We start from the raw sequence: 144,179 nt of genomic DNA, 5'->3' as shown, positions 1-144,179 counted from the left end.
TCTCTGCGACCCAGTAACAAATGCCTCACGGCCCGGTACCGGTCCGCGGACCGGTGGTTGGGGACGGCTGCTCTAAAACTTTCTGGTAGACTGTTGCGGTGACCTTGGATTTAAGAAAGCAGAGTTTACCAACACCTGCACTGGACATTGATTCCATTCAAGACCACATTAAAATGGTTCCAAACCTTAGATTCTGCTATAATAATTGTTTATTCAAATAATAAGAAAAATATAATTATTTTGTCCACTCTTACGCAGGAGGGAGGCCTAAACACTCCCAACTTTAAACACTATTATTTAGCTAACCATTTACAATATCTCATTAAATGGGTGCACCACAATGATGAGCATCATTCTTGGCTAGAATTGGAACAGAAAGACTGCAACAACATAAAACTCTCAAAACTCCCATTTATTTCTAAAAGTAGTCTTAAGCGGCATAAGTGTTTCAAGAACTTGGTGGAAAAGTCTCAAAGCCACAGAATCTCAATTATCTCCCAGTATGCTCTCGCCAATCTGGCACAATCCAGATTTCAAAATGAACAACATACCGCTTTACTTTTGCATATGGAAACTACGTGGAATTGACCACCGACAACAACTGTTTAATAATATTTTTATGACACGTGATGAACTGCAAATAACAGGCGGAAACGTAATTCTCAATAAATATCCATCGGAATACAAAGAAACCACAATGGCATCTCAAAAAGTCCACTGTGACACAGTAAAACTGTTCTGGCATAAAAGGGATCCTGATCTTCCTTTCTGCTTGACCTAACAGCTAAACGGGACAAAAAAAAAGAAGAAATGTGTTCCTCTATTTTGATATTTCTATATATTATTTATATTTTTTGAATGCGGCCGCGAAAATGTTCAATGTGATTATGGAAATTGAATATACATGATCAAAATTAAGCGGCACGGTGGCCGACTGGTTAGAGCGTCAGCCTCACAGTTCTGAGGTGCGGGGTTCAATCCCCGTCCCCGCCTGTGTGGAGTTTGCATGTTCTCCCCGTGCCTGCGTGGGTTTTCTCCGGGCACTCCGGTTTCCTCCCACATCCCAAAAACATGCATTAATTGGAGACTCTAAATTGCCCGTAGGCATGACTGTGAGTGCGAATGGTTGTTAGTTTCTATGTGCCCTGCGATTGGCTGGCAACCAGTTCAGGGTGTACCCCGCCTCCTGCCCGATGACAGCTGGGATAGGCTCCAGCACGCCCGCAACCCTAGTGAGGAGAAGCGGCTCAGAAAATGGATGGATGGATGATCAAAATTACTCATTTTATCAAATAACTGGACGATAAAACAATGTTTATTTTGTTTTAATTTCTTAACCCATCCATCCATCCATTTTCTGAGCCGCTTCTCCTCACTGGGGTCGCGGGCGTGCTGGAGCCTATCCCAGCTGTCATCGGGCAGGAGGCGGGGTACATCCTGAACTGGTTGCCAGCCTATCGCAGGGCACATCGACACAAACAACCATCCGCACTCACAGTCATGCCTACGGGCAATTTAGAGTCTCCAATTAATGCATGTTTTTGGGATGTGGGAGGAAACCGGAGCGCCCGGAGAAAACCCACGCAGGCACGGGGAGAACATGCAAACTCCACACAGGCGGGGACGGGGATTGAACCCCGCACCTCAGAACTGTGAGGCTGACGCTCTAACCAGTCGTTCACCGTGCCGCTAATTTATTAACATTTAACCTTATTACACACATTATAGTTAGCGGAGCAGTGTATGTGTGACATGCCAAAAACACGTACATCCAACGTTTGTGCGCAAATGATTGGCCAATTGTAATAAGATCTCAGAGTTTCATTAATCTGCTACGTTTTCATGGTGACAGCGATTCTGATGAGGATACCAAAGGCACTTTAAAGTTATATTGAAACTAGGGTCATGTTTTAAGAATCCAACACATGAAGAAATTAGAGTTGCATACAATCATTGTTTTAGAAAACCTGCAACACAGAACACTCTCTTCCCCACAGGCCAGATTGAGCCAGTACAAAACCACATGGGGCCAGAGAGTTGATTCGCTAAGAGCTACACACCCTTCTTGCCACGCCCCATTTTCCAGTACAGGCTCCTTTCAAGAAACTTCTTGCTCTGCAGTCATACAATCTGACCTGACTGGCTCTCATTTATGGACTCCTGCTCTGCTCGCACTCACTGACACACAGAAGAAAAAAAAGCACTAAGGGAAAAAGCAGTGGTGGGAAGTAACGGAGTAGTTTTCAGGTACTTTACATCAACATCTACTTTTTTAAAGATTTTTTTTCTTTTATTCCCTCCATTTAAAAACAGTATCTGTACTTTCTACTATCCTATCTGTACTTTCTACTCCTACTACTTCTATGTAGTGAAAATATGCTTGTTACTTTTTTCAACCTCTGCAGAAGATAACGCAATGTTAAAAAAAGACACAGCGTTAACCGTGGTTGAGATCTTGATTTATTGCGAATCTTGGTCTTATACAGCGAAAAACAAGGTTACTCATTTCACAAGATTAGCAAAGCTGTGGGAACACGTTTTGATAGCATAAGTAAAGCCAACTCCTGGCTAGCGCTATTAGTTTATAACAATATCTAACGTAACGTAATTCTTCTTCTTCTTCTTCTTCTTCTTCTTCTCTGTATAAGCACTATGTAAGTTTGAAGAGGGGAAAAAAAGAGGGAAATATTTGTTTATTTAAGTTTTTCTTTCTGTTGTGCCAAGTTATCAAAGAGAATTGTAATTTAAAAAAAAATAGTTTGGAAAAAAGTAGTTTAAAAAAATAATTGACAACAAAATTTCATTTTCTCTTTTGTACTTAAAGCAGGAGTTTGCAATTGAAAAAACCCCAACACTTTTTGTCAAACAATGGAACCTTGATAGAACGGACTTCTAGGGGCGGGGTGGGGTCGTCCGATATAGCCAATTGTCTGTTACATTGAAGCACTTTTTTTGGGGAGGCCATATGCACTCAAATTACTGTACCGTATAAAATTATTGTTTTGTAGTTTTTTTTTCGTGGCCTCAAACAGCCAGTGTAGTACAAAGTTATTATAAATAAATATTTTAAAAATTTGTTTCACATTTTATCCAAACTTAACACGTCAGTGTGCTTGGTCATGGTGACATGGTTGACATACAGTACTCATCATAGGCGAGTTGCTTGACAAAAAAAAAAAAAAGTTACTGTACCAAAATAGCATGTTCCAGACTCCAGAGACTTGTGTTTTGTATTCCTCAGAGTTAATGCTACAGCCATGCCGCTCTCTCTCTCTGGTAGCGCTGTACTACACAATAGACCAGGGGTGGCCAACTTGTCAGAGACTAAGAGCCACTTTTTTTTCTGTGTTACTGCAAAGAGCCACATACACGGACGGGTACACATGAACATCATCTTTTAATCATGTATGCACGCATACACAGACCTCTGCTCAGCCAGATCTAATGAAAATAACCACACCAACATGATAATATCAGTAATTTTCAACAGTTAACATTGTGTGCACTGTCTCACACACACAAACTCTCAGTTCAAGCAAGTCCACAAACAATAATAGAATAATTTTCAATAACATCTTTCTCTTACTATGCTGCTTAGTGAGACTTCTGGCATTCCTTATCTTGAACAATCCTCTTCAAATCTGGCTTGTATTCTGTTGTTGCCACTCTAAGCAATTCTTTCAAATGAGTGTCAGTCAGAACAGATCGATGCTTTGATTTCACATGTTTCAGGGTAGAAAACACAGACTCGCAGACGTACGTTGACCCAAACATGGACAGTATCTTAAGCGCAGCTCGTTTGATGTTGGGGTATTTTTCAATTGGCACACTTTTCCAGAACTCAACGGTCCCTTCCCTTAAAACAGTTTTCAGTTGATCCTCCTCACAAAGGTCGATCATCTCCAACTCAGCCGCAGCCTCATCTGTGACGAGCGGGGCTTTCAAACAGTCTGGCTTCCAAGCCAGCTGATATGATGCAAGCGTTACGGTCTCTGAGTGTTTTGTAATTTTTTTGAAAAACTGCACCTGCTTTTCAAAGCGACCAACTTGTTCTTGCGAAGTTCAGTCCCTTTTGGCAATTCCTGTTCGATGTTAGGGTGGAGTGAGCTGAAGTGACGCTGAAGATTTGAAGCTTTGAAATGCGCTAATGCTGCGTGACATATAAGGCAGATCGGCTTGCCATTACGTTTAACAAAAAAAATATAAACTCTCCCACTCTGGCAAAAACGTCCTGTGTTCTTCTTCATATTTTCGTTTGGCTGTGCTTTTTTTCCCTGCCATTTCAAGAGGTAACTTGACGGAAATTGTTTACAACACAAATTATGTCACACCAAAGATTTTCTCGTCGCTCGTTTGACGTCACTCAAACAGGCTTACATGGTCAGTGTGCCATCTAGCTGTAGGGGGAGTGAATGACAGCGCCAGCCAAGCATTTTTGACGCATGTCATGTGACAGCTCCTGAAGAGCCGCATGAAACTAGTTAAAGAGCCGCATGAGGCTCGCGAGCCGCGGGTTGGCCAGGCCAGCACAATAGATATAACCATCATGACACGGCTGCCACATCAATGCCCCGCATTCAACATGGCCGCCACATAGGCACGGGAAATACGTCTGGTCATATTGTTTATCTGTGACCCGGAAATACGCCACTCCCATTCTTTGCCTGCTTTGCACCACAGCGCCAGTAAACAACAGTATTCACGTGACAACAGCATGTTATCCAAATAATTTTTTAACGATTAGGGAAGCGGAACACACAAGTCCTTACTACAGTTAACACCAGGCGTGTGCAGAAGTGGGGCTTTAGGTGCTTGGGCACTTGCCCTTTTTTGAACGTGTGCACGAGTGTGTGGGTCCTTGTCTGGGTTCTTTCATCAATAAAATCGAATGTAACCGTGTTCAAAACAACATATTAGGTTATAATTTATGAAGGAATTGATAAGGTTACATGCATTTAAATAGAGAGTGCATGTGAGAGGGGAGGGGCTGTGGCGAGTCTCACCGCGTGCCCTCTTGAGCTGCTCATCAATGAGTGAGATTCACGTTCATCACCAGAATTTAGAGGCGCCGTAACGGAGCAAGAATACAAGGCACCACTGAATATTTCCCCTGCTACCCCTCACTCATACACACAAACACAATTTTACAGCCATTAATACTATTAAAATCCTTCTTAACATATAGTATTTATGGAACATTGTTTGGAAAATTATTGATCCTGCCGTGATATGTTGATCAGAGTTTTGATTTAAGGTTTTGAAGAGCCTTAGGCTCTCAGATTGGGCAGACCGGGCGGGCACTCATTGGGAATGAATGTATTAGTGTTTGATTCAACATGTCACAAAATAGGCAATAATCCATCCATCCATCCATCCATTTTCTGAGCCGCTTCTCCTCATTAGGGTCGTGGGCATCCTGGAGCCTATCCCAGCTATCATCGGGCAGGAGGCGGGGTACACCCTGAACTGGTTGCCAGCCAATCGCAGGGCACATACAAACAAACAACAATTCGCACTCACATTCACACCTACGGGCAATTTAGAGTCGTCAATTAACCTACCATGCATGTTTTTGGGATGTGGGAGGAAACCGGAGTACCCGGAGAAAACCCACGCAGGCACGGGGGGGGGGGGGGGGGAACATGCAAACTCCACACAGGCGGGGCCGGGGATTGAACCCCGGTCATCAGAACTGTGAGGCAGACGCTCTAACCAGTCGTACACCGTGCCGCCTTAAAGCAAGTCTATTTTCTTACTCTGTTTTTATGAATAGCTCGCAATGCTATGTTAAGTAAGGCGTTTCAAATTCTTGCTCCATGTGCCCCCTTTTAACTTTGAGCACCTGCCCCTCCAAAGGTCTCTGCAAGCCCCTGGTTAACACGCTGAACACAGGGGCCTTTAGAGGGTAACTAGAAAAACTTGAACTTGTTGAGGGTAAGGAACAACTGCGGTCTTGCTACAGGAGGCAAATGCACATCAAAGGATGCCGTTGTGATGAAAAAAAAAAAACGCTTGTTGGATTTTTTCCCCAGTGCAGTATGTATGTAAAGTGGTATCGAGGAATCCCTAATAATTATGATTAATTGGCATTTGGTTTATGAGGGTCGTCCTTGGAAAGATTTGTCCCCTATGAAGTTTTCATGGACCGAAAATGTTTGAGAACCTCAAATTAGACTATTTGTTGTATATGCAGTCTTGTACATTACAATTTGAAATTGTATATATGTATGTGTATATATTGAAATTTTTAAAAAGCATATTAAATTATTCTGGTATGTAGCCTTTATAATTAGAACATGCCACTAATAAGACACATCTGCATGTGATCTCACAAGAATATGAGTTAAGCATTCTATATTCTGCTCAAGCTGTATGCAAAAGTCCTTACTAACAAATAGGCTGTACTGAAAATATGCATTAAATTGTCATGAAACAAACCCCCAAATCGTCACCCTGTACCACACTGCAAATCACATGCTGCAGTACTGTGCTATTCATACCCGCATAGAACCATGTGCAATAGCGTGCATTGCCACAGGGTGAGGCGTATGAGTTTGTTCACATGAGGCCGGATCACCTTGCTTATTCCTCCTCACGGCACATGTAGCCTTTCACAAGACCTTAACTTAGCACGTAAGGAATAGAAATTGCCACAGGTTTGAAAATAAATAACCCTAATTACTGTTTGAATGATTGAAGGAAATAATTTAATGACGTGTGTACAACGCCAATTCCAATGAAGTTGGGACGTTGTGTTAAACATAAATAAAAACAGAATACAATGATTTGCAAACCATGTTCAACCGATATTTAATTGAATACACTACAAAGACAATATATTTAATGTTCAAACTGATAAACTTTATTGTTTTTCGCAAATAATCATTAACTTGAAATCTTATGGCTGCAACACGTTCCAAAAAAGCTGGGACAGGTGGCAAAAAAGACTGAGAAAGTTGAAGAATGCTCATCAAACACCTATTTGGAACATCCCACAGGTGAACAGGCTAATTGGGAACAGGTGGGTGCCAGGATCGGGTAGAATAGGAGCTTCCCTGAATTGTTCAGTCATTCACAAGCAAAGAGGGGGAGAGTGCGTGAGAAAATAGTCGAACAGTTTAAGGACAATGTTTCTTAAAGTACAATTGCAAGGAATTTAGGGATTTCATCAGCTACGGTCCATAATATGATCAAAAGGTTCAGAGAATCTGGAGAAATCACTGCATGTAAGCGGCAAGGCCGAAAATCAACATTGAATGCCCGTGACCTTCGATCCCTCAGGCGGCACTGCATCAAAAACCGACATCAATGTGTAAAGGATATCACCACATGGGCTCAGGAACACTTCAGAAAACCAATGTCAGTAAATACAGTTCGGCACTACATCCTTTAAGTGCAACTTGAAACTCTACTATGCAAAGCAAAGGCCATTTATCAACAACACCTAGAAACGCCGCCGGCTTCTCTGGGGCCGAGCTCATCTAAGATGGACTGACGCAAAGTGGAAAAGTGTTCTGTGGTCCGACGAGTCCACATTTCAAATTGTTTTGGGAAATTGTGGACGTCGTGTCCTCCGGGCCAAAGAGGAAAAGAACCATCCGGACACTTCTGGACGCAAAGTTCACAAGCCAGCATCTGTGATGGTATGGGGCTGTGCTAGTGCCAATGGCATGGGTAACTTACACATCTGTGAAGGCACCATTAATGCTGAAAGGTACATACAGGTTTTGGAGAAACATATGCTGCCATCCAAGCAACGTCTTTTTCATGGACGCCCCTGCTTATTTCAGCAAGACAACGCCAAACCACGTTCTGCACGTGTTACAACAGCGTGGCTTCGTAGTAAAAGAGTGCGGGTACTAGACTGGCCTGCCTTCAGTCCAGACCTGTCTCCCATTGAAAATGTGTGGCGCATTATGAAGCATTATGTTATCTTTGTTCATCTATTTACGCCAGTGAGGCATAGTGACACACAGAACAAATAAATGCTCCTCTATTAGATGGCAGGAAGTACATACAGTAATTACTGTGTATCTACTGAACTTTTTGTGACATTTTTATTTGTTGGTGTGCTGTGAGATTTTCCAATTGTAAAATATGTGCCTTCGCGCCATAAAGGTTGAAATCATTGCAATAATGATATCATTTTTATCTGTAGTGGCGGCTCTTGGGCACAGTGGGAAGGCTCCATCCAGAATAGAGGACATTGCCCTAAAAAAAATTAAAAAAAAAGATTTAAAAATAATAATTTTGGAGGTCAAAGATGGTGTAGTGGAGTGGTACACTCGCTTGACTTTGGTGCAGATAGTGTGGGTCCAGTTCCCACTCAGTGATGGTGTGAATGTGAGTGCGAATGGTTGTCTGTGTCTATATGTGCCTTACGAATGACTGGCGACCAGTTCAGGTGTAGTCCGCCTTTCGCCGAAGTCAGCTGGGATAGGTTGCAGCGCCCCGTGACCCTGAACAGGATAAGCGGTGTTGAGAATTGATGGATGGATGGAGGAACTTTGGGCTGCAGTCTAGCAAGACTGACTGACATCTCATCGTGTAACGTCATGCACGATGTCCGTTCATCCATCCATCCATTCATCCATCCATTTTCTGAACCGCTTATCCTCACAAGGGTCGCGGGAGTGCTGGAGCCAATCCCAGCCATCATCGGGCAGGAGGGGGGGTACACCATGAACTGGTTGCCAGCCAATCGCTGGGCACATATAAACAAACAACCATTCGCACTCACATTCACACCTACGGGCAATTTAGAGTCTTCTAATTAACATACCATGCATGTTTTTGGGATGTGGGAGGAAACCAGAGTGCCCGGAGAAAACCCACACAGGCACGGGGAGAACATGCAAACTCCACACAGGCGGGGTCGGGGATTGAATCCCGGACCTCAGAACTGTGAGGCAGATTCTCTAACCAGTCAACCACGGTGCCGCCTGTCTGTTCAACCAAAACAGAAGTTTTTCTTCTGTTGAGTAATAATTGGCATCATGGAACTGATGATATCCTAAAATAAATAAAAATGAAAATTACAATTTGAATTCCAGTTTAAAAAAAAAGTGAAGTGAAAGTATGGTTTATTAAACATGATGTGATTTTTTAAATCATTACAGTGCATAAAGATAATCTGGTTGGTTAGATGGTTGATGGTTTGACAGAGTAGAATAGACATTTTATTGTTCATTCTCCAAATAAAAAATGAAAAACAGTTTGGCAACTCCAGTATTGCAGCAGCAACCATCATTCAATCGTTTTAAAAGTGAAACTCGTGCAGATAGTTCAGTGCAATTTCTATTTCAGTACACGTCACATTAAGATATTACAATTCCGTGTCTGTCTGTTTTTTTATATCAGGGGCAACAGCTCATGGGTAGAAGCTGTTTCTCTGTCTGTTTCTTTTGTTTTTAATTGTCCTGTATCGTCTACCAGAGGGCAGAGCAGAAAACAGAGTGTCCAGGATGTGAATGATCTTCGGAAATACCACTGTTTTTCTTTTCCAATCCACCAGTGGAAATGTCTGTAAGTTTGGGCAGTGGTGAGCCAGTACCAAGCTCGCCTGCCCTCCATTAAATGGACTCTCATTTTAACCATTTTAACCAACATAGTACAGCATCGTACCATGTCATTAATGTAGCCCGCTCGGCATCCATTGCAGCCAGGTCATTTTGGAAGTGGGATCCCTCTATCTGTGTTCCCTTTGCATGGTTTCTTCCTCTTTCCCCACAAATGGGTTTTCTTAGATTTCTTTCCTTGCCAAGATGGATGGTCTTCACCAGGAGATGTCATTGATTTTTGTGAACTGTGGGCCTGTGAATCCCTTTCAGACTCTTTGTGATTAAGGTCTATCTAAATAAACTTAATTTAATGTGTACTTCCCCATCTGTAAGTTTTGTGCTCCGTTGCTGAGGAAGTGCCGATACATGTGCACATTGAATTCCCCAGGACCAGATAGCTAATTTTCTTTACCAGTTCTTTGACAGTGTTAAGAGCGGAACTAAAATCCAAAAACAGCATACTGTCATTGTCGAGATGTGAAAGGACTGCGGAAAAACTATTCTATTCCCGGTGACAAGTTTAGCAGTTGCCATCGGTAACGCAGTACAGTGTTTAACATAAGTAAAGCAGTGGGTGCTCGGTGACAGGATAGTGCAATGTTCACTTACAAGCTGCAGCCGCAGGGCTATGCTAGCTCTTCTCTTAGCCTCGCTTTGACAGCACAGTTTTCTTTGTAAATGTTATCCAAAATGAATATTGATGGATTTGGTTTGATGGATGGATGAATGAAAATAACCCATAAAGACACACAAATGAATGGAGAATTTAGAATCAATTTGTAATGTTTTGGTCCAAGATATGCAGCCGCTGCCACAGAGTGAACAACTGTTTAATTCTATTCTAGTTATTATCAATCAATCGAGCAACCGTTATTTAACCAGGGTGAATTCCATCCATCCATCCATCCATTTTATTTAGCGCTTATCCTCAGTAGTGTCGCGGACTGCTGGAACCAATCCCAGCTATCACCGGCCGGGAGGCAGGGTGAATTTATAATATTAAAAAAGTGTCCAATTTCCCAATGTTACAGACAAACTGTATTCCCATGCATTCTCATCCCAACCTCAATGCTTCAGCTCATCCAAAGATTGCCTTTCTAATAAGCATTCTCATCATCTGACTTCTGCAATATTACCAAACATACTCCCTCATTGGCCAGCACTATTAAAGGATTCACTTTAAATACTAAAATTTACTTAGGCTGCTGTGCTACTCTCGTCTTTCAATATTAAAATGAAACAGGCTTCAGATTCAATGAGGTTGTCCATTACGGTGAAGTACATCGAGTGTTTTAAAATGAAAGCACAAACCCTTCCCCCACTTCATTTCCCCCCACTGTGTGCTCATGGAAGCCTTATCCCTTTAGGGATAATTCCCGCTGGCCCTTTGCTGCAATAGTTGATGAATTGCAGTGCTGCCATGTTCTTTAGACACCTGCTGACACACTTGACCACTGTATTGTTGTGCAATGTGGAGAGCTAACAAGACATTGCCCTCTACTGAGAACAACAGGTGGAAAATGACTACAGTGCTATTGTGCTCCTACTTTAGCATTATCCTCTTCATCTGAACCAGATCCCTACTGCCCTAATCCTCCTCTTCTTCTTCTGCTCCAGGTGAGGCTTACTCTGCAGGCTGCAACTTAATCAGAATCAGAATCGTCTTTATTTGTATGTCAAAAACACACAAGGAATTTGTCTCCGGAAGTTGCAGCCGCTCAGGTATGACAAAAGACAGTCAATTGACAGAGAATACTTGAGACATAAAAACATAAAACACGGTGACTGAGCAATACAAGGTTACCAGTAATGTGGGAATGCTGATAATTTTTTTTTGAAATTGTGCAAATGATGCCGAGTCCTCTAGCAATTTAGAGCAGTTTGAAATGACTAATAGAACAATAGTCTGGTACAGTGACTATTGTGCAAATGGCGCAGGGACTTCAAGAAATTTAAGCAGTTTAAAGTGACTAGTAGTGTGATAATCTGGAACTGTGTCAATTGTGCAAATGGCGCAGATACTTCTCAAGCACATAGTGGCCAGTATTGGTCAACAACAGATATGCAAATAGTGCAGAGTGGCGAGACTACTCCAGTGAGTGCACGAATAATGAATAATTGGCCCAACAGAGATGTGCCAAACAATCACAAGACAAAATTGGTAGGATGTTACAACGGAATTGTATGTTAACTGTTTAAGAAGTTAATGGCAAGAGGGAAGAAGCTGTTGGAATGTCTGCTAGTTTTAATTTGCATTGATCGATAGCACCTACCTGAGGGAAGGAGCTGGAAGAGGTGACGACCAGGATGTGGAGGGTCCAAAAGGATTTTGCATGCTCTTGTCTTAAAAATCATTAGATTATCTCTGATTTATTTAAATTTTTTCAACAATTTGCCCAGAAGAAAAATGGAAATGGAAATAATCCATTTTCACTTCCCATGTTAAACTCTCCACTTCTTCCTTGACAATCACGGCATGTTGTTTGTGGGTCAATACAAAAATTTTGTCGTATCTGTGGTGACTCAAAACGTTTCCAGATAAGAACACCAGTGGTCACAGTTTTTCCAATGCAGCCTGTTGGTTATGTGCGCAAGGCTCAATCACCAAGTGAGTTGATATGAGTTGGTGACAATTTTTTTCCCAATTGTCCGGGACAGTCGTGTTCGGCCATGTTGCTTTGTGCATTGAGCCTTAGGTTGATGAAATTGTCCATAAGTTTGAATGGTTGTTTGTCTATATGTGCACTGCGGTTTCTTGGCAATCAGTCCAGGGTGTACCCAACCTGTTCCCCAAAGTCAATGAGGATTAGTTGAGGCACACCTGCAAACCAAATGAGGGTAAGCACTAAAGAAAATAGATGGATGTTTGATTGGCCCACTCATTTCCTGGCATTGCATGACTAACTGACTTACTGAGCTGAAGTGATACGACATATGTTTAAGTCTCATGAGATTTGTTGGAGTCTTCCCCGTGATATGCTGACATCATCATAATGTCAGTTTGATATTGGGCAACTTTTGAGACATTATGTTTGCATAGATTCTCGGACATCCAGTTCATGGTAGTTTGTAAAGGTTGAATCGAGGCAACTAGTCCTGTTCTTGTTTGTTGAAGACATTTCACCCTAATCCAAAAGGCTCCTACCTCGATTCAACCTTTGCAAACTTTTGGGAATTATTATTATTTTTTATATATAAGACATTAGATATGTTGTGGCAGCACGGTGATCTAGTGGCTAGTACATCTCACAGTCGAGAGGTCCTGGGTTGGAATCTCATCTTGAGTCTTCCTGTGTGGAGTTTTGCATGTTCTTCCCGTACTTGCGTGGGTTTTCGCCGGGTACACAGGCTTCCTCTAAATTCCACAAACAAGCTGTTTGGGTCATTGAAGAATGGTCCTTAGGTGTGAATATGGCAGTGTTTGTCTATATGTGCCTTACAATCCAGGGTGTCCGTTGCCTCTGTACCAGCATCTTGTGCCATATGATTTGGCAATCATTTTCTCTTTCCAAACAGACCTGAAATAATCTATCTGACGGGTGGGGGGACTGAATAGGTATAGCCTATGGGGGCCCGTGTCAGACAGAGGGGTCAGACTGTCTAAGCCTGACCCTGTGTTGGATGTGCCTGTGGGATAGGTGTCTAGACACAAGCCATCCCGTGAGAACTGTCTGAATGCAGAGACACACGTAGATCTACAAAGCCTGCCTAGCCGAGCCTCCCTAATTGTGGCAGCTAGTCGGTCCACTTGTAATGCTTAGATCTTTTTTTCTTTTTTTTGCGAAGAATCACATGCCTAATATAATCAAATATAGGGGGGAAAAAATACACCAACCAGCCACAACACTATGATGACTTGCACGATGTATTAATATTCAGTCCATTGCATTGTGTCAGACATGTTGGAGGCTAGGGAAACATAAACAAAGGCTTTGCCTTCGCTGTGAAGTCGTCATGTCATGAAAGATGTTTAAAAAAGAAAGAGAAGAGCATTCAAAGAGGGAAAAACTACATCACAAAACTGCGAGGCAACGGCTACTGCTTGTTCACAGACTCCAAGACAGATCCACACTTAAACCTGGACTGATATGCCACTTGCTGGAACTTTGTCTTAACACCACATATTGTCAATTCATTGGAACATTTTACAGACAAAAACATGGGTGCGCTATGGGCTCATACCACCCTCTGGAACACAAACTGGGCGCTCTCCGTACCCTACAACACAGAGTGGATAACGTTCCAAGCAGTCAGCAGGCCAAAGAGAGCGAGCATAGACACGTGAGGGAGGCCATCAAAACCTGGTCATTTGTGAAAAGTGCTTCTAATTCCAGAAAGGACGAAAGCAAGGTGGATGAGAAAGAAAAGAGTGACACAGACGCAACAACGTTATCATTCCGTATGTGTCTGGTCCGTCTGAGAAACTCAGAAGGATTTTCAAAAAACCCAACATTCCGGTACACTTCAAACCTGGAAACCAAACAACCATTGAGCAGAAAATACTGCATGTCACAACACAGATGGGTAAACTCCTCAGTTCAAGACTCAGTTGTCTACATGCACCTCCAAGAGAAACAGAGGAGGGGGCTTACGACATCACCTGTCTCCCACTTAGATGCCGTCCTTTCGTCCATTCCAAAGAAACTCAATAATTCTGCCTCCAACAAATAGCACAGCCTTCTTGACCATGAAGCAGCCTCACTGCCATTTTACACCTGAACGGAATAGACAATGGCCTCTCGGCCAGGCAGCCTAACAACTCTCCTTTTTGTAAATTCCAAAAGAATGATACCATACGTGGTTTGGGGCGTGCCTCCAACTTGGAGCATAAATGGTTGAGTTTTTCCACACCAAATCAGGCTGGTGAGTCTTAACTCAGCCTTGTTGCATGAACTTGTGAAGCCTGCTTGGATTAGAGGCGAAATGTCTTCTAAGGAAACTAGAATAGTCCAGTTGCGATCAATTCAATGCCCTTAGAATGTATGTTCAGTTTTGATTGACACTGTGAGAGATACTTAAACATTGTATATTATTGCAAACTATACTGTATCATACAGAACGCTGTTCCTCGTATTTTTGACTCTGATGTTAACAAATTGACGATACCAAAATATTACACAAAGTTATATCGTTAAATGAATTCATCTGTGGCTGGTTGGGGTATACAGTATCTCCCATGCATAACGCAGGATCCATCCACTGGAGTGAGCTGGTGCCGCTTTGATAGAGCTTTTATGCGTGCGACCTCAAGCGTGGAAGCCAATCTATCGATTAGACTGGAAACAGACATCACAAAGGGCGAGGTTCACATCCGGCCACTGAAAACACACTACTGGCCATGTAATTAGGAAGACTTGTACAATCAATACTGATGCTATGTTACATAAATAAAACCAAGAGCTAATTTAAAATAGTTTGGCTCTCTCATGTATTTTCAAAAACACCTTTCACTGTGATTAATTTGTTTGGTACAGCTCTTGTAGGCGGCACGGTGGCCGACTGGTTAGAGCGTCAGCCTCACAGTTCTGAGGAGCGGGGTTCAATCCCCGGCCCCGCCTGTGTGGAGTTTGCATGTTCTCCCCGTGCCTGCGTGGGTTTTCTCCGGGCACTCCGGTTTCCTCCCACATCCCAAAAACATGCATGAATTGGAGACTCTAAATTGCCCGTAAGTGTGAGTGCGAATGGTTGTTTGTTTGTTTGTATGTGCCCTGCGATTGGCTGGCAACCAGTTCAGGGTGTACCCTGCCTCCTGCCCGATGATAGCTGGGATGGGCTCCAGCACGCCCGCGACCCTAGTGAGGAGAAGCGGCTCAGAAAATGGATGGATGGATACAGCTCTTGTATTGGATCTTTTGAGGTGTACTTAATGTTACAGCCAGTGAATGCATTGTTTTCAGTGATTGGACCTGAGGAATCCTGAGCAGAAGGCCCATCACCTTGGAAAATACAGACGTGACCATAGAGTGGAGGACATGTTGAAAGGTTGCACTTGACATTCTCTATACCAGCCTCAATAAGCAGATGCATAGAAACATACTGCACTGGACAAGATGTGAGGATATTTGAGTAGTAGTAGCAGTAGTGCACCCTTAGTTATTACATGTTCTGCTCTCTTCTATGACTAATGTACTCCTATGAGAGCCAATTGAGTAACCTAAAAACCAAATATCCTACAAAGAAGAAAGCTCATATTTACTGGAACTATCCATCCATTTTCCATATTGCTTGCCCTTATTAGGGTCACGGGTGAGCTGGAGCCTGTCCCGGCTGACCTTGGGCGAGAGATGGGGTAGACCCTGGACAGGTCGCCAATCAATCACAGGGCACATACCCGTATAGACGAACAAAACTCACTTTCTCACCTCTGGACAATTTTCAGTCTTCAATTAACATAACATGCTGACATTTTTGGAATGTGGGAGGAAGAAAATCTACATAATCTACAAACGCCACGAGACTCAAACCCAGAACCCCAGAACTCTGACGCAGACCTGCTAACCACTTATACACCGTGTTGCCATTCAATGTGACTCCACTTTGATGAACAAAAATGCAGACAGTTTCATGTAATGGGGAAACAGAAGTGGTAACTGGAAAGTGGAGAAGTCTGCTAAGGCAAGATAGAGTCATGGAAAAAAATGATTAGACCACTCTTGGTTCTTCAGTTTCTTGTTCATTTTGAATACCTAGTGCAACCAAACGTACACAAATAGCTCATAAGACTTTAATTTAAGAGCTAATATCCAGCCATTTTCCATGGTTTTCTTGATAATTAATATCTAAAATCACTGAGAATAAAATGAAGCTTAAGCGTGTCAAGTAGGGCAAAGCATTATGGAATCAGCTGAATTTCTATCGTGTTCATGGCATTCTTCAGGTAATTATTAGTGATACCAGGCATTAAAATGATCAAGAAAATTGTTTACATACAGTATATTTTCACTTTTGATAGTTCATCACGTTTGTCTAATTACAACAAATGCAAACCACTGAAAACAGCACCTCCTTGGCAGAATAAATAAGAGAAATGTGAAAAAATAGTCAAGATTCTATGATGATGTATTTTTCGATTACCACTGTTTTGACTGCAATAGTGATGAACAATTAGGAGAACTAAAAAAAGAGATACGCACTTCTTTTTTTCTAAAAAAGAGAACAGATATTAATACTGTATTGAAATGTAACTGTGACAGAATTATTATCTGAGTTAGTGGTTCTTTCAGCTCAGTGTAAAGAGCAGAGGAAACCTGTGCATTGTGACACAGTGTGAAGCAATTTATGAGAAGTTCCTTTATTTGCTCATCGATACACAAATAAAGAAGCCTTTTCTCCTTAAATTTCTCAGCGGTGTCCTCTCTCAACTCCTTATTGCATCTTGTATTGAAAAATAAAATCTAAATCTTCAAAATCTTGCAAACACACACTTCAAATCTCCCAAACACAAGTGGGAAAGGTGTTATGGTCTGATAAAACCCAAGATTGAACATTTTGGCCATAATTCCAAAAGGTATGTTTGGCGCAAACACAACAGTGTTCGTCATTTAAAAAAAAGAAAAAGAAATCTGAATCGTTCCAAATACCAGTCAGTGTTAGTGCAAAAAAAACCTGCTTGTAATATCCGCAGAAGAAGAGAAGAAAATTGCAACATTTTCACCGATTTTTTTTTTATGTACTTTTTGCCCAAATGAGAAGAAAACGTCGATTTGCATAGGAAGAAACATTATGTACACAATTTATTTGCTGGGCCTGAACGTTTAAGACATGTGCTCTATGTAAACGGCATATGATTCATAATGGCACAGACTCATGTGAGCACTACAGTCTGATGGGCCACACACAAAAGGAGTGGCCTGATTACACAGCAGGTAAATGAGAACGAAGGGCAGAGAGAGAGAGAGAGGGAGGCCTGAACCAACATCCTGATTTGCACTTCCACTTCCACTTATCATGAGGAGTAACAATTTTTAGAGGGACTCCATCATTGCAATGATAACACACAGCTATAAGTGCCCGCCTAATGGTTTATTTCAGTCCAATGTCCTAACCTCATCGATACAGACAATATCACCGTTGGACAGCTGACACAGTGTGAGCTTAGCAAAAAAGAAAGTTCATGACTCAGCTGTTCTTCATATTGTACATTCAAATAAAGATCTATTAAACTAATGGTAGCGTGATCTTTCTAGTATGAAACTAGACACACTAAAACCCACACACAATCAATGTACTGTACCGTATGATAGGCAGTGACTGCTTTATCATGTGTTATTGGGACCCCTGATGGTCGATCATGGCAGTACAGATGCAATTGCTTGGGAACTGTTATGGAGCAAATGAGCCACTAGGGAGTGCTAGAGGAAAGCGACGGTAAAAGTTGGAGGGAATACAAGGATCCACTTGGAATGAGTGACTCTTGCAAAATAAGCGGGACAATTCAAGTGGAATTCCGTTAGTATTCAAATACAATTTCATTGTAAAGTATTTATTCAGCCATTTTTTTGAAGTGTGTTTCTCAAGTGCCCGAGTAACGCTAACAATGTTGCACCAAACACAGCACATGGCAAATAAAAGACATCATAAAAAGTATACGATTGATGGTTGTGATGGTTTTATTACCCGTTTTACTCGAAAATATAAAAATATATAAATACAGAATGTGTTCACCCATTGAGGGTTAACTGTACTACAATACAGTATGCCGAAAGAGCATCCAAAACAAACAACAACAGAGACGAACCTTAATTGGCCTCCAAAGGCTGTCGATGTGTGAATTACCCTGGTAAATGTTAACGTCCCACGATGCTTCGTTGACATTTGCACAGTTTACACTAATTCAGGAGTGTTTGTAGCATTGTTCTCATATACTCTCTTAAACATTTGACGGTACAGTGGTGCCTTGAGATACGAGTTTACTTTTTTCCTGACCACGCTCACACCTCAAAACATTCTTATCACAAATCATCTTCCCTGATTGAAATAAATGGAAATATTATTAAATCTCCAACCTCCCCCCCAAAACAGATTTTTGTAATGTGAGTTTAAGAGGACAAATTGCACTCTAGAATATTGTACTTTAAAAACACACAGTCATGACATCATTCAATAGAATGTAAAGAATGAATCTGTTGTTGGATACATATTTTGTTTATATTCAATTGACGTTGTGCGCGCGCCTTGACCACACGGGGGCTGTATAATACAGAAACAAGGATGTACATGGAGACACAACTCCTCAGTAAGTTGCAGTAATATTAGTTGTTCTTCGCAGAGGATCATGAATATATGCCTGTGAGCGTTGTTATATAATCTGTCTACATGTGTTCCTCCACTGTTTTTGATCAAATATCACCCGCGGTCCGGCGGCCGGTCGGACCGGGCCGGACCTGCAGGAGTCTAGCCTCTTACTTCACACATTCTGCACATTTTTAGTACTCACACTGTTCATAGTTCGCACATTGGGCACATTCACATCTCATTCAGGGTCCCCTGGTGGACTGGCACAAGGCATGATGGGGCGGGCGCTGGCCCGGATGCTGGCACATCTGTGCAGGTTTGCGGTCTGGTCGCGCCGCCCTTCTCTGCCCTGCTGCTCCTCCAGTTTGAATCCATCATACACCCATCTGTGGGGGGAGCGCAGGGTCAGGCTGGGAGGACATTCAGCCAGGTGTTTCGGCAACCCGGTCTGCTCTCTGGCACTCCATGCTTTCCCCCCGCGGATTTTTAATGCACCACATACATTCGCACATCCTTTGGGGAGCTGTTTGGCCTGGGTGGGGGTGACGGTTACGGGTAATTATTGCCCTGTGACCGTCTCGCCTCACCCCCAGTAGTCTCCAATTTTAATGCACTACACCCCACCACACACGATCACGGTACAGTAATGGTTGCCAGTCGGGGACCTGGTAACCATAGTAATTGCACATTTCTCTTGGCTAGACTCCTGGGGCAGAATTATTTAAAAAAAAAAATCAAAGAAATAAGCAGAGGGAGGATTTCAAACTCCCCTGCAAAACAACAAAACTGCTACAGCACAAAAGGGATACACATCAACCATTCTGCAAGGGCATGCAGCTGAACAGGACAGGTTTAAAAAAAAAAAAAAAAAAAAGAAAAAATATCCATTGCTCATAGTGTTATAACACCGCCACATGGATGGTATTGGTTAGCCCGTTTAGGTCGTTTTGCATTGTTTGTTAGCATTAAGCTAAACTGGCAAAGCTGTGTGATTTTCTTTGTTTTATCTTTAGTTTGACAGAAAACAACTGGGAGTTGCCTCTTTTTGTAGAACAGTTCAGTATTTGTCTAACTGCTTATTGTTGTGCCGTGCGTCGTGTTCAGTTCACTGGCACCATACTCATATCTCAAATTTTTGTTCTCAAGTCAAACTAAACAAAAATTCATCTAAAACGCTCGTATCTCAAAAAACCTGCCAGGCACCAAATACAGTGGTGCCTTGTGGTATGAGTGACCCGAGTCACTCATATCACAAGACACCATTGTATCTGTCCAAGTCTCAAACATTTATAATTAACTTTTTGTGTAAGAAATTAATCACTATATGAATTCTTTCAATATAAATACATGTGTATGTTATATACATGATATATTCAGTGTAAGTTTCACACTTGGATGTGGATTTATTACAGATGATAGGTTTTTTTTTTCAGAAGCTTCAATTAAAATATTGGTATTTAAGACTAAGGCCATCCATTCCAATGTTGCTATTAATTCCACAAATTGATCATTTTATTTATCTTGATTTTGATCTTCCTAATTGTAGTCATATTGTAGTTTACCTACAGAGTCATTCACTTTACTAAATCTACAATGGATGTTTTGGCACTTCGCTATTGCACGAACATATTTACCTTGTTTTTGTCAAGTACAAGAGACTAAAAGATGTCTTGTCTTGAGTTCCTTCGTCAAGCCTCCCGGAATGATGGCAAGCCCCAAGTTATTGCATTCAGTCGAATGGTGACTGTAGAGACGCTTCTCCCGGTTATTCTTTGCTCATTGCTCAAATTGGTCTTCCAGCTCAGGCCACCTCGCCTTGTTTCCGCGGAAACTCAGCTTCGTCTTCTTGAATTGGCAAAGCTCGTTTTCCTGGTTCCTCCACTTGCGAAACATGGATTCGTTGATCTTGAATTCTCTCGCGGCGACTCGATTCCCATGTTCCTCCGCGTAACTGATAGCTCGTAAGCGTGTCTCTTCGTAGGTGACATTTTCGGGGGTCCTGAGCCAAACCGGGGGTCCTGAGCCAAACCGATGTTGCACAACGCAAATACTATATACCTACTGGGGGCGTGCCTTTGGCGTACTCCTTCCCCCTTTAACGTCTGCATGGTCCTCAGTCACGTCCGCCTTTCCTCTATATAAGCAGCGTGTCGGCAGGAAATGCTCCCAGGTGGCCGACTGGTTAGAGCGTCAGCCTCACAGTTCTGAGGACCCGGGTTCAATCCCCGGTCCCGACTGTGTGGAGTTTGCATGTTCTCCCCGTGCCTGCGTGGGTTTTCTCCGGGCACTCCGGTTTCCTCCCACATCCCAAAAACATACATGAATTGGAGACTCTAAATTGCCCGTAGGTGTGAATGTGAATGTGAGTGCGAATGGTTGTTTGTTTGTATGTGCCCTGCGATTGGCTGGCAACCAGTTCAGGGTGTACCCCGCCTCCTACCCGACGATAGCTGGGATAGGCTCCAGCACGCCCGCGACCCAAGTGAGGAGAAGCGGCTCAGAAAATGGATGGATGGATGGAACTCGGTGCACACATAAGGCGCACCACATTATAAGGCGCCCTGTCCATTTTGGAGAAAATGTAAGACTTTTAAGTGCGCCTTATGGTCGTGAAAATACGGTAGTTGAAGAGAAATTGCACTCTGGCTCTAACTTGAATGCTGTGGCCTTGTGGAAGTGTCACGTAATGGCAAGAGTGGCACTAGCGTTTAACTTCTACAAGACTTGAATCCTTTTTTGAAGTGTGGCGTGATATAGGGATTTTTGCAGCAGAAAAATGAGCTGATGTTCAGTGCTATTCCTGACTGCGTTTGCTTGTCTTGGTAATTTTGTAGCAATGTCTTTTTGTCAATAAAGTGTTTTTCTAAAAATCAAAACATGGACACCATAAAATCATTATTAGACTGCATTTAGTTGTTCTTTCTCGATCAGTCACACATCATTTCACAATTGGTTTGATTGTTGTCAAGCGTTTAAAAACAAAAAACAGACAGATATTATTGCATTTTCTTCACCAACCAAAGCCACGTAAGAGTGACTCCTTTATCTGGCTCTTTTTTCTTTACACTCATTCAGTTCATTAAATAAAGTGCTTTTTTGTTGTTGTAAAATAACCTTTTTACTCGGCTAACACGAACAACTGTAACCATCGTCATGACAGTAGATCTATCACATACAGTATGTGCAAATACCCACTGAAACACACACACACACACAAGCAGGCAGTAGACGCTGCAGTTCACAAACAGTTTGTGTGTGTGTGTGTGTGTGTGTGCGCTCAACCATGTCCTTGGTATTGTACTATCCCCGCATAAGTTACTGTCTAGAGATAAATGTTAAGCTAATAATAATCATTTAAACTCACTAGCACCTGCACAGTCTAATGAGATCCAATACAAGATCTGTATTCAAACCATAATGATGATGAGTTTTGTTTGGAGTACATGCTTCTTGTTGTGCATTCCGTTACCCTATTTGGTTAAATGAGAGGGGCAAATATTGAAAAACTTGTTTTCTCTCTCTAAACTGTACAGTACATGCATTTCCAAGTCATCTGCACTGAACCCATGATGCAGTACAGTACAGTACGCCACTGCAAATTTCAACTTTTAAAATGAACTACTGAAATAAACTTGAAATGTTTATGAGTATCATTTGATGCACTTGTAGATGAAGAATATTTATAAACAAAGAACGTTTTGTCAAAATGTAAACAATATATAATAGTATAAAAACACACAGACCTATACTTGCCATATTCTTTCACCAAAATCAAAATTCACATTAACTTTAAATTTTGCCAGGGAATGATTGATTTTAGGCAGTTCAGCATCTATACAGCTCTTGTATTGTATTACATGGATCTTCAGGTATGGCCGGTAGTTCATTCTAACTATAGTTATCTTTGTATTGTTATCTATCCACATGTGCTAGACATCTACATTTTGTACTTTTTTGTTGTATTTGAGCAAGTACGAGGTACAAGTGGACTCACATACACACCCGCACTGACACAGACATGCACACAACACTCTTATGTGAGACCCTGATGAAGACTATGAAGCTGTGTGTGTCCACATGACTTCTAAATGTAGAGTGAAAGGTTTTCCCTCCCTCATGCAATTCTGTTAGGGAACCATTGCATTGAATTGAGAGAAAATGAAATGTTTATGCCACTTTTTGTTCCACTACCTTCTGTGGACAGTTCAGTTCAGTGTGGATGGTGAGTACTGAGTAAACGAGTACCATCTTCTCGTCACTGTCAAGTTGTCAGTAGTTCTCCATAATAGCCAGTTCATATCTGTCGAGGAAGTTATCACGGGCTCAAAAAGTCCTGCTGATGAGCTATGCTCCTTGTGTCTCTCACTTATTTGATTCATAATGTTGTTCTTGTTTGAGTTGGGGAAGAAAGATTCCTCACATTACTGATAACAGCCAAAGTAATGCACAAGCAAAATCAACGGGAGTCCTTTTTTCCAGTTCGTCGTCCTCATGGAGGATTCAGCGAGATATCTACAGGTGAGGAACGTTTCATTTTCCACAGCGGAGAACTCTAGGCCGACCTTTACCAGAGCAGCCTGGTCTGTTCTGCACAAGCGAGTGACAGTTTAACTCCCTTAACTCCTTTTATGGCATCCATTAAGAGCTCAGAAAGGCACACGGTGCTTTCACGCTTGCTCTCCGGTGATTAGCAGGGATTCATGTCCTGCTGTTCTGACTGACAGGCACTTGAACACCTTTCTGTCCCGTTGCTATGGACACAGGAAGGAGAGAAAGAAGCACATTTGTCACAATATAACCCGAGTGACTAAACAGAGAATTAACAACAGGAGGTTTTCAGCTCACCTAGCCTGTATTTCTCTTTTGCTTCTGCCCGCTCTTTGGCATCAAAGTACCAGACTGTGATGGCATAGCTGGAAGACAACAAGGATTGAGCTATTAGTAATACAGAAATATCTCATGTAAAATACTTGTAGCAGAATAACATTGCTTGTTGAGTATAAAATGACAGTCTAGAGTCTAGGCAGGAGTGTCAAAACCTTTCCTTCCAAGGGCTGCATAAAATAGAAGCAAGTATGACTTTGACATCTTTCACGCTTAATTCATTTAACACGCTAAAACCAATCCATCAGTGTGTGTAAAGTTAGGCGTGACAGGCCTTGATTACTGTGGATGCCAAACAAGATTTTTAAACTTTCAAAATATTTCCCACGACAGTCACTGTGTGGGTAAGAAACCAAGTTGGCTGTAGTGAAACGAGGTGTTGCAACTAAAACCGACAATAGGTAAGAGGGCGTAGTGGGATGGGAAGCATTGTATTTAAGCCATGCATTTAATTTACCTACAATGCCTGCTGTGGGATACCTGTTTATAAACCCACATTTTGAATGTGTGTGTGAGAGAGAGAGAGAGAGAGAGAGAGAGAGAGAGAGAGAGAGAGAGAGAGAGAGAGAGAGAGAGAGAGTGAGTGCGAGTGCACTGTGCAATGGGTATGTGAACTGGCTCTTTTGCATGTTTTGTTTCAAGAGATGGATTTGTGAGTTAGTTGTTGATAGAATACTAATGTTAAACATATATTGAATGGCAGCATGTGCCCCCCCCTGCGCTGACGCCGACTCTGGAGTCAGGCCCGGCAGAGGAGCTTCATTCTCTCAGGCCCACAAACGTGCACCAAAGCGGTCCAGCGTCCATGTTTTATCCGCAGAAAACCTTGAAGGAATGTGAAAAACACGCGGGACCCCATCAGAACGTGACAGGCTGGGAAATAGTCTGCGGGAGATTACAGGCTGAACTGCAGTGGGCCTTTGAGCCTCCGGAACTCAACAGCCACGTCTCCCCATGGATACCACGATAGAGCGCAAGAATACTTAGCAAGACTTGAATATGGAGGGAAAAAATGGCCAAAATTCGTTTTGGATAAACGGGGGCTACCGTGGCTTCTGGGAACATAGTGTTAATGTAGCCTAAGTTGTACAATGCAGGCAAACGACACGGGACGTGTCAATTGTTAATTTAAGTAATTAGTTCATTTTAGCGGGCTGCTAAAAAAACTGATGGCAGGCCGCAAATGGCTTCCAGGCCGTCGTGTGGACACCCATGGTTTAAGGCGTCAATGTTAAAGCAACAATATGAAGTATTTTGATTTTAAGAAAATAAATGGACTGCGTGTTCAACTTGCAAGTCTGCCTCTGTGTCTGTTCATCAGACAGGGTAACAAGCAGCTCGTCAATTAATCAACTCCGGTACAGCATCATTGGCTTGGTCTCTACAAATGTAGGATAATAACTAATGTTAAGATGCTAATTCAAAACTTGCACATAAGCAGGGTTGGCACTGGGTCATGAAACCTCTTAGCCAATTTGGCCAAACTGTATAAAAATCTCCGGGCCAGACTTGTGTGTAGTTAGCCACAGCATTACATGTGTTTATGTGGCTAAACCTTCAGCCACACTCAGCCAGTCCTCATCACTGGTAAGATGATAAGCTTTAACAATGTAGGCCCAATTAAAACTGCCTAGTCATTAATCAGGACTAGGGCTGAACAATTTGGGAAAATACTCTAATTGCGAGTTTGTTTTCATTTTTCTTTTAAACAAATATTGCCATTTGGATTTGGCATGCCATTTTTGCGGTAGGTTTCTCTTCAGCATGATTAAATAAACACAAGAAATAAATTATTCTATACTATCTCCAGCACGACAAATAAACAACTTCCCTGTTGGCCAGCCCTAAATGTTATGATGAGTTCATATGATTAACATATCTTTATTTTAACTATTGAATTGTAAAAAGAAAAACTTTCCACGAAATTGACTTATTGATTTAACTTCATTCCTTCTAAAAATGCAATACTGTATAATGACGCTCTCGCCAGTAGCAGTAGCTACAGGTGGAAAAAAACCAACAACTACATCTCTAAGACTTGATTATAAAAGCGGTTGAAATGGTACACTATATTAAATGTTGATTAATGATCTTATTAATTACAGTAAAAGTGTTGAAATGATTCACTTGTTATTTAATAATCCCTAAGAAGGAACTTAAGGACTTTATCTAGCTCAGAGCCAGCAGAATTTTCTCAAATTCAAACTTTTGAGTCGAAGATATGAATATCCTAAATCTTTGGTGGTAAATATTATTAGGCTTAAGATGTCAGATAATTGAAACAGATTTCGAAAGCAGCACAATGTGGTCTAAATGACTAAACTCCTCTTTTGTCAAAATTAAACTTAAAGTACAATACTTCAGTTAATGTTGATGTTGGGGGGTCGACATGACAACCAAAGTGGGATTGGCGGCTTATGCATTGATAAAGAAGCCAGCTAGCTAGCTGTGAGAACAGAACACATTGACCGTCAACATTTCAAACGTACGTCGCGGTAATATGCTTCATTTAGGCGCCAATTGGCATCGGGTCTTATCTTCCCGGACGTGCCGCTCCCCGCAGCTGGGAAAGCCCGTGAGCGTGCCTGCTTAGTGAGCAGCTGCCGGACGGCGGCTCTCCCGAGTCCGTACTCGGTGACGAAGCATTTTATGAAGTGGGGGAGAAACTCAACCACTAACACCTTTAATACACAGCAGAATGAGAGCGCTCGACTTAACTTTGATCAGGATAGACTGGGTGGACGCGGACATTTTTGAATCGCCAACGTGGGCAATATTTGCGTCACCGCATCCTGTTTCAATGAGCCATTGGCGTGGTGAGCGAATGGGCAACGCGAACACTGATAAGGTTAGTAAATGTTGAAGGCTACCGCTGGAACAGATTCTTTTTATTTCTCTTAGTTATCTGAGAAAATTTGTTTTGAAACCTGAACAAATGAACAAAGCCTCCCAGAACAGATTTTGTTCAACTTCAGAGGTTCCACTGTACAATATTCATGAGCGCTGCTTTACTGTGGGAGTGAGCGGAGCTCAAGCTGATGTCTGGGTCACCGAGAGGTTAATTTCCACAGTGTCTTCTCTCTCCTGTGGGGCTGCTTGTTTATTCCTGTCTCTCATGTGTGGCTTTCGCCAGCACGAGCCCTGCAATTGAACCTTCCTCCCCGCCGGCATGTCCCCCTCTTTCAGGAAACACATACTGCACATACTTCCTGCCTCTGACCCCACCTTGCCCCCCAGCTAGGAGAGGAGGATGGATGCCGTTCAGTGACGTAAATGAAAATCCATATCCTAAATGTTGAGATTTGAAGCTCACCGAGTTGCGTAAGCCGGCTTGACTTCGTGTGGGTTGCGGCGGTCTGACCAGAAGATGAGCAGCCGGTCAAACAAGGGTTCGATGTTTGCGACCACATTTTTGCCTTCGGGGAAGATCTGCAGCACCCCTCCTTGTGTCTATGATAACAAAAAAAACATAACTTTTTGTGTTAATTCATTTCACAACAGGGAAAAAAAATCAGGAACAACAAGTACAATAATATATAATATATTTTATGATGAATAAATAAATAATCATAATGTACCGGCATTACCAGATAACTAGCAACCCTTTATTGCTCAGTGACTGTTTTCTGTCAATGTCTTTATGTCTCAAAAGTGTTCACTGTCAATTGACTGTCTGTTGTCGAACTAGAGCGGCTCCAATTACCGGAGACAAATTCCTTGTGTGTTTTTTGGACATACTTGGCAAATAAAGATGATTCTGATTCTGATTCTGACAGTTAACCCCCACATATTTGCGGCTGGCATTTAAGAATTTGACAATTTCTGGGTGAGGAAATTATTCTTGTTAGGTTAAATTTACGGTGGCCAAGACAGATCACAACAATTGCAAACGCCACAACATAACGACATTAATCCAAAACATAGCTACATTAGGCACACCGGACGTGAGCTCCCACTCCCTCCGACGTCATTCTACGAAAATGGTGGCTTTCTTGTCCCTGCATTATTCACCAGAAAGAAACACACAAAAGAGAAGGAGAATAACACAAAATATAAATCTTTTGTTGTAATGGAAGTGTGTTATTGTTATCTACCCATAAATAAGCCAGTTTTCGTGCAATTTCTTCCCCAATATAGCTTGAAGAGCGTCACCAGTGCCATCAATTTGGCAACATTGGTTTCATGAAATATTTAGAATTTAAATTAATGCTTTTGTCCTGTTTTAATGATCACAATACAAAGTAAAGTGTTATTGTTATTAAGTATAATACTTAAGGAAAATATCAATTATTAGCAAAGCAAAGCAAATGTATTTATATAGCGCATTTCATAAACAAGGTAACTCGATGTGCTTGACATGATTAAAAGCATTTAAAAACGAAGAAAAAAAACAGCTTATAAACATTTAAAACAAAGAGAGAAAAAAATAAAATACAAGTCCAATTAAAAGAAGAAATATCATTTAAAAGTGGAAATACTCTAAAAAGCATGAGAAAAAGAACCATTTAGTGATTTATAGACCAGTAGCAGAACTTTAAAATCTATACTAAAGTTGACTGGAAGCCAGTGTAAAGACCTTAGAATTGGAATAATACGCTCTGACCTCTTTGTTCTGATCAGAACCCGAGCTGCAGCATTCTGAATGAGCTGCAGCTGTTTAACGCTCTTTTTGAGGAGTCCAGTCAGAAGACCATTACAATAGTCAAGTCTACTTGCAATAAAAGCAGGGATGAGCTTCTCCTGGTCTGCTTGACACATGCAAGCCTTCACTCTGGATATGTTCTTCAGATCGGAGAAGGCAGTTTTAGTAATTGATTTGATATGACTGTTGAAAGTCAGGTCGGATTCTATCAGAACACGGACTTGGTCTTTGGTTTTTAAAGAGAGTGACTCCAGGTATTTACTGACAGCAACCCTATTTTCTTTATTGCCAAAAACAATTATCTCAGTTTTGTTGTGGTTTAATTATAGAACATTTTGGCTCAATCAGTTATTTATCTGTTTTAGACAGTGACACAACACCTCAATTGAACTGTAGTCATCTGGAGACACTGCTAGATATAACTGTGTGTCATTCGCATAGCTATGATAGTCAAAATTAAAGTTCTAAGAATTTGACCCAAGGGTACCATACACAGGCTGAACAAGATGGGTCCAAGAACTGACCCTTGAGGGACCCCATAGGTCATTGTCATTCAATGAGATTGTACACTTCAAATAGTTACAAAATAACTCCTTTCCTCCAGGTAGGACCTGAACCATTTAAGGAGTGTTCCATTTAGTCATACCCACGTTTCCAACCTGTTCAGCAGTATTTTATGATCCACCGTATCAAAAGCCGCACTGACATCCAACAAGACCAGAAGTGGCACCTTTCCTGAGTCAGTATTCAACCGTATATCATTCAGCACTTTGATAAGAGCAGATTCTGTTTCAGCTGCTGAACCCTTTTCGTTACAGTTTTTTGGTCAACTGTATCAAATTCTGACATGATAATAGAGTGTTTCCTGGTTGGCTTCGGATGAAAATTGAAATTAATTGAAAATAGTTTACAAAAAATGCTGTCCCTTGACTTAATTTCACTGGTGTTACTATTTGTAAAAACCTTTATTTAAAAAACCTGCTGCATCTCTGAAAATATATTTTTGGGGCAAGAAGGTCTTGGAGGCGTGTCCACTTTGAAAAGCACATGGTACATCGGCATCTTCTCTTCATATATTGACAATTCTATTAATTAACTCATAATTTCATGTGAGGATTTACTATGTGTCACTTGTGTTTGTGAATTTATAGTAAGAGAAAGGAAATTGTGTGTGCTATAAACTATGTGATTATCTGATATATTTATAAATTAAGAATTATGGTATTGCCTTCAGTGTCCACCATATTGAATAATCTATCTTGCCTGTAGATTTGTCACAGGTGTTTTTTCAAGTTAATAACACCATTCAATATAATTTAAAGAAAAAATATTAAAATACATTAAGATGTAATTCATGTTGATTTCTAATAGTAATTATCCATCCATCCATCCATCCATTTTCTGAGCCGCTTCTCCTCACTGGGGTCGCGGGGGTGCTGGAGCCTATCCCAGCTGTCATCGGGCAGGAGGCGGGGTACACCCTGAACTGGTTGCCAGCCAATCGCAGGGCACATACAAACAAACAACCATTCGCACACACAGTCACACCTAAGTCTAATAACAGTTTACTAATTACTATTAGCCCGATGTTTTAGTTGTTAAAAAAGGATTTAAAAAAACAACAACATTAAATTGCTGTTCAGAAAGCCACCATTTTTATGGAATGGGCAGGTATAATTTCTCCAGGTTACCAGGGACTCATATTGTCGACGGACCAATGGCCTTCCCTTTATCTTTAATAAGGAAATAGCTATTAAAATGTTATCCTAATGAAATGAAAGTTGGGATTAAACTAAAACCTCACTCTACCCATAACACCAAAAGCTAAAATAAACACATTTCAAATCATTAAACAATATCTATCCTTATAATGGCTTTGAGTAATAAAGTTGAGGAAAAAAAAAGTGACTGAGGCAGGACGTTACACAAGTTCTATTGAACGAAGTTGGAAAAGTACGTGGAAGTAAGCTATTTCTGAGCTATTTCAGAAAGTAAGTGAGTAAGTAACTTTGTTCATTAAAACGTGCAACTCCCCGATTTAGCAACTTGTGACTTGTGGCTATGTCGTTATGTTGTGGTGTTTGAATTTCCGCTGTCTGTTTATGTTGTGTTGTGGCATTTGCAATTGTTGTGACGTGTCTGGGTCACCATTTAAATTTATAGATCATGTTTTTCTGTTTGCGTTTGAGAGGTCCTGCTTTATTGGCGGTCCTTGAATACACTTTGTGTACAGTCCAAGTGAAACTGAAAATATGTTTTTGCGTCTTTCCTAATCCAGCCAGTTATAGTCAATGTAGTCTACGTACTTTGCCATTACAATTTGCCTGTATTCGCTTACATTTATTGTGTGTTAATGACTTCACCGTTTGTGTGAAGTGCTAGTGCGCATATTTGCTTGCTTACATCATTTTGTGCTAGCGTGTTATTTAGGCTCTTCAGGTACTATTGATAAGCCTCATGTGAAGGTACTTTGTTTGTGTAAAAAAAAAATTCATCGACTGATTACAGTCATTTATGTAACATGGGGTCATGGCTCTGTGTACCATCTAGATGCATGGTGTTGATGCTTTTTTGATTCTTCTATACAAATCATGGTAACTAATGCCGAGCTCAGACTATACGAATGTAGCCCGAGTTTGACCTGGTAGACACGTCACAGACAAACAATCATTTGGATTATGAGTCCCCGATCAAGCGTCATTACCCCATGTACTGTGACATACTAAACGATTGCCAATCTGGCATCTAGGACACCTCACAAACATGACGCAAAAAGTCTGGTGTGTTACAATTGTTTTTGTTTTTCCGAACAGGGTGACATGTCCTACGTGGTCCTATAATTGCTCCTAGACATTGAACAATATGGTGATGGAGCGTCTTCAAATGCCTGTCACTCCCTGCGCTCTCTCTCTTTTCTCCATAGCATGCGCTCTCGGCATCCGCAGCAATATGCGCTCGTTGTTTATGCAGAGCCGACCGCACTCGTGTCACGCGGCCCAGCATGCCCACAAACTGTTTCCCTGCTGCTTGGACTCATTCTTCTTGTCCCGCCTCCCGGAAAACATGTGCTGTCGGACCGTGCTCTTGGAGACGGCACGCATTGATCGGTCAGGGCGCGGTCAGTTTCATACTTGTAGTGTGTGTACTCGCCCATTCCAATACGCAGAATGAATTTATGACACCATGTCTGGTAATCTGACATAGCAACTGTCGTGAAAGACAAGAAAAGGCATGTAGTCTGAGCTCGGCATTAATCAGTCCTAACAAAATACCAGTGTGTGTTCTTTAACTCTGTACCTTACCTCTGTGAGCACATCATACAACCCCTTTTTCATGATTCTCTCAGTTTTAAGTAACTTTGCTGCCATTTTGTAGTATCTATAGACAATGATAAACCCCTTTTAGGGAGGGGGTATCAATACCCGCAGATATTTGCTAGTCACGGCTCGGCTCGGACCCCATCCACCAAGAATAGCCGGCCGGGGTTCACTGTATTATCATACCTTAACATCCCAGTTCTTGTTGAGATAGTAGATACATGTGATGCAGCGTCCGTCACCGTTAGGGTTATCCACATGGCGGACATATCCTGCACCTTTACCTGGGTAACAGGCAACCATGGCCTGCAACGGGGGGGGAAAAGGATGATAAGTTTTATTTGTTCGACACAATTAAATATTATAAAGGAAATGAACAACATCTTGGTGCCATGGATTATTACACTGTATTGTATATTGGAAGTTTGTTTTAGGGATTGAAGCGACAGAGGTTTTTCTAATATTTTGGTCTGCTTATTTGGCTGGATGAGAGGGACACTGCCTTAGAAACAGCTCTCAGTATGAGAGACAAACCAATATAATTATGACCGTGAGCGTCAATGAGAATCAAGGATTAATACCCTTGTAAAGATTTTTGATGGCGATCTTGCGTTGGTTGTTTTTACAGGTGTACCTGTGGTCAGTGAGCGTAGACCACTCGTCGAGGTTCCCACGGTGTCAAAAGCATAGAAATATGTGGAAGTTCAGCAGCTGGGCAACACTATGATATACACATTGAAATCCACAATCGAAACAATGGTCTTGCGCTGGTATTTCCCCCACTTGATGCCTGTGTTCAAGCCAGAGAGGTCACTGGGGAGCCCAGACCTGCTGTGTGACTGCTCTCAAGTCAGTGCGCATTCCAACATTAAAGTGCCTGTAATGGCCTAAAAATGTGGGATGAAGTGAAAACTGCGACAGTGGGTGTCATGAGTGCAGGCTACAGAAACAAGATCATGTTTCCGAGATTTCTAAACATCTCCGCTGACGAGGCGGATAACAACCACAGCAGATTGTTTTACTGGCTGGCAGCAGGGAGAGATGTTTGATGATGATAGCCCGCAGCAGTGGTAAGAAACTATGCACCTCTAGATTTCTGGGGGAAAAGTGAATTTGGGGATACATTGTTTTCATTGAGGCTGTCATTGGTAGTGGAAGGATTCACGCAACTGTCAAAAGTCAAGTTCATTTTATTCATATAGCGGCCGTTCACAGCACAAGTTCTGTCAAGGCACTTTACACATTGAGCTGTTCGAGAACCACAATCTTCATACGTTAAAGAAAAATAACTAAACCCCACGTGAGCAAGCACTTGGCAACGGAAGCAAGAAAGAAATAAACCTCAAACTGAACCCAGGATCTGTGGAGTGACCGTCTGTCTTAGTCAGTTGGATTGAGATGGAGAGTTAGGGTAGAGGGACAAAGAATAGATACGGAAAACAGGATAAATGATAGATAGAGAAAACAGGATAGTGGAGGTTCAGCGACCAGAGGAGGGACAAGAGAACAATGAGCATAACAACAGCCATAGCAACAACAGTAATAGTCCCATGATGATAGCAACAACTACGATACTGGTCCGCTCCCAAAACCACCATCCCAACAGCTGTGTTTCATAAGATAGCTCTGGCTCAATATCGCATTCAAAAACCCCTTGTGATTGGCTGGTGATGACACTGTACCCCACCTCTCAATGTAAGTCAGCATTAGGGCTGTAGCTACCGTATATTTGTAGAATCGATTATTCAAGAGATTTTCTTCTCGATTAACCGAGTAATCGGATACAAATTTATTTCGCATCATTAAACAACAAAATGTCCAAGTGAGGTGCACGTTTTGTTTTTGTCCACTTGGGGTCGCCATCCTCATGTTCCACACTATAATATCTGTGACTGAGTGTGTGTGGCTTAAAAGGCAGGGCCTGGCCCGGTGAGTGACGTGGGAGTCAGCGAATGAAAGTGCAGAATTGGCTGTCGTGAGTTCAGGTAAGCAGCTGTCTGTTAACTGGCTAACCATTAGCCAGTCCGTGTCATGAGTGCCTGGGCATCAGCTGTGGCCGTAACAGCTTGTGTATGAATGCGCTTATTACATGCTTATTATGTTTATTTTGTTACCGTTTGTTCAATAAAGCAATTGGAAGTGCACCGGCTCCGGTTTCTATCATTGACCACTTGTGGGTGCATTACAATATGTTCTAAACAGCGGTGGTAGGCTATGTTAAATACGCTACGCAATAATGCAATAAGTGTGGTCAGTGACTCACAGAGTGCTCATGGTTGGACAGTTGGCCGTAGGCACAGACACCCCACTCTACACCACTGGTTGAGTAAAAAGGAAGGTTCTGCCACCTTTGTTCACTTATATTGATATGGGTGGAAACGCTGGATCATCTCTGCATCACATCACCTGAGATGCAGCCGGTTGTCGTTCATGACTAACAGGTTCCCCATGGCTGGAGTATCGATTTGACTTGCTTGACATTATCGTCGATGCTGTGGTACAACAAGAGTTGCCACCCTGAGGAAATCAAAACAAAGATTTCCAGCACAACCGCCACCTGTCCCTGTGGTCACTTCTGATTAATGACGGTGTGTGTGTGTGTGTTTGCTTAAGGGCATCCTCCTCGTGTTTCTCATGTTTCACAATCTCAGCCAAGTGACTTTGAATTTGTGCTGGTAGTTAACTCTGCCTGTAGCCTTCATAGATGTGAATGTTTTATATTTATTCATCCATCCATTTTCTATAGCAGGTGTTCTTATTAAGGTCGCGGGTGAGCTGGAGCCTATCCTAGCTGAGGGGAACCCTGGACTTGTCACCAGCCAATCGCAGGGCACATATACTTTAGCCAAAAAACCATGAGCACTTTAGCTACAGTACTTATGGACAATTTAGAGCAGGGGTGTCAAACTCATTTGTGTCGCGGGCCACATTGTAGTTCTGGTTTCTCTCAGAGGGCCGTTAAGATTTTGAAATCAAAAAAATATTGAATCACCTCCTTATATTATTACATAGACAACAAATTGATAGATGAATAGTTTGGAAATCGAAATTCAAGGGTAATACTTTGTAACTATTGTTGAAGTTACTGTATTGTAAAAAGAGGTTTGGTAACAAAAACATGGTTGGAAATATTTATTCCATATGACAATTTAATTTTTTTCTACAGATTTTAGCAAGAATCATGACAGTTCAAGCACATGATTTGCTTTCGCGGGCCACATAAAATGATGTGGCGGGCCAGATCTGGCCCCTGGGCCTTGAGTTTGACACCTGTGATTTAGAGTCTTAAATTCACCTAACATACACGTTTTTGCAACTTTCCCAGTACATGTGAAAAGATGACTGCGCACGTAGGAGTCTTGCTTGATAACAGGGCTGCACTGTTTGCGTGTGTATTATGTTAATTGTGCTTGATAACAGTTATTTATCAAGCACAATTAACATAATAAACACACAAACAGTGTAGCCCTCGCCTGCAGCATAAATACGTCACACGAACTCACATATGTTACATAAGAAACATTATATCAGTGCTTACAGATGTCATATAAGATGACCAGAGGTGGGAAAATTACTTGCAAAAAAAGACTGGTACAAGTAGTAGTACTGATTAACAGAGGCGGGACCAGGTCATTGCCTTGCAAGTCTCAAGTCTTTTCCTTTAAGTCCCGAGTCAATTCCCAAGTCGAGAAAGGAAAGACCTGAGTCAAGTCGCAAGTCCTACACTTTGAGTTTTGAGTCCTTTCGAATAATTTTACCAACAAAATAAATAATATTATATATATATATATATATATATATATATATATATATATATATTTGTAACAAAAACATGGTGAATAAAAAAAGAAATACAGTTCAAGACTGATTCTTATATACGCACACACACACACACACACACACACACACACACACACACACACACAAACGGCACGGTGAAGGACTGGTTAGAGCGTCTGCCTCACAGTTCTGAGGACCGGGGTTCCATCCCCGACCCCGCCTGTGTGGAGTTTGCATGTTCTCCCTGTGCCTGCGTGAGTTTTCTCCGGGCACTCCGGTTTCCTCCCACATCCCAAAAACACGCATGGTAGGTTGATATATCCATTTTATTTTTCATTCATTCATTTTCCGTTCCGCTTATCCTCACCAGGATCGCAGGCGTGCTGGAGTCTATCCCACCTATCTTCGGGCGAGAGGCCGGGTACACCCTGAACTGGTCGCCAGCCAATCGCAGGGCACAGATGAACAAACAATCATTCGCACTCACATTCACACCTACGGGCAATTTATAGTCTTCAATTAACCTACCCTGCATGATTTTGGGATGTGGGAGGAAACCGGAGTGAACTATGAACCTTAGAACTGTGAGGCAGATGTGCTAACCAGTCGTCTACTGTGCCGCCCATATTTATTTATCAAAAGAAATGTAATAAACAAGTGCATTGAACCTTTATAAGAAAACTAGTGGGCTAAACAAAATGTTTGCATCTTCGAAGCCAATCGTCTAGGGGGACTTAGTTTATTGCTCCTTCAAAACTGATTGGTGGTAGGTTTTCAGTTATTCTATGAATATGCTATGCTATAACTTACTCTTTCTCACTTTATTTCTGAAGTGACATTAAACAGACCTGTCACAAATAAAAATTTGCATCCAGTAGTGCTGCAATTAGTAATCGAGTATTCTATTAATTAATTAATAATTCTTATCTAATAGTAATCTAGACTGTGGAGGCACTGGTTAGAGCATCTGCCTCACAGTTCTGAGGACCGGGGTTCAATCCTCGGCCCCCCCTGTGTGGAGTTGGTATGTTCTCCCCGTGCCCGCGTGGGTTTTCTCCGGGCACTCCAGTTTCCTCCCACATCCCCAAAACATGCATGGTAAGTTAATTGAAGACTCTAAATTGCCCATAGGTTTGAATGTGAGTGCGGATGGTTCTTTGTTTGTATGTGCTCTGCGATTGGCTGGCATCCAGTTCAGGGTGTACCCCGCCTCCTGCCCGATGATAGGTGGGATAGGCTCCAGCATGCCCGCGACCCTTGTGAGGAGAAGCGGCTCAGAAAATGGATGGCTGGATGGATAATCTCGACTGTCTAACTATTGTTCTGCTGTGAGTCACACCTCTATTCTTCTTGTTGACAGAGAGACAGATTCCTTTGTCTGTCCCCTAAAACCCTTTTCTGTCTGGCTACATTTTCGATAAACATCAGAATAATAAAAACAAATTAATAATAATAAGCAGAGGGCGTATTTGCGAGATCGCTCACAAAGCCAGCTGCCAATGCTAATGAAAACAAGCATACGTGATGTCAAGCTGCGCGATTCCCACAATGCAACGTGGATTTAAATGTTAAACGATAATACGAACAAACAACATATTAGCACTAATGGCGTTGGGCACTTGGACCTAATAAATAATTCAGACCCTCATCATTATGTTGTCACTTATTATATTTTCCGGTATAAAAGCAATAAGTTGCACAAATAGCTATGGCTATTAAGTGTTGGTTTCTCAGTGCTTTGGTCAAAGTAGCAAGTCTGTTCAAGTCCAAGTGAAGTCACGAGTCATTGCCATCAAGTCGAGTTACAAGTCTTTTAACAAATTGTCAAGTCGAGTCTCAAGTCATGAAATTCATGACCCCAGTTTGACTGGGGTCCAAGTCATGTGACTCGAGTCCACACCTCTGCTGATTAAACTGCTGTACGTAAGGAAAAGTAAAAAATATAAAGTGAGTACAGATACTGAAAAAAAATTCTACTTAACTACAGGAACAAAGTATTTGTACTTGGTTACTTTTCAACACTGAAGATGGTATTTGACCCATTTTGGGACTAATAAAAAGTTGTATCTTAAATCAACATATTTAAGTGTACAGTAGACATCAATGAATCACATATCGTTTCACATATGCACTCAAGTGACTTTGAGAGGAACCCTACGCACACGCACGAGCATCCGCAAACAAACGTCATGAGGCGTGACACAGCATGCCGCGATCCTATCTACAGTCACATCTCTGCTGAGATCAGTGCCCACGGTAAATTAAGGTCTAATTGGCACCAAGCAACGCGTGCCCCGACGGACACCGGCATTAATGCCCAACGTGTGCCGGTCACATGCCCGACCCCATCCGGTGACAGCCGGGCAGGCAGAACAGGCTGTTTTGCACAAGAACAAAAGTAAACTCAGTCAGCACATGCATATTTTGATTAGCAGCTACAAGACTGGGTGGGGGGCTGATAATGATGAACAATGACTGACTATAGTATAAATATTTTCTCCCTATAACACGGATTTCCACCTATTGCATACGGGTCTGGAATGTATCCCCCACAATAAACGAGGGTTGACTGTATTACCACTTCTCAATGAGAAAGAGCCACCCTGAAACTCTGTGCTTTGGAAGTATAAGATGGTCAAACATGACTACCAATGGATCTTGTTATATGTGAACTAGGATACTATTAGATGTACAAGTGTAGAAGTGGGACAAGCACATAACTGAAATGTAATCACATGATCCATAATCAATAAACAGGTCTCAGTTATCAATATTTCCTCACAGAGACGGGCATTTGACAACATTTCTTTCAAAAATATGGGGAAAAATAACAATATCCATCCATCAAATTTCTGTAGCGCTTGTGCTCATAAGGGCGGTGAACCACTTCTACTGTGTGCCAAAATAAACGATATGTGGTGATTTTGAACATTTTTGATATACAATATATATATATATATATATATAGTTATACCATTCTGAAGGTCTGCATGGATATACCTCAACTTCATGTAATTCTTCAAATTAGTTTAGAGGGAATCAACTGCTGGTTGTAGCCTAACAATGCATTCTTAATGCAATGCAATCTTATTCTTTCTTAAAGGCGCAATTATTCAAGTATCAATTTCTCACAATTGAGCACATTCTTACCGATCATTTAAGCGAGCTAATGACCACTTTTAATATCCCGACGCCCGAAAAGGCCGCTTCAATTTCTTTATGTGTCAATACTTCACGTGTCCTTGCCGCGAATCAGTCATGAATTTGGGGTATTATTGTGAGTCTTCCGAGGTGGCATCTGTGATGTGTCAAAATTACATTAAAAGAGGTTTATCATCTTCAGGGATGAAATAATAATGTGGTGTCACTATCTGTCACTGCCCTGTTATCACATTTCTACAATAAATCACAAGGAGAATGGGCAGAGGATATTACACAAATTAGACATCAGACATGATTAATAGTTGGAACTATGATTCTGAGTCTGTCGGATAATTAAATGGCCTATTATGTGTACGACTGTCTTTCCTACTCAATGTCATGGCTCATTATGTATCAAGTTAGGTATTGAGAAAGAAATGACTTGCTCGTTAGAGCATGTACGAGTAGGCTACTACTACAGCAATTTACAGCTCACTTGCTGTTTATATGACGTTACAAGGGAATGAACCATCCCTCGATCATTAATCTTGTTAGTTAATTGTCCAAGCTCCCTAAAATGGAGGTACTCTGTGTAAAAAGACTAATTCCTGAAAGATAAATCTTGTCAAACCTCTTACTTTAAAGCTGAAAGTTGGCATTTCAATGAAATCTAGATATAGTTTTATTTCAAATCCATTGTGGTGGTGTAGGCAGCACAGTGAAATAGTGGTGAAAACGTCTGCCTCAGTCAGGCAATCTGGGTGTCAATCTCTGATGCAGCATCCCTTCATGGCTTTCTCCCACTTCCCCAAAAAAGGATTCTCGGGTTAATTGAAGATCATAGGTGTAAATGGTTGTATCTATATGTTGGCTGCGACTAGTCCAGGGTGTACCCCCACCTCTCTGTTCCAGTTACCCAAGACAAAGGCAAGCCAACTTACATTCACTTAGTAAGTTATTTCACTGGAAAAAATGTGTCTTCATCCTGTTTCATAAGAAGTGCCCTGAGCCAAAAGAAATCCAACTGGTGCACAAAAAGCAGGACATGACAACACACACTCATACCTCAATTGCAAAACATGCCAAATATATTTTGGGCTGCAACAACGAATCGCTAATTGAAAATCGATCATTCAAATGTTTTGTAAACGAATTAGGTTAGTCACCCCTCCGTTGCTGGGTTGTGCACGGAGCAGTGGAATGTGAGGTTTCTCCTATTCATATCAGTGGGCTGATCTCATGGGCATGACATATTTACACTGAATATGGATAATGTCAGCACTGCTGCTTAATTATTGGATCCTGATTAACCAATCACAATCAAGTCCTGACGCTTTCAATGTGCTGTGACTGCAGAGGCAGACCGAAGAGACATCATGGCAGCCAAAAGGCAAGTGCTCATTTAAAAAAAATCAAAAATCAAAAATACATATTTATGCTCATGCGAGCCAAACGAACTTGCTATCAGTATAATTTTAAGTGTTAGAAGGGGCAATACTCATTTATTTTGAAAATATATCACGCAATTTAGAATATTTATTTTTCAAAGTCCCTTGTGCCTCCTAGTGAACATCTGGGGAAATGCTGTCAGTATATAAATAAACAAAATATGTGTATCTTTTTCAGAGGTAAAGTGTCAGTTTAGTTATTCATGATTATAGTTTTTATTTATTTATACATTTTGTGTAGGCAGCACGGTGGTCGACTGGTTAGCACATCTGTCTCACAGTTCTGAGGTTAATTGAAGAATCTAAATTGTCCGTAGGTGTGAATGAGAATGGTTGTATGTTTCTATGTGTATGTATATGATTGGCTGGTGACCAGTTCAGGATGTACCCCGTTTCTCGCCAGCACACCCGCGACCCTAGTGAGGATAAGCGGTACTGAAAATGGATGGATGGATATACAGTATATTTTGTACATAATGTTCTTGTAGTGAATAAAGTAAGACTTTCTTGAACGTTCGGTAAATGGAGAGTTATCGAAATTCCACTCAGTGAATTCTGAAAATGAGGAGGAGGATGAGATAGGAGGTACGTTTTGAAATTAAGTTGTTTTTTCTTTAACTTCTTACTTAGCATGTTGATTTCATCAATTGAATGTCTTATATAAGATTTAAATGAAATGCATAAAAGGTCAAGAGTGAGAAAGTGATTGTTTTGTTGCTACATTCACAGAGATGATGAGGTTACGGGCACGCGCGAAAATCTTGACGTGGCAGTTGAGACTGATGAAACAGACAGTGGCAGACAGGATGCCAAAACAATAGTTTTAAGATGATATTGTACAGCATACATCTGTATGAATTTTTGTGCTGGAGTATGGCTTATTGTAAAGGTATATGACCTCAATATTTTTGTTTTAAAATCATAATGCATTACTTTTCGAGCTCTGGGATCTTCTTGCAGTAACCTATTTGTGCACTTTTCTCCACCAGCAATTTTAAATAATGTCCTGTTTATGAAAAAAAAGTGATGGAAATGTAAAAATGTTTTTTAATCTGATTAATCGATGAAACGAAAAAAATAATCAACCAATTAATTGATTCTAATAATCGTTAGTTGTTCCCTAATGGATTGAATATCGTAGTTAGTCAAATCAAAATAAAACGTCAGTCTACATACAGTATGTATTTACAAGTTGTGTAACAGCTGTAAGTGTTGTTACTACCAGCATCGGCCAGAACGGGGGCACTACTGAGTGCCGGAAGGGCATCTGAGGACACGCTGCCGCAGCAGACACTTGGAATGGGAGAGATTCTGCTGCATGGCTCCCCAGTCACGAGATAACCAAACAAAGTGCAGAACCGCACACACTATATGGTGACCAAAAGCAATTACACAGGGCCTATTCTGCTGACTAATGAGAATAGGGGCATATTGCTACAACGTCCTGCTGCTGATGTTTTTTGCATATCTTTCAGACTACGCAGTGCTCTACTCTGTTACCACGGAAACCCCTCACAATTCTTCCAACCACCAAAAAAGCGGGCTGATCTGATGACGTCGCGGTGAAGGAAGAAACAAGTCGGAAGAAATTGGATGGAATCCAGAAACGTTAAAAACTGGTTTTAAACATAGAATGTAACTGTGGTCAATGAATGCAGTAACCTCTGTCTGGTTGTACCCATCCCCAATCTTCATCTCTCTAGCTATTGTTGAAGTGTCTTATGCAGTCATTAAACAAGGACATGTTGGAAACTTGGCAATGCACTAAAGTTACTGAAAGACTAAATACCTCTTGTATAAAGCCACCTGAACCATCTTGTAGTGCTCTCCTTCTGTCAGAGCACATCTGACAGCAGCGCGGGTCTGGGAGAGCAAAGGTCACGGACGAGAGGCCGCTGCTGTCTAAACATGGCCTTGGTCTTATGTAAATGGCGAGACATGGGGCAAGGGCTAGCTGCTATGACTGGTCTTACACAGATGGGGTGAACCAGGTTGTTGGGTAATAGGTAAGGATTGTACTTGGCATAAAGGACCTATCTAATACTGCGAACACTGGCACTTATTCCATAGTTCTGTATTTCAAATGTCTGCAGAGAAAAATCCCCTCAAAATTGACTCCGTAGCAATTTTAGGCTCGTTTTCTGATGACATATTTGATTTTCAGACAGATTTTGGCCCGCCCACATTTAGGTCAGAGCCTGCGGCTGATGCCAGAGACATTTCCTTATACTAGTGTGTGTTCTTGGTTGTTTCACAAATCGATATGTGCCCTGCGATTGGCTGGCGACCAGTTCAGGGTGTACCCCGCCTCTCGGCCGAAGATAGCTGGGATAGGCTCCAGCATGCCCGCGACCCTAGTGAGGAGAAGCGGTACAGAAAACGGATGGATGGATATTATTGGTCTATCCCCACTTTGTCTTTTATTCTTTTATTTGTACACAATATAAACCAATTTAAAGTGGTGAAAAAATTTTGAACAAATCTATAAATGCTCTTGAATGCTCAAAATGTCTGTGCCGGTGTTGTAAAACTGCCTACTTAACTCGTTCTCTTGACGCTGTGTGGTGTAATTGTCGCCTATATTGAAAGTCTGGATGTTTTGGGGTTTTTTTGGGGTGGGAGGGAGACAATAAGTGAAAATAGTAAGGTTAGATACATTTGAGTAATGCTTCGCTGCAGAAGGAAGCCGTATGTGCCGTGCAGGTAAGTGCATACAGATTCATTTCCGCCTATATAGATATAAATTTCATAAATACATAGGAGAAATTAAACACATTCTTGCTTTTTACCCCAAATATTTTGTTTTATCCGATTAAGTCGATCAGTTTACTGCACGTTGCAAATTTTTTGTGCATGTTAACAATCCTTGATCATGAGCCAGAATAGCGATACACTCTTACACTGCATACCATGCAAAACTACTAACTACGCATAAGTAATCTTTTCTTAAAGTATAAGGATGCTGAATATGATATAATCATCAAAATGTATCGTATTATATGATGAATATGCGGGGCCAGTACCGGTTCTTACAGGACCATCACAACTTGGGTCACTCAAAAAGCTAAAGGCTTAATGTCGGACCCTGCTGTTGTCATGACATGTCGGTCTTTCTTCGAGCACAAACAAGTGAAGCCTGCTGTTTGAGAACAAATAGTGCACACCAATTCATACCCATGCTTCCTCAAATTCAACTCTATTCTTAATGATTAATTATTCGGCCCATATCCTAATAGAGACATAGATGGTCTATACCCAAGTACACCTCAAACTTAAAGCGATTGTACCCTGGACACATTTACAGCTTGGGACGACAGAGTTACCTTAAAGTGCAACAATTACTCCAAAAGGGACCTCAGTTGACTTCTGATGACAGTACAGTATCATGTTGGTATATTTAAAGCCAAGACGGAATAGAGTTGCCTTCAAAGCTACAGATAGCAAAGCTGATTTCCAGGCGATACAGCAACGCATGCATTTTTCTTCCTCTGGGTGCCAGCATGATGAGTGCAGTGGTTGGGGCAAGTCTAAATGTAGGCATAAAGCCAAAATAGGAAGAAAATAATCTGCCTACTGTGCAATCTGAACTTCAAACGTGCACGAGGAAGTCAATATGCAACCGACATGACATGACAATCATCAAACTCCAAATGTACAAACCGCTCACCTTAGTCCGTCCATTGATGACGCAGTCCCCCAGCTGTCCATTGGCCGCGCTGTACATGATGGCCTCGTCGATGTAAGACATCAGAACCGCGATGTTCTCACACCCCGGCTCGTGCCCTTCCACCCAGGCAATTTGGTCACCTCGGATGCTCCGAGAAGGAATGCCCCTCTGGCTCACCAGCTGCCCGCCCCGGAATTTTCCGCTTTGATTTAGGACTTCGACCTCCTCCAAGACTTGTTCGCCCAACACAGTGCCAAGAAAATTGTCCTTCACACATATGCCGTAGTACTTCATGCAGGGCACGATGTACCGAAGAGCTACGCGTTCGGCTGACCAGATAGACACCTCTGACGGTGGCGGGATTCCGTTAGCCTCCACGGGGGAGGTCTGACTGCAGGCATACGGAGGGCCGGGGGTTACGGGCCGATATATGTTGTGCTGTATAATTTGGGGCGGGGGGACCGTAAGACTGAGGGGTGTCTGGGGCGTGACACAGTGACTGGTAATCAGCTGGTCAGCGTAGCAACTCTTACTGCAATCGGCAGTCAGTCTGACACCTGAAAAATTGTGAGCGATACTTCCATCAGCCAATCTCCTCCGCTTCAAGTCAGACTCCCCCGAGATAAAAAGTGTGTCTGCAGAATCCCCCAACCCTGCTGACCTAGTAAGAGTCTCAGAACCCAAGTCCCGGTTCTCCCCACCTCTCCTCTTCTGATGTTGCTGTCTGGCTCTTAAGTCATTATTGATCCTCCTCATCACAGCAGGGTCCGCATTCTCTAACAGACAGGCTCTGCTGGTGAGGGGGTACAGAGGGGCCCCCGCGGTCCCCTTCATCTGCGCTGGGTTCGGTGTGTGGGCCAAAGCGTCGGCGGGGCTTCCTTCCACGGACAGAGACGCCACGCCGCCGTTGTAGAGCGGCACGCCGGTTCTGCATTGTTTGGTCGGGGTTGTGAGTCCACGGGGGTCGCTTTGGGAGGCTAGACCCGCCAGAAACTCGTCGGCGGTCGGACCCCCGACCGGCACCCCGCACGAGCCGTTGATCCCCATGTCTACTGGGTGCGTGTACACAATGTCAGCAGGTGTACAGGCGAGCTGTTGGCCACTGATCCTTCTTTCCTGAGACGTTGAAACTGCTACCGATTTGTGGCAGGCAGAGCTTGGCTTTAAGAGGTCCGCCCCTCCCAAAGTCTCCATTTCATCTCTTCGGGCGCTGGATGTGCACGTAGCCCACGTCCGCCCTTCATTTTTTATCTGAGCCGCTGGGTCGACTGACGGAGAGGAGCTCCGGTGCAACCACTTTCATTTCCGAGCCTTGTTTTTCTTGCTTTGGTGGCAACCGTCATCTGTCACCCTGAATGGAACCCAGCTCCGGAGCGGCTTGCATTATTCGCACGAGCATACTGTGTTGAGTGTCTGTGAAGAGTCAAATGAGACACTTTAGGCCTCTTCATAGCATGGCACAGGTCACAGTCAAGAAATGCTGAGTTACAGTTAAAGTCATTGTTTTTATATTCCCTTAAGGTCCCTTAATCCACACGTTTGTTACCAAACTCCTAATACAAGCTTGTTTCACCAATGTTTTCCACTGGTTTGGTTAATCGGCCAGTTATATCGTAGCTTTTAGCATGGGAACATATGCTTAATAAAGACTGGCACTACTAAGCCATTGTATATATTTAGTCTTTCAAAAATATTAAGAGTTCGAATAAGCACAATTGCAGATGTCAACGTCACGTCCAATCGGCTTAATAACAACTTTTGCTTATGCCTTGCGCCGGGTATTGATGTTATATATATCTATAGAGTCAGAGCAATGAAACAAGCACATTTCAGCGTTTGAAATAAAATAAAGCGAGTCCAAATAACCCGTGACGAGCTCTCACTTACTTCAGGCCGCAGCGATGCAAATCCACTCCTGAGCGTACGTGACAGCCTGCGTGTACGCATGTTATTTCCGGAATTGTCTGCTCCGGTCCACGCCGCGTCCTCGTCCCTTTCCACATACATCAAGAAGGCGCGCGCGCACCCACGCACGCCACGCGATGAAAGGAAACGAGTACGGAAGAGACCGAGGCGAGCTTGTGATGCCCGGGATGGTCCTGTTCTCCGCTGCGGTTGCGGATCGCGGAGTGCGGTGCACCCACCCGACGAAGCCCTCTCCTTTTCCCCTCCCCCCCCCCGACTCCCACGTCCACTCCCTCTTGTCACTACTCGCGCACGAGCCGTGTGACCCCACCAGTCGCTCTCGTTACTCCCAAACTGCCCACAGCAGACGGCGTAAAACCAAACCGGAGTTACCAACCGACTTCAGCCACACGCAGCATCACGCAAACTAAAAACATCACAAAACATTTCAATGCAAGAGATCACGCTAACCACAGAGATGCTGATGAGGAAATGTATTCGTGGGTGCATATGGCTACAGACAGTCTTGGGAAATGGAGTTGTTTGCAATTACAAGTCACCCTGTTGAAAATGTAATAGTGGTGAAACCGTTTCAATTACTTTCTCCAAATAATATAACTCATTACATTTGATTGCATTTTAATAACGTTCCTTCATTCTGGACGAATGTATCAACAGGACCCTTGGATGTTTCCTCTAAAATAGTGGCTTAAAACCATACATCACTATTTTGGAATTAACCACTTATTTTGTTCTTTACACAAATAACCGATACTAACTGACCATAAAACATGATCTGCATTTGGCTGGCGACCAGTTCAGGGTGCACCCCGACTCTCGCCGAGAGTCGGCTGGGATGGGCTCCAGCACGCCCGCGAACCGAGTGAGGAGAAGCGGCTCAGAAAATGGATGGATGGATGGATGAAAAATTCGAAAGAATTACACTGTTCAAAAGTCAGTGTTCTTTTATGTGTTCAAAACTGTAACTATGAGTCTATCCTTTTACAAATCTAAGATATAGATTGCACCACAAGGTGGCACTTTGATATTTGGTCATATTTGGAAAAATATGTCATGTTTGAGACTAAGACAGAATGGCACATGACCAGAGAAAGAAAAATCCAGCCAAAATTTTGCGGCCATTTTTCAAATGTAAATAAAGTTATCGTGGAAATTTCTAAAAGCAACTGTAATTTAATTACATATTTTCTGTCAGTAATGTAATGGATTACACTTACATACATTTTGTAATTAGATTACATAATCTCATTACATGTAGTTAGTTACTTCCCAACGCTGGTGTGTTTCGCTAGAGTAGCCTGTAACAAGTTTTGCTCTGATCAGAAGCGTGAGTGTTGTAGAATGGTGATGTTGTCAGAAAAGAAGATACTTCTTGCCATTTTACCAATGCGGCATCTTGGAGGGCGTTTGTTTTTGTTTACATCCGCTTCCTTGTTCCTCAATCAGCTCACTTCTTTGATTGGCTACATTCCATTTCATGTCACAATTCACGGAGTCATGACTCTGGATTAGTTGGCTTGCCTCACACGCAAAGATTTTTGGTCGTAAATATATTGCAGAACACGTTTAATATTCAAGATTGTGGGTCTCGATAGGTTTCTGACCCTATTATCGTGACAATTTCACTCTTAAAAGAACCTGGACCACAGGATAATTTTATAGGATAATCTTATAATACAAAATAGTCTGGTGTTTGTCATCCTTGGTGGAGAAGGGGCAAAATCGGGAGAAAAAAAAGACGATTATCTTTATTTGTGTACTGGGCCTATAGTCGAGAGCTAACCTCCTCGTGCGGAAGTGAGACTCATTTCAACTGATTTTCAGGCCTCATATAGATAGCGATAACCACAGTAAAGTATTCAAAATGTCAGTTCTCTACTCTGGGGCCCTTAGTGACATGCTGCTGTGCAAGGCGACAACTTTCACACATGATGATGAAGATTTTGTTTCCAGGATTACCGAGATTGCTCACATTCCTGTTCCCTTGTATGCAATATGGACAGAGGGAGCAAGTGAGGTAAAATCAGGCTCAGGATGCGAGGATTATTGTGTCACCCGCAGGGATTAGGGACAAGTATTGACATAGGACTGTCATGCAACATTAGCCTCAGCCTCCACACGGACCAGGATTTGACATTTCAACATCTACAGAAAAGAGAGATGAGCATTTGACTATATTTCTTTGATGGGTTAGGGGGAAATTTTAAAATGTATTTATTATTTATATTTTAGTATTCCATCCATCCATTTTCTAAATCCTTATTAGGGTCGTGGGTGAGCTGGATCCTACCATTGTTTTAATCACGAAACCTCTTTTTATTTTATTATTATTATTTTTTTTTTTAGAAAGCAAACAAGTTGACACGGAATCAACAGTGTCTCTGCTCTGTGAAGCCAAGTAAATCACTCCATTTTCGACTGCTTTAAGACATGATTTATTTATTGAATTATTTCCACATATTCGGCAGAATTCTTCACAAACAAACAAAGTATGTACATGTATCGCCAAATGTGATTTTTTTTATTTTTTATTATTAGTTGTCCGAAATTAATTTCTGTTATTTTAAGACAATTAGCAGTTGTACTTAATTAATATCTCGATACATACTTACCATAAATATTTGTATGAAAAACACTTCAAATGAAATGAAAAACAGTAAGTATGCCTTCCTGTGGGACGTGACGACATATTCTTACGCCGCTGTACAAACTAATTCATTGTGCACCATTCATAACCTCGAAACCTTGTCTGTCGGAGCCGCTGTAAATTGGCAAACCCCTGCATCAGGTTAAGTCCAGAATTGGAGGACAATTTAGGCACCAGCATTTTTGAAAAATGCACCATTTATTTAATATTTCTTTCACGTTTTCAAGAAAAACAAGTCGCCTAATAAATCATCAAACAATTTGATTCATCCAGTTCAACCATCAACAACATAGTTTTTATGATGTCAAAATTTTATGTCAAAGGGGCAGGACCACTAAAATCTTACCATACCTGATATAATAAATGAATAACAATACATTTTCCCCTTTGTTTGAATGAAAAACAAATCAAATACATTAGGAAAATATGTATATTTAATGATTTAAAAAATCATTTCACAAAACAACCTCAGATTTCTTGAGAATAGTTTGCTTCAGTTTGTCATCTACAATGTGTGCATAATAACTTATCACAGTGATTGTATTTTAAGGCACAAAACTAAGTCACAGGTATTTGGAACTGCAAAATATAGTATTGCACTTCAGAATTGAAACACTTTATGAAGACCTAGGAATTATTACCATTCCATTTTTACAGAATCATAATACTTTTTAATAATAATGTCTATTTGAATTTTTCACTTTCAAATTCATCCTGTGGGACGGATTGTACCCCCTGGCGGTAGCTGATTTACTGTAGAAGTTATTTCATCTGTGATATTTGATATGTAAACTCGTCGTCAAGAGGGAGAGAGGAGAAAAAAAAGGGGTATCCAAGAGTAATTTGGCACTTTATATAATATTTATATAATATTTGGCAACCACTTTTAGTACATCTATAGTTACAGTATATGTTGTCTCAGGAAAACTAGAATTTAAGAGCATGTTTCCGTATTTTGTGCATGGATTATTGGAAATTTTGTGGGCCGGGGTCAGAATATGTTTACTGATTCTGGATTGACTCATCAAGAATTACACAGTCTCTTGTACGAATGCATTTTATGTGTATGTTACTCATTTGAGGTCAGCACATTCCCTGTGAAAGTTAAACTTGCAACACATGACCCATACAACCGTACATTTGATAATGTGTAATAGAATCTGGGTACATTTCTGTTTGTCTTCAACTGTAAATAAATGATTTCTCTATGACAGATGAGTCATAAATTGGCATGGGCTACATTGGAGGAATATTCGTGCGACAATAACACTTTCTTTTTGTTTTCACAACACTGAGTAATAAACTCAGAGGAATAAAGTTACATGACGTGCGAACCATCAGGCCAGGATGCATGTGGCCAACAAAGTCAGTAACATCAGAGCTGTTGTGGTGGCAAACAAAATAAATCAGGGTTCCTGTGTATCATGACATCACATTATGAAAAGGGGGGGGGGACAAGCTTTCAAACATGTGCATTCTCACACCTGCATTATTAAATAACCCCAACGAGCTTCGCATCCTGTATCATACAATGCATCATTTGAAAGAGCTTACTGACATGGATAGTTTTTATTCTTTAATCCTACCAGTAGCATCCATTTGTCGCTGTCATGAAATTTGCTGCACTTTCTCATTGGGTTTGTTCCAGTTAACTGAATAACAGTGTTTTCTTTGCCATGCAAGGTCAGCGCACCCTATGCAGCTGGCTCGAGCCGTCCAGAGTAGTGCAGCTCTGCACGTATACATCTCCTCCTCCTCCTCCTCCTCCTATCCCCCTTTCCTCTTCACACCACCAGAATAAAGCTGAGAGGGCAGTGGAGAGTCAACGGAAGGTGGAAGGCCAAGCGATTGCTGACTTTGGTTTTTTTTGCTGGGTCTTCCTATGGTCTAAAAGCCCATTTTGTATGCATTTCAACATAAGGAACACTTGCACGATCCAATTCAATATGATCTGAAAATCTGCCTTGACAAGACAAAAATATGCAATTATTTCAGAGAGATACTAATTAAACATGTTTATTATTGTTGTTGTAGTTGATAGGAGAGGAGGGACGTATTTAGTCATAGGTAAACTAGGCCAACCCAGTCATAGGGTGTGCCACATCCGTGTACTTCAAAGATAGCCTATTCATGTTTATTATCAACTAAAAGGTGTGAATTTGAGAAAATTCTCCAATTTCTCGAGATGAAGTCCTTAAAATCCTTCTTGAGGATTATTATCTAACAAGTGAATCAAAAGAACAATCAACATTTAAAGGGGAAATGTGTAGTGTTTAAACTGTTAGCAGGATTGGAATGTAGAATTTGTACCATTTGTAGATTTGAATGCACAAAATGCTCATTTAAATATATCATATCACATTTGTATAAATGATATACAGTACATGCATTTAACTTCTGTCCTAAGACACCAGCCATAAAGAAAACTCAGTTTTAACAAGCTCGGCTTCAAACAATCATGTCATCAAACTGTAGTCATGCTCGTTAGCGTAGCATATAGATGAAATCCGCTAACCTGTTTTCCGGGTTTGGTCGCGTGACGTTACGCATAGAGCGGATTGAGACTAAAGCAATAACTGCTTTAAATGAAAGAAAACTTTATTGATTTGTTTTTTATGAGCAATTTGGGGGGCCCCTAGAAACCTCAGGATTTGCCTAAATAATAAATCTACTCTGATGTTGGTTAGGAGTACTCGTACAACTGCATTGCATGATAAAGAGAGCTGTTCATATTATTAGAATATTTTTGGTCACCTTATATAATATATCATATTTTTAGTCATATTTAGCAAGACAAGAGGTTCAAAAACAGTAAAAACACCTTTTGGTAAGATGCAGTGAAGTTGTACTGTTCTGTGAATGCCGGCCTTCATGTGGCCCACAAACACAGCAAGTCCTTGAAACACACGAATGTTTTTTTAACCAAAACATTCGCAGGACTTGTGCTGTTTGCACAGTGTGGTGGCTTTTTTGCAGTCTTTTAAGTATGTGTCACTTTTAGTTGATAATTAAACAAAGCTAACAAAAATAGGTGTTTTCAGTGTGTGTATTTCTTTCTCAAGAACAGCCACAAACGTTGACACAATCAAGTGTTCGTTAGTGATGATGTCCATGTGACCAAATGCTGAGCATTTCATTGCTTGTTAAACTTATACTAAAGTCTAACTTCACAACATCCGCAACAGTTCTCATCTTAACACAGGTATTACACTGGTATAACAATCATATAGTTACAAGTCTCTATACATAGGAAAATGTAGGGCTGTAACAATACAGTATCGAATCCGAAAATCGCGGTACTCTAAGGCACAAAACTGTATTGTCTTTGAAATGGCAGAACCGCGACATGCCCCTTCCCACTCCCAGATTTGTTCCTCCAAAAAGAAGTTCATTAAAAAAAAAAACATAAGCCAAGATATTTCCTCAACAAGCCTCCTCCGACTGCCTGTCATGTGACTACTTTTTCCGGTGACAGTCATCTGACCGGAGTGAGCAAAACTGTTACAGCCCTAGGAAAAAGTCAACATTTTTTCAAATGTATCTTTTTAGAGTAATTGAAACATTAAAAAGTACATAGTAAAGACCATATGTTTGGAAACTTGTGACCCACCCTGTATTATTATTATTATTATTATTATTTTATTTTATTGTTTTTTATTATTATGTAGTAGTACAGCTTTATTCTCATAAAATTACAACTCTATTATCAGAATATGATGACTTAATTCTTATAAAATCTCAATATATTAAGATTCTTTTTCTGGTAATATTTCAATGTCATTCTCTTTAAATGAATTTATTGATTTCTTTCTTCAGTCCCATAAAATGATGATAAAATTAAGACTTTTTCTTGTAATACTGTATTTGATTTAGTTACTCGTTGTAATTCTTTTCGGTGTGCCTCTGACCAATCAGGTCATGCCCCCTATGATCCCTGCTGTTGTCATGACGATCAGTTGCATTGCAGCGCATCAATCATTTGTTAAACATGTAAACATTTGTTCTTGCTTGCCTGCCGAATGGCTTTGGTGTTGGTTTTTTTTGTTCAAATGAAATAAAACTTGTTCATTTCCTGCCTGCTGCTCCGCCTGACTCGGGACACGACAAGCAGAAAGTGCAATTATACAACACAAACATCACTTAGCAGGCTTTCAAACCTATGTAGATATGCAGCATGTTCACATGCATAGCAAGCTATGTTTCTTGAAACTTTTCAAATACTGCCAATAGGGAAAAGCACTATGCTTCCTAAAGTTGTTGGGGGACGAAATCTAGCTTTTCAAGGCTTGGAAATCCCACTGTAACCTATTGTGAAAGTGTGTGGTGTCTACAAACACCTGCTGCTGTCCCATTGTGTTAGGGACGGTGGCGTGAGAGCGAGCGAAGGTCAGCTGTAAATCACATCAAAGCTTTGGCCCTTGTAAAGACCCTACTGTCAACACACACACACACACACTCCCCATGTGAGGCTCCTAAAGAGCTCCTCACACACTGAACAATCAGGTATGACAGGCGGAGTTGTTTCAAAGTCCCAGAGGCCCCCCCAAAAGGACAAAAGACCCTCAGGAAGTGAACGTCAACCCACGTCACTGAGGAAATGCGAGTACAAAATATGTCTCTCACAAACTATCGCTGACATCGAGCGGAAACCTCACATCTCCAAACCACCACTTTTCAGGACACCCCCTCCCCCCCCAAAAAAAATCCCCCCAAAAACCTACGTTTGTTGAGCCATTAACATTCCATCGTCAACGAGAGCAAGCCATTTTCAACACTTTATATTGGTCAATAATTTGCAAAAAATAACATACCCATTTGGCAACTAACCAATCGTGTCGATTTGTGAAAAATAGAGCTAGACAGTTATGTTTTTTCAGGGCTGATACTGATTATTAGTAGTCACTGAGGCCGATAACCGATATTTGGAGCCAATATTCATTTGCAGAAAAAGTGAAAATATTGATGTCAAAATTTTAAATGACATAAACTCCACACTTCACTCTTTGAAATAATAAAATGTAGTTTTATAAAGTTTATAAGTATAATAAAGTTTTATTTTTTTAATGTTGTTTTAACATTCTGAAACAAAGTGCAGGGGGAGCGCCCAGACTGAGCGATGTCTTATAAAGTTAAATGAAAAATTTAAAAAATTAAATATATAGCTCCCTAAAGTTTTCTACGATAAATAAAGTTTTCCCAAATTTCAATTTAACTGAAATGTTAATCTTTCACTTGTCTTTGTTTTAGGTTTCAAACAAAAACAAAAAGTGCAGGGATTTCGTAGGATCAGGAGCTTCTCTTACCAAGTTAAATGAAAATGTAAATAAAAAAAAAAAATAGTTCCCTGAAGTTTACCCAGTTTTACATTGATCTCTTTCTGACCGTCAAATTTTTTAAAAAAGACAGCTGCCGATAGCGTCCAAACCAGATACCCGGTCTATCCTTAGTGAAAAATCATATTTGACACAGGGGGTTTTGGCTGGACACCAGCGCTATGTATCAACATTTGGGGACATAATTGTTTGAGCCCCCACTGGATTTAAGTTTTCTCACATACAAAGAAATGTAGAGCGTTCGATTTTTATGATGGTTTTTCTCTCCGTTTGTCTACAAACTCCAATTCCAATGAAGTTGGGACAAAAAAAAAAAAACGGAAACCCTTTTCACCCTATATTAAATTGAATACACTACAAAGACAAGCTAGTCCATTGCTCAAACTGATAAACTTTTTTTGTTGTTGCAAATATTCTCTTATTTTGAATTTGATGCCTGTAACATTCCAAAAAAGATGGAAGAGGCATGTTTACCACTGTTACATCACCTTTCCTTTTAACAACACTCAATAAGCGTTTGGGAACTGAGGACGCTAATTTTTTAAACTTTGTCAGTGGAATTATTTCCTATTCTTGCTTTTGTACGACTTCAGTTGCTCAACAGTCTGGGGTCTCCTTTATCATATTTTGTGCTTATATAATGGGCTACACATTTTCAATCCGAGACAGGTCTGGACTGATAGCAGGCCATTGACAACGGTTTTCTAAAGTGTACCTGAGTCCACGTGGCAATATGCTTTACACAGTGATTTTTCATGCAGTGCCTCCTGGGGGAATAATGGTCACGGGCATTCAGTGTTGGTTTTCGACCTTGCCGCTTACGTATGTGCAGAGATTTCTCCAGATTTGCTGAATCTTTTGATGATATTATGGAGTGTAGATAATGAAATCCTAAATTCCTTGCAATTGTGCAATCATTGAGAAATGTTCTTAAACTGTTAGACTATTTCCTCAAGCAGTTGTGCACAAAGTAGTGACCCTCACACCATCCTTGCTTGTGTATAACTGAGCCTTTCTGGGCTGTATCTTTTATACCCAAATTATAGCACTCACCCTTTTCCAATTAACCTGTTCACCTGTGGAAGGTTCCAAACAGGTGTTTTTTGAGCACTCATCTTCCCCGTCTTTTGTTGCCACTGTCCCAACTTTATTGGAACCTGTTACAGGCATCAAATTCAAAATGAGAGGATATTTGCAAAAACAAAACAAAAACGAAAAAACAACAATAACATTCATCCGTTTCAACATTAAAAACCTTGTCTTTGTAGTGTACTCAATTGAATATAGGTTGAAAAGGATTTGCAAATCATTGTATTCTGGTTTTATTTACATTTTATACAATGTTCCAACTTCATTGGAATGAGGGTCTGTCTGTCTATAGATATGAATAGGTATGTAGATACGACACGCCCCTTTTGAGATGTGTGCCTACGGTGAAGCTAAGCAAGGAAGGGTAAAAGTCGTCAGCGCATTCCAAGTGTGTGAATGACAAGAAAACCAAAAGACCAAGGACGCCGGTACATTGTGCTGCATACGGTTGCGTACAACGCAGTAGAATTACGACAAGGGACCTGGGAGTAACCTTTCATATGAAAAATATTTTTGGGGGCCTTTTTTCATATTGTATGTATTGATAGCACACGCTTTGGCGTTGACAAAAAAAATAAAAAAAGTAAACCTCATGATATCGATTGGGAAATAAGCAAGTTACGACTAAATTTAATGTCCATGCATTGCCTTCTATGGGAATGATGACCTCTCCAACATGGGCGCCACTTAAGCACATGTCGGTTAGCCAGGCTTCTGCAGTACCATGGCGTAGCTCTCTCTCTCTCTCTCTCTCTCTCTCTCTCTCTCTCCGTGATATTTGACTCTCTGGCGTCACCGTGTGTTTGACTATATTCTGTCATGTCTTCTCTTATCAACCACGGGGGGCACTGCGAAGATTGTACTCACCCGGTCTACTGCGTCGCTCTCCCTCTTCTTGTTGCTCTTTGACTCCGTCAAAGTTCAGAGTTCCCATCGAGGTCGTGTTGACGTGCTATGCTACTCCCCCTCCTCGCCCCACTGACAAATCTTTCGATTTTGGCTATCCTTCCACGAGCGATGTGATGGCCTTCCTGCGCTTGTTCATGCGGCGGCAGTTGCCCATGGCCGCGTCCGAGTTGTCCCGTGTCGTCGCGGGGCTGCCGCGGCCTCCTGGCGGCGTGCTGCCGGGCACGGCGCGGCGGCAGCTCACGGAGAAGGGGCCGTGGGGGAAGAGCCGGCCACCGGAACAACTACCGCAGCAGCAGTACCCGCTCACAGACCTCGACAAGGCGGACGCTCTGGTAGCCAACGAAGTAACTGGAAGGTTTAGTTTGTTGTGGGTTGAAATTAATTAGTTTTCCTCCCTTGCAGATGCTAAGGAAGTCTCACGAAACAGGTAATGTAGCAAAGTCCACATGAGCGAGACCGCAACTTCCCTTAAGTCGCCAGGGTCATTCCAACCAGTCCTTCCATCCATTTTCTGAGCCGCTTCTCCTCACTAGGGTCGCGGGCGTGCTGGAGCCTATCCCAGCTATCATCGGGCAGGAGGCGGGGTACACCCTGAACTGGTTGCCAGCCAATCGCAGGGCACATACAAACATAGAAACAAACAACCATTCGCACTCACAGTCATGCCTAGGGGCAATTTAGAGTCTCCAATTAATGCATGTTTTTGGGATGTGGGAGGAAACCGGAGTCCCCGGAGAAAACCCACGCAGGCACGGGGAGAACATGCAAACTCCACACAGGCGGGGACGGGGATTGAACCCCGCACCTCAGAACTGTGGGGCTGACGCTCTAACCAGTCGGCCACCGTGCCGCCCCAACCAGTCCTGTTTTATTTTATTTTTTTAAGCGTAAAATACAGAAAAACACACCGGCCTCACCTTAGAAAGCACAATGTAATGACAACAAAAGCTGTGTCGACAATTAAGCTTTTAAACAAACACAGTGCCTACAAGGACGCTAAGTTGGAAAAAGTGGCAGAGATTGTGCACTGTCGTTTGTATTCAAATCGACTTCCGGGTTTTAGAGGGACTGATAGTACCATTTCGAACATTTTCTGGTTACCCAAAAGGATTAAATGTGTAAAATACACTACTGGCAAACAGTTAAAGCTCAAAGGACAACGATTTTAAAAATGTTCTTGTCTCTTTCCGGCGCTTTGACGTCACACTAGCCAAACATCCTGTTCATTCGGGGTTGTGTGCTGTTGTTCCCGTCCTTGTATATTTGTTGTCTCATGATTTAACGACGTCATGATGGTTCATTGTGTGCCATTTGGTTGTACAAATGGTTCAGGCAGTGGCAAGAGTTTTTTTGGGCTTTCCAAGTGAAAAAGGAAAACGTGACCAGTGGATAGGGAAAGTCAATCGACAGGGGAAGAAACGTGGTCAGCTATGGGTGCCGAGTAAGCATTCCAAACTGTGCCGATCACTTTGAACCGGCGTGTTTTGAGAAAGACGTAGCAGAAAGCATTGGATACAGAGGTAGAGGCTGAAACCAGCTGCGGTGCCAACTATTTTTCCTGCGGCCATCCGGACCTCAACCGCCAGCAAGAGAACTCAATCTCGCAGCGGCGAAGTGGCACAGACGAGGTGAGGATTTCCTTGTATATACCCACGACTCTATTATGGTTACTATGCACTGGGGAGTCTGAAAAAAAGACCCACGCAGTACTTTTCAGTACTATCGTTTGTACTTTTTGCCTATGGGGTGCCATATTTTAAGCCATGACTGTATAAAGAGACATGCTTTTGACATACCGTCACATGGAGCCGGTGGCTACTCTCTTTCTCTGTTGTGCAGCTGCTACTTGGCTGCTCGCCGTCGTCACTGTCAGGTTCCGACCTCCTGATCGGCTCAAACATGTACGGTTTGACGATGCCAAGTTCAGTTGGGTGCTCCTGTATGTCGAAATCCTCCTCCTCCTCCTCATATTCCAACACGTTGCTCGCCATTGCGTATTGAGTGTAGTGCGCTGTATTTGTCAATTGCATTCTGGTAGCCCTTGCGGTGGATAGAGTCTTGAGCTTCGGGTATGTTCGGGGAGGCCTAAATATGCGTCATAAAAACTTCATTTTTAGCTAAACTATGGTTGAAAACTTGCTGGAAGTTACATGCATGTATCACATAACATATATCCACCCATCCATTTTCTGAGCCGCTTCTCCTCACAAGGGTCGTGGAGTGCTGGAGCCTATCCCAGCTATCATCGGGCGAGAGGCGGGTTACACCCTGAACTGGTTGCCAGCCAATCACGGGGCAGATATAAACAAACAACCATTTGCACTCACATTCACACCTACGGGCAATTTAGAGTCTTCAATTAACCTACCATGCATGTTTTTGGGATGTGGGAGGAAACCGGAGTGCCCGGAGAAAACCGACGCAGGCACGGGGAGAACATGCAAACTCCACACAGACGGGGCCGGGAATTGAACCCCGGTCCTTAGAACTGTGAGGCAGACGCGCTAACCAGTCGTTCACCGTGTCGCACATAACATATAAACAATGCAAATATGAATTTTAACTGACTCCATAATATCTTTGTCATCTGATCTAATCAAAATACCCTATTTACACTCTGACCCAAGGCATGTTTTTATAGCATTTACGATGCATTTTTTTAGTCTTTAAATGTTTTTTAAAAAATACAAACACATGCACAGAAAAAGTACCTTATTTTCAGTTACACGTGATTAAAATGTGGTAAACTGACATTATTTCCTCCTCTTCCTCAAAAATAAATGTTATTATAACACATTTTAATCATGTGCAACTTATGTATGAATTAAGTAAATTCAACACGTTTTCAGTGTGTAATTGAGCAAGCGAGAAATAGCAATGGATAAGATGAATATATTGTTCAAACAGTATACAAAAATTAGACTAACAACTATAATAACACTTACCAAAAAAATCTGCAGTATAGCGGCAGCGCAAAGCGTAGACCGGGATATAGCGCGGGACTACTTTACACTAATAACCTCTCCAAGGAAACTGAAATGGACCTTCTCTAAACTTTTGAATGCAACTGTTGAATGTTTCAATACTTTTTGCACATCCGGCTGTTTCCAAACAGAAACATTTCATACAGACCAATACATTTCCAAGGCCTTCAATGCCTTTCTGTGACACTTCCAGTCTTTCTGTATTTCTGTTACAACCTGTTGGGAGCACTGTGTGACACTCTTAAGCTCAGTGGCCACTTCCCTTTTGAGAGCATCTTGTCAGAACTGGCGAGGTGCTGTTGTTTAAAGTTAGGCGTCATCTTGGTCTCATGATGTCAAAATGTGAACAGCATGAGGAAGAGGACTGTTAAATACCAATTCAAATTGATCCAGGAAATGTATTGGTCATTCATGACTGTTCAGCTCCTTGTTCGAGAACAGAAAGTTGTTCAAAGAGCAGTGCAACACTGAACAGTTGGACGTGCATTGAAAAGTTGAGAGGAGGTCAAATTAAATTAGCCTGAGTCAAAAAAACATTTGCTTTCCTTCCTTTGCGTAAAACTACTTTTCTGACTTCCTTCCTTCAGTACTTGTCAAAACTGCATTAGAATTGACTCAAATTATTTGTCATTATTCACAACATTAATTTAAAAAACATATACTACCTACACAGCGGCACGGTGGACGACTGGTTCGAGCGTCAGCCTCACAGTTCTGAGGACTCAGGTTCAATCCCCGGCCCCGCCTGTGTGGAGTTTGCATGTTCTCCCCGTGCCTGCGTGGGTTTTCTCCGGGCACTCCGGTTTCCTCCCACATCCCAAAAACATGCATGAATTGGAGACTCTAAATTGCCCGTAGGTGTGAGTGCGAATGGTTGTTCATTTGTACGTGACCCTGCGATTGGCTGGCAACCAGTTCAGGGTGTACCCGGCCTCCTGCCCGATGATAGCTGGGATAGGCTCCAGCACGCCCGCAACCCTTGTGAGGAGAAGCGGATGGATGGATACTACCTACACGTGTATATATATAGCGTCAGTGTAATTTTTGTATAGATTACATAAGTTTGTTGTTTGTTTGTTAAATGGCTTGAATCCTCAATCATTCTGTCCCTGACTTGGGGTTTTGAATGTCGTGCAGGTTTCCTCTCATGGTTTCGTAATGGTCTGCTGGCGACCGGAATCGGCGTCATTGCCTTCGTGCAGAGTGAAGTCGGACGAGAGGCGGCATACGGTAACTGAGCAAAGCAGAGTTGTCGATGTGGCTTTTTAGAGAGACAAAATAATACAAACGCCTCTCAGAAACAATACTTTTGTAAAATAACTCATTCAGCACATTTAATTAAAAAAAAAACCTAAATGTTTGAAAACAAATAGTTCTTAATGATGAAATGCAAAAGTTAAAAGTTAAATGCAACTGACCTGTGCCACACTTTCAGAATCACTTGAATAGAAAATGAATTGGAGCTTTGTAATGATACAATGTCTGCTTTCCCACAGCCTTCTTCATCCTGGGTGGCGCCTGCGTGTCCTTCGGCGGCGCCTCCTATGTCGGCAGCCTCGTGGCGCTGCGGAGGCTGATGCTGCTGTCCGTGCCCGTCCTGCTCATCCACGGGGCCGTGGTGGGCAGCGTGGCTCTCTTCTGGTTGTGTGCCGTATCCCTCTACATCGGCCGCCTAGAGGTGGAGATTATCCACGAGGATGACGAGGAGGGAGAAGAGTGCCAGGAGTGCCGCGATAGGCGCGAGCACAGAGGCTATCGAGGCCCCCCCCACGACAGGAGGAACCACGACACCGAGGACAGCAAGGGGCCTGACAAGTAGATGTCTTCCTGTGTGTGTGTGTGTGTGTGTGTGTGTGTGTGTGTGTGTGCGTATGTGCACGCACGTGTGTACGTCTACATGCTTCAGTGCAGACGGTGTGTATCATTAGACCCTAAGTGTGGGTGTTAAATGGGCCAAAGCCAAACTATGAACTTAAATTACATGGTCTCTTATATACCGGTTATCTCACAGATCATCTTGTACACTTTCAGACCACAACATTAGGTACACCTGTACAAATAAAATCTCTTTTTTTTGTGGAGGGCTGAAATACTGTACTAGAAACACTTTGGGATAAGGTACAGTTTGACATCACTAAATTCAAAATAAAACAGTTAAATTATCATCCATGATGGTGTCAAGATAACTAGCATGCACAGTGGGTATTTAAATTCTACACACCTATTTAAATGGCAGGTTTTTGTGGTGTTAAAAAAAAAAAAACAAGAGACCAAGATCAAGGATTCTAAAAATACAACTCTGAAAGAAAAAACAAAAAATGAAATAATTTTGAGAGGGGAAGTAAAAACAACTGAAATGTGTTCGCACACCCTTTTATAACTCTGATTGTGTTTAGAATTAACCGATAACGTTTAAACATGTTAAACGTGGAGTGAGCGCACACCAGCACTATCTTTTAAAGTGCCTCTGATAAATAGAAAAATAGGCCTTTCCAGACTTTTTTTTTTTTGCTTTCTAACAGAAGCTTGAAGGTTTAGTGGTAACACTGACTGCTGTTTGGAACTGTTCCTAATTCCTGTCTCAGTTCCAGCTGAAGAAAACCATCATTGTTTGTATGGCGTTCTTTTGGTGATGAGCAGTGTTGTGTTTGCGCCAAACATACCTTTTGGAAGTATGGGGAAAAAAGTTCAACCTTGGATTCATCAGACCATAATAGAATCTCCCAAATGTGGGGAAAAGTGTTATGGTGTGACAGAGAAGGTGGACGCAATTATGAACAGTTTGAAATAGCAGACGGTGTTAGCACAGAACCTTCAGGGCTCTCCTAGAAAGCAAAACAAAAAAATGTCAGGGGCCTACTAGAACAATTCCAATTTATTTGGGTTGAATCAGAGGCACTTTATGGTGGCAGGTGTGTGCTGACTCCCATTGAACATGAGTTTGAGCCACATCCCAGCTATAAGAGGGTGTGCACACTTGTGCAACCACATTATTTCACTTATTTTTACTTAGCATCTTAAGATTTAAAAAAACAAAACAAAACTTGAGTTCTACAGGTTATAGGTCACATCAATGGTGGAAATAGTTTTGAAATAATTCTTGTTCTCATTTTTTATACTGTATGAAAAAAATTCTGGCATTTGAGTAGGAGTGTGTACATGTTTTTGGGCCGCTGCAGTTTGTGAAACCATACCTAATAAAGTATCCAGTGAGGGCAGTTTTGTTTACTAGGCTTTACCTTATTTTATGTGAGTTTGTTGGTGAGAGCACGTTTCAGGTTGTTGTTTTGTATTTGCAAATGTTATTCAACAAGGTCTTACAGCAATTTTTTAATGTTTTTTGTGTGTAAACATTTTATTTTTCAAACAAGCTTAGCACTTTGGTAAGCTCCTGTTGTATAGTCACAGTGTTTTATTTTATTTTTTGGTTGGTTTTTTCCCCCTCCATGCATCTTTTAATATACTGTAACCTTGAATCACACTTGGGAGAATACAGTATGACAGCTTCTCAATTGGAGGTTGTATGTGGCAGCTGGGGCTTATTTGTATTGTTCACTGGTTGGTGTACGCTCTAATGTCAGTGTACACGTCATACATTGAAATAAAACACATTACATCAGGCAAACTTATTGCTTTGTAGTGATTTGACCCAGAACCAGTATTAAGAAACGGGGACATGACAGAGTACTAAATCTCCCCCCCCCCCCCCATGCGGTCTTTTACACATCGTAATTGGACATCCACTGGACTGTCATTTGGGAACCATGCTGCCGCTCACTGGTCAGTCCTGGTACTACAGCAAACAGCCGTGCGTGTTTTTTCTTGTTTGGTTCAATTAAATTGTCCTTAGGTCTGAATGTGAGTATGAGTGGTTGTTTGTCTCTATGTGTCCTTTGATTGGCTGGCGACCAGTCCAGGGTGTACCCTAATGCGGATGAGCGCTCTAGAAAATGGATGGATGACTATCCTTATGGTGCTGCAAAACTACATTTCAAAAAGAGAAAAGGGAGGAAAATAAATGCTAAACATCATCACCAGACTGAAAAGTCGATGGGAAAAAATATCCTCACAAAAAGAAATGGGACAAAAAAAAAACCCACCACATTCTAATGTAATTTTCAAGACTAAATATGTATACTTGTATTTACAACCCCAATTCCAATGAAGTTGGGACTTTGTGTTAATCATAAATAAAAACCGAATACAATGATTTGCAAATCATGTTCGACCTATATTTAATTATACCTAATTCACCTCTTTCTGAACAAGTGCATGAGAAAATAGTCAAACAGTTTAAGGACAATGTTCCTCAACGTACAATTTCAAGGAATTTAGGGGTTTCATCGTCTACGATCCATAATATCATCAAAAGGTTCAGAGAATCTGGAGAAATCAATGCACGTAAGCGGCAAGCCCAAAAACCAACATTGAATACCTGTGACCTTCGATCCCGCTGGTGGCACTGCATCAAAAACATCAATGTGTAAAGGATATCACCACATGGGCTCAGGAACACTTCAGGAAACCAATGTCAGTAAATACAGTTCTGCGCTACATCCGTAAGTGCAACTTAAAACTCCACTATGCAAAGCAAAAGCCATTTATCAACAACACCCAGAAACGCCGCCGGCTTCTCTGGGCCCGAGCTCATCTAAGATGGACTGATGAAAAGTGGAAAAGTGTTCTGCGGTCCGACGTGTCCACACTTCAAATTGTTTCTGGAAATTGTGGACGTCGTGTCCTCCGGGCCAAAGAGGAAAAGAACCATCCGGACTGTTATGGACGCAAAGTTCAAAAGCCAGCATCTGTGATGGTATGGGGCTGTGCTAGTGCCAATGGCATGGGTAACTTACACATCTGTGAAGGCACCATTCATGCTGAAAGGTACACACAGGTTTTGGAGAAACATATGCTGCCATCCAAGCAACATCTTTTTCATGGACGCCCCTGCTTATTTCAGCAAGACAATGCCAAACCACATTCTGCACGTGTTACAACAGCGTGGCTTCGTAGTAAAAGAGTGCGGGTACTAGACTGGCCTGCCTGCAGTCTAGACGTGTCTCCAATTGAAAATGTATGGCCCATTATGAAGCGTAAAATACGATAACGGAGACCCCGGACTGTTGAACAGCTGAAGCTGTACATCAAGCAAGAATGGGAAAGAATTCCACCTACAAAGCTTCAACAATTCGTGTCCTCAGTTCCCAAACGTTTATTGAATGTTGTTAAAAGAAAAGGTGATGTAACACAGTGGTAAACATGACCCTGTCCCAGCTCTTTTGGAACGTGTTGCAGCCATAAAATTTTAAGTTAATGATTATTTGCTAAAAACAATCAAGTTTATTAGTTTGAACATTAAATATCTTATGTATGTATTCAATTAAATATAGGTTGAACATGATTTGCAAATCATTGTATTCTGTTTTTATTCATGTTTAACACAACGTCCCAACTTCATTGGAATTGGGCTTGTATATTTGTATATAGATTTGCTTTTTTAATCCCACAGTTTTATGACGAAAAAACATTGACCCTGGAGACAGAGCCCCCCACCCCCAATTTACATTCTGCAAAAATTAGAGAAGACGTGATCGGATCCAATATGTAAGAGGCAGAAGATGATGTATAAACTGTCCACACGCACGCTGTACATGCATAATTTTTATAATGAGGCCATCATCTGACAGCATGCATGAATATATGAACTCCCCTCTGCATGACTCCTCTGCAACATGTGTGTTGGGGGTGGGTAAGGGAAGAAGGGGGCGGCGGTCTGATTTGCGATAAGGCAGCGAGGGCGAAGGTCCATGATATCGCTCCGCCATCGACACGATGCTCTGCTGCCGACGCTCCCCTTTTCTCGCCCTCCTCTTCCTCTCCCGTGTCGACTCCCACAATTGGGGCGTATCACAGAGACTTGCACCCTTCCATCCCCAACCGCTTTTGCACACCGAGGCTCAGTGCTGCCAACTCCTTTTCAGGGGATATTGCTAAAGACGGGTCTCAAGACCGTTTTCATAATTAAGCCCGCCGCACTCCAAGCGAAGTGGCCGAAAGTAACTGTACTGCAGAATCGCAAAGAAATGACAGTCTGCGACTCACACCCGCACACCCTTGCAAACATACTAACTTAGTTTGTCTTCACATGGTTTTATTTGTAATATTATAAACACAGCGTATTATAGGCTTTATTCATACTTATCTTATATAGGTCATTCCAATATTGGAGGACATTTTCTGCCCCCAGCCCCATAACATTGAAAACGATTAATGAAGCAATGGGGGCATGATTTTTTTTTTTATCCTAGGTGTATTTTAAATAATAGTAATTATGCTCTGAATTTGTCTCTCAACTTACTGTCACCAAAACATTCTTAGCCACCTTGAGGAAGAGAAAAAAAAGGTGATCTGCATTACTCAGCAGAAACCTCATTATCAAGCAAAAATGTTCTGAAATCATCTGACAGGGAAAAAAAAAAAATCAACTTACAATGTACTTTTGCAGCTAAACAGACATGTTGTGCATTTTCTGACATTCTGCATTTTCAGAGGGGGAAATGCCAATGTTTTAGTGTTTCAGTTTCAAAGTTGTTAAAAATGTACACCCAAATTTTAAAAGTAGACCAATTTGTGCTAGGTGTACTAACCCTAACTTTTCAGACTGCTAGGGCAGTCTGAAAAGTTGCCATAGCTAGCAAAAAAAGTTCTAAGGTGGCATCAATGCGTCCATGTGTCCTCACTCCTCTTGCTTGTCCATTTAGTCCTCCTGCTCCTCGTCTTCCTCGTCCTCTTCATCTTCCTCCTTCTCCTTCTTCTTGTTCTCTTCCTCACCCTCCTTCTCCTCCTTGTCATCCTCCTCCTTTTCCTCCTCATCCTCGTCGGCTGCATCTGACCGCACAAGTCTGTTTGGCATGCAGCGTGCTGGTGAGGCCCGGCGCGTCTAAAGGGCAAGGTGCCTACAGGCGAGAGACGCGCGCTCACTGACAAGCAGCGTCCATCGCCGACCTCTATTGCGTCGGTTCGGTTGGAAAAAGAGACCCCGAAGTTCAAGTTCCAGACAGCACAGCCTCGCATGCGTCGTCTTGAGAGGAGATTTCTCATGTGCTCACAGGTGCTAAATGCCACCAATATGGATCACAGGCTTGCACGAAGAGTGTCCCGGCCCTTTAAAGGCTGAGATGGCGGAGACAAAAGAAGGAGGCTGTGACAGGTGCTTTTTCTCCCCCCATCAGTCACTATTTCTAATAATATTTCATTACTCGCTATTCGATGAACCCGCACATATTTCTGGTTCGGCATCTGCAAATTCACACAATTGCTGATTGTTTTTCAGGGAACCTATTCTCTGTCACTTGCTTAAAAAAAAAACTTGCCATTTTTTTGCGCTCAGGCCAAAGCAATAAAGTATTACTTTGGCGCCATCTTGTGGCATCCTGGTCTCGTTTAATTCATTAATCGTGTTGTTTTTTTTTTTACCCCCCCTATATTTGTGATGTAGGGCTCTATTTTCCTAGACAGCGCATCTGCGGCGGGACGCAATTGACGCCATATTCTGACTTTTGTGCAAGCACAAGCCTTGTGTGTTTGCCAATTTGGCAGACCGGTCTGCGTCAAACACGGCGTAATAGCGCAGCAAGGTTGTACCCGCTGGAGTGACAATTTGTTGGCAAAGAGTTGGTCTAAACTTCTGCTTAGACCATGTCTAAGTGCCGGTGCAGCTGGTTAAACGTGATATTTATGAACTTGATCAGCGCACAACCAGACAGATACTGAGCTCTGCTGACATATTTAAGTCACCAGAGGTTATAACCAGCTCATTCTGTATTGAATAAGGGTACCCAAGAGCAGTGACAATCCTCCATTCACACACAGATTGTTGTGATTGCACATCATCCTCTTCCGCACAGAGATGTCTCCTTTGAGACCGTTATTGCGCCACATTTAAAGGCAATGAGAGGAGCCATTTTGATTGACGGCGAATGAAGTCAGCCGGGCTGCGCTGGTCTACTAAATTACCAACACCGGTCTAAACTGCCCCTGGCGCACTGTTGCGCCACCTGCCCTGCCGGATTTATGCCGGTCACGAAAATAGGCTTGTGGTGTTTAGTTTTTAGTCCTTGAATGCATCACCTTGTGCACAGTCAAAAGTGAAACTGAAAGTTCTGAATGTTTTTGCTTCTTTCCTGATTTAGCTGCTAATAGCTGGTGTTGGTTACACCAATTTGCCTATATTCCCGAAAAATTCATTATTGTGTGTAAATGCCAAAAGGTGAGTCTAATGATACCGTTTGTGTAACGTGCTAGTGCAACATCTTGTCAGTTTGTTATTTAGGCTAGCATGCTAGCTGATACTATTGATGAGCAAGTTTAATGAACGAAAGTTCATGAACTAGTTCATATTTTGTGCCGACGTGAACTGAAATGAGTTCATTTCTGCCTGATGAGCATAGTTGAGAACACGCTCATTCTGGCGTCGAAGAACTGTCTTCGAATGAAAGTTCATTTTATATAAACTATATACGAGCCTTCATAGTCGACGGATAAACGCTGTGATTGGCAACCGATTCAGTGCGGCCACGGCCGCCATTCCTAGCATGCACGTGACAGCTGCGTTATTAGGATTCCCACATAGTTTCCAGGCAGGACACGCCGCGCTGCAACATGATTGGCTCCTGCGTCGCAGGAAGGGCAGGCTAAGCAGATATAGCGAGATGACCATCCCAAACATGTATCACATTTGTTAGAAATAATAACAAAGAAGTTTGTTATGGTTAGGTTTAGGGCTTAAGGCAGTTTAGGATGGGTTAAGGTTAGGATTAGGGTGGGTTACAGTTAGTGGCAAACATATTAACGCCGCTACACTTAAGTCACATCTTTTCCCGTCTGGAAGCAGTAGGGCCTGTTCTCCAGGGATAGAAGAGCCAATCATAGTGCAGCGAAGCGTGTCCTGTAGCCAGTAATATTGGAGGAGGGCGGGTCCTGGCAGGAAAGTGCGTAGGAATCCTAATAACGCGTTGCAGCTGTGTGAGAACACAAGGTGCGTAAATGGGAGTAAATGTGTTCTTTGGTGGGTCTTGTGTAACAGTACATAATTGTAAAAAAAATCTTACGATGAAAATCATTTGTATCAGAATGCTTTAGTTAACAGTGCCCTGATATGGAATTAATTTTATTTTGTAATACAAGAATAGATGAAAATATTTTGTTGATATAGTCAGCCAGAGCTGCGAGGAATCCAAAGTTTTTCTTTGCACGTTAAGAAAACAAGTCCTGTTTTTGTCTTAATTCCTGATTTAAAAAAAAGGCCATTCAAGCGACAAGTTTTTCCTCCTGTTTTTGAGATTGTAGGGTGAAAGCCACAAAGCATCACCCTTTTTACGTCACATCAAAATATGGGTAGCTTTACTTTATTAGACAGGAGTTAACGTCTCTTTATACTTGCACTTGACAGAGAGACATGCTTAGGGATGTCGGGTCTTGGCGGCGGTCTGCAAGTCTACTGCGTGTTATCTTTACGAAGTCTGGGCGTTTGAGGTGTTTCCAATACAAGAGGATCTCATGATTGTGCGAGTGGTCATAATGATGCCTGTGTACATTTCAGCAGTGCAAATGTTGTCGATACTTCTACTAAGCAGCAAAACAAGGAGATAAAGGCGAAATGGGAGTGTGCATGCACTCCCCGGTGTACACTCCATACATCCGCTTTAGCACGTACAATGGCCTTTTCTCCCCAACAACTGCTCTTGTTTAGTATGCACTTCCTTTGGTCTTGAGGAGGAATGATCCTCACTCTAATGAACTTGGGCCTGCCACTTGAATGTAAAACAGGATTTAACCCGTCTTCAATGTCAGAGCCCCTCCCCGGGGCTGCTTCAGACATCTCACACACTCATAGACATGCACACGGACACACGCACACACCGGCAAGCCGCCCGTGTACACACAACGGCGAGGCACGCCTGTATATGAGCTCTCATAAGGCGCACGCGCACACATATTGTTTTTGTCTTCATTTTCAAACCCATTTAGTCTTTGTTGAATCCATCAAGTCCCACTGCATGGCTTTGTGTCAAGGTTGAATACTTTTTTTCCCCTCCCTTAAAGAAATATAGCTCAGTATAATGCCTTAGTGCTTGTTCTGTCTCATGTGTCCTCCTGGGAACAGCTGGCTGACAACTCATATCTAATATTTCCACGATAGAAGCTGCCTTTCATATTTTCTCCCAAGTGGTTTTTACTCTTTGCGTGCTTTATTTGAATTTGTGTGGAAATGTACCATATAGTAGATGATGTATAGTTAAGCTTTTGTTCCTAACGTGTGTCACTACTTCTACATTGTGAAATGTCAGATTTTGCCATAATTTAAAAGTGGTTTGTGTTTAAGAAAAAAAAAAAGGGGGCGGGGGGGGTAAAAACTGTGGCATAATATTTACACAAAACAAATTTAATAAAACAAAATAACACCCCCAAAACTATTGTATACTACTTTTTGTATAAAATCCTAAATTATCCTGACAAAAGACAAATGTCCATGTACAAAACTTACCATAATTATAAATGTGAAAAAAATCATGTCAAAGACAAAATAATTTTTCTAAATTATGATATAAAACATTTTTAAAAATGTAAGATATGAAAATAAACATTTGTCATCATATTTTGAAATTTATATATATATATTTGAAGTGTGACACTTAATTATAGTGTACTTGTAAAATATATGTGTAAAAAATAAAAGTATTTTTAAAATTATATTTTTAAAAACATTTTACCCCAAAAAAAATGGTATAAAAATGTCTCTTTTTTTGGAAGGTTATAAAAGAATATCAACTGACAATGTCTGCATTTTTCTCCCTTTGACTTTATTAGTGCATTATTACTGTTTCAGCTATTGTGTTTTATGTTAAATTTTATGTACGGCATTTGTTACAGCTGCAGCAGTTTTTTTTCCCCCCAAAGTGCTTTATATATAAAGTTGAGTTCTCAGATACCGATAACCGTTTATGGACAGGCAGATGTGAGAACTGACAAACAAACCAAACCATAGAAAATATATAAAACTCATCGTAAACTAATTTTACATTTGCACAGAAAATTAAAACAAATGGAAAAAATTAGAATACCAAAGCAGAAAAGAGACCAAGAGCTCCTCTACTGACTGGAATATTTTATTGTTATTGTCATCAGTATCATTGCTTTTCTGTTCTTTTTTTTCTTCTTTACATTGTTCATGTTGTTCAATAAGCGGCTGGAGTATTCACAAGGATGCGAGTATAACGTTAGATTCACAGTGATAGGCAAAGGGTTAGCTATTTAATTCAATTAAAAACAACAAGCGCGCACACACTCACACACACACGCGCGCGCGTGCACACACACAGACACACACACACACACACACATTATTCCAGAATATGTGTGCTCGCTCATGTGACAAGTGCAGTATGTCAGACATTGTTGACGTGTTCGGAATTTGTATATTTTACAGACACCACAATCGAGATTTGGGGAAGAAAAACTAAATAAAAACATACATGGGTGACATTTTTCTGACACAGCAGATAAAATGAATGTCAGTGGAAAGTGCTAAAGAATACAAATAGGCTTCAGTTTTATTCTAGTATTTATACTAGGCGACGATTTTAAAGAGCGCTTTAAATCCCACCACGTTTTTCACAGTTTAATACCTGTTCTGAGTACTTTTTTTTTCATAAAAACATCAGTGAAAATGACTTGAAAATTCCCTTTTTTTTCCCCCCCATTTTTATTCTTCAGTGAAATCCCACCACATGTAAAAGTGACTGATGGGGCTTTATTCCCCAGTCAACTGATACTGAAAGTGTCTCCTGACCCAACTGTGACTTTAATGGCTGTCATTTTATGACCCGTTTTTATGCTCCGTTACTTCATCAATGACTATTTATTCCCTCGGCTGCTGCGCGGCACGGCGGCTACGATATGGCGACTGCTCTTGCGTTGTTTTCTGTTTTAACAGGACGACATTAAGCTGTGTGAAGTGCTTCGAGTTAGAATTGTCAGTTAAGTGCTAAAAAAAAAAAAAACCCAAAACTTTTCCTACCTTTTGAAATGATAAAAAGATATTCTGATGATATTGTGCAACCAGTAAAATCTTCATCCTTTCATTGCCTTTACGTAGAAACAACACAATTAAACAAAAATATGGCTTTCATACACAAACAGGATGACGTTGCATTGACTGTACTATTATTAATCCTCAAGTTAATTTCAAGAGAAAACAAGCATTTTGTTTAAATTGCATTTCCTCCCTTATACTTGACGGAATGTCTGGCCGTATTATTATTATAAATTATATTTGTGTCCCCAACAGTGTGCTTTTAATTAATATGACTCTTTTTGTAATGATTTGGAATTTCAATACAAAAATGTATTGTGAAGTAACCCCTAGAATATTTTTTTCAAAAAGATTATTTATATATACTGCAATAATAAAAATCCACTCCTACAAGTGTCCATCTCTTTTTTTTTTTCTTCCCTACCGGGGAGAGGGTTAATTGTGTTAATTGGGGTGAAGGTGGAGGGTGAGGTGGGGGTGCTATGTGAGCTGAGGGTCATCATGGTTGTTGTCACTATATACAATATGGCTTCTCTGGGTGGAAGAAACACAGAAGAGGTCTGGCGATAGACACGCGCAGTTCATTATTTTGTCATAAAAGTCTCGTGGGAGCTCCCATCAAAAGTGGTCAAGTCGCTGTCAACTTGTCCGGCGCCGAAATAAACGTCCTGTCACACGTCCTGTAACATCGTCCAATTAGCGACGTCCTCCGAGGCTTAATGTCCTGACGCTTGTGCGCTTTTCAACGTCTTCTTCATGGTCTCAGTCCTCCTCAGAGCCGGCGGCCCCGCGCAGTCCGTTCATACAGAAGGGCAGGCCGGAGGAGAAGGGGCTGTCCGACGGGGAGAAGCCGCTGAAGGGCGGCAGGCCGGCCAGGCGCTGCAGGTGGGGGAAGAAGGCCGGCGGGGGGCCCTTGTGGTGGTCCGAGCGCAGCTGCAGGCCGTCCCCGTGTGCGACGGCGTGATGGTGGGAGGGGGGCAGCTCGGGGGGAGCGTAGCGGATGGTGCTGGGGGCGTACAGGCTCTGGGGTCCCTGGGGGCCCAGGGCGAGGGGATGGAAGAGGACCCGCCCCGCCGCGCCCCCTGCGGCCAGTCTCTGGAGGAGCTCCAAGTCGGGGCCCCCGCCCGGTGCGCCGCCCCGGCTGACCGTCCCCGGCAGGGCCCTCTCCTCCCGGGGAAGGGGGGAGGACACGGGCATGACGGGGGACAAGGCAGGGGAAGGAGGGGTGAAGAGGGCCTTTGGGTGGGCTTCGCTGCTGGAGGAGGAGTCGAGTATGGGGGTGTTGGGACTGTTGCCGTTGAGGCTGCTGGAGGGGGTGTGCGCGTGAGAGGGTTGGGGCTGGCTGCTATGCGATCCCCAGCGCCCCCCGGTGGCCAGGGCCTCGTGTTCAGTCTTAATGCAGGGGGACGGGGTCACCACACTCTTCAGCTGCTGGATCACAGCCCGCCCGTTGTGCACCCGGCCTCCCCTCTCACCTCTCGTCGGGGCGTGCGGCCCCCTGCTCGGCTTCCCTCCGCCGTCTTCTTGTTTCAATTTTTCGCCGTCACCCCCCTGCTCCCACTCGCCCTCCTCCTCCTCCTCCTCCTCCTCTTCCTCTTCCTCTTCCTCCTCCTCGCCCTCGCTTTCGCTGGCCAGGTCCGAGGAGGCCGACACGCTCTCCTCGGCGTGCCGCAGCTCCTCCAGACGGCGGCGGCTCTCAGTGGGGGCGCCCTCGGGCTCGGACCTCAGCGGGCGCTTCCTCCTGTTCTCGGGCTGGACGGCGAATTTTTCTCGGGCTTTCGTGTCAGGGTCATTCTTCCCCGCTGAGCTTTTTGGTGGCTGCGAGCCTAAGGAGGAAGGAGGGTGGTGTCACGGAACATTTGATACTTTAACTTTTCATCTTTTCCTTTAATTGAGAGTAGGGCTGCAACGAGTACTCAAATGTTTCGAGTAAAAAAAATGTTCAAGGCTTGTTTTCTGCCTTGGGGATCCGCTTATTTAACTCATTCACTGCCAGCCCTCTCGGTTTGACAATATTGGTATTTCCAGTAGCTGTCTGTTAATGGCAGAAAAGAGTTCAATTGCGAAGCAGACGGACGAGTGCAACGAGATTGCATCATCAAAGCGAGCGAAAGCGGCGGTAGCGGAGAGTATGTGATTGATTCAAGGAGCGCAAAATAAATGGCGACTACGTGGTAGTTTGTAAGCTGCCGTTAAACACAAAAGAAGGAGGAGACGATGGCGACGACATCAGAGAAGACAAATGTGAGAAAAGAAGACAAAAGTCCAAAAGACCGGTGACCTCTTTCAAGCAAGACGCACACAATGCGGTGGAAAAGCCAAGATGAACATTGTGCAAATCAGTGAGTTTAACGATGCGTTAACGTTTTACCAGCATTATGTTATCCCTGCGGAAGACTGCGTTTTCTTTGAATTACCAAATTATCAAATTTGTGTCGAGTTTATTACGATGGAGATAAGTAGAGTATGTGTGCGACTATTCAGGGTGCTTGCTTGTCAAGGAACACTTTTGCTCAGTGATTTAAGCACCGTGTGACACATGGCCAGTGTACGAGCATCGTATCTGCACGTGGCTACATTTTGAGTCAAGAGGGGCTTTCCCACCGCAGGAACCTGTGCAGGAACTTCCTTAGCTACCGTGGTAGCTCGAGTTCCCCCTGACAAAAACTAGCAGGGTACGGGAGGTTTGATTCTCGCCCCTGCTGGTCTTATTGGGCTTTGGATGCACAGCTGGATTTGTTTCATTTTAACTCAGATGACCACACGTGAGAAGTACGGTGGCCTTGAATGGTCAAAAAGGGTGAAACTTTATTCAAGCTAATTCGTGGTGACATTGGAGTAATAAGCAGCTGTCACGTTAATTAATATGCTCAAAACTATTTGCAGGTAACCTTATGAAGTTCTAGAAAGTAGATTTGCTTTTTAAACAGTCCAAAAACAATTCACCTCTGAAGTAAAAGCAACAAATCCAAAAAGCCTCTAGGTCTTGGCTCTGGACCTGTGTTCAAATTCAGCCTTGGCGGGGGGGGGGCCTGCTCGCAGGGTATTATGGGATGTAGCAGCATCCTACCTCGGGCCTGCGGGGAGCTGTTTGCGGGAGGGGAGCTCACTCGAAGTCGCTCGGCTCTGACGCTCTCCGGCAGCTGCAGCAGATCCAGAGGCGTGTCGGGCAGCTCCGTTCGACTGGATGGGACGAGAAAAAGAAAAAGGAATAAAAAACAAAATAGCCATAAAAAAGAGGTGGAGAGGAGAGGCGTACATAAATGATCTTTGAAGCACTTTCAAAGCGGATTTAAGGGAAAAATCACCCTCGTGGCAAACTCTAATAATTAGGCTGCCTCCGTCACCTCAACATGACACGTTGGCCCCCAGCACACCTACACAAACAGGGACACGTGCAAACACAGAGACAGGCAGGCATCGCCCTCGACAAACATAAACACACACACACACAGAGCCCGCCTGTACACCGCCACGCTCCTCTCCGAACTGGAGGAGTCTGTTGGAGAAGTTAATGAGCTCTTGTAATTACAGCACTAATTAACTAAAACACTATTCAAGCCCCAAAATTCTGACATCCGATGGTTGTAATTATATGGCCTCAGCCCAATTAGCATCGACATTCAGCCTACTCTTGTTTTTGTCTGACTGCTCGGCCGCCTCAACACGTTATTATGCACTTAACGTGTGTGCGTGCGTGTGGGTTTACTGATGAATGTGTGTAGAACAGGGAAATAAATAGTGGAAGCATCTATTATTGAGCTTGTGCAGTGGTCTGTGTCACATTGTAACATTCGTGTAACCTGTGTGTGTTGGCTTATTTTTAACAGTCTGACATTAAACATTGTGCAATTGATTGAAAAACGACTGCCTAATAGCAAAAGTGATTGTCTACATATTTTTACTTCGTATAACCTATGAGGGAACCCTTACATAAACAGGGCAAAAAATACTGATTAGAAATTTTGAAATCACAATACGTAAGCCACATAAAATGCTCTAGAAAACAAAAAACGTCAAGCAAAATGACTAAAAACTTAAACTAAATACTCAAATAAATTAAATACATACAAACGTATGAAAGTTTTGATCATAAGAATTTAAAACAATAAAATATCTAACAATGAAAACACAAACTTGTGTTTTGTGAAAAAAGAAAATGAAAAGATGTTTCCATCCATTCATGTGAAACACATTACATAAATATATCTCAGTCAATATGTCACCTGGTCCATCATGTGAAAAAATAAATTAAATTAAAAAAAATAAGTAAGGGCGTAGGTTCACATAATATACATAAAATAGCACTATATAAAAACATACCATTAAATAGAATTAATTAAAAGTAAAAAAAAAACATTTAAAGAAATAATTCAATATGCAAGACAAATACTGTGTTATATACAGAAAATATAAACACATTTAAAGAATGAAGTAAATACATAAAAAAATTATATATAGATTACAAAGGGCAAAAAGTGTAAAATACTTGATGTAAAAAAGTGTAGAAAACAAAATAAAATAATAATAATTTAATGTAAAAAAGAAATTCATTTTTACGAATTCCAGTATAACTCGTGAGACATTTTACACAAAAACATCTCATAATAATATGAAACAAAAAAGTGTGTAGGTTCACATAAGATACATAAAAAATTAAAATGAATTAAAAATATATACAAATATGAGAATATAAATAATATATAAAGACAAAAACAAATAACAGTTTAAAATACATTAAATCAAAAATATATATAATTATAAAAAGGTTTCATCATAAGAAATAAAATGTGTTAAATATTTTAAGACAATAAGAGAAAATGTTTAAAAAAAAGGTATGTACTGTAAAGAAAATGAAAAGATTAAATTATCCTTTACAGCTGTGTTAGTTATTCTAAATTAATAATTTAATACTCACCACACACAAAAGGTACAACTCCACTACCAAATGAGATTTAATACAAGATGTGTAACAAAAAATCTGGATTTACAAAAACAAAACACTGTCAGCGAGGTATTAATATATTTTTATCATTGCAATGGTATTTTGCAGTAGTGCAGAGCAGTGATTCTCCAAGTGTGGTATGAGTACCACACAAATAAAATAGGCAGTACAATCACACGTGAGAATTAAGCTCAACGCTATGCATACATCCTGTATATATATGTATATTTTTAATCCGGTACAAGGCATGTTTTACTTTTCATTAACAGTACATTTTTAAGTGCAGTTAGTGAGTTATATTTAACTTTTAAGAGCAATAAATTGCATTTGCATTTAATCTTTAAGAACTGCTTTATTTTCAACTTTTGCTTTAAGTACTATACATTTTAAATGAGTCATTATTTAACAAAGTAAACTTATTTCTTGACTATATTTAAGCGCAGTGTTAATGTTCAAAGTGTGCATAATGTTACAGTGGCTTACAGTAATATTAAATATATTTCTTTCGGAATAAAATCTCATAAAGGCAGCTTTTGTATTGTCATTACACTGTGCAAGTATTAACGCAGTGTATTTTTTACATTTTTCATGATTTAATATCTATCTGCACTTAACTCATCAAGTATAATGGGCCCCAATGATACGTTTTCTTTCATGTCACAAACATTTTGCAGGTATCCTCATCAGCTGTTGGAGCGAGTCAAACCTCATTCCATCATTTCTGTCTTCAAAGCTCGTGTGAACACAGCATGGTGCCCGCATGCAGGGCTTCGCTGCTTTTTTCTCGAAACTGACCTGAGGACGCAGTTGACCCAGATGACGTTGCGCTCGTGAGGAGCTTTGTGGTTGATGGACACGGTGGCGGTGGACTGAATCCACAGGTAGCCGCCTCTCTTCTGGAGCCAGCGGTAGTAGCCCGTCACCACCTGGCCTTTCCTCAGCACTGGGTAGAGGAGACGGGGAAGAAGAGGCTTAAACATTTGCTACATGTCCAGTCGGTGGGGTTTCAGTACATGAACCCAGTAGCTAAATAAAAGTTCCATCCAAATTTGAATACTCAACAAATTGTAGCCTCATGTGATGCGCTTTGGCAGAGACATACAGTATGCCACTGCACATTGGATGTTCAAATGTAAATGATTTATGATTTTTGGGAATCAACCTTGGTTTCATCAGACCATAACACATTTTCCCACATGAGTTTAGGAGATTACAAATGTGATTTTAACCCCCCAAAACAAATGAAATAAAGAATAAAGTTTTCTTCTTAACGTGCGAATATCAAAAAAATTCCAACACGAACCTAAACACAACGCTCTCTGACCAGCAGCGTCTGTATGTCTTGCAAGACCTGCCACCTATTAATCAGGTAATAACATTCAATATTTGTTCAAAATATTTTGGATTGATTGAGTTCATTGTTTGTCACACTAATTATACTGTAGCTATATAGTCTTAAAATGTTTACGACCCTAATTTCAAAATCCATTGGAGTAAAATTATGACTTTTTCTTGTAATAGTTTACATACTTTATTCTATATTTTTGTTAACTTTTTCCATAATATTTCCATCCATCCATCTTCATTACCGCTTCTCCTCACGCGGGTCGCGGGATGCTGCAGCCTATCCCAGCTATCTTCGGGCGGGAGGCGGGGTACACCCTGAACGGGTCGCCAGCCAATCGCAGGGCACATAGAAACAAACAACCATTCGCACTCACATTCACACCTACGGGCAATTTAGAGTCTTCAATCAACCTACCATGCATGTTTTTGGGATGTGGGAGGAAACCGGAGTGCCCGGAGAAAACCCACGCAGGCACGGGGAGAACATGCAAACTCCACACAGGCGGGACCGGGATTCGAACCCCGGTCCCCAGAACTGTGAGGCAGATGTGCTAACCAGTCCGCCACCATAATATCTATTTTTATTTTGTAATTGTTTTAATATTCCTTCTATATTCTCCTAATAGCATTATTTCATTTAACTTTGTGTTTAAAAAAAAAAAAAAAACCTGTTGGTGCACACGAATAGCCATCAATTTCTGTAGTCCTCATTAGGTTGACAGGTGAGCTGGAGCCAATCCCAGTGCATGTATAGATAAACAATTATTTACACCCGCATTCACTTCACACCTCAGAACGTTTTGAGTCTAACATGCAGGTTTGGGAGATATGGGAAAAAGTAGCCAGAGAAAACCCACACAAGCACAAGGGGAACATGCAAACTCCACACAGGAAGCTGAGATTCAAAGCCAGAACCTCAGAACCTGTGAGGCCGCCCTTGCACACAGACAAACAAACAAATCCAAAGCAACATGACCTTCTTAGTGGAGATTAGGAATGACAGTTCATGGAGATGGCAGCAGAGGGCGCCAATGACACCAGAACAGAAAGGATTCAACAGGCTCTCCTTGGACGTGTGTGTGGGGGTGTGGGTGCGTATGTGTGTGTAAGGACACTCACAGTCTTCATGGCTCTGCCGCAGGTTCTCCAGATCCTCCACATAAACGAAGTGGTAACAGGTACGTCCAACCACCTCTGCTGGCGTCAGGTCCATATAGTCGGAAATCCTGCAGATATAGATACACAAGTCATTCATGCCCTCCGGACATTCTTATAGCGCTTATCCTCACTCGGGCCGTGGGTGAGCTGACATTGAGCTAGAGGCGGGGTACACTCTGGACTGGTTGCCGGCCGATGGCAGGGCACATGTAGACAAACAAGCATTCACACCTATGGACAATCTGGAGTCTTCAATGAACCTAACGTGTGTTTTTGGAGTACCCAGAAAATCCCCACTCATGAATGCAAATGTTTTGAACCTAAAAGTTAAATACAACTGAACTGCACTTAACAAATGTGCTGTACTGGATTAAAAAATATTTAAGACACTGTAACACAATGCACGGTTTGAGCATTTAATTCAGTGATTCTCTTGCATACTACTAGAGGTAGACCGCATACCACTAATGGTACTCGTACCACACTTTGAGAGCCACCACTGGCCAAGGGGACAATTAAAGTTGAAAAAAACCTAGTGAGGCTTCACCTGTTCTCGCAGTATGTGACCTGCAGGTCCATGTTGACCCGGAAGACAAACATGTGGCTCTCCATGCGGACCTCATTGAGCGTGGAGGGGGGCAGCGTGTGAGCCAGCGCCACCATCCCCAGGGGCCGGGGCACGGTACGCGCGGAGCCCGGAACGATCGTGATCCGGTAGCGGATTCTCCCGGTCACGTGGATCACCTGGGGATTAAGGGGAAGAGAAAAAAAAAACACAAGAAGAGGCAGACAATTAACACATGCAAATATGATTGGATACAAACTAATGAATAGAATCCCATTTAAGCTGAAGAATAGCAGCTCCGGCTTTGCGGAGCAATAAAAGGCAGCGCGCAGCTATTCAGTGTGAAATAAGGTCAAAGCAATAAAACACGGTGAAAACGACCATCTTGACACCGCTGTGAAACACTAGCAGAGCAAAACAAAGTGACAAGACTCTGCTTGTTATTCCTTCATGCAAAAAAACAAGGACGCCGAGGACACGGAATCAGGTTCACCTGTGTAAAAAAAAAGCTAATAATGCTCAGTTTTGACTTTGCATATTCTCACTGTATTGCGTGGTTTTCTCCGGGTACTCCAGCTTCCTCCCACATTCTAAAAACGGGCATGCTAGGTTGATTTAAGAATCGTAATTGTCCTTAGGTATGAATTTGAAGTGTCAATGGTTGTCTACATAACAAAGTAACAAAGTATTTGTACTTCATCAGTTCCCACCACAGTACTTAATTTGATTTTTTTTAGGTATCTATTTTATTTGAGTACAGTTGGACTCCTGCATAATCGCAGTTCGGCATCCACAGATTTACAGACTATTTGCAGACTTTAAAAAAATATTTTTTTTAAAAATGTTTTTCTTTTTTTTTGTTTTGTTTATTCTTTTTGGGGGGAAACCAACCCCGAAAACACTTATTGGCGGTATATCCCTGCTTATTGAAAAAATTTGGGGGTTAAAAAAAATCCCCCAACCTTTCTTTTTCTTTTTCAATGTAATTATAATGTGCGTCAATTATCTGCAAATATTTGCTATTTGCGATCGGGCTGAATCGCGGGGGTCCACTGAATGACTTTTTTTCACTCTTACACTCTACATTTGAAAACAGGCATCTGTACTTTCTACTCCTTTGTCAAAATAGGCTCATTACTTTTTTCAACCTCCTTTCAACGGATGACGACACAACGTAAAAAAAGATTTAACTAGAGCGAGGTTAAGTCAACCACGGTTGCGATTTTGACTGACTGAGATCTTGAGGACTTAAGGTGGAAAAGAACAGTGTATATACTTGACAGTAAAAAATATATTTTAACATTTTACTTTTGTACTTAAGTAGATTTCAGAATGCGTACTTTTTTTATTTTTACTTTGGTAAAGGAGTCGTATAAATTCTTAAGTACAGAGTTAATTGTTTTACCGCCTCTGGCAGAGTGAACCCCACCTCTCGCACAAAGGCCACTGGGAACGGCTCCAGCGTCGTGGCTATTGGAAATGGATGGATGGGTTCCACATGCTTCACCAAGAGGCAGGCCAAAGGGAGATTCTCTCACCCAGCTTTTCATCCACGCAGGGATTATTATTATTAAGAATCTTATTACCGTCATTTCTCGAGGATAATATGCTTTTTCCCCCTACAAATCGCATTGAAAATTGAGGGTGCGTATAATACATAGGTACAAGAAAACAGAAAACATTGGGTCACATTGTATAGACGTGTACTGGTAACATCCATCTTGACAGCCAGTGTGTGGACCGCAGCTTTGGGCTGGCGTGGTTGCTTTAGAGTGCTTCTTTGTCGCGGTGTGAAAAAGCACAGCGATGACCCGGTGGGATATATTCCAGCCACTAAAGGCTTTATGCGGATATATTTCTGTTGCTCAAACATATACCTAAGCATAAGAAAGATGCTAGACAAAGTGTTCCGCATTCAGCGGACACACCCACAGCATTCGAAAGCAGACACAATGGCTTGATTTTCAATTTATTTTTTATTTTATTCTTTTACAGTTTTGAAGCCTCATTTATAGTCTTGGCAATTTGTTTAATCATTTAAATTTGGCAGGGTTGTTAACAACACTTTTCTGTGGTGTGTCAATTTTATAAGACATTTAGTTTCACCTTACAGGGACTTAAATATTGCAGTGTTTGGTAAATCAACCAAGATGTCATTTTCTCGATTTCCTGAAAAATAGTGGTTTTGGAGATGCTTGGACTCTGCCCGACAGTGACGACATTTTTACATGAAGACCTCAACTGTGCACTATTATCTTAGAACAGTAATAGCAGAAATTTAGCTTGATTGGATGTATTGGTGTACCTAATGAAGTTTCCAGTGGGGTGTACTGTTTGTCGGAAATAACGACTGACCTTGTATCCGGATGATTTGACGTGCAGACCTCTTTTAGTGAGCGTGGACTTCATGCGAATGAAGAAGCCGCGGTCGGGGGGTTCATCAGCGGGAGAGTGAGGACTGGATGGCGCTGCTGAAGATTACAGAGCGCGAGATTAATCACGGCTGTTCATCTCGTGCGCTCGCAGTCATTACCGACGGCGCGAAACGTACCGCTGGGCTCGGGCGTGCCGGCCAGGGAGGAGGCGGAGGCCGAACTGGAGGGCGCGCTCTCGGGGCCGACTTGGCAGCCGGCCTCGGCCCGCAGGTGGGGCCTGATCCCCAGCCGCTCGGCCATCTCCACGTGGTCGGCCGGGTGGATGTAGTCGAACACGCTGCTGCCCGTGAGCTCCACCTGAGGGCGGACACACGCTCTTGTTCACCAAAAAAAAAAAAATACAAAAAAACACACTGAACACACACCCACTAAGAAAAATCAATATGTGTTATGACAGGAAAATGAAAACCTTGCTGTGGGTTACAATTCACCAAGGAGTGTGGCACTTGTAAGACATCCCCCCCCCCACACACACACACGTTCCTGTCTCAGAGGAGCAAGTGACGACAGTATTACTCAAATAACCCGGCGAGATAAAAATCAATTGTATGTGCTGATTAAAAACAGGTGAACTCTAAGTATCTCCGCAGGTCGCATCACTATTCTTCTTCCTCCTCTCCTGCGTTCCACCCTGCTCCTTCATTTAGTCGCTACCGGCAGTCCATCCTGGCAGGCATAAAGAGCTCCTAGCACCTGGCGTGATCCCATCATCACAATACATCATAGTCAAATCTCCAATCATTTAAAGGCAATAATGGCGCCGCTCTTGCATGGCATCCATAAAAGCAGCACAATCGGAGCAGGTGCGACTTGGCCTGATGCTATGTGGGTAAATGAATGCGTGTGTGTGACATGTACACGCCGTTTCCATTACATTTGTGAAGGTGTGCGTGTTTGTGTGTGTGTGTGTGATTGTGCGTGCCAATAGTATTCCATCTGATAACGCCGTGGCTGCAGCAGCCTCACACCCTTGTCTGTAGGACACAGCCATTTATTACCAGATTAGAGCCATTTACTGCGGGCTTTATGGGAGCTTCAGCAGGCCCTCAAGGACAACCAGGGAGCGAAGCAGGGAAAAGCAGCCACGGCGCTGGGATACAAGCAGTGATGGGAGGAGTGTTGGGAATTTCCCGCATACTGGTGGATGCTCATTTTTTCTCCCAATCCTCTGCTTTAATATCCTCAAAATTGAACTGGCAAGACTAGACTAGAAATTGGATGATATTACCCTGAGATTTGAAAGTTGTGTTACTTATAAAATATCACATGGCTTAACGCCTTCTTATCTTGCCGACTTAGTGGTACCTTGGGTTCCATGCCGAGCCTTACGCTCGCAAAATGCTCGTCTTTTGGTGACTCCGACAGCAAAAAGGAAGTCAGCGGGTTCTTGGGCTCCAATGACCTGGAATGCCGTGGAAATTGAAGCAGCTACCTCTGTCGAAATGTTTCAATCTAGACTTCACTTGTTGAAACCACACCTAGTCTGCAACTCGTCTCTTGCCCTGCCTTACCCCCTGACATCTGGATTTTGGCCTGACTAACTGCCGCTTCCCTTCTCCTCTTCCCCACCCTCCCTGCCACGTTGCGATGAGCAAAGCGACGCTGTTGCATTTGCCATCGACTGTGCGGTCGAGGACCTGAGGAGTCCCCATTTCATCAAATGGACTCTCACGCTGTTTAAACTCACATTGTACAGCATCATGCCCTGTGATTAATGTTGTCCACTCAGTATCCATTGTAGCATGGTCATCCTGAAAGCGGGATCCCTCCATCTGTAATCCATTCTCAAGATTTCTACCTTTTTCCCAAATGGGTTTTCTGAAGTGTTTCCTTGCCAGGATAAGGGATTTAGACCAGGGGATGTCATTGATCTCAGTGAATGTTCGGCCTGTCAAGCCCTTTGAGACTCTTTTGTAAATAAGGGCTATATAGTTCAACTTGACTCCACTAACGGTGGTGGAAATTCACAGTGAGCGTAGGTGGGTTATCCAAAATCCTTGTGTCATTTACCTCCCTCTCTGAGTGACATTTACAGTATAGTGAAACCTAGGTTCATGAATAATTTGGTTTACGAAGAAAAAAAAAAAAAATAATAATAATAATATATATATATATATATATATATATATTATTTATTTATTTTTGACGAAATGTTGCCTCGGTTCACAAACAGTCAGGGCGTCCACACGGAACGCTCACATGTGCGTTTTCTCATACGCTGTGTGTGCTCCGTGTAGCATGTTTCACACACATATGTATCTTTTTGTTTTGTCCTCAAAATTAGCCCTGAGTATGCCTTCCAAGAAATTGAAAAGTGTATTGATATTAACGGGAAAAGTTGATTTGGTTTTCGAATATTTCGGTTCATGAACAAAATGACAAATATTCTACCAGCCAACAGAAAAATGTTTATTGTCTGATGTTATTAGGGGACCTACTATAGAAACTTACTTTTGTACTTTTTCAATTTGCCAGTGGTGGATTAGTTTTAGCCTGGTTTGATGTGGCCACGACATCTGTCAAACGACAGTTTTTGTCTCATCATTGCTTTGCCGATTTCAAGAGAGAAGTATGGTGGCCACAAAGGGTCAGAGAGCATTTTGGCAAAGTGCTCCTTCATAAACTTGAGCTTATCAAAACAAAAATTAATAAAATTGATAGTGAATGGCATGACGAGAAGTTTGTTTATTTTGTTGATGTGATATACAGTATAATTTGTAGGCAGCTCTACTGGTCCTCGGCCAAGGGAAAGCAAATACTGTACTGTACTTGGCACGTCCCCCTGGGGGGTCCTCAAAGACCTTCTGACAGCAATACTAAACACAGAGGTCAGAAGCCACACGTCGAACTGTCACAATACACCAGGGAGACACTGACATTTTAATCATCATATATTAAGTTCTATAAGGGTAGCACAGTGTCGTTGTTGTTATCAGGCCTGCATCTTAGTCGTCAGGTTCTGGGTTTGAATCTCAGCTCAGGCCACATACTGTAATCAGATCCAGCGTAATCCCAATCTGCAAGACGTCCTTGCAGAAATACTTTCAAGATGTTTTAATATTAGCCTTTAAATCACAGAAGAAAAAACCCAAGTGTGTTGCACTATACAATACTTTTTCATCACAATGTCAATAGTAACAGGAGAAGAGAATGATGGTGGGATGAAATTTGAACTAACATGTTAGACTAGTGGAGAAATAAAAGGTCAGTTTTGTTCCTAAAGCGTTAAAGCGAGAATTTAATTGCACACAGACGACTTGCACGCACCTGTGACCGTCACCTATAAATGAAACATAATAATAATAATTATAATAATGACTGGTAACCAAAATAATAGGAACAGCTCTCCGTAAGATGTAGTTCAGTTCTACACCAATGTAAACTACAAAAAAAAATATTTTTAAATGAATAAATTGCCAATCCAAAGTGAGCACATTATCTTTTTAAAGGTGTAAATGTAAATAAATAAGCAAACAAAATAGAAATAGTGTTTGTGAATTGGATGTCACTACATTGAAGTTGACTAATTGCTTCTAACTTTTTTTTTTTTTTGGCATCTTGTCTTCCAATCGGCAAATTTAAAGAGGACTTTCGACTCGTCCGTCTGCTACCGTTGCCCGACGATAACGCTCTGTGAGGTAGCAAAATGACTCGCCATGGAGGTGGCACAACCTTCATACAGCTGCGTGGCTCCAAGAGTACGAAATTAAAGATGGTAGCGGATGAGAATAGCAGTTAGCCTCGCTAGTTCTCCTCGCAATTTTGATTGCTCCTAGTCTTAAAAAAATCATATGAGTGGGAGCACGGTGCTGGTGGCGAGGAATGAGGGCGGCGGTACGAAGTAAATCTCCACCTTTGTCCCTAAATAATATGTCTAATAATGCAGTCAACAAATGCACGCGAACAAGAACTTTATTCATCATTGAAGTTGTTTGATATAACGCACACCGCCATCGTGATCGGTGTGTGCGGCCACATGGATGCTGCAAGTGTGTGGAAATATTTGACCAAGAATTAACCATTGAAATATGTCTTCACATGAAATTGCGCCGTGGCTCCCCCCAAAAATAAATAAATGCTGAGGACCGCTGTTCCACTTTCATCACATTATATACACCCATCCATCCATTTTCTGAGCCGCTTCTCCTCACAAGGGTCGCGGGTGTGCTGGAGCCCATCCCAGCTGTCATCGGGGAGGAGGCGGGGTACACACTGAACTGGTCGCCAGCCAATCGCAGGGCACATACAAACAAACAACCATTCGCACATTCCCAATCTACGGCAATTTAGAGTTGTCAATTAACCTAGCACGTATATTTTTGGGATGTGGGAGGAAACCGGAGTGCCCGGAGAAAACCCACGCAGGCACGGGGAGAACATGCAAACTCCACACAGGCGGGGCCGGGGATTGAACCCCGGTCCTCAGAACTGTGAGGCAGACGCTCTAACCAGTCGTCCACCGTGCCGCCACATTATATTCAACTATGAAAAAAATCTCAAGTCGTTAAACCCCTAGGACCAAATACTGGGGTCAGTGTTAGATGGCGGGGGAGGAGGGGATGCAGATAGCAACTGGTATTGAATATATTTCCGTTACTAAACAATATTTAGAGTGAGCGACGTCACTGCAAAGGCCAATTGCCTTATTATAGTTCATTGATATGGAAACCAATTTAAAAATGAGGGCGAACGCATTATGGATTTCCTTTAAATGCACTCATCCTGTGTTGAGTATAAAAAAGTTGATTTCCACAGGATGAATAATACACAGAATTAATTCCCTTCATTATGCAGCAATAAGAGCGCTGATAAGTTGAATTTTTTGTCTTTTTGATTCAAAACTGACTTGACCAAACACATTTTCATCAAGAGGCTCGAGATGGACACGGTTTGGGGGAGGAATCTGGAATTTACCCACAAGGGGGGTGATTTTTTTATTTTTCAAAGAAGGACAACAATAAATTCACCTCCGCTCCATTGAAAGAAGGACAATCCCGTCACCCCCTGCAAGTATTGAAGACAACATCGAGGGACAAACAGGAACTTATTGGCTTTACCATGACGGGGAAATCTGGGTGGGGGGTGGGGGGGGGGCTTAAGCCCTATGCGAATACTATCACTCCATCACTGGCGGGAGGGAGGGATTGAAGTGAGAGATCAGACGGAGAGGGGGAGATGAGAAGCCATTGAGAGGATGAGTCAGGCTCAGACATAAAAAACAGGTATAGCATGTGGTGCGCACTGGCGGGGTGGGGAAGGGGGGGTATGGGGGTTGGCGGCGACGTGAGGAGAGACCCAGATCATTCAAGAGTGTGTGCGCGCGGCTTGACGGCCTGTTTCGAATGCCATTGTGTGTGTCATTGTTTGTGTGCCCTGCGCAGACACGTACGTGCATGTATGTACTGTGGGGATGAAGAAGAAGAAGGGGGGAGGGGAGGGGGCAGTGAGGAAGGAGAGACATGATATAAATAATAGCAAGGGGACTTTAATATGTATGAGGCATCCGGGCAGTGGTCCACAACACACTCACGGTCCTCATTGACTGATGGGAGAGGAGAGAGAGAAGGAGGGAGGGCAAGGGAGGTGGGGGGCTGCACACTTACCATTCCCAGATCAATTCTCCTCTCCTCCCTCATCCGAGCATCCTTCCTTCCTCCTCTTTTCCCCATTTATTCCCCCCCGCCCCTCATTCCTGTCTTTCCCGCTTCCAATCTCCTTGATTTCATCCATCCCCTCAACCTCCGCTGCTTCCCATCACGCACTCCGCCCGCGTGGCCTTATTGCAGGCCGGGAGACCCCAGTGAGCGGAGCGATGATACGAGTGGGCGTCTGGGGAGCCGGAGGCGGGGGCGCGGGGGGTCGGCCGTGCCCTTGGTCAAGGTGTGTGACCCGGGCTAAGCCGGTTAACCATCTACCCCCCTGTCAGGGGAGGGACCCGAGGGCAGAGGGGTCAGACATCAGGGACGGGGGGCAACATGCCCTCTAAAACAAACCACCAGTTACACACTTGCACTCGTTTGTTTGTCTGTCCTTCCTCTCTCCCCTGTGTGTGTGTGTGTGCCTCGACTTGCCAACAAAGTGCGCGCGTGTGTGCCTTACCTTTCCTTCTCTGTCTTTTTTCCATAAAGCCTCTCATACGTATATCCTCCCTCCTATCATAAAGCCTCCCCTCACTCGCTCATCTTTTCGGGGGGAGCAAACGTGACATTGTATGCTCAAGGTTTGGGGCGTAATCTGCGATCCTACATAATTTCATTAGAATGCTGATGGTTTAGGTCCTGTTTGAGGAGATGTGATGGGTTAGGCCATCTGCTCAGCTGATAAGAACAGCTCTGTTTTATTAGCATCGCCACCAAAGCCCGGCTGTCTTGTTTACCTCGGCAATCCCAGGGCGAATTTTCTTCCTACCGCACATTTAAACTCTGTTTACACACTCGAAGTTGCTCGCTCATCTTCCACCGGTGTCTCTCTGTCCATTTCTCTCGTTTCTCCGCTCATCTTTTTCTTCTAACCACCCCCCCCCCCCCCCCCCCCCATGCATTTTTACTGTGGACATGCGTGTCATATATATGTGGGGGTCAAGCCTGAGCTTCAAGGTCTGCTCCTTTATCCTCTAATCCTTCCTCTCTTTCTGAAGGCACTGTGATTTGATGTTAAATTGCATTTAAAGGGCATAGTTGTGCTGTCCGTGTCTTTGGATGGATTTACACTGCAGGTCCAAGTGCCCAATTCTGATTTAATGCCTACATTTTTTGAACTATGTCTATGTTCACCTAAGTCACTCATTTCCGATCTGACTGTGTTTACATTCACAGAACACATAAACAGAAGCAATTATGAAAATGTTGGACCATTTTTTTTCTTTTATCTTAATGTTATCGATTCGGATTTTTATTAGGACGCTTGAAATTTTGTTTGTGCTGGGGCCTTGAAGGTCATCTTTCTGACGTTTAGTTTTTTCTTTCATTACAAGTATGTGTATATATATATATATATAAAGGGATTATATGTTGAGTTTGATAACAAGATTATTGTATACAGTAAGTTATTTGGATGCACTTATATAAAGGAGTACATGAAAAACCAATGATTGTATTCATATCATAAGTCAAAACTATATCACAAGGGATATGACTAGATAAATTCTTTACTTATATCTACTCCTTATTGAACATGTGGCAAAGGATGAAATGTATCGCTTTCTTTTTCTCTTTCTTTCTTTCTCTCTTTCTGTTTATATCTTCAAATAAAGTAATCACTCAATCAATTAACATGAGACAATCAGCATGTGCAAATGCCCAAACTGCACAAAAAAAAAACCTCTACAAGTGACAACACGGAAGTAAATAATCATACTTAAATAATGCATATGTTAAATGTTGCATAGTTTTTATTTGGCCTGGGCTGACTCTTCCCCAGATTGATTTAAATAAGCATAACCTCTGGATTACTTCACTGATCACCGTTGGCAATTATTTTATTTATTTAATGATGGACATCTATTTATAGACATCATATTTAATGTTCCACGCATTCGCTGTAGTTTATATTTACAGCGGGTGTTTATTTGTGTTGTTTGGGCAGAAGCAGGTGTGTATATGTCACTCATCGTGTATTTTGATGACGTCATGCTTGAATTGAAGGGTTATATTTCTATTTACATTCAGACGAAAGACTTTTTTGATAAAAGTTGGATTGTTTCCAAACTAGACATTTAAGTGCTTTATGTATATTAACTTAAGAATAACCAGCAACAGTGGTGTTTCCACCGTATTGAATAAGCTCTGTGAATTGTGATACTATGGAATGGCTGATGTTTTTTGTGGTTCTTTATGCTTCATTGTTATTGATTTGCATTTGTGTGGATTAAAATAACTGATCAAAGATTTGTAAAAAATACAGTAATTTCCTTTTATTGTAGAAACTGATCCAACGGAAGGTGAGAAGTGATCATGTGACTATACTTTTTGTCCTGCACCAGCCCACTCTTCTAGAGGAGATGTTTAATCTCAATGAGACTTTCCTGGTTAAACCATTTCAAATACAAATTTTTTTTTTTAACAAAATGAAATAAAAATGTGTCTTGGTGGAGGTCTGTAATAGAAAGAAAACGATTTCAAATGCCTCAAATTAAAGCCTTTGCGATATAATCAGGTACAACACTGCAAATATTCTTGCACAGCTAAGCAAAATTGGATCACAACATTATGTGGACATGAGATGATGGACAAATGTGAGCCAATAATCTTTCAGCCCATACACGCCTTGCGATTACTGTACTGAGATTGAGAGAAAATCATTTTCTTTAACATGGCGTCCCGCAGCCCTTCAACCACAGCCAATTTCCACAATTAAAATCTAATTTACATCCATTATTGTCGCGCTCAGCTCATTTCCCCCTTATTTTTCTCTCTCTCTGTAGCGCATTGTCTCCTTCTCGCTTTGAAACATTCCTCTCTTATCACACCTCTCCACCTTCCTCCACCCCGTTCTCTCTCTCTTCCTCTCCCGACTGTCTCTATCTATCATGCCATCCCCCTTGGTGTTTTTCCCCCTCCCTACAATCAATGTGGCTTTTAAGATGCCTATCGATTTGTTCCCCTAGACAGGCCCAGCGTGCCGGGGCGACACTTTGATTGCTGGGCCAGTAATTACTGTTATTATTTATGCATCTGGGCAAAATGGCAGGACTTAACATTCACAGTACAAGGCAATCAACAGAGGTGAGCACCTGGAGAGCGCTCCGGAAAGGAAAGAAGGGCGTGTGCGAGGGGAGGCGTAAAACACACGCGCACACTGCATATACTGTCCAGTGCTTAACAAATTTATGAGACCACGACCTAATGTATGGTTCATGCCACAGTTGCCTTAAATTAGCAGTATTTGCAAATACCAATATCATTTTTTTTATGTTTCTGTAATGCTTAATACACCAGAAAGTCAAGGGTCTTTAACACATAATATTAATGTAAACATAATTGCTGCTATTCAATCATTTTCAAAAGGCAAAAAACTTGACAAAAATGTTCAACACATTTCTATTTCTTCATTAACTCATTCACTGCCAGCCATTTTTGAGCATTTTGACTGATCTTTCAATACCCACAGAATATTTTGTTCAGTGACAATATAAGGATCACACCCACCAAAAGAAAGAGTAGATACTCTGTTTTTCAGCAGAAAAAAAGTTGGTTACTTGTTTTTCCGTTCTTTAGTAATCAGTAGTAGAATAAGTTGATTTCACTCCCCCCTCCCAAAAAAAGGAACAGAAAAAAAACAGAAAACGAGCTTTTTGTGAAAAGAAACGCATCAAGCAGAACAGTCACTTTGACACTTTGATTGCTTGGCACCTCAAACAAAAAAACAAAAATAAGAAAGGGCTTCTGGTAGCGAAATAATGTATTTTACAGCATGGCTCGAGTTAAACGTCAGCGCTTTTTTACATGGTATGTCTCTTTCACCCCATAAACTGCCATCTTTTCTCACAATCACAACACAAACTTTGTTCTACCTACCGCGACACACCGTGCGCTGTTTATACCATACATACAGTATACATCCAGCGGGGACAGGGACCAGGCCAGACCGCAAATAGTGAAAATCCGCATATAAATTACAACTGCAAAAAAACAAAACAAAAACTATATATATATATATATATATATATATATATATATATATATATATAGCAGCTCACCAGATGTTGGGAACAACCAGACTAATCCATACATACAAAGAAAGGAGAACAAATAAGATCAGAAATTAAGTTGTGTGTAAGAATGCGAACTGACACAGGGAAAACGTATTGAACAAGCCAACTGGTATTTAATTAGTACTTTGTTCAAAAGCCTTTGTTTGCAATGACAGGTTCCTGTATGAAGAAACTAGGCGCATGCATTGCTCTGGTGTGATTTTGGCCCATTCCTCCACACAAGCAGTCTTCAAATCTTGAAGGTTCCGTGGGCTTCTATTATGGGCCTTGAATTTCAGTTCTTTCCAGAGATTTTCGATTGGATGCAAGTCAGGTGATTGGCTGGGCCATTCTAGCAGCTTTATTTATTTTCTTTGAAACCAATTGAGAGTTTCCTTGGCAGTATGTTTTGGATCATTATCCTGCTGAAATGTCCACCCTCGTTTCATTTTCATCATCCTCGTAGATGTCAGGAGATTTATATCAAGAATGTCTCAGTACATTTTCCCATTCATACTTCCTTCAATAATGTGAAGTTTACCAATACCATTAGCTGAAAAGCAGCCCCACACCATCATGTGCCCACCTCTGAACTTCACTGTTGGCGTGGTGTTTTTAGGGTAATGTGCAGTGCCATTTCTTCTCCAAACATGGTGTGCATTATTGCATCCAAACAGCTCAATTTTGCTCTCATCAGACCAGACTATATTCTCCCAGTATTTAACTGGCTTGTTCAAATGTTGTTCAGCAAACTTTAAACGAGCTTTGACATGCTTTTTTTTCCATCAGTGGGGTCTTGCATGGTGAGCGTGCATACAGGCCATGGCGGCGGAGTGCATTACTCACTGTTTTCCTTGTGACAACAGTAACTGCTAATTCCAGGTCTTTTTGAAGCCCTCCACGGGTGGTCTTTGGCTCTTGTAAAACTAAAATTCTTTGCACTCCTCTGACAGAAAATCTTGCCAGGATCACCTGATCGAGGCAAATTTATGGTGGTATGATTGGCTTTCCACTCATGTATTATGGCCCCAACCGTGCTCACTGGAACATACAGAAGCTTAGATATGCGCCTGTAACCAATGCCATCGTTATGTTTTGCAACAATTAGTTTACGATGGTCTTGAGACAGTTCGTTGCGCTTACCCATCATGAGATGTGTCTTGACTTACACCTTGGCAATGAGACCTTTTTGTAGGCCATCAATTAGGACTGAACCAGCTGATATTCATTTGCACTGACAAGGGGCTGGATTTCTGTTTGATTATTGATAGATTTTAGGTATTGTTTTGGCTTTCCATGCCTTTTTGCACCTCCCTTTCTTCATGTGTTCAATACTTTTTCTCTCTGTCATTTCATATTATTACACACAACTTAATTTCTGATCTTATTTGTTCTCCTTTCTTTGTATGTGTGGATTACTTGGGTTGTTCCCGACATCGGGTGAAATTTTCAGGTCAATAGCACCTTTGGAAGTATATTTAGAGAGAAAAATGGTGACGCGTTAAATACTTTTTTAAGCCGCTATACACACACACACACACACATTTTCTTTTTCTCCCCCACCCCCCAAAAAAAAAAGAAAATTGGGGAAACAAAAAAAGCTGAACATTTTTTGGGGGAAAAAAACCTGTGAATAGGTGATTCTGCGGGTCCTGAACCACAAGTATGGAGGGGTCTACTGTACTCTGTTTGAGTGTCAGGTGCCTAAACTTCCAATGTTTTGGCATTTCTCTCCCTCATAATCGACGTGACAAGCTGATATTCACTCCCTAATCTTTATCTTCAACTCAAAAGCTGTGCTGATCTCAAATCCAAAGCTGCCATCTATAGGGATCTGTTCGGCATCGCAGTGGTTTACGTACCTGAAATTCACAGATAAGCTGGCCGACAACCTCTTCCACGCCTACCCATTGAAAAACGTACGGAACATTTAAATACATCGGTGGCAGTAAACGATTGGATTCCAGTTGACAAATTTAAACATCGACAGCAGTGAATGAGTTAAGATGCCAAGTTAGAGTTAATTACTACATTCCTGAACAGAAAATAATTGCTTAACGAGTTACTGGTTACTAGTAGTTATGTTTAATTAACAAATTTGAAATTCCGCATTCCTGTTCAAAACGGTCATATGTTGAGCGCTGACAATAAAAAAGTGTCCGCATTAAAGCACTTTATGATAGATGGTGAGTTTTTTAAAGCAGTATACACATACATGTACATTCATACCTATATAAATACACTTACTATTGGAACGGCAAGGTCAATTCCTTTGTTTTTGTTGAATACTGATGACATTTGGGTTCAGATCAAAAGATGACTGTAGATGTGTTAAATCAATGCTCTATTGTGTTACGGTCCGGTGATTGACTTGAACAGTCCAAGACCTTCCACTTTTTTCCTCCTGATGAAGTCATTTATTGTGTTGGTAGTGTGTTTTGGTCATCTTGTAAAATGATGAAGTTTCTCCTGATTAACCTTTCCTAGAAATTGCCAGACAAAATGTTTTTGTAGACTTCAGAATTTATTCTGCCACCACCATCATCATGCGTTACATCATGAATAAAGACCAGTGAGCCCGTTCTAGAAGCAGCCATGCAAGTCCAAACCCTTACCTTCACCATGCTTCACAGATGAGCTTGTGTGTTTTGGATCAGAAGCAGATCCTTTCTTTCTCCATACTTTGTCACTGACTTGTCTTTAGGTGTTTCTTCACAGCTCCCACAATGTTTCTGTCATCAACTGCTGTTGATACCCTTGGCCGACTAGTTCGATGTCTGTTGCTCAGTACACCATGAGTTTCTTACTTTTTCAGGACATTCCAAATTGTTATATTGGCTATGCCCTATGTTTGTGCAATAGCTCTGATCGATTTTCCTTCTTCTCTCAGCTTAAAAATGGTTTGCTTTTCTATCGTAGACAGCTCTCTGGTCTTCATGTTTGCTTAACAGTAAATGCAGTTTTCACACGTGAAACCCAAAGTAAAAAAACCAAGCACTATCTAATGTTTAAGCAATCAATCTAAAAGGCAACGCCTAAGCAACTAGAAACACCCATCAGTCACTTTTACTCACTTGAAAAGTAGGTGGGTTCAAACAATGCAGTGTGTATGGAAAGTATTCAGACCCCCTTAAATATTTTACTCTTTGTTATATTGCAGCCATTTGCTAAAATAATTGAAGTTCATTTTTTTCCTGTACACACAGCACCCCATATTGACAGGAAAAAAAACTTTTTGCAGATTTATAAAAAAAAAAAAAACTGAAATATCACACAGCCATAAGTACTCAGACCCTTTGCTCAGTATTTAGTAGAAGCACCCTTTTGACTGTATTGGACAGGTGATGAGCAGTGCCTGGTTTTCTCCACACATATCGCTTAGAATTAAGGCCAAAAGGTTCTATCTTGGTCTCATCAGACCAGAGAATCTTATTTCTCACCATCTTGGAGTCCTTCAGGTGTTTTTTTTTTTTAGCAAACTCCATGCGGGCTTTCATGCGTCTTGCAATGAGGAGAGGCTTCCGTCGGGCCACTCTGCCATAAAGCCCTGACTGGTGGAGGGCTGCAGTGATGGTTGACTTTCTAGAACTTTCTCCCATCTCCCTACTGCATCTCTGGAGCTCAGCCACAGTGATCTTTGGGTTCTTCTTTACCTTTCTCACCAAGGCTCTTCTCCCCTAGTTGCTCAGTTTGGCTGGACAGCCAGCTCTAGGAATGGTTCTGGTCGTCCCAAACGTCTTCCATTGAAGGATTATGGAGGCCACTGTGCTCTTAGGAGCCTTAAGTGCAGCAGAATGTTTTTTGTAACCTTGGCCAGATCTGTGCCTTGCCACAATTCAAATGGCTGCAATATAATATAAGTGAAAAATGTAAGTGGGTCTGAATACTTTCCGTACCCACTTAGGTGCTCTGTCCTGAGTTGTTTAACACATCTAGATATAAATACCATGAAATAAAAGCTGCAATTCTGAACTTTTGTCTCATGTTCATCTTTTGATCTGACACCCAAATGTTTTCAATGTCTAACAAAAACAAAGGAACTTGCTGTTCCAATACTTTTGGAGGGGAATGTTTGTGTGTGCGTGTGTGTATATCCATCCATCCATCCATCCATTTTCTGTACCACTTATCCTCACGCGGGTCGCGGGTGTGCTGGAGGCTATCCCCGCTGACTGTGGGTGAGAGGCAGGGTACACCCTGAACTGGTTGCCTGCCAATCGCAGGGCACATATAAACAAACAACCATTCGCCCTCACATTCACACCTACGGGCAATTTAGAGTCTTCAATTAACCTACCATGCATGTTTTTGGGATGTGGGAGGAAACCGGAATGCCCGGAGAAAACCCACGCAGGCACAGGGAGAACATGCATACTCCACACAGGCGGGCCGGGATTTGAACCCCGTTCCCGAGAACTGTGAGGCAGATGTGCTAACCAGTCCTGCACTGTGCCGGCTAGTTGTAACTTAATTTAAATAATTAAAACAGGTTCTGCACCATGATTTCATGCTTTTTAATTCAATGGACACGCTTTGCACGCTTTGGTGTGTTTTTATGTTGAAAAGCATTGATGCTAATCTTTTTTTCTTAGAGTAGAAATATGTTTGTGACAATATATGCCAGTGAGTACGATTATATGCTGTCTGTATGTGTCATACACCGTATGTGTTTAAATATTTGTTGTTTAAAGGTTTAAAACTAGCACGATTTCAATGCTTGCTCCGTTAGCACAACTGAGGAGTTTCGCATTGTGGGTTACCATTTAGCTAGCAGACGTTCACAAGAAAGTTATGTGGTTTTGGTTAACTACACGAGTCTCTATTTTGTTTCATCTTCAATTGGCAGTGGCAATGGGCCTGATGCGGAATGTCACATGACCAAACCCGAAAACAGGTTGACGGACTTCCTGTGTGCGCAACGATTAACTATGGACTGAGGACATGACGGTTTGAACATGAACTTGCTGCAAAATTCTGGTGTCTTTGGACAAGCTAAAATGCAGGCATATCATTGACTTAGACCACAGGTGACCTATTAATGTTAATTATGTTTAACCTATTTTTGCACCTGAGTGGCACTTGTCGACGGCTTATTTCAATGTCTCTGATTTCCTATGGAAAAAAAATGAGGTTTCACATGAATGAATGATACATGAAGTTCAAAGAATGAGTGATTGTTTGTATGTGTGTACCTGTTGAGTTTGCCTTACCTGCGAGAGTCCCAGGTAGATAGAAACTGTCTCGGAGATGTAAAGAAAGCGTCCCTCCTGGCTGACCACGAACACAAAGCCGTCCAAAGACTGTGGACACACACACGCACACACACACACACAAACACACACACGCACACAGGCAAATAAGACATTCAAATTAGAGCAATTAGTGTGTATCGAACAAATTACAATGGGCGTACAAACAACCCGTAACCCTGCAGCCCTTTTTTTAATTCAAAAGTACACACACACAGACACACACACACACACGCACAGACACACTCATATGCGCACGTAAACAAACACGGTACTTAAATATATTCAGTATATGCAATGGCGCAGTCATGCTTCTCAAAAAACTTACATATTCCCAACAAGTAAAAAAAAAACATGCACATTTACACACTCATGCACGCACACACACACTGAAAGATAAGGACATAGAGAAGACTCCGAGCAGTATAGTGCAGAGACTAGAGCAGCTTCAATCAGATGTAATGAACTCACAACCAAAGCAGTACACTGTATTCACACACGCGCACGCACACACACACGCACGCACACGCGAACAGGCATATACATATGCATACAGCAACAGACACAGATAAAACCAGAGTCATTACAGTCTGCAGTGAGTCTAATGAGAAGTGAAAGGTATACAACCAGCCCATTAGAGAGGACTGCTTCACAGAAAAATATTAATCGTCACAACAAGCTTACACACACACACACACACACACACACACACAGAGCAGGGGCACTTCGTTGTAAAGAATGATTGCTATTTTGGCGGGCCCGGTGCTTAAAGTGGCAGCGGTAATTTATGCAAGTGACACATCCAGTATGCAAATGTGTGGCCGTGTGGGGTGCGGGGAGTCGTGTGTCGTGGCGAGGAGAAAACCAGCCGCCTGAATGTCGGAGAACTAAAGTGCAATTATCAGGCTATTACGGCCGGAGGACGGCTTGGGAGGAAAGAATCATACAGTTTTTTTTCCTCTTCCGCAGCGTTAATTTGATTCCTATCAACGCCGCTCCCTAAGTCTCCCATCCCTCTTTAAAATGCCAAAGAAGAGCGGACGTGTGCTTCTTTTTTTTTTCCGCATACCGTCTCACTTCTAAATTCCCAACCTCTCTCCACCTGCTCCTATACCTACCTTCTTCCATTCCTCCCTTAATCCTTGTACTTCCCCCTTATCCCTCTCTGCTCAGCTCGCTCTTCCGACTGGCGTCTTTCCCTCAGCGTCCTCGTAATCTGCGGTGTTACATTCTTCTGAGTGTCTACATGCTGCACCACACTCCCCCCTGCAACCCTCTTGCTCCACACTCCCCAGCCTACAATTCACCTGTGTAAAAATTACACAGGTCAGCTAAAGACGCTGTCTGAGCATCTGAAGTTCATGGCTTAGTGTGACCGTTACTGTCTTGCAAAGCTTGGTGCCAAGGTGTGTTGTTTGGCTATAGCAGGGGCTAGCAGAATACGGCCCCCTCTATTCTTTAATCTGACCGACCGAGCATTTACATTAACTCGAGTTCTAGCAGTATCGCAAAGATATGGCCCATTCTATTCACGAGTGATGCAGAGACCACCGTTCATACGCTGTACAATTGTTTCATCTCGCCTCGACTACTGTAATGTGTTGTTTTCTGGTCTTTCCAGAGAATTAAAAGTTACGACGTATTGAAGTGAGACTTTCGACCAATCTGATTGGCTCTATCGGATCAGCCGATATTTTGAATTGTATGCAAATTTTGTGATCGGTTGTGATGTCTTCATTTGCAGATCTGATCAATGACGTCCTCGATCGGATGAGCGAACTACGACATTCCAGCCGACACAATCTTGTTTAATCCGGGGACGTTCTGCACCGCTGTCTGTGTTTCAATCCGAAAGCTAGTTATGTCCTTTATGCTCATGCGCAGTAGTGGTAATCCGCGTCAGTCGTGATGTAATCGGTAAACCTGTGGCTAACAGCATCATGGCTAACTGGTGTTACCAACGGAGCCCACAAAATCAATACAATACGATGCAAAACCTCTGAGACAGAACTTGCCTTTCACGGCAGCACAACGGCGATAACGACCATCTAACAAAGAAGCACACGGTGGCCGATTTCAAATGATTGCCCACCCCTCAGCTACAGGAAGGAAAACATCATTTATCCATCCTCTGTAGTTGCAAAGAGGGCAGTAAGGAAGATGTGAGTGTTGTGGCAGTTACCTGCAGGAGATGCGCCCCCAGATGCTGTTCGAAGATGTCAGTGGCCAGCGAATGTGAGGACCGTCTCACTGCAAATAGACAGGAACACACATGAAGAAGACATGAAGGCAAACTAAAATCAAAGCAGAAAAGACTCCGGAATCCTGCTCAGTAACACCCCAGAGATCATACCGCATTGTCTACCAAGAGACTTTTTCAATGAGACAGGATTCTCTATTAATTAATGATATGAAATTAATAGAAAATTAAATCTGCTGACATGGTTGAATGGACCCTCACACACCCATATAATATTGGGAGGTATGTCAAACAAAGGACACGATGCGAGTATATAGAGGATCGGTTTACAATGAAATAGGTCGTAGTTGATCGCTAACGTACATTAACGCAGACACAGTAGAATAATTAGAATTGAAAAACACTCCAAGGCCATAAATTTAAAAACAACGGAATGAAAAAAAAAAAAGGTATTTATGGTGTTACGTACGCATGCCTTCTTGTACTGCATGACCACACGCATTCTTACGTCACTGCACATAGGCTACTAGTTCCTTGCCCACAGTTCACAACCTCAAATTGCCGTATGTTGGGAGCATCGTAAGCCAAAGACACCCTGTATGTAAAGTTTGAAGACGTGAGTAATTGCATCGACAGATACATAAAGTACATACATATGAATCTTTCCAGGGCGGAATCATCATTAAACACACAGTTGATCAAGATCTGACTTTGTGAAGTTGTTAAAGTTTCATATTTAATGGCAAGTTGTCCACATTTGATACCAGGCTCCGCCCACATGCAATATTAAAAACGTTTTTTCGCAATACAGTGGTGCCTGGAAATATGATTTTAATTTGTTCAGTGACCACAATCCTACCTCAAAATACTCACATGACAGATCATCTTTCCCCATTGAAATGAAGAGAAATGCAATTAATCTGTTCCAGCCCCTCAAAGCACCCCAAATTCTTTTTTTGAACACATTTTCCATAAAGGTTGCACTCAACATAATTGTATTGTATGAAAAAACACAGTAATAACATTTGCTCTCCACGTAACCTGCAAACATGGAAAATATGAACAAATCACGACTGTACCTAATGAATTGTCCTTACTTGTTCTTCCTTTATTATTGACATTCCACTGCAAGTAAACCAATGTGAATTGATGGTAGCTGGATGTCGTGAAGTGTGCTGTCGTGATCTAGTCGTGGGGGTCTGAAGCACACTTGTGTCTTAAATTTTGCTCATATTTCAGGACGAAAAAATTGACAGCTCGTATCTTGAAGAAAATCAAGTCAGGGCACTCGTATCTCAAGGCACCACTGCAGAGTCTCCCCCATCTGTCTAATAGACGTGGTTTAGATTTAGTAGTAATCGGACAGAATATTTAGGATGAGACTTTTTTTGAGGACCCTGGAAATGATTTAATTACCCTAAATTGGTTGCTGTTTAAATGAATATGGCAGATTTCCTGTGTGTTTTTGGGCATGCGTTTTTGAGACTTTTTCTGTCTAGACCAGTGATTTCCAACCACAGTGTCCAACTTCACTTAATTGGTACAAACATTATTAATTTACAACAAATAATGTATCTTTGTTCCTCTATCTATGCCAGCAACATATAGTGAGAGGTAGAACAATGATCTTCCACTAGATGGCAGAAGGTACTTTTAACCTCTGTAGCCATCTATTGCCATTTATACAATAGAATAATGGCCTTTGAGCAGAACATGAGCAGATTTCATACTGAGTAAGTCAATTTGCGAGTTCATTGAGATGAGATCATCGTTATTTCAATATACTGTACATAGTTTTAGTCGTATTTTAGTTTGGTGGTGTGCCATGAGATTTTTCTAATGTAAAATATGTCCCCTGGCTCAATAAGGGTTGGGAAACTGGTGTAACATGTAAACCAAATGTTATGCTCCTATACAAATTATATATTATATTACTCTTATGATATCATATTGTTACCAGCGTGCCAGTACCCAGATTTTCCTTTTCACTGGTTTGGGTGGAATAAACGAGGAGGTGAGCACCTGTCAACTATTGGTAATCAGCTCCCAGTCTAAAACTCTGCCCTAAACCAGGAAGACGCCAGATTGTTCGCTTTGCTTCCTTTGTCCTCGCCAATTTCTGTGCTGCATTCTGTATCGCTCCTTTAATGGATGTTGCTCACTCTAAGTTCTGGGAATTTTGTGGTGTTCCTCCTTGCTCCATTCCTTCCTATTTAGTTGTTATTAGTTTGTACTTTGCTGCAAACAATTTTTACTACTTTATGTTTATTAGTCTTTTTGTTTGTTCTTTGTATATTATTACTCTTACCTATTCATCACTGTACCGTCACTTTCACCCGCCATAGTACTTTTACTTGTATTTTGCTGGTTTAAAGACTGAGTTGCTCCTTCAATGCTCTGTGAATGCTTTGGGGTACAATCATTCTCAAATTGTAAAAGGGAAACTGGTTTTAATTAAAACAAAACAAAACAAAACAAAAAACACATTGCACAGTGCAGTATCGAAACAATTTTGGTGGTCATACCACGGACAACTACTAAATTGTTTTTTTATTTTCACTTTGATAAACACCTTGCAGGACATGCGTTTTAAACAAGTATGTTGTTTAAAACGCATCTATTTCTACTTCATTACTCAAATATTATATTTGCCCGAGTCACTTTTGAACACGTTGAACGACTGGTTAGAGCGTCTGCCTCACAGTTCTGAAGTTCAATCCCCCGGCCCCGCCTGTGTGGAGTTTGCATGTTCTCCCCGTGCCTGCGTGGGTTTTCTCCAGGTACTCCGGTTTCCTCCCACATCCCAAAAACATGCATGGTAGGTTAATTGAAGTCTCTAAATTGCCCCTAGGTGTGAATGTGAGTGCGTATGGTTGTTTGTTTATGTGTGCCCGATGATAGCTGGGATAGGCTCCAGCACGCCCGCGACCCTTGTGAGGATAAGCGGTACAGAAAATGGATGGATGGATGGATTTGTGTGCACCATGCTACTTTGAAAATCAATTTCATCGACAAGAAAAGTTGCATACGTAAGAACAGGCTCTGTAGACCTTGTGTGCAATGTAAGTGTGGATCAATGGAGGAAGTTTATTTCTCAAGGGTCTTTCTTTTCAAAACTGTCCGTTTGCATCTAGTCAAGACATGTAAACAAAGTGGCGAAAGCTAATACATTCATGGTGAACAGCCAACAACATTCATGACAATTTAGGAAGGAATCTTAGGGGGAAAAGCACAATGTTATTTTCAAACTGGACTAATTTTAAAGCAACCACTACATGGGCACAACCCCCTCAAGGTGACATACTGCAAAAAAAAAAATCGTCTTGCGTCATAAAGAACATGCAGCTGTTCAAGTTTAAAGTTGAGCAAGCTGCTGACACGCTGCACTGAAATGTTGGCATATGGTGGGCAGCATGGTGGACTAGTAGCTAGTATATCTGCCTCACAGTTGATAGGTTCCAAGTTTTAATCTTGTCAGGCCATCTTATGTGACGTTTGCATGTTGTATATTGTCCACAGGTGTGAATGTGAATGCTTGTTTATCTATACAGTACGTCCCTTGCGTTTGGCCAGCGACCAGTCTGGGAGTTCAGATGATCCTAAAAGTAAAAATAATGGTTTTCTCTTCATTATGGAAGAGTACAAAAGTCCAACTGTATTCATGAGAACAGGCTGGGTGAATATCAGTCTTGTGCGGCATCAAGTATCCCTGAAGATTCAGCACATTTTGTCATTGTAAATTACCATCGAATACCTAAGGAATAGATAGCATTAAAAAAAAAAATGAAATAGCTTTTCAAGGAAATTATTGTATGATAAGTTTGGTTTGTGCTCTTTGGAGGAAGAACAGAGCTGTTTTTTTTATATTAGCCAAGACAAAAGCGCGAAGTGGGAGCAGCTTGACATTGCGGAGCCTATCGAGCGTTTGATATTGTTTTAAAATGAATGGACGGCTCCATGCTTGCTGCTGAAAACCTTTTAGGTCTAATCTTCACATACGTACATACCATATTTCCACAGAGGTGTCAAGTAATGAAGTAAAAGTACTTTGTTACTGTACTTAAGTAGATTTCTCAGGTATCTGTACTTGAGTAATTATTTTTCTGGCGACTTTTTACTTATACTCCTTATATTTTAACACAAATACCGGGTAACTTCAAATGCCGGGCATCGTCACGCAGCGGTTTTTCTCTCACATACGCCGCAGTCACAGACTGTCAAGATTCAGCACAGACACGGCCGACCACCATGGCTTGCTCTAAAGTTCTGAATGCTGACTCAGAAAAGAGAGTTTTTAAAAATGAATGGATGGACTGGTACTTTTCTATTCTTCCAGAAGCCAGCTCAAAACTGTTGCGTCTTATATGTGAGACCGCTGCTTTATTAACACTAAACCACTCTTCCAAGCGAAAGACGTACCCTTCAACCAAACATATCCAATGAAGCCGGTGGCCAGAGCTCTGAAGAGCAAACGAATGTTCCCTCCGGATAGCGTGGATTTTGGATTTCGGTCGTAAAGGAATGTGTCAATGCAGCTGCCATGGGCCGACTACTCCAAGGTAAAATATTTGTTTTACTTGAAATGTGCATTAACTTGTTCTGATTTACTTGAGAGTCAGGCTAGTCAATGCCTGCAATGCTTTGGTGGGTGAACCAAGGCAGTTTACTCTTACTGCATATGCATAAGAGGCGTGCCCAGCCACGGCAATCTTTTTTCTCTCTCTCAGCTTCGTGCATGTCACGTCACGTGACTCACACCACTTCCAGTTCTACGGTGCCTGTGTCAAAGTAAAAGCATGAGTTTCAAAATAAAGAACAATGCACGCGGGCCGGATTGAACCACGTAATGGGTCGGTTCTGGCCCGCGGGCCGTACATTTGACACCCCTGCTTTAGAAATAACAAAACAGAGCATTTGGAAGAGCACAACAGGAAGGATGCCACTCAATCTTCCACACTCGCACGCACGCGCACGCACGCATGCACACACACATACACACACACACACACACACAGTGTCTGCTTCGCCACTCTTAATGCATCCCAAACACAAGCTATCAGAGCTGCTCGGTGCCAAAGTGGTGCTGTTTACCGAGGCAATTACAATACAAATAGAGTTGGAGGTGGTTAGGAAGGCGGTTGGTGGGGTTGGGCGGGGGCGTGGGGGTGGGGTGGCGGCGTGCTATACATCGAGGAGGAGGGTGGAGGGAATGTGTGTGGTTGCAGGTTGAAGATAGGTATGAGAAATGCAGCAAGGCTAAGGTGAGGAAAATGAGAAAACACTGCGCAAGGTGGTGGTGATCACTTTCTTCCAAGCTGGTGCGGGGCACGAGGGGCCCTCGGTGACGTGCGAGATTAATTCACCAATCAGCCGTATTTACTGTTTTATGTTGGGGGTGGGGGGCACTAAAGGAGGAGGGGGGATCGGATACTACACACTCGCGAGTGTGTGAAGACCGTATGTGGGGAACTAATCTCTCTTCAACAGGGCTGCTTTTGAACAGTCTTCCCTATCTGAACCTGGGTAGTTGTGTGTACAGGCGTAATGCACACGAGTATTCGACTGTGTGGATGATTTTAGGACTCATCAGGCGTGTGTGTGTGTGTGTGTGTGTGTGTGTGTGTGTGTGTGACTGCAAGGCTGAACAAAATCAATACACGTTATGACAGGAAAATGAAAGCGCTGCTCTGGGTTACAACTGAACACAGGGGGGTGGTGGAACACACACACACACACATACACAGACACGCGCACACACACACACATTTATATATTGGCCAGCTGCCTGCTTGTGATGTGAGTTCAGTGAATAGAAGAGGGAGGCATTCCATTAGAGTTATAGATGCACACACACCTCAGGAATACACACGGCAATGATTTCTCATGCACAGAACACACAGCACCCTGACTAAAACACACTGTCTCTCACACACACACACACACACACACACACATAAATACAGAGTTGCCGGACAAAGCCACAGTGGCATTGTGAGATGGGGTGCCCCCTGTGTGAATATAAATAAGGCAAGTCCATTCAGGGCTGTGAAAGGGGTCTGGTGCTGGGACCCTTCAGCCTAGCCAGTCAGTGCCTGGAAGGGAGGGGGTGTGGGGGGCTCACAGTCAGTCTGGGGGCGCTGCCATCATATCACAGCAAACTAAAAAGTCATAGACGTGCAGCGTGCGCACGTACGTGTGTGTGTCATGCATCAGATCCCAGGAGGAGTGAAGGTGATGGCGGGTGATCAGGAGTGCTGACTAGTGTCAACATGGCAGAGGAAACGCTTGGATGTGACATGAGGCTAGGAAGTAGGGGGGCAGGGGGTGGGTAGTGGCGGAGGGGTGGACTTCAGCGGATGTGGTGGGGGTCTGATGGATGAGTTTAAACTCACACTCACAAATACACAGAGGGCCATTTATTAAAGACTGCCGGGATACAATAGGGCGGCCAGGAAACCAAAACACTGGACACGCTGTGAGTGTGTGTGCGTGTGTGTGTGTGTGTGTGTGTGCGTGCCTGCATGTGTGTGTGCGTGCTAGCGCGTTTCCACAATCATGTGCACATGTGAAGAGAGGGTCCCACAGCAGTGTCGGTATCTCACTCGGAACAAAGTTCCTTCTGTGGCGCGGTTGTGTGTGAACTCCTACTTCACGTGTGGGTCGACGATTCAATTAGTTTGATGATGACTAGATGATAAACAATTTCAACATGAGGTGACTTGTGTCTCGCCATCCAAATCCTAATATGGATATGCAGCGAATTGTACACTTTCATAGATAGCCACCTCCTCCATGCTTGAACGTTATTATGATTTCACTAGTCCGAAATGAAACCTGTCTTAAAATCTCTCAATAATGACAAAAGTGGATAAATCATATCCTCAATCCACGCAGAAATTTAATACAGTGGTACCTTGAGATATGAGTGACCAGACTTAGAGGAGTTTTTCGAGATATTGATTTTTTGCTTTGACTTGCGAGCGCTGACTTGAGGTAAGAGCACAGTATGGTGGCAGTGAACTCAACTCAACTCACTTCACAATAAGCAGCACTTGGGCACATAGTGAACAATTCTTCATAAATAAGAGCCGTAAAGCTGTTTAATGCCACTCTCAGTTGAAGTTTACTCTCAAAGTAAACATCAAACAAAGAATTACACCTTGTGTATTTGAAACCAAACAATGGTTTTAGAACCCTTCAAACAATGGATCTTTGAACACAAATGGTGGAGCAACACATGTAGACAGATAATGTCACAGTACTTACAGGTATATATTCTTTATCCTCTGCGAAATAAAAGAAAGACTAATATCATTGCAGCTTACTGAGTCACGGACAATACTGACAATGTGAATACAATGGAACCTTGAACTATTAGTCCGTTAAATAGAAGTTCCAATGTACAGACAAACAAAGAAGAGCCACTCTCGTCTTCTTTGTCTCTATAGTATTATTAAATATTTAATTGAAGACTAAAAATTGTCCGTAGGTGTGAATGTGAGTGCGAATGGTTGTTTGTCTATGTGTGCCCTGCGATAGGCTGGCGACCAGTTCAGGGTGTACTCTGCCTCTCGCCCAGAGTCAGCTGGGATAGACTCCAGCACGCCCGTGACCCTAGTGAGGATAAGCGGTATGGAAAATGGATGGATGGATGTACTGTATTTTACTGCCAAGGCAGGCACACTAGAAGGAGCAGGAGAATTAATTGAATTGAAGCCTTAAATCATGATGCCCAAACTTTAATTCTTTTATCTTGTTTTTAAGTATGTTATTACACTATGATTTTATAAAGTACAATATTATAGAGTGCTATTTTCCTGCTTGACAACACATTAGTATATTTTGGGGGGGGGGGGGGGGGGGGGGGGGGAGATGGTGGAACGGATTAATGGCATTTCCATTCATTTCAATAAGGAAAGATGATTTTAGTTACGAGCTTGGTCACAGAACAAATTAAACTTGTTAAATAAATGAAAAACATGGCACATATATAGACGACACAACCATTCACAGCCATTGACAATTTAAAGTTTTCATTGAACCTAAAAGGCATGTCTTGGGAATGTGGGAAGAGTGGAGAAAACCCACACAAGCACAGGGAGAACATGCAAACCCGAGCATCAAACCCAGAACCTCTCGACTGTGAGGCAGACATGCTAATCTTTTTTTTTTTTTTTTTGAATGGTGAAGCCCTATCGTCTTTCATAATTCTGTGAACCTGTGAACCAGGAGGCTAATATTCTAATAGACAAACAAAATATTGCTTAATTATATAAATTAATTATACATTTTTGTTAATGAATGTATTTGCTTTTATTGCCATTTAAGTAAAACACAAAGATTTTTATCCTTTTAGTTTTCTTGCTTATTGCCATTGTGTCACACACCCATTCACTTTTTTAGGGCCACACTGAAATCAATCTTTCTGCCTCACAAGAAAAAAATGGTACGGTCCTGCTGTCTTATCTCTCTCTCTCTCTCTCTCTCTCTCTCTCTCTCTATATATATATATATATATATATATATATATTCACAGTGGGTACGGAAAGTATTCAGACCGCCTTAAATTTTTCACTCTTTGTTATATTGCAGCCATTTGCTAAAATCCATCCATCCATCCATTTTCTACCGCTTATCCGAGGTCGGGTCGCAGGGGCAGTAGCTTTAGCAGGGACACCCAGACTTCCCTCTCCCCAGCCACTTGCTCCAGCTCTTCCGAGGGGATCCCGAGGCGTTCCCAGGCCAGCCGAAGGACGTAGTCCCTCCAGCGTGTCCTGGGTCGTCCCTGGGGTCTCCTCCCGGCACATTTGCTCAAATCATTTAAGTTATTTGTTTCCCTCATTAATGTACACATAGCACCCCATATTGACAGAAAAAAACTGAATTGTTGACATTTTTTCTTCTGATCATCCTTAAAATGGTTCTACGCCTTCATTGGAGTTCAGCTGTGTTTGATTATACCGATTGGAGTTGAGCAGGAAAGCCACACACCTGTCTATATAAGACGTTACAGCTCACAGTGCATGTCAGAGGAAATGACAATCATGAGGTCAAAGGAACTGCCTGAAGAGCTCAGAGACACAATTGTGGCAAGGCACAGACTGACGAAGGTTACAAAAAAACATTCTGCTGCACTTAAGCTTCCTAAGAGCACAGTGGCCAGAGAAGGACTCCAAGATGGTGAGAAATAAGATTCTCTGATCTGATGAGACCAAGATAGAACTTTTTGGCCTTAATTCTAAGCGGTATGTGAGGAGAAAACCAGGCACTGCTCATCACCTGTCCAATACAGTCTCAACAGTGAAGCATGGTGGTGGCAGCATCTCGCTGTGGGGGTGTTTTTCAGCTGCAGGGACAGGGAGACTGGTTGCGATCGAGGAAAAGATGAATTCGACCAAACCTTCTCTCGAGTGCTCAGGACCTCAGACTGGGCCGAAGGTTCACCTTCCAACAAGACAATGACACTAAGCACACAGCTAAAATAACGAAGGAGTGGCTTGTTCTTGAATGGGCAAGCCAGAGCCCTGACTTAAACCCAGTTGTGCATCTCTGGAGAGACCTGAAAATGGCTGTCCACCAATGTTCACCATCCAACCAGCCAGCAGCCAGCTTGGCACTGCTGAGCCGTACCAATACTGTATGTAGTGTGTATTATGTTTTACAATAATAGTTAACATTCATAATTTCATATGTACCCGTGGCTATAGAGAAAAGTGGGAAGGGTCTCTGTCGCCGAAATGTACGGATGCAGTCTACAGTCCATGAATGGGGAGATCGATTATTGCCTCTCACAATGTCCACACACTCTCTTTTTCGTTTCCACTTCTTGACAATCGCACCATGTTTTTGTGGTTAAAAAAATAATAATAATAATACAGTCCAGTATACTGTATGTGGAGCATGAAAACCCGATACAGTCACAGTTTCTCCATTTTAGCCTGCCAGTAGATGTACAGTGCTCAAACGCTTGGTGTGCGGCGAAGTGTTGCCAACTGTAATTTTTTCTCGATGGTCGACTTCAGTCGCATTCGGCCACATCGCCGAGATTACTTTGAAGGGGAAAACTTGAAGTTTGGATTTGAAATACATCTTTTGTGACACCAGTCCTGGAACATTTCTGACACATCTCATACAGTATGTCATCCGGTATGAACCAGGAAGTAGCCTGCTAACTAATGAACACAAATATGGTGCTCTAGCTTTTTTTTTTTTTCATGTTCACTGTTTGACCTTGACAGACCTTACTCAGTCTCAGTTACTGTTATTGTGGTATTTACAAAGAGGTTAGCCTTTCCTTCTTGGATGATTCAAATACGATCTGGTATTTTTTTATTGTTATATTGTTTGGCCAGTTTGCAAAATGTTCAGTGTGGCACTCACATTTAGCAGTACAGTTAAAACTTAATAGTTTCCAGAATAGCTTTGACTTAAATGTGGTGAGCGTTGACGTGTGAGCTCCTGTGATCATTGCTCGTCGCTCTCCATCACACTGGTGTTTGAAAGGCCGGCTGGGACTCTGCTGTGAGGCTTAATTTCATTGTGGGAATAAGAAACAGCAGGACAGGGAGCCGTCGCACACGTTAATTATGGTCTGACTCGCAGGTCAATTCTCTGGGTCTTCCTGGTGCTCGGTGGGGAGAAAAGACAGAATTTTCATTTTAATGATTTTCATTATACGTCTGTCTAATACATAATTTAGTCCCGGTTAAGTTCATGACTAATGGCACACACACACACCTGCGCAGAGGCATGCGTGATCTTCTCCTCCCCCACAGGGTCAACCTTTCTTAACCCGTTGCCATGGGAACCAGATAACTGTCACTGCAACTGCCTTCGTCCACTGTCTTCTTATCTGTCATTATCTTCCAAGTTCAGCGCTCCCACCCTTTTCAAAACACGAATCCCATCACCCGCCAAGTTGTTTACTCGCATCCAATTGTGATGTTTCATCAGCTCGACACACGCACAGATAAAGAAAGAGTGACCCTAATTGGCCGCGTCCCCCTCCAGCACAATTATCTTCTCTCTCCATCCTCCATCCCTCTGTCTCTGTGCCGTCATTCCCTCGCACTTTTCGCGGTCGAACATAATTTGAGTGCAATTAACTTGCCTTAAAAGCCCCGGCTGCTTTTAACGCCGTGAATTAGAGGGGTGGCAGATGCAGGGGAGGGAAGGGGGGTATGACAGGAGTGAGGCGAGGGTGGGGGCGGGGGGACGACGGCAGGGAGGGAGAGCGAGTGTAAGCAGAGTGAAAGTCAATGTCAGCCGCGCTCGGTGGGTGAGAGGTGTGTTTGACCTCACTAACAGAGACAGTAAAACACTTGAGGCCGGAGCCCACTTGTCATTGTTCAATACCTTGTAAAAGATGGGATGGGGCTCTCCAGCTGCCATGTTGCACCTGTTAACCACGGAGTTGCGCCGCATTTGTAATGTGAAACCTGACCGCTTTATGATGAGTTAAGACCTTTTGAATCTGGATTTACAATGCATCAGGTTAATGATGACAGACTGGGGATTGTCTTTAATTAAGTATCAATATATAAACTGCACACAAAAAATTATCTTTTTTACAACAGTCATTCTGACATAGTGAAACAGTAAATAAAGACATCAAATTTAGCTTTTACACACGCAGATTCAGGTAACTTTGTTGTGTAATTTGTTGTTGCATTTCATACTGTACATCCCAGCGGGTCGTTGCGGGGCTTTCCACGCTGCGATCAACGGCGGTATCCACCAGCTAGCTTGTAAGCTAACAGGCTTTTGGGGCTCCTCTTGGCCGGTGGACGAGCAGCGGTCTCGTTTACGGCGTCACTTCCACGCTTGGGGATTTAAATAAAGACACTGAGCTGTTTTGTAAATTGTGACATCCAGCGAAGATGAATTTTCAGGGGGTAGGCATAGCCAGCTAGCTAACTGCACGCTGCAGTGGCAAAAATGGGTCAAGTAATTATAACTAAGTAACTAGCAAGTGTGTCAGATAACCACTGACGCAAACAAAGGCACTCAAATTCTTTTATAGTGGGGAGGGGGGACTCATGCCCGATGCTATCTAAGATAAGGGATAACATATCTGAGTTAATTTCACTTGATCTCTCTTTCTATCGGTTGTAATACACTATTTTTCTAAGAATATTGCTCTAAATGCATATTGATATTAATGTTAAATGGAATAGAATGGCTGCTAACAAATGGTACAGATCTCTTATGTTTGTATTAATTGCTCTGTGATCTGTTGGTAATGCCTTAGCAGGAAGTAAGGAACAGTGCACTTCGTAAAAGACATTTAACTCCGCGTCGCCGTCGCGTATGATTCCAAAAGCTAGTTTATTTTTAGCCTTGTCACATGTCTTGTGGCGGGCGCAGTACTGTAACTATCTGACGGCCAAGAAAGTTTTTTTCAAACTTGTCGGTGAAAAAACACGTCGTAGGTGTGTGACTATTTTGCGGTGTCTCAGACAAACAACTCGTAAGTTATTCGCAGTCTGTGCACATCTGAAGTACGTCGTGAGGAACGTCATCTAAATGCTTCAACACAACAATTTGATCGGGCACCTGAAGAATGTACACAAGGTGTCATGGCCCTGTGTTTCAAGTTGTTTTTCTTTGTGTTGCAGTGTCTGGGTGGTCGTGGACATGCAACCTGTCATGCATTGTAATCATCAGCCTTTTTAGGGGGCACCGTGACAGTGTGTGGGCGTCGGAATATTCACTCGTTTTTGCCCCGTGTTTGCTGCCGTTCTGACCGCTGTCCAAATTTAGCCTCTATAAGATTATACCACACGGACCGTTTGTCGTGTCTCCCTGCGTTATCTGTTTTCCTTTAGTTTCGTATGTCTCGCCATCACATGCTCTGCCATTTAATTAAAATTGTTCGGACCTCTGACCTGGAGTCTATTTTTTGGGATCTGCCCTTACGGCATTGCCGATTGTGACACAAGGAGGAACATGCCGCGTTCAAGCAACGCAGCCTACACCGCGCGGAGCTTCGGTGAAGTCAGTTCTCAGTCAATTGGGTGAGTGAAACAATAAAATACGTCTATGCCAACATTGAGACAGCTAACAAGGTAAACGGTTGCTTGCACTTTTGCACTGATGATTTTTATGCCTTTATTTTAGTCTTCAAACCAATGTGAGCGGCGATGAGGAAAAAAAACAAAAAACATTAACATTAGCTTAACATTGGGCTAAAACCTTTACAACTTTACATCACAATGAATTGCGACAAAATTCACATAAACGTTGTCTCACAGTATCACAAACACTAAACTTGTGCCTCAGCGGTGTGTAGGGAAAGGAATCAGCGTTTTATAGCATTTGGTTCCATCCATTTAAAAATAATAATAATAATAAACCTAAAACAATCACCGGTGCCGTGTGAAGTTAGTTTACGTGCCAAAATGCTGAGTTCCGGTGCGTACCCTTCAAAATAAAAGGCTACAAGCTTAAAACAAGAAGTCAAGTTCAAACATGCACATATAAACCATTTGAGGTGATGAAACAGAATACAGGGGCAGCTATATAGTATTGCTAAAATAACTATTTTAACAATGCTGTCAGTGAAGTCAACTGGGTGAGTGAAACAATAAAATAAAATAACTATTTTAACAATGCTATATTTAACTTTAAGCTGAAACATGAATTAATGAATATTAAGTCAATTGGGTTAATTGCACACACATTGCCTTTTAATTCATAGGTTTGATATAAAAGAACCTGGTTATAAAGAACCTCGAGTCAAATTTTAGGCTATGCTGCGGGCTGCTAAGAAAATGGATGTTCATAATTTGGACACCCTTCATATAAACCATGCAAACTTTTTTGACCCAACCCCCTAAAAGAATCGGAATCGTGAATCGTTTGGAACCGGAACTGAACACAGGAACCGTAATTGGACCCGCTCAAATTCAAACGATGCCCAACCCTACTGATTAGAGCCACAAAAAAAAGACATGCTGAATCAGAAAGAACACTTTGGCTTCTTTTAAAATTAGCTTTTTCATTTACTTCGTTCCTTCCCTCCTTCCTTCCGTCCCTCACTTCCTTCCCTCTTTTGCCCACACACCCTCCTCACACACTGCTCTCTCAATCTCGTTCCCTCTCTCCCTCTGTGAAGGTCATGCAATTGATTTTGCTCTGTCTATTCATTTTTCAAGACTGGCTTTGAAACGTGGGAAGCAGACAAAAGCCACAGCAGCCCCTCCCCTCTCTTTCTCCAGCACTCCTTCCTTCCTTCCTTCCTACCCTCGGCTGCGTCTCGCCCATCCCAAAACCCTCGGACAAGGGGGGAGTGTGGAGGAATGCGACCCCCCCCAGCCCCTCTCTCCTCCAAACATACACACATGCACACTTGGATCTTTGAACCTTTCTCATTTGTCCCTTCCCCTCATCGCTCTTCTCCTCCATTCATGCACGCTCCGGCCACATTCCGCTTACAGAATTAAAGTCATGCATCACACTTAAAACTCGACCAATGCATTGTGGGTAGACATGTTCAAGCTGATGTCCAAATTAGAATTGCATTTTTATTCGGGCTACCACTGTGATTGTGTGGCCTAACTTGTAACTTAAAAACAAAACAAAAAAAAAAACCTAACATACAACTTCATCGGATTGTGTAAATGGAAGAGATAATTCCACATTTTGGAAGTCAGGGATAAAAAGATAAATACTTGAAGTATAATGAGAAAACATTTTTATTGTGTATTTGTTACATTTGAAACATTACAAATGACCCAAGATTCCTCTGTGCCTACACTTATGATATTAGTATTCACCCCAGAGCTCACATATTATTTTTCTTATTTAGAATGTGTGAATATTTGATTTAATTACAAGGAAAGTGATTTTTAATGGTCAAAGTCTTGCAGCCAAAGCCAAGATTGCTTCACTATTGAGTAAATGTGCGAGCTTTAATCTTGCTGTCTCAGATTAGTGAGTCGTCTCTTATTGGCTAGCATCCCCGTGCTGCCCCGCCCCCTTGTCTGCACACTGATTTAACACAAACAAACGTTGAATTGTATTTACCAGCGTGGTTAGCTGCTAGCTATGATCTATGGGCCCTAACCAAAAAAAATAAAATAAAATAAAAAGTCTTTTTTTTTTTCCTCACAAGAATTTAGCACATTGTTAAACCAAAGTTAAGGGCTATATCGGAACTATTTTTCAATTTCAGTAGAAAATAACAAAGGTTGCATTTTTGGGTAAATTACTGCCAAAATGTCATATACAGTATTTCACAGTCTAATAACAGTTAAACAATTCTCTTACAAATTATCTCAAAGTTTAAAGCAAATGAGTCGAGAAAAGCTAACTGAGTTTAATGTTAAACTTTGGTTTAAGTTAAATGTTAGTGTAATGTGTTACTTTTAAATCTGTCTTTGTGAAATTGGGAATAAAATAGCTACTATTTTACAACGTAATAATTTTGTGGCAATTTCGATAAATAAATCTTTGACTTTTCAAACATGAAGCCTATTTAAATCCGTTTGCTTAGCACATGTAGTTAGATATTCATATTTCAAATGGTTTTATTTTCATTTCAAGGTAATTAGTTCTACAACAATAATACTGTCTAAATTGTAAAACATGTTGCTGATTCTGTGTCACTTTTTCCACACACAAAAATTATAGTGGGATTCTAACTTTTAACATTTTAATATACTGACAACATTTAACATGACACCAATGCCATAACAACAAAGGAGAATGATTTTAATGGGCAGAACTGCCATTAAACATGTACTTTTTCAACAAAAATCATTATCTACTTCCTCGTTTTTATAGCTACAGATTAAAGTACAAAGCCAATTTCTTTAAAAATCGACAAAAAACATGCTTTACCATTGTGTCTATCTGCATCTAGTCATGAAATCATCTAATTGGCAGGCAATATGTGCTGCTAGAAACTAGGGATTGAACCAAATAGTCGACTAGCTGACTAATCAACTTTACTACGCCACATCGACTTTTAGCGCTTGATGTAACAAGTCCCAAATAATGTTTTTGGCAACTCGTCTTCCAGTCGGGCAATTTATAATGGACTTGGGACACTTAAACCGACACTGACGTCAGTATATTAAACGCCCCGTACGGACGCTACAAGTGTGTGGAAATACGTTGACCAAAAATAAGACCTGTAGCAAGTCTACCATCAAATACAATAAAAGCAGTAGTGAAATAGAAACAGTGAAACACAACAATGCTTAACAAGAGATGAGACCAACCAATTTGTTGAAGAAAAACAGGTGCCTAACTGCCACTAATTACAGCAACAACAATTAGAGTAATGATGAGTTGCATCTCTAACTATTTGTTTTTATTTATTTCTATGCTGGTCCGTAGAAATATGTCTTTACGTGAAACGGGTCTGTGGCGCAAAAAAGGTTGCGGACTGCTGTAATGTGCTAATAAAATATCAATGCCGTCATCGATTAATGAACTTCAACTCGACTTTCACCACATTATGGTCGGCTACAACAAATCTTTAGTCGTTCATCCCCTACTATACACATGTAAACTGGTTCAAAGATAAGTGACATGTAGACCGCCCAATGACTCCATGAGCAGTAACTGAAAAGCCAGCCAACAATGGTACGTCAGAAGAAAGCAAAGGTCCAACAACACACCTAGACAGACAATATAACAAATCTCACAGGCATATATTCTTTATCCTCTGTGAAAAAATGACTACTTAATATTACTGTTTTACAGTAATTTACAGTGTCACTTTGTTGTGAAATGTTTCTTCGTATATTTTATGTATCTCTCTGTATTACTGTATACTGTCTCATGTGGCCAAGGCGCAGCCACCAGACGGAGCTCAATGCAAATATAAATTGAAGCATGAAATCACGATGCAAAAACTGTTGAATTCTTTGTATTCTATTTTATTATGCTATTACTTCAAGCTTTTATGAAGTACAATACTGTATCATACTATTTTTTTTAAACTGTTTTTTGTGCAGCTGGAGCGGATTAATGGCATTCCCATTCATTGTAGTGGGGAAGGATGATTTGGGATTCGAGTGTGGTCACAGAGTGAATTAAACATTTAAGTCAAGGCACCACTGTTTTATTTTTTGCATGAAACCCCACAAACTTCTTGCGAGCGACAGGCATATCGCCGCTGTGATATAACAACCTTGTAAGTCCACTTTATGACTATTATTTTATTATGTGAATTCTTATTGGTGAAGAGTCAACATTATGTTGCTGAAGGCATGTTTTATTCCAATTGCTGTTACAGTATATTATATAATTCAATAAAGAACAGACAACCTTGGAGAATCAACGTAATTTTGTGAGTTGATGAAGAAGAATAAATGTATATATTTATTAGGGGTGAGACTCGAGTAAAAAAGTCAATCTAATTAATTAGAGGCTATGTAATTACTCTTGACACATTTAATCATATAATATTTGTCCCAAAAAGCAACACGGTTTAATTGAAAAGGATTTTGTTGGACCACTGAATGAAATAATTGACAGACAGGAATAATAACTCTAGCAAAGAAAATATTCCTGATCAAAATCAAACAGACCTAAAGTTAAAGTGGCATTTTTGGACATTTTATTTTCTTTTCAGAATAGTATTGCCTTTAAATGGTTTCTGCATGACATCTGAAAAGTAGTTGTTTTTTTGTTTTTATGAAATTTGCCTCCCATCAGTCCTAGCAACGCTGTTTCATCCAATTCCTCCATTTTGGTAGCCGAGCTCTAACATGTGCGTCAGTGTAATCGGTATACCAGGAAATCGTGCACTGACAAAGGTTCCACATTGTTTAGAACACAAAATGCCATTAAAATGCATTCTTTTTTTTCAACAAATTTGTTCGTCATTAATTTAATTAATGTATCAATGTCCCACCCCTATTTTTTTATTTATTTATTTATTTTTGCTAAACTCATCAGACAATATTTAGATTTTAACTTCTGCTATTAAGTAAGAGTTCTTTGTGTTGTGTTTTAAAGAAATAAGTAGAAATATAACCTACACGTTTGTCACTGAACAGCCTTGACATGCATTCCAAAATGAATTTATGTGTGGATTTTATTTATTTTCTTATTGCCTAAAGGGAAAGTCTTAAAGTACTTGAACATAGAAAGCCAATATCATGAACAGTCCAGTTTTGACTGTGAAGAAACTGCAAATAAATGCGGCGCCGACATGTAGGTAGTCTTGCCTCAAAGTGTCCTTTCCCGGGCCGGCCGATCAATCCTTACAGCCTCAAGAGCCCCTTTAACTCAGCCATTGTATTGACACAAGCATAACAGACCCGACCAAACTTATTAGACTATTAAAGCCATTATGTCTTATCTGGAACACACAGTGCTCTTATTGCGGTAGGATCACACACACATGCACGCACACACGCAGCCACACACACGCGCACACACACGGCAAAAAACATTAATGCAATTAGCATCACATTTTTCTCTCTTTTTTTGCCCATGTTTTTTTCTTGAATTCGACAAGAAAGAGGCATAATCACACAGACAGACAAACACAAAAACACGCACCTCTAATTGTATTGTATCTGCGTGGTTTCCCCTCAGTAATACTAGCAATTAGACAGGCGGTGTAATTACACTGTCCTTGTTATACAGTTAATTCCTGTAATTACAAAACGCGCCGATAGTTTCTCCTTTCTTTGTGTACCCAGCAGCACGCAGACAGATAGGAGGACGCCTATGGAAAGTCTTTGTGTGATTAAAATGCATATGCACGTGCATGTTTTACAGGCTGGGAATGAGCAAAAGCGCATGTGTGGGTGTGTGTAAGTTTGTGTGTATCTATGTGTGCGTGCTCAAATGCAAAACACAATTCATGATGCTAATAGATGAGTGAAAATGATCCCGCTCCAAATAGAATTCTTTGTGTTGTGTGGCAAAACAGATGCTTTGTCACACATGTCATTTACATGTGACTGGCCACAACATTAGGTACACAATCAGATGAGATGCAATACAGTGGTGTCTTGAGATACTTTAATTTGTTCCGTGACCTTGTTAATAACTCAAAATATTGTTCAAATATCCGTTACTGATAATACCTATTGGTTAGCTATGGCGTTTTTCATTGTTTGTTTGCATTAAGCTAAGCGGGCTTTCCTAAGGCAAAGCTATGTGGTTGTTTTAAAGACACAAAGTGATAAACGGCTGATTGTTGTGAAGTGAGTTGAGTTCACTGCCACCACACAGCACTCTTAACTTATTTTTTTGCTCCCAAGCTAAACAAAACAAACAAACAAAAACAGCCAAACTGCGGCTCATAGTTCGAAAAACTAGTAAGTCGGGACACTTGAATCTTTAGGTATAACTGTACAAGCTTGTTCGAAAATCTGATCGTTACAATAATGCTCAATTCTTATTCAAGCTGTTAATTGAACAATGTGTTTGTTATTATGGATATTGTTTGCGGTGGTCATTTAAATAGACACATTGGTCCATTTTTTTGATCGGATCGGTGATCGGTTATCGTTTTTTTAAACTCGCTGATCGGTGATCGGCCCCAAAAATCCTGATCGTGTAAAGCCTACAAATTCGGTCTAATAGTATTAGTGTAGTCATGCTGTTTTTATTATAATGGATGTATGGCAAGGATGTGACTGTTTTATGCAGTGTTTCCTAACCTTTATTTTGCCAAGGCACATATTTTACATTAGAAAAATGTCACAGCACATCACCAACCAAAAATGTCACAAACACTATATAGACTGAAATAATGATGATCCGGTCTCAGTTGATTTACAAAGCTATTATTCTGTTGGATGAATGGCAACAGGTGGATAGACAGGTTAATTGTACCTTCTGTCATGTCAAGAGCATTTACAGCAATTGTTGTGCCTGTCACTCTCCATCACTGTCATAGATAGATAAACATGAACACAATAATTTTTGGACCAGTTAAGTGAAATTTGCTCATTTTCCTCAGCGTATCTGATGATGTTTCATAACACAGTGGTTGGGAATCACTGGTTTAATGTACTTTTGAGTGTTGCATGTTGCAACTGTTTCCTACATCTTATTGTCAAAGATGTTTTTCCCTGAAGGAGCAATTTAAAAATGTTTTATCTAACCGAAATCCATTACATCCATGTTGCTGGGTGCACTGCATTTTCTGAAAAAGGAGGAACCATAATGATGAAAACAACTGCTGCTCACCTTTGCTACAGTTCCTGTCTCCCTCCAGCAGGGGGCTCCAGGGCGGGTCCCCCTGACTGGCGAAGGTTCGCATGTGCAGGTAGCTGATGGTCAGCCGGATGACGGAGGCCTTGTCCAGCTGGCTGGTGATGGCGCCGGGCAGGGGCAGCATCTTGGCCAGCTCGAAGAACTCGAAGTTCTCCTTCCCGCGTCTCGACCGGGCCGCATTGCGCGACTTCTCTTTGCGCAGGTTCTGCAGACTGCATGAGAAAAGAAGGAAAAGGGAAGATGAGGATCAGGTGAAAACACACATCAGAAGAAAACGCGTGCTGACCAGTGATATATACAGTAACTGTGCAATATGTGTAATGAAAACTAGGATAATGTCATTTATCCATCTATCATATGCAGTGGAAATAAAGTCTACACACACCTGTTCCAATGCCAGGTTTTTGTGATATAAAAAGATGAGACCGAGATAAACAATTTCAAAACTTTTTCCCACCATTATGTCCTATAACCTGCACATGAAAATAAATGAAATATTTTGAGAGAGTAAAAATAAACAACTGAGGTAATCTGGTTGCACAAGTGTGCACACCCTCTTATAACTGAGGATGTGGATGTGTTCAGAATTAAGCAATCACATTCAAATGTATGTTAAATGGGAGTCAGCACACACCTGCCACCATTTAAAGTGATGGAAATCACAAAATCTAAATCTCCCTAACATATCGTTTGATATGCATTCACAAATTAGTAGGGATGCATAAAGTAAGATCAATCTGCATCTTAGGACACAGAGCTATGGGTTCGTACTCCGGCGTGGTGCTGAAAAGCCGGCGTATGATTATTATTTTTATTTTTTTTAACGAGACAGGACTCCAGTGTGTGACTAATTTGATGGCATATGCCCCTCATTTCTGAATGGTGTGGCACAAAAAATACAACCCAAAAAACCCAGAGGGTGCGTACAGCTGTCCAGTCATTTGAGGAAGGAAAAAAACATTTCTGCAACTTGAAAGCAGACACATGAAACCCATCATGGTCTCTAAACCAGAGATATTGAAGGGTGGGGACCCTCCATCTGATTGGCCGTGTACGTGTCTGCGTGTGTGTGCATGGGCCATCCCGCTAACACCAACGAGCTGGTATGTCGAATTTGTATAAAGTCGCAACAAAGACACAACTTAAAACCTCAAAGTGACAAAATCAATTTTAAACACAACCATCCCACATAATTTATTCAGCTGGGAACAAAAAACACAGTGGGACATTTCCGTTTTGCAATTATTGAACCCTTTGCCCAACAATGTAAATACAAACATCCATCCATCCATTTTCTGTACCGCTTATCCTCACTAGGGTCGCGGGCGTGCTGGAGCCTATCCCAGCTATCTTCGGGCGAGAGGCGGGGTACACCCTGAACTGGTTGCCAGCCAATCGCTGGGCACATATAAACAACCACCAATTCGCGCTCGCATTCACACCTACGGGCAATTTAGAGTCTTCAATCTACCTACAAGGCATGTTTTGGGGATCTGGGAGGAAACCAGAGTACCCGGAGAAAACCCACGTAGGCAAGGGAAGAACATGCAAACTCCACACAGGTGGGGCCGGGATTTGAACCCCGGTCCTCAGAACATTTTAACATAGTTCACCTTATTTGATAGCAGCGTCACAATTTGTACATCCATTGAACTTTTTTTCTTCTTCTTTTTGATGAAGTTTCTGCTTGAATTACTTTGCAGGATGAAAAAATAGCCTTCTAAAACTGCTTTTTGGACGTGAACTGCCTCCCACCCACATAAATCTTGCTTGAGGATGCTCCAAATGTTCTCAACAGGGTTCAGGTAAGGGGAGGATACGGGCCACACCGTGAGCTTCTCTCCTTTGATGCACATTGCAACCAATGATGCAGTGGTACCAGTATTCCTTGCAGAATGAGATGGTGCATTGTCATGCATGAAGATAATTTTGTTATAGACAGCACAGTTCTTCTTTTTGTACGATGAAGGAAAGTGGTCAGTCAGAAACTCTGCATACTTTTCTGTGGTCATTTTCACACCTTCAGGGACCCTAAAGGGTATGACCAGCTCGCTCTTCATGAATCTGGCCCAAAACATAAACACCTTCTTGCTGCCTTGTTGGGACATGGCGGCCATCCACCAACTATCCACTACTCCATCTTTCCGTACCATTCAGGGTTACACGGCACTCGTCAGTGAAAAATCTCATGCTGCAAAGAATGGAGCAACAATAAAGTCACGTTCATCCGTGTTGCTTGGTGTGCGGCGGGCCTGCCAGATGATAACCCAGAAAGCAGAAAAACACGTGCTGACCACCTGTTGATGAAGGTGCGCTGCGGGTAAACGAGCTATGAGCCGCCGCATCAATCTGAAAGCTCATCTCGTAAATACATAGAATGGTAATGGCCCTGCTGCAATTCAAGTGAAACAATCTGTATCGTGACCCATCTCCAGCAGATTGGCTTGGTAATTACAGACAAACTCCCCTCTTCTGTCTACCACAGCACACTCCAAATAATGCCATTTGCTTCCAAATCCATACGTGAACCCACGCACGCACACACACAAGCACACACACAAACACACACACATCCCTCGCTTTCCCTTGCACGCTGGCTCGCTCTCATCTGGTCCCAGGCTTGTGAGCCGGGGCTTTGATTGAGGGATCAATAGGAGAAGGAGGGGCACAGTGACAGAAAGGGCGAGGGGGGTGTTGGAGGGGCTGGGCTCAGGTAGCCTGTCTCTCTGATTGGGTATTGACTCTCCTCAATGGGGCCTGAGCGCTGGAATTATGTTGTCACCACCACTTCACAATTTGTGTCGCTGCTGTGCACAGGGGGGAAGTGTGTGTGTGTGTGTATGTGTGTGTGTGTGTGTGTGGTGAGCATTTGTCCCTCACTCGTTTTGATTCTTATCCCCCTGAAAATGTGTGCGTGCAGCACATTGTGGTAGTTTGTACTTCAATAAAGTGACAGCGATTGCATTTCTCTTTGCTATTGTCTAATATGTATAAATTGTGTGTGTGTGTGTGTGCGTGTGCGTGCGTGTGTGTGTGTGCATGTGTGTGTGTGTCAGCCCCTGTAATATCTCATTATTATACAGGCACGACCCCAGCCACAGAGAACAATCAATACACACATTGATTATGCTTAGTTTTTATATCCGCCCGTAACTGACTGCCCATTAATAATTTCAGCCAAATTTACTTAATCTCCCGCCAAACGAGTGCAGATTGGCAACACCGGCGCAATTGACAGGTGAGCAACAATACACATTGGATTTTTCTAGCACTCTTTCCTGGATTGTGATGCATCGATACAGTGTGTTTTCCACGTGTAAATGAGTGCATTTCACCTTGCTCAGATGAATTCATAGACATGCGCCGAGGTTTAAATGGTATCATCCAGTGTGAGTGTGTGTGTGCGTGTGTGCGTGTGTGTTGTCTCACCAGGGCAGGGTAGGAGGCTTGGCCAGAAGTCCTTGCAGGAAATCCCATTCCACGCTCACACACTTCCCCTCACTGACAAATGGCATGGTGGCCATCCTTCTCCCAATCTGGCGCCCACGCCGCTCTTAACGAAGGCTCTGATTGGCGGGCGAGCTGACAGACTCAGACCTGGGTGTCCCGAGAAGAGGAGGGAAAATATGATTTAGTTATCATTTTTGGCGAAGGCACTTTTTAATAGATGGATAGATGAATAGATGGGGAAAAACACTTCTGGGTCATGAATATACAGTAAAACAACCCAACAAAAAACAGTAAGTGAGCGTGTCTTCCAGTACCGCATGATCACATATCTTTGCTGCCAGGCCGAACCCTCATATGTCCATCCACCCATCCGTACCACTTATCCGCACTAGGGTCGCGGGCGTGCTGGAGCCTATCCCAGCTATCTTCGGGTGAGAGCTGAGGTACACCCTGAACTGGTCGCCAGCCAATCGCAGGGCACACATAAACAAACAACTATTCGCACGCACATTCACACTTACGGACAATTTAGAGTCTTCAATCAACCTACCATGCATGTTTTTGGGATGTGGGAGGACAAGGCGAAACACATTTAATTTTATTTTAATGGGATTCAAATTAAACTGTCAAGAATTTCAGAAAAGCATTATCATTAAACAAAACATAACCATAAAGAAATTAATGATGGTTGTTTTTCAGTTGTCAGTCGTATTTAAAATTAAAAAAATAAAAAGTAAAAAAAGATATTTCACAAATTCTGCCTGGGTATGTAAACTTATGAGCACAATTGTACATATATGCAGTCATATGTACCCCTGTCACATTGGAATGAAAGCGTAGGCTACACCTTTTTCATAACCTCTAGGTTGCGTACTAGAATGAAAGTGTACAACTTTTTCATAACCTCTAGGGGGCGGTGGCATATTGGAATGACAGTGTACAGCTTCGTTATAACCTTTACATGGCGGCATACATTTATAAAATGTGTCTTTTTCATTTTCCCCCTATACCTATGTATAATGCGCACTATTGACTTTTGACAATTTTTTTGGGGGGGGGGAATGTGCATTATACATTACGGTAATTTCTTTTTTTTTTTTTTTTAATGGCTCTCAGACATTTGAAATAGAGTTTGGAATGACAATGTACCTGAATGAGTTCAATGAATAAAAGTTCATGAACAAGCTTATATTTTGGGTCAAATTAACTTGGTTCATTTTTTTGCCTGATGAACGTTATTGAGAATGTGGTCATTTTGGCGTCTATGAATGGTTTTTGAACGCAAGTTAATTTTTGTTAGAGTGCCAGGTTTTGTTAGGGACTTCCTTCCCGTCTGAACACACTATACTGTATACAGTAAGACCCTTCATGTCAGGGTACAAACGCTGAATTTGGCAACGGATTCAGTGCGGCCGCCATTCATCTTTACATGCACGAGGTGCGATCAGGAACACTGTAAATTAGAGAGAATGTGTTCGTTTGGCAAATTATTCTTTGTATCAGACTGCTTTACATAAAACACTGCACTACCACACTGTCATAATATTGAATTTATTTTGTTTTGTAATATAAGACTAGATAAAATAAATTTTGTCAATATAGTAAGGCCAAAGCTACGAGGACTGCAAAGTTATCAGCCCTTTCACAATCGTTCCTGTCATACTGTGTTGCGTGTTTTTGTTTGCATATTAAAGACAAGAGTACTGTTTTTGTTTTAATTCCTCATTTAAAAAAAGACCATTCAAGCAACACATTTTTCCTCGTGTTTTTGAGAATTTAGGGTGAAAGCTGCAGCTGGCTACTCGAGTGGAGTGAATGGGTGGTAACAATGTGGAAATAAAATGCCAGTATTTTGAGGGTAATAGCCCATCAGCAACATATTGAGAGAGGGAAAAAAAAAAAAAAAAAAGAACAAACTATTTTTATATTTGGAACTTAGTTCAAAATCATGAATTATGAACGATGAACTAAACTACTTCATTTTTGGAACGGTGAACTGAACTTTGAATTAGTTCACGTACAAAATGTCCCTAACATTCTAATCATTGACTGTAATAAATTAGCGATTTTTCGTCAAATAAAATCAGTGATTGAGCATGATTATGGGAAGGTATGTTGATGTTGGTACTCAACAGCATATGATAAAAATATAAGGTATAATACCAACTTTAATGATTCAGGGTTTGGCAACTCGAGAATTTCCTAAAAAGCAGTGGTTTTGGAGATGCGAGGTTTCTGCCTGACAGCGACGATATTCTTACGCAACTGTACAAACACTGTTCATCGTGTGCCGTTTGTAACGTCATACGTCAGTATTGTCGTAGGAACGCAGGAAAGTGGTGTCTTGAGATATCAGTGACCCGCTTGAGTTTTTCGAGATACGAGACGTCGATCGTACAATTTTTTTGCTTCAACTTGCGAGAGCAAACTTGAGATATGAGCGCTGGATGGTGGCAGGTGGCGCAACTCACTTCACAACAAGTGGCATAAATATAATAATACAGCTTTCAAGCTTTTTTATTGCCACTCTCAGCGAAAGGCACTGGTGGATCTGCAGGGTGGCAACTGCCTGCTGTCAGCAATTAATCTACAGTGCCACCAGAAAGTATTCACACCCCTTCACTTTTTCCACATTTTGCTGTTACAGACTTATTCTAAAGCTGATTTGAGTATAGTTTTCTTTGTAAAAAAAAAAAAAAAATCAACATGAAACATCCCATACTGACAAAGTAAAAACATTTTTAGATAGTTGTGCAAATTTATTGAAAATGTAAACATTTAAACATAATAGGTACATAAATACTGACACCCTTAGCTTAATATTTTGTTGAAGCACCTTTGGCGGCAATCACAGCCTCAAGTCTTCTTGGGTATGTCTCTATTTGCTTGGCACACCTGTTTTGGGGCTTTTTCTCCCATTCTTCTCTGCAGATCCTCTCAAGATCAGGATGGATGGGGGGGTCGGTGGACAGCCATTTTTAGGTATTTCCGGAGGTGTTCGATTGGATTTAAGTCCTGGCTCTGGCTGGGCCACTCAAGGACATTCACAGGCTGCTCCTGAAGCCACTCCTTTGTTATCTTGGCTGTGTGCTTTGGGTCATTGACATGTTGGAAGGTGAATCGACGCCCTACTGTGAGTTCCAGAGCAATCTGGAGCAAGTTGTCTTAAAGAATCTCTATATTTGGCAGCTGTCATCTTACCCTCTATCTTACCAGAAATATGACGGCAGATATGCAGATATGACGCTTGCAATTCAGGCCAAAAAGTTCTATTTTGGTTTCATCAGACCAGAGAATTTTGTTTCTGCAGGTCTGAGAATCCTTAAGGTGCCTTTTGTCAAACTCCAAGGAGGCTGCCATGTGCCTTTTAGTGAGAAGTGGCTTCCGTCTGGCCCCTCTACCATAAAGGCCTGATTGGTAGAGTGCGTTAGCAATGGTTGACCTTCTGGATGATTCTCCTATCTCTCCAAGGGAACACTGGAGCGCCGCCTTAGTGACCATAGGGTTCTTGTTCACCTCTCTGACCTTGTCCCTTCTTCCTTGGTTACTCAGCTTGGTCAGACAGCCAGACCTAGGAAGGGTCCTGGTGGTTCCAAACTTCTTCCATTTCTGAATAATCGAGACCACAATGCTTTTTGGGACTTCAATGGTGCTGAAATTCCCCAGATATGTGCCTTGACACAATCCGGTCTAAGAGGTCTGTAGACAATTCCTTAGACTTCACTGGTTGGGTTTCTGCTCTGATATGTACTGCCAATTATGAGACCTTATATAGGCATGTGTGAGCCATTCCAAATGATGTTCAATCAACTGAATTCACCACAGGTGGACTCCATTCAAGTTGTAGAAGCATTTCAAGGATGATCAGTGGAAATCAGATGCACCTGAGCTTAAGTTTGAGTGTCATAGCAAAGGGTGTGAATATTTCTGTACCTATTATGTTTAAATGTTTACCTTTTTTAGAAATTTACACAAATGTCTGAAAATATGTTTTTACTTAATACTGGAATATTTTATGTAGATTTTTTTTAAGAAAACTATACTCAAATCAGCTTTAGAATAATTCTGTAACAGCAAACTGTAGAAAATGTGAAGGGGTGTGAATACTTTCTGGTGTCACTGTATTAATAATAAATTACTAAATTCAAAACTACTGTGATTGGATGGCGACTAGTTCAGGGTGTACCCCGCTTCTCGCCCGAAGATAGCTGGGAGAGGCTCCAGCACACCAGCGACCCTAGTGAGGAAAAGCGGTACAGGAAATGGATGGATGGATGGATAAATTCAAAACTGGATTATAAGTGTTTGTGATATTGTCTAAATAATTTATATAAATGTTTTAATCACCAGTTTAGAATTAACTGACCCGGCCCACCACCACCACCACAAACAAAATATGGTTGCATCCTACTGGGGACGAGAAAGTCTCTTGAAGTAACCATAAAAAAGCTTTGCTTAACTGCGATCACTCTTCACCAAAATTTATGTGGACAACGCTACCTATACCCACTTCAACCTCTAAAAATATTAACGATTGCCCTAATATTTTGGATTTTATGGACAAACGTTTTCCTCTCCATATATGGAGCATCAAGAGTGACACTCACTGGAAAAGGCTATTATCTCGCTTAATGTGAGAATATTGCAATCACTCTTCATCGAAATGTAAGTGGACATTGCGACTTACAGTATGGCCACTTCAACCTCTGAAAATATATTATAATATGGATGTTAAGCGTTTTCCTCCTATGTGTTGAGCTTTTTAATATGGAGAGGAAAAGGCCCATCCATAAATCCATAAAATTGGGGCAATGATTCTGATATTTGTGATATTTTTTTCTCTCTATTAGGGTTAACTTTATCAATCTTACATTGGATGTGTGTTTGCTAGTTGTCTGACTATACTAAACGATATTCTGAAAACAATATATCATATGGCAAGTTTCAAATCAAGGAATAACATGAAAAATTGACATGTATTTAGAAAGACAATGCATTTTCCCAACCACCACGGAGATTGCCAGAGAGAGGTTAAAAGGTGTGTCAAAGTTCTCTGCCTGCCTGACCGTCATTTCATAACAAATTTAACAAGCTCCTAACGTTATATTATTAAAACAAAATACAGTATAAGAAGTCAAATCAAGCGGATTGGTGGCCGACTGGTTAGTACATCTGCCTCAAAGGACCCGGGTTCAAATTCAGCCCCGCTTGTGTGGAGTTTCAAAGATGAAACCAATATTCTCCTACTTTCTGTTCATAAACAGCACACCTCCTACATCCCAAGTTACCGTCTCCATCCCCCTGTGCTGTGTTGACATTTAAAGGGCTCGCGTGGCCCCGAGCGCCACGGTGTCATGCCCTTGAGCCTGAGATGCCCTCTCGCTTTTTCACTCTACACTCTGACTGTGCCTGAGCTGGATTAGCCCAATAGAGTAAGAGAACCTATGCGAGATTGACAGACATTGGAGCTGCACCAGCCAATGTTGAAATACTGTGTATGCATGACAACCTCTTGGACCACGTTCTAATACAGCACAGTCAAATGGATTGGTTGTTGAACAGGGACGTTGGGTCATTGGCTCACATCCAAATGCTCGTTTGACATCCAAGTGTCTCCTTAGATCATTCCAATCCATACATAGAGCCGAACATGTGCACAGTATCTTTGTAGTCACAACATTATACTGAGCTGAAAGCTCAAGCCCCATTTCCACCAAGCAGTAAAGGTTAAGGATACTAAAAGATATTTTACACCTGTACCCTGTGCACGTTCTTGCAGCCTATTGTTGGTATACCAACCACATACTGTAGGTACAGTATCTATTGAGTGGAGATAGACTGCTCTATACTGATTGGTTGGCAGGGAATCAATGACAATGAAAGCAAAGAGCAATACCTAGGACAATACAGTGTATTCTGATCTACAATTGGCTGGCAGCCAGTCAGGAGTGTGCCCCGCTCCTCATAAAGATCAGCTGTGATAAGCTCCAGCTCTCCTGCAACCCGAATGAGGGTAAGCGCAATAGAAAACGGATGGGTGGATGGAACGGATAGATCGATGGGTATATCTCACTGCCCCACATAATAGAAAAGCTAGTCCGATCAGGGTGTACCATTTGAAAATGTAACAAACTGAACTGAACTAGAAAAAAAACAACCACAGAAAATTCAAGTATGTATATGTATGTATATTTCAACAATGACCATGGTTTAGATTGACTTAAGCCCAAAATCATGACTACGAGTTTAAAATGACACTCACAGAAAACCTTAGCCTGGATGATTGCATTGCAGTAGTTTTATCAGAACTTGATGACTGAAGCCATAATTCCACAAAGCAGTACAGTTCAGTTCGGTTCAGTTCACCATGATACGGTTCAGGCAATGAATGTAACTGGTACAGTGTTGTGTAAACAAGGAACACAGTTCCTCGATTTCTTCATCCTAATCAATTAATTCCCTTCTAAGATTGTAGAAGACAGACAAATCTGTTGACCAATCAATAGACAGCACAATGTCAAGCACCAATGTCCACAAAGCACTGCAGCCTGCACCCCAACAATGGGTACTGAGAAGTAGGACGATTCGGGTGTAGCTCTTTTGGACCCTTTACAATGGATTAGAATGTGTACTGTACTGAAGTGAACCAAGTGGCTTGACCGAATCTGGGCTGTTTCATTGAAAGGAAAGAAAAGGGTGTTCTTTTTCCCAATATCCATGCATCCATTTTCTATGCTGCTTGTCCTTATTTAGGTTATGGACGAGCTGGAGCCTCGAAACCTTGTATGTCAGGACCGGACTGAATCTAGGACCCCCTGAACTGACAAACAGATTCTATTGGCTTTCCTGTATAGACCTATTCACCATAACATGGAACCATTGGTAAACAAATCCTTCCATGTTATTTGACTAAGGCAGAGCAATTAAGAAAATAGGGCAAATGCTTGAATGAGGAATTTAGCCTATTTCTCTACTGTGATAGTTTGAATGTGTAAAGTGTCAGTCAAAAAGAAGATGGACGTTTGGGCGTAATTTACATTTCAACAGGGAAGTGATGGAAAATTCGGACAGTTAACATGATCACTGAGGGACTGGCTAATGAATTGACTTTTCTGTTACATGGATTAACGGCACCAACTTGCTCTTTTGACGGTGATATGGCTAGCCTGCTGTGGTCTACCAGCAGGCTAGCCATTATGTTTGCTAAATTATTCAACGACAATCTAAGCAAACATTTTCAAAACAGTTTACCTGTGAGAAAATGTGTTCGCAAACCCGATGAAGGGGGTTTGCTTTCTGGTCCTGGTGGTTTACAACTTGTGATATCCTCTGTACAACTATTTACAACATCCACTCGATTTATCCTCCTCACCCACTACTTCTGCTGGATTAGTTTTCATTTTTATTTAAGGATATCCATCCATCCATCCATCCATTTTCTGAGCCGCTTCTCCTCACTAGGGTCACGGGTGTGCTGGAGCCTATCCCAGCTATCTTCGGGCAGGAGGCGGGGTACACCCTGAACTGGTTGCCAGCCAATCACAGGGCACATACAAACAAATAACCATTCGCACTCACATTCACACCTACGGGCAATTTATAGTCATCAATTAACCTACCATGCATGTTTTTGGGATATGGGAGGAAACCGGAGTGCCCGGAGAAAACCCACGCAGGCACGGGGAGAACATGCAAACTCCACATAGGCGGGGCCGGGGATTGAACCCCGGTCCTCAGAACTGTGAGGCAGACGCTCTAACCAGTCGTTCACCGTGCCGCCTATTTAAGGATATTGAAAAAATAATAATAATAAAAATCTAGCAGTGCAATCCCAAACCCAACTACTATTTGTAATGGTTTCAGTTCAGGTCAGCGGTCGTCAATCACTTTCTGCCATCTGGTAGCAGTACCCTGGCACCGATTGTTTTTTTTTCTTCAATTGAGTTTGACATAGGTAGTCTGGATGAGTGGTTTGCGACCTAAGGGTCTCTGATTCACTTCACCTGACAGGCATGGAATATACACATGAACTGACACGACCCATACCGCAGGATAGCCCTCTGAGTTACCCCTCCAATAAGTTACTGGTGTCCCAGTTGCGTTCACTGCTGTGATAGTTTACCTGCAGAAGTAAGCCTTATCTTGAAGAGAAAAGTCCTCTCCGCAGACTCTTACGTTGTGTCCTGACTAACTTTGAAGGATTTTCGTGCTTGTTGGTCGCCGTAATTATCTGACTATTTCATATTGAGCGGCCTGTTTGCTGCAGGGGAGACGGGTCAAGCAGCAGGAAGCACCTCCCTGTCGAACAACATTCACCTTCGTCCCCTTCTCTATCTCACCAGGATAAACACACATCAAGTACAGTAAGAGGGAGATCTGAGAGAAGAGAGTTTCATTTGAGCACCTCACGTACACAAGCTGAGACTTTTCCCATTAAATCTTCCTCTTGTTTATCTCCTAATTGACCTTATCTCTGCTTATCTAATCTCTCGCTCCATCTTTCTGTCCCACACAATCTCTCCCATCTGCCCGATTCAATCCGGGCAGTCACATCGGCGTAATGGACAGGGGGCCTCCACAGGTAATTATTCAATCAGCCTCATAACCTTGCGGCGGGTTGGGCAGCCCATTATTGCACTCACCCAAATGGAGCCGGCCACTTTGACTGCTAATCCTACGGAACAGCAGAGCGGGATGAATGTCAGCGGTGTCGTCTGGAGGGTGGAAAAATCTAGCAGTATTATTCCGTAAAGGAAATATTTGGAAAAGGAGACTTCATGAATCGGTCGGAGGTAGAATATGACTTTTGCAAACAGCTGTCGAGATCAACCTGTATCAAGTGTGACTGCAGGTGTTTTCAATGTGTTGCTGGGGCATATACATATTCATAAATGCAATGAGCACGTGTGTGTGACCCTATAGAGTCACACTCTCGTGGCACAGTGGCAGCACCAAGAGAGGCGAGGGCACTGCGGCGAGCTTTCGCAGGCGTGCATTTCGCTGGCTGGCTGCTTTGGCTCAGGCTCTTGTTTATTTTCTGCAGGGACGTTTTAATTAGGGCCTCCAGCTGTCAGAGGTTCGTTAACGTGCCCCTCCTCTCCCCGGGCCGGCCCACCCCGCGGGGAGTCGGCGACATCAGGCAAATGAACACATTTGAGTCACACTGCACGCAGACTGACAATAGCCCTTCGCCACCACGCCACCGGCTCCCCGAGGTGGAGACATGGTTGTTTTATGCCTCATCTCCCAACCCCTGGGGCCCCGAACAGAGCCTGGCCAAGATGCATACTGCCATCAGGCAAAGGTGAAAAGACAGGCGCAAGATAGTGAAAAAGGATCATTAGTTGTCTCTTCCTTTATGTGAACTCCAGATTACTATTGTGTGTATTATTAACTAGAAATAGCCATTGGACTACATTTCCTTAATCGACTTTGGGAAAAATTCACAATCAAGTTATTTACATCATTTTTAATGGGATGTCCTAAACTGAAATCTGCGTGGATGTAGCCCAACGTCATGTTTTCCTTGTTGAGAAAGAAAATTAGATGAGACTGAATCAACAGAGCCTCTGTTGGTTGTAGATCAACAATCAGAATCAACTCTTAACAATCAGTTAATCTTGGGGTCAGTGCCCTGTTCTTCGTTCTTTGTAATACGTATTTTCATATTTAATACTGATATGGATGAATAAAACTCATTTCGTAATCCAAACATTTCGTAATTTTTTCGTCTGACTTCTTACTCCTGACATCTTTTGGTCCAGGGGCACAGCCTGTCATCCCCTAGCTTGCCATTCATATTTATTTGTTATCAGCCTGTTGGGCTGTGATTGGCTGGTGACCACTTTAGGGTGCACCCTGCCTCTTGCCCAGAGTCAGCTGGGATCGGCTCCAGCACCCCTGCAGGCCTAGTGAGGATAAGAAGTATGAAAAATGGATGGATGGCCTGTTGGGCACAATTGAATTCTGCCTAGCAGCAAATGGCCACTAAAACACCATACCTGCGTGTATAAGAGACATTGAATCTTGTAGTTTGATTCACCGTAGCCTAGTGGTTAGCATGTCTGCCTAACAGTCCTGATGTTCGAATCCTGGAGGTTGTATGTTCTTCCCGTGCGTGCGTGGGTTTTCTCCGAATACACCGGCTTCAACCCACATTCCAAAAACATGCATGTTAGGATCATTGAAGACTACATTTTTAGGATGTGAATGTCAAAGTGTTGTTTGTCTGTATGTGCCTTGCAATTGGCTGGTGACTAGTCCACGGTATACCCCACTTCTCACCTAAAGTCAGCTGGGATAGGACAAGCACTATAAAAATGGATGGATGGATTTTTCTACTGGATAGCAAGGTTACGTTGAAAAACATAACATGTCTACTAAAAGCATATGGGAAAATCTGTCATGGTCTCTTGAAACCAAGGTAGAATTACTAAAGATGAAGCTGAATTTCACCTTTCATCTTGACCAAAAGCATGGAAGGAAGATTTGGATTGGCCCAGCCAGAGACCAGACCAAAATCCAGTTGAAAATGTGTGGGAGTGGCCTGAAGGAAGCTGTTCCTTTCTGGTCAAATATTGTGGAGCCACCATGAAAAAAGACAGAATGCTTTATTTCCAGCAAACTTGTTACTTTAAAGGTGTGCACACAGATACAACAGCTTGTGGTGCATGTTTTATCCCCCTGAATTCTGAAATTGTTTTTGCAAATAAAAGGAAGCGAGGCATTTATTCTTGCCATCCCGCACTGTACACGGGCCTCTACTAATTATCCAAAACCGAAGGTAAAACGAGAGTCCACATAAAATAGCCATGTAATATATTCTGGAGGATAATATTTTAGGCAGTCAATGTCCAATATCATGGAAGATGTAGCAAAAACACGCTTGGAAATCACATGAACAGAATATTTAATGTTGCTGGTTTTGCAGCTTTGCTTTCATGTTGTTGAGTAGTTATAATTGAGTGTCTGCAGCGTCGGGGGAGATGAAGTTTGGTATTCTGGTTGGAGGGCTGAAAACTACTTATCATGCATTACGGCCCTGCTTGGACCTCAGGATTTGGAAGTCAAAAGACTTTCTAACGTACATATTTTTTTCGACCGCTGATCAATCGACAGCTGCTGGGCATGACAGACCCACCCCTGCACTCTCCTCAACACCCCACCCCCCTAAAACCGTGTCAGGGTCCCGATCTCTTAATATTCCACATTCTCACTTGCTCCGCATTCTGCCTCCGTATGCTGCGGTTGACCTTGACGACTGGGTGATCATTCCCAATCCAAGGTTCTCTCCAACTCTCAAGGGCTCCACCGCCGCACTTCTCCAGCCCCTTGGTCACTACCCTCCTCCTCGTGCCCCCTGCCTTCTCTGCTCCTCCCTTGGCCCCTGCCTGGGTCATTAATTATCTAATGGAATCAATACAGCGTTAGATTGGACCGGAGTGACCCTGCCCACCCTCGGGTTCCTTGATGAAGGTTCTGAAGCAAAGAAAAGGAATGATGCACTCCTTAAAGTCGAAATGTCCCGAAAACTGGCGGAAAACTGAAGAAAGACGGCCAATAAATAAATGATTAGAAGAGTGAGGACGAGGGGGTGGAGTGAGGCAAATCAGAGAGAAATGATGGAGGAATGAAGATAAGATGGGGGGAAAAAGAAGTAGGGGTGTTGCTAATGTTCACCATTGGTGATCAATACATTTCTCCTCCTTCTCTTTTATTACTTATTCTCTTATGTATTAAGAAGCTTTGGTGAGCCTCCCTTTCATGTCCACGCCGCCTCACAGAATTCGAAGAATCACCAACTACACACTTCATTTGATACACCCGATAAGGAGCAGAACTACATCATTCAGGTATTTTCTAGTATTCTACCCTTATTATAAGGTAACCAAAATATTCAAGGTACCTCTCAGAATGACGCAGTCTGACAACAACAATAATAAATATATTGTTATATTAATACCTCTATAAAAGTGCCAATCAAAATGGACCATTATTATCTTTGTAAAGGCAATATGGAGACTTTTTCCCTTGACAGCTACTGGATCGGGTCTGACTGACTTCTATACAAGAAGAGCTTGCTGTTATTATGCGAGCTGTTGTACTTCAGGGCTTTGTAGCCTAATGTCATTTTATACACGACAGCAGGGGACTCTTCAGGAAAGAAAAAAAAAAGAATGCGTTCAAGTAGCAGATTGTTTCTCTTTCGACTACAACAATATGCGCAGGATCAAGCAGATTTGTCTGAGAATTAAAAAACACTCAGTGAAAACAATTAAAAGTTATATTAATGAGTCCTGCGGTAGCTGAACTGGGTGTTAAAGAAGGCCGGCCCAATTAGAAGAGCACACATCAGTTTAATCTCTGCAGGAGGAAAGGGCTTAACATTGGATTTACGGGTAAATCCACACAGAAGTTTCAATGTGGTAACAGACAATCATTGGACACTTCATTAGGTACACCTACACAGTCAAATGAGATCCAATAGAAGAGCTGTTTCAACAACGATGGAATTAATTTTACAATGCGATGATAATTGTGGTTGTACTTGCAGTGGTGTAACTGCACTACTATCCATTACACGTACAAAAGTAACTTTTACAATAGAATTGTTTTCTTTATTTGCTTTGTTTTCGTCACCTTCCTTCTTTTAACTCTGACAATACATAATGTTTGCTTGAAGTGATGTGTGGTGTGATTTTTGTGATATTTTGTCTTTCTTATTGCTGCTACTGGCCAAGCGAAGTAGCTACCTGACCTGGCCTGGTGTAGAACCTCACTACATCATTTTGGGCTTACCTCATTTGGCCAAATTAAGGACATTCCTAGATCTTTATAACTGAAAAGCACTTTTTTGATACAGCTCTTGTATCAGCTCTCATTTCATCGTGCATCAAATATGAGGTTCCTAATCATATGTCAAACTCAAGGCCTGGGGGTCAGATCCGGCCCGCCAGATCCTTTCTGTTGGCCCACAAAAGCAAATAAAGGGTCTACTTTGTTTCTTGCTAAATGGACCTGTACCAGAATTTTCTTCACTTTTTACAGATATTGCAAGCATTTTTTTCCACACCAAATCCCTTCTTAACATACATTGAACAATAGTACTTATATTTGATTGTCACTATTTTTCATGACTCTTGATTTTAAAATGTTTTGTTAAAACATGCATTTAATACTGAAACGCAAGGGCAATCGTATTTATGTAACAATAAGCTATAGCAAGGTGATTATAGATTCATGGGTTTCCCAGGGTAACTACAATGCTGACAGTTTGGTCAAAGACACAGCACAGGCACTGCAGGAGTTTATTTATTATTATTTATTGTGTTTTATGTTGGATCTTCATTATGTAAAGCACTTTGTTACAGTTGTTTTGTTAGAAGTGCTCGAGCAATCAAGTGGAGTCATAACGTCCCTCATGACAACAATGTGGCCCTCAGATCAGACTGTGTTTGACACCCCTAAGATATGTGTTTCTGCTTCCTTAATATATACATAGCTAATAGTTCCTGGTGAACGAGTAGCGAGTCCTGCTGACTGTAGAAGTGCAGAGTGGACTGGCCTATAAGGCAGAAGGCTAAATCCACTCCCGCAGGCAGGGACCACATAAGCTCTGACCTCCAAATAACCACAGGACACAGCGCGGAGCACAGGGTCACACACGTACTCACACACACACACACACAACGACACACACGCACTAACATGGATGTATCAATTAGCCAGGTGCAAAAGTCACTGTTCAGAAAAGTTGTGTAGGTGTCTGGAGGAAGCCGGATATCCACCGGCCTCATGTTACGTTCCCACACACGGCCATAAACTCACTGGGTAAACTTGTGTTACTTTACCACATCATATAGTGACACAACAAGATAGGAAATAGACAGATATGAAAATTAGAAATGCACCACATCATGTGACAAAGTGCAATGTGCGTAAGCTGGTGAATCCCTCCAGGCCGGCGTGTGAATGACAGCGGGGGTTATGTAAGGAGCCGCCACGGGGCCCGAGTGGACAGTCCGAGTGGAGATCAGGTCAGCCGAGTGTGACACTAAACACATCTCCCTGACACCGCGCTGACACCCTCTGTCACAGACGCACACACACACTGTCTGTCAACGCTCTTCAAGCACACGCAGACACACACACACACACACACACACACGCAAACGTGCGCACAGAAGCAGGAAGTGTGCGAGCGGCTGTCTGTCAATATGGTCGACACTGAACACCTTAGTTTGTGTGTGTGTGTGTGTGTGTGTGTGTGTGCGTGCGTGTGTGAGCGCGAAGAAGAGAGGAACATAACACGTGCATCTTATGTAGATTTATAATGGATCCCCACAAGTCAAACTGCATTTGAAACCGCATTTTTTCAACCAAAAAAATGTCTCTCATTGCACTAAATCATCATGCTTGACTGCAAAACTTAAAGGGAAGTTTGCAATTAAAAACAAAAAACAAAAAAACAATTAGTTTGCGTCTTTGTCCACATCTGGTGCCGCTAATTTGATATACAAGAAATCATCTCGCCTGAGGAAAAACCACCAATCACAGAGAGAAAGCTTTGCATTGACCTGTTACATTGTTACCCTAGAAAAGCAACTTATTTGTAATAGAGTGTTACTATAACACTCAAAGTTATTGGTTTCAAATGTTATTTTTAGCATGGCCGCAGGAGTGTGCCTGTGATGAGTGTGCCCACGAGTGCCCGACAAATGACTGACACCTCGTAAGTCATGCCTTCTGCCTCTTGGCTGTTTTTTCTCAAGCGTGGTGGTTTCTTGTAGCGGCACAAGATACGGCTAGAGAAGGCTGATTTATTTTTCGTAGACCCTATTTTCCATGTACTACTGTCAAGCCATAATGACTCTTTTGACAAACATGAAAAAAGTAATACTTTTTTTTTTTTTTAAGATTGTAAACTCCCTTTTAATGTCATTGAGTGACATTGGCACAGGTGTAAAACTCAAGCCCCAGGGGCCAGATCTGGCCATCTTTCTTATTTTTGTGGCCTACTGAAGTAAAAACAGTCTACTACAAATTGGATTTATTCTTTTCATTTTGAAAGAAAATATTTTCTTAACTTTTTACCGATATCAAAGCTTTTTTTTTTTTTTTTTTCAGAAATTTACTTCTAAACATAAATTTAACAACTGTTGCATACTTAAAAATTAGGTTGTCTTCTGATTTCAAGGTGAATTTGCTGTTAAAAAAAAAAATACAAACAATATAACACAGGAGCAACTGGATATACATAATAAGATGATGAGCTGACTAGACATTTATGAGTTTCAGTCATAAAGGCCCTCTGAGGAAAACTATATATGATGTGGCCCACATTGAAAATAATTTTGTCTCCCCTGAAGCAATGATATATATATCATTTTTTTTAGTCTTTGGCTTTTGTTATGATGCCAAAAGGGAAAAGTAGAGAATAGAACTGGGAAATGATTAAGGGGAAACACATAGAAACACACAACATTGTGGAGCGATGACGCCACAGTCTACACTACGCTGATCATTGTTAAAGGCGCTGTCTACACAAAACAAAAGATCATATAGAATACATCCAGGAAATTTGTCTCCACACTTTAATTCATCTGCAAAACCATTTACATGTTAAGGTGCTGCTGTTTTGGTTAGCAACATAGCTCCAAAGATAAAACTTTGTCTATGTGCGACCAAAGGTTTCAGTGAATAGCCATAATTACAGTTCGAGGAAATATGGTATTAATGTTGTAATGTCCTATTGTTAACATTAGTTAACTCCTTTTAACCACTTGTCAAAATGTTATGTTGTTTCCTGTACAGTTAATATTGCTTATGATGGTTTGACCTTGAAACAGATTCATTCCATTTGAATCAATCCCCATGGGAAAATTTGTTTTAAAATTAAAACAATTGGAAGTCCGCATCACAGACGGGATTATGGTCGACATAGGGGGTTTCCCTACACGCCTCATAAAATATGAATCACACTTATTTCTCGCATCGCTTATTTCTACAAATTCACACAGCGTGGTGATTAGTTATGCTCAAAGGAGGTTTTCGCCGTAATGGTGGCAAAGAGGATGCAAAGCTCACAGCATCATCATCATCAAAAAAAAAAAAAAACTCAGAGGTGCTGATGCGGGCGAAATGAGACTTTTCCCGATGCAGCCTTTAAAATGCGTTTTTAAATTTCCTTCTGCTCGTCTACCATCGAAGCGATGCGGGGCAGGGTCGCCCGCCTTTTGGCGGAGAGCGCGACGCCTTAGATGGAATCCAGAGGAAGAAGCCGGAGCCTAATAAAAAAGGCCTAAAGGTGGGTCACGGGAGAGGCGAAGCGTGTGTGCGTGTGTGTATACACACACACACACACACACACACACACACTTGCACATGTCAGGGTTGAAGCGGATGGAGAGGCTCAGAGGCTCAGCGGGCCCATGCACGAAATGTGATGACGCGGGTCTGTTTCGAGTCAGGGGCGCAATCCCATTTTTATTGGAGCTCCTGGCACAGACTGAGTGCAACGTAAAAGGAAAAATATTCCTCTTAGACGTAAAAACGTAAAAATTCCAAAGGGAACTTTTTCTGTATTCTGTGTATAGAGGTGGTAGTGATTTTGCCAGGTTATGTGCGCATTTATCCATGGCAGCTGCTATTCAAGCAGGTGCGTGTTTGGGAAATGATATGGCACAGCACACTTTCCATGAATTACACTGTCATTGAATTCAGACCTCCTCCAAGGCTTGAAAATTTGGATCAATACATTCACATGTCAGAATTTTGAGATTTAGACAATCTTCACTGAGAAATTGCAGAAACAGTGGACAAAAGCAGGATTTCCAGCCAAAATGTGTGGCATGTGTAATCCCACTAAGAAACAATCATACATCTTCTTGGCAGAGGTTTTACAGGCACTTCCAGGAAAAAAAGTTGGATGCAAAGATCCAAGACAGGCACAAGAGGGATCTTGCGTACCAATCATTATGAGCGACGTGCATACATAAAATCAATGTCAATAAGAGCAAAGAGCGAGACACCGTGGGAGCAGCGAAGTGACAACAAAGTGCTGGTTTGATGCTGTTTACTTTGTGCATTTGTCACAGTCATTGCGCCAACTCGGACCACCTGCTGCAGACTGCCTGAAGGCACCCGATGTTACTGAGCCACTAAACTGTGACCAATTCTGCCTCTGCAGGTGGACAGGCATCCACTGCTTGGCGCTCTCTACATCGCACACTCCTACACTAACACACACACGCGGGCACAGTGTGTACCTCTAAAGTGGCCAGTCATTATTATCAAGGACATCCTTCACGAATAAGTTTATCTAAAAAGCAAATATTAAGGAGGCGAATGAAAGCCAAGTGGAATGTGTGCAGGAGTTACTAGTTCAAGGGCATTTGGAAAGAAAGAAATGAAACAAATCACACATTGCAAATGCAATGTTACGAGATGAGAGCTACTTTAAAAGTCACTCTTTTAAAGAAAAAGTTTTAGACAGGAAAAACATATTGAGATTCACACTATTTGATAAAAGTTGCACGTAAAAATGTGTACATGTGTACAAGCAAGCAAGCATGCACGTGTGTGTGTGCGTGTGTGTGAGAGAGTGTGTTTCAATTTGCATTATCTACTCACCTGACGGGCATTTCCAGCTTGGGATGTGCTGCTTCTGATCTCATCCACTTTGTCTCTCTCTCTCTCTCTCTCTCTTTCTCTCTCTTCCTCTTCTCCGGTTCCCTAGCTCTGCCCTGTCCTGGGTGCCCCCCACCCCACCCCACCTCCTCCACCTCGATCCTAAACACAGCAAACAAACACTCTGTTTGTGTGTGTGCGTGTCTACGTGAGTGTGTGTGTGGAGTCGAATAAACTCAGGACCAGGGCAGCGTCTGTCCCATCAGCCCCCCCCCCCCCCCACCCCATAACCCCCACCCACGCCTCCCTCTTTCACTTTCACAGAAGCAATGCCGGACACATTGTGGACTCCAAGTGTGTGTGTGTGCGTACGAGCTAGCTGATGTACCTCTCCTCGCCTCTTAGACTCACTTCACTAACACTCTGCTCCGCTGCCTCCAGGAGATGGACTCGGATTAGGACACAGCCAGTGTGAGAATCTCTTTCAGCACCCCCCCCACCCCCCCTCTCCTCTATCCTCTCTCTCTCTCCTCGTCTGTGTCTCTCTCCCAAGCCAGCGTGCTACCCTCCTTCCCTCTCTCCGAGCTGAAGCTCCTTTCTTTCCATTTCCTCCAGGGAAAGCTGTGCACACACCAGTTGTCTCTGCCTTCAGCTGGTCCCTCTCCCTTCTCTGTCTCAGTCACTAGTACATATAAAAGGCGTGCTTGTTCAGCCCCTCGCCTCAGTCTCTTCCTGGCGCTCTCTCGCTCTCTGCCCGCCTCGTGCTTTTTCGTTTATCCCCACCTCCCTCGCCCCCCGCACCCCACGCAAGCAAGCCAGCTACCTCCCTCCCTCCCTCCCTCCGTCTCTCTCTCCACACTTTTTCTTTCTCACTGTCAAAGTTGCCTTTCAAATGCTGATGAGCAGCCGGAGCAAAAGAATGAGGGAGAGGAAGGGCGACAGAGGAGTGGACCGCTCAAACAAGTGGGGGGATTCCGCCCCCCCCCACCCAAAAAAAAGTGAAACGTCCCGTCCTGCCCCGGTATCAGCGGGCAAACCGTTAGGTACACTTGCACAAGATCATGAACTGCGTTTTATGATTGACACTCTCAAGTAGGTATTTTTTAAATTTAAAATGTGTTTATTAGTTCTGAGATAAGGGGTTCAAATTAGGACTCGTGTGGGTTTTCGATGAGCACTCCGATTTCCTCTCACATTGGTTAGGTTGCTTCAACACGCTAAATTGTGGGAAAGGTTGCTTGTCTCTATGTGGCCTGTGATTGGACAGATGGATGTTTATTATCACGGTTGGCATTTTGTGTGGTGACGAAGGGCACGGCATCGGACTGCGAGCTGTTCCGAATATTTTGTCCCTCTTGTGTAACTGAATCAAATATTTAACAGCCCTCAGTAAGACTGCACACTACAGCCACAATAATAAACATATTGTTACATTCATTTAATTGATTCATTAAGGTCAGACCTTTAGCAAATTATGCATAGAAGAAAAGTGATGAAAGGCAAGGAACCATATTTGGTCATTAAAATGGGATAAATACAGAAATAAAAACGAAAAATAAGGCAGACCAAAGAATCAGCAAATAAAATGACTGATAAAACATAATAATAAAAGAAAGGCAGTAAAACATTTGATGTAGCGTTATTAGAAATCCTATAATAATAATTTTGGAGGGGAAAAAAGAATAGTTCTATCAGCACATTAAGGTTAAAAAACCTTAAAGATGGGCTGTTGTTTACGTATGATAGATGAATCATGAAACTTCAACCTTAATGACTCCGCAGCTTCATGAGGCCCATTTGTCTTGAAAGTTATCTTGACACTTAAAGAAATGTTTGGCTACACTCGTGATATGATTAATGGGAACTCTTGAAATAATAATAATAGTATTTAAGTGTTTTCAGGACTTTACAACGACAGGCATCAGGCAAAGTGTTGCGTCACGTGAAGAGACTCACCTCGCAGGCACATTTACTCCCTCCTCTGCATGTTCGTCATATTCTGTCCTGCGCACATCAACAGAATTAACAGTGACTACACAATTTGTGTTTTAATAGGCGTCGATCAACTTCTTTTTACGCTTTTATGAGCATCGATAATGTTAAAAAGGTACGAGGCGTGGTCGGCTCCCAACATCAAAGGGTGTTTTATTTCATTTTTCTATTTTGTTTTAAATAGTTTTATTATGGCGCCATGGTGGGCGACTGGTTATCACGACCGCCTCACAGTTCAGAGGTCGTGGGCCCATATAATGGGCTCTGGCCTCCCTGTGTGAAGTTTGCATGACCCCCCCCCCGTGCTTGCGTGGGTTTTCTCCAAGTACTCCGGCTTCCTCCCACATTCCAAACACATGCATGTTAGGTTTATTTTAGACTTTAAATTAAATGTGAGCGTGAATAGTTATTTGTCTCTCTGCGCTCTGCGATTGGCTGGCGACTAATTGAGGGTGTACCCCGCCACTCGCCCCCAATGGCTTGTGTTTCGACCTTTAAGATTCTAGCATATTTGGCGATGAAAATAGTAAGTAAAAAGAGTCCTAGAACCGTACGTATGCATACACACTATATGAGCAACTAAAAATGGATGTGTATTGATGTCAGACTGTGAGCATAAACAGCCCCTATACATTTGAAGGCGCGCTGCACACATGCGTCTACGTGAACAAATAATCACACTCAGACTCGCTCAAGTCTACTCTCTATACCAAAATACCCCCCCATTACACCACCCCCACCCCTGCCCGCCTTCCACCTCTCCTCTGTTCGTTCCCCTTGCCCTCAAACGCTACTCAGAATATTGATACATCACCCCCACCTTGTCTTCCTTTCCTCCCTCTCTCTCCCTGTCTCTCCCTCTCTCCCTCCATCACTCACTTTCTCCGCTGAATACTGATAGGCTGTCTAGTCCGTGGTCTGAGTTTCAAATCTCTCCCTCCCTCACTCTTCCTCCCGTTCTGAGGCAAGAAAAAGCGGCGGCATAAAGGAGCAAATAGCACACAAGTCAGAGCACAGAGGTAGACATAAATTCACTTAAGTACCATTTCAGATTATGTCAAGCCAAAAAAAGAAGGGAGTTTAACATTGTGGGAAGATGAGGGGAGATGAGGAAGGCAAGGGGGTGGTGGTGGTGGGGGGGGCGTCAGTTGAGAAGAAAAGTGCTGCTTTGATTGGCCTGCAGCGGAAACTGGTCTGAGTGGTCCTGCTGCACGGTGGCGAGCGGGCGGGCTGGCGACAAAAGGGAAAAGACGTGTGAAAAGTTCAGGCAAATGAAGACACATTCAGGGGGTTTTGTACGACAACCTCCCTCCTGCCTCATTGTGGGATATGTCAGCCACGGCCCGGTGCAGGCGGGAGGAGGGGCTGAATGAGGTCGTCAATGAGCCCCAGTGAGCTCCCCCTAAACACACACACACATAAACACACGCACACAAACACATGCTACAACAGAGCAACAACACAGACAGAAAACATGTTGCTTTTCTCTCAGACAGTGCAAAAGCTTTTCAGGACAGTTGTGTTCAGGTACGTGTGTGTGTGTATGTGTGCAGTATTGTTCTGTCTGTATTAGAAGTACACAGACACTCAGAGAGTGCGTGCGTGTGTGTGCATGTTTGTCCTCCAAGTCTTCCACATTTGTCCTTGAAGCAGACGAGCAGGGAATATGTGTCTTTCTAATAGAGAGAGAAAGTGTGTATATTTAAGGGGTCACTAATTTAAGCAAACTAGCACCCATCGCTCCAACAGGGGGCAGGATGTGACAAGCAAGTCGGCGTTTCCACTACTGTCAGGAACAGTGCATGCAGACATCCTGTATTCCCCACACATTTTTGGAATAATCTCAATATTACCATAAAATATTACAGGTATATTTCAATTTACGTTGACTGAAAATGGAGTTCAAAACTAAATATAAATAAGTATTTATGGAGAAGTGCAGTAAAACAACAAGGGGTGGAAGCAATAAGGGCCTGATTTACTAAGTTCCCATATCGTGGGCGCTAACATACGTGTTCACTCAGATTCAAATTCTAAGGCCCGTGGCACACCGAAGCGACAGGGCCGAACGCGACTAAACTTGATGATCGGGAACAAATTTCAGTCGGGACACCAAGTGATGGACACTCACGCACAAACCAACGCACTGCTAAGGGAAAAGTGTGACCCCTGTTATTCTTATCAGGAATTGGGAAACAACATTTTGAGCCCCCTCATACTCCGTCCATCCATTTTCTTCCGCTTAGCCGAGGTTGGGTCGCGGGGGCAGTAGCTTTAGCAGTGAAGCCCAGAATTTCCTCTCCCCAGCAAAGTGAGCTCACCCAACTCTTCCGAGGGCATCCCGAGGCATTCCCTGGCCAGCCGGGAGACATAGTCTCGCCATCGTGTCCTGGGTCGTTCCCAAGGTCTCCTCCCAGAAAGAAGTCCAGGAGGCATCCTAATCAGATGCCCAAGCCACCTCATGTGGCTCCTCTCAATGCGGAGCACCAGTGGCTCTTCTCTGAGCCCCTCCCGGATGACGAGCTTCTCACCATATCTGTAAGGGAAAGCCCGGACACCCTGCGGAAGAAACTCGTTTCAGCCGCTTGTATCCAGGATCTTGTTCTTTCAGTCACGACCCACAGCTCGTGACTATAGGTGAGGGTAGGAACGTAGATCGACCGGTAAATCG

At 42.1% G+C, this 144,179-nt stretch overlaps 3 protein-coding genes across 5 annotated transcripts; 1 reads left to right on the top strand and 2 right to left on the bottom strand.

Annotated features, from left to right (window-relative positions):
- Positions 1 to 21,686: 21,686 nt before the first annotated feature.
- egln2 (egl-9 family hypoxia-inducible factor 2) lies at positions 21,687 to 45,825 on the bottom strand. Of its 2 annotated transcripts, XM_061782841.1 has the most exons (6): positions 45,561 to 45,825; positions 43,674 to 45,086; positions 31,824 to 31,943; positions 26,992 to 27,128; positions 23,640 to 23,707; positions 21,687 to 23,545 (listed from the first exon to the last, which is right to left on the bottom strand). In XM_061782841.1, the coding sequence occupies exons 2-6, from the start codon at positions 44,865 to 44,867 to the stop codon at positions 23,493 to 23,495; spliced, it is 1,572 nt and encodes a 523-aa protein (XP_061638825.1). In that variant the 5' UTR covers positions 44,868 to 45,086; positions 45,561 to 45,825; the 3' UTR covers positions 21,687 to 23,492. The 2 variants fall into 2 exon arrangements, with proteins under 2 accessions (XP_061638825.1, XP_061638827.1); XM_061782843.1 differs by lacking the exon at positions 31,824 to 31,943.
- A 9,723-nt stretch (positions 45,826 to 55,548) lies between these two features.
- Positions 55,549 to 62,186, top strand: tmem160 (transmembrane protein 160). Its single transcript, XM_061782375.1, has 4 exons — positions 55,549 to 55,909; positions 55,980 to 56,004; positions 59,699 to 59,791; positions 60,058 to 62,186. Exons 1-4 carry the CDS (start codon positions 55,691 to 55,693, stop codon positions 60,378 to 60,380), a joined length of 660 nt encoding a protein of 219 aa, XP_061638359.1. The 5' UTR covers positions 55,549 to 55,690; the 3' UTR covers positions 60,381 to 62,186.
- A 7,370-nt stretch (positions 62,187 to 69,556) lies between these two features.
- npas1 (neuronal PAS domain protein 1) lies at positions 69,557 to 139,715 on the bottom strand. Of its 2 annotated transcripts, none has more exons than XM_061783014.1 (12): positions 139,520 to 139,715; positions 121,868 to 122,035; positions 118,412 to 118,650; positions 98,228 to 98,295; positions 96,007 to 96,096; positions 81,222 to 81,402; positions 81,026 to 81,138; positions 78,653 to 78,849; positions 78,067 to 78,173; positions 76,396 to 76,543; positions 73,726 to 73,838; positions 69,557 to 72,481 (listed from the first exon to the last, which is right to left on the bottom strand). In XM_061783014.1, exons 2-12 carry the CDS (start codon positions 121,960 to 121,962, stop codon positions 71,418 to 71,420), a joined length of 2,415 nt encoding a protein of 804 aa, XP_061638998.1. In that variant the 5' UTR covers positions 121,963 to 122,035; positions 139,520 to 139,715; the 3' UTR covers positions 69,557 to 71,417. The 2 variants fall into 2 exon arrangements, with proteins under 2 accessions (XP_061638998.1, XP_061638997.1); XM_061783013.1 differs by having other exon boundaries at positions 81,026 to 81,141; positions 139,520 to 139,714.
- Positions 139,716 to 144,179: the final 4,464 nt, after the last annotated feature.

This window comes from Phyllopteryx taeniolatus, chromosome 8 (assembly GCF_024500385.1).
Source record: "Phyllopteryx taeniolatus isolate TA_2022b chromosome 8, UOR_Ptae_1.2, whole genome shotgun sequence".
NCBI lineage: Eukaryota > Metazoa > Chordata > Actinopteri > Syngnathiformes > Syngnathidae > Phyllopteryx > Phyllopteryx taeniolatus.
The sequence above is the reverse complement of the archived record's forward strand: the minus strand, read 5'-3'. Positions and strand labels throughout refer to the sequence as shown.

Bases quoted from the DNA above. Each gene is read 5' to 3' on its own strand.
- egln2 (XM_061782841.1), bottom strand. From the start codon at position 44,867: ATGGAGACTTTGGGAGGGGCGGACCTCTTAAAGCCAAGCTCTGCCTGC. The intron at 27,129-31,823 runs GTATGATAATAC...TTGTTATCATAG, and splicing joins ACAAGAACTGGGATGTTAAG to ACACAAGGAGGGGTGCTGCA. The intron at 23,546-23,639 runs GTGAGCTGAAAA...CTGTGTCCATAG, and splicing joins AAAAGAGAAATACAGGCTAG to CAACGGGACAGAAAGGTGTT.
- tmem160 (XM_061782375.1), top strand. From the start codon at position 55,691: ATGGCCTTCCTGCGCTTGTTCATGCGGCGGCAGTTGCCCATGGCCGCG. The intron at 55,910-55,979 runs GTAGCCAACGAA...CCTCCCTTGCAG, and splicing joins TCGACAAGGCGGACGCTCTG to ATGCTAAGGAAGTCTCACGA. The intron at 56,005-59,698 runs GTAATGTAGCAA...AATGTCGTGCAG, and splicing joins AAGGAAGTCTCACGAAACAG to GTTTCCTCTCATGGTTTCGT.
- npas1 (XM_061783013.1), bottom strand. From the start codon at position 121,962: ATGGCCACCATGCCATTTGTCAGTGAGGGGAAGTGTGTGAGCGTGGAA. The intron at 81,142-81,221 runs GTACGTTTCGCG...TGTAATCTTCAG, and splicing joins CGGCACGCCCGAGCCCAGCG to CAGCGCCATCCAGTCCTCAC. The intron at 76,544-78,066 runs GTGAGTGTCCTT...TCCTCTACCCAG, and splicing joins GCGGCAGAGCCATGAAGACT to TGCTGAGGAAAGGCCAGGTG.